The sequence below is a fragment of the Anthonomus grandis genome, chromosome 13 (genome assembly GCF_022605725.1).
Source record: "Anthonomus grandis grandis chromosome 13, icAntGran1.3, whole genome shotgun sequence".
In the NCBI taxonomy this organism is placed as follows: Eukaryota; Metazoa; Arthropoda; class Insecta; order Coleoptera; family Curculionidae; genus Anthonomus; species Anthonomus grandis.
Window position 1 is genome coordinate 12,885,626 of NC_065558.1, and position 144,179 is coordinate 13,029,804.

At 30.4% G+C, this 144,179-nt stretch overlaps 2 protein-coding genes across 2 annotated transcripts in view; both read left to right on the top strand.

Annotated features, from left to right (window-relative positions):
* Positions 1-400, top strand: part of LOC126743908 (uncharacterized) — a 14,515-nt gene extending 14,115 nt beyond the window's left edge. Inside the window, exon 2 of the mRNA XM_050451180.1 lies at positions 1-400. This exon is cut by the window's left edge and continues 13 nt beyond it. Within this exon, the coding sequence (XP_050307137.1) occupies positions 1-240 (240 nt within the window). The 3' untranslated portion in view covers positions 241-400.
* Positions 401-18,382: 17,982 nt separating this feature from the next.
* Positions 18,383-112,263, top strand: LOC126743754 (insulin-like growth factor-binding protein complex acid labile subunit). Its single transcript, XM_050450971.1, has 5 exons — positions 18,383-18,463; positions 18,983-19,254; positions 56,548-56,916; positions 91,772-92,317; positions 111,431-112,263. The coding sequence occupies exons 1-5, from the start codon at positions 18,457-18,459 to the stop codon at positions 112,034-112,036; spliced, it is 1,800 nt and encodes a 599-aa protein (XP_050306928.1). The 5' UTR covers positions 18,383-18,456; the 3' UTR covers positions 112,037-112,263.
* Positions 112,264-144,179: the final 31,916 nt, after the last annotated feature.

The following is a 144,179-nucleotide window of genomic DNA, read 5'->3' on the forward strand; positions in this document are numbered from 1 at the left end:
AACGACGTCCTGCAAATCAGAGAAGTTATTGTCCTGCCGGAAATCAGTTCGGATGTCCAGGAGGTCCAGTGGTATGCGGTCACGCAGGCCCGTCGTATAACCTCCGTGAGAGTGTTAAATTTCGGCAGGGAAAGGGCTTATGCTCTTCGCATCGATGTGGCTGGAAATGAGGTCCAGGCAATTTTGAGGATTCCACCCAACTATGATCCCAGGGTTATCATCGAGGTATATGGAGTTTGAGAGGATTTTACCATGCTTTTGTTTATGTAGGTTAAAGGTTAAGGAACTTAATTGATCAGAGCACATATGTATGTATTTTTTAATTTTTTATGCTATGTAAGCAGTCTTTATGTTATTTTAGAGTTATATAAGGAAATAAATTTATTCGAAAAAAGTAAAATTTTTTTTTTTAATCACAATTTTATTTTTTTTTAATATTATGGATGTTACTATTAAAAAAGTTAAGATTAAAAAAAGGAAATAATTTGCTTGTGTTTATGAGCATGCACTTTAATATATTTTTTTCTGTTAATTTAAAAAAAAAATTATGGCTAAATTTCAAGAGCAGTTTGTTTGCTTGCAACATTGTTGATGCAATAATGCCAAATACTTATGTAGAAATGGCAAAAAAACAATTTATAATATTACTAAAATTTGTCACTGGTTGACAGGCACAAAACAACACTACTGTTCCTCTTTAATAAAATATGATAAAATAATCCATAAAGATGATAATATTCAAAGTTAAATGAATGCAGATAACGTATATTAGAGAAAAAGGCAACAGCATCGCAACGTCGCCTGATCGCATTGTTTATTCCACCGACACCGAGAATCTTTACCAGTGCCGTCGTCAAAAAATATTTACATGATAAATATTTATCAATAAAAGATTATGCTATAAATTATAAGCAATATTGCCGTGTATAAACTCTTTATACGTCTTTTTAACGTACTTCATTAAAATAAGGGTAAAAATAATCTAAGAAGAAGCATTTCTATGAATATTAAATATTTTATTATTATTATAGATTTCTTAATAAATTTTCATAAATAAAAAAATCAGAAAAATTATTCCTACACTACTGCGTTAAAGCATATGCTCGAAATACATATTAGTACCCTACTAATTTTACTTACAGAAGCCGCAGAAAAAAACGAATTTTCTACTTACGCGAAACAAGGTAATTTCATCCCTTGACAATTTAACCATCAAGAGCACACATATCCGAAAATGAACTAACAAAGGTAGAAATCAAACGGAACGATCCAATAGGGATTCAGTTCAGCTTTCTACTCACGGCAACCGTAGAACAACAATATAATGAACAACTCCTCGGGGGTGGTGGAGAGCAACCCCCAAGGAACCGAGGGCCAAATTGGAATTCGGCCCTCTATTGACTTTACATTTATCGAATGCAACCGGTATTATTTTAAATGCCTAAACGTGGCTCCGTTTTTAACAGCCAAAAACGTCAAGTCGCGAAGACGAACGTTTAGATTAAGCGGCTTCAACAGTGTAATTAAGATGTTTTAACAAATTACCCAATTTAGCACTCGACGGATTAAATTTAGCTGAAAAATGCCCTTTTATATTAAACGGTTTTTTTATTTAGGATCTATGAGTAGATATAAACCGAGTTTACGCCCTCGTAATATTCCTTTATAGAACCCATCGTAAAAAGTTTCCGGCTAACCGTTATTACACAATCGTAAATTAAATTCGGCGATTTAATGTGTGTTACACATCCAAAGTGGCATTCGAGGGCCGTGTAGCCCTCAGGCATAGTTTCGGTTCCGTGGAATGAATACTTAAATTATTGCGACCTCATTTACCATAGTCGTCCGGTGTAATTGTGTTTCGACCCAGAACGTTCTTAATGGCAGTTTTTTTGCTTCTGTTCATCTAATATTTATTAGAGTTAGTAAGAAGAATTCATAAATTTAAAATTTTAATTTTCTTTTAGACCTCAACTTACGGATAACGAAGGACTTACTAAGTCTAAGTTTAAGTCCCAGATCTGTGCGATGAAATCTGTCAACCGTTCTATCAGACTAAGGTTGTAGGAGGGTTGTGTGGGTCTTATTGATTCCCAGCAACTGGCATGCTTGTTAGAATACTTGTGACTCAAAGTTCCTTCCTTGGTTTGAATGTCTCTATCTGGAGGCACCAAATCGGCACAACACTACAGTTTCAGTCTGCCAGTTCTGGAATAGTAACTTCAGCTACTGTGGTTGCTTCGTGGTTTGGAATGAGATAAACCTCGGACCACTTACTAAAGTAATTCATCCAGCAACAAGAGCATATCGATTTCCCGAACTGCTATTAGGAAAAGGTCTTGCTAAGTCTATGTTAATTCGTTGAAAGAGTACACGAACAATATACTGTATCATTTTCCCTCTGGGGGCTCTTGCTTAAAGAACATTGGTCACACTGATTCAACATCTTCATGACCCTTGAGCCAGTAAAACCTTTCTCTCACTTTTACCAAGGTCTTAACAACTCCAAAATGCGCTATGACTCTCAGACAGCACATTTTAATGAGTCTCTTCTTTTCTATCTATGCTCTTCCAGACTCGTTTTCATAATCCATATTGTATAACCAAAGAATTTCAATGACCCCTTTAAGCTTTTAGTTCTGGGGATTTTTTAGAATGATCTTTTCATTCTGGCTTTGAAATTTCCCGAGGCTTCAGTTGATAAATAAGCCAAATACTGGATCATTACACTAATCCTGGCGATACTAGCTGCATTCCATTTTCAGGACTCTTAATTTCAATATAGTTACAAGCAAATATCTCTGGCTGCTGTTTTAATTTATTTTTAAGATACTGTGGACATGTTTCAATACTTGGTCGTCTAGAGAAAACATCTGTACTTTAATGATGTTCGCTTTTCCTATGTTCCATTGTAAAGTGATACTCTTGTAGTCAGAGAAGCTACCATGCTATTTGTTTATTAGTGTTTTTGAACTAAGACAGCAATTTCAGAGAAGCATGATCAGTTCTAAGAATGAGTCTTTGACCATATTATGGAAACGATTATTAGCCTTTACTGCTGTGACCAGAAAAGAGTTATACAATAGTTTTTTTTTTACTTTTAGAGCGTTTTACTAAAATAAACTATCACTTGCTCGCCATCTTCATATTTTTATAAAAGGACGGCTCAAATTCCAACATTGCCTGCATACAGGGTGGGCTATTTTAATATATGTACCCAAATTGCTTCATAGATAAAGAAAAGTGAAATAAAGAAAAATGTTTGAGACCAAAGCTGTTTAGGACAGAGCAGATCATGTATTTGTAAGGGTCATTTTTCATGGTCAATTTAAAGCCAGAGAAATTTTTTTAAATATAAACCCCTATTTGTTGTAACGGATTCGAAAACCATCTTGAGGTCAATTATCAAAATCCTTTTTAGGTTTGAGTGATTTCGTTCATTCGGAAACAACAACGTGGACGAGTCCCCTTGCCTCTCACAAATTTAACTACAAACCAAATGTTCGAAGTTGCCTCCATTTGTCTGAAGACATAACGTTAAAAGCCTTTGAAATTCACGTACGTGTTTAACAAAATGTTTTTTTTTTGTATCTTAGTGCATGCTTCACGAATCCGATCTTGCATGTTGTCTCTTGTTGCAGGTCTATGTTGTAAAACAACAGTCTGCAAATAATCCTGCAAATAAAAATCTGGAAAGGTCATATCGGGTGCGTTTGCGGTTGACAGGACCACCTCGTCCAATCCACCTAGTGTAATTTTTGTACAAACATGTTCGAACAGCTACTGCAATATGTGGCGCTGGACTATCTTGCTGGAGTAGCATTCTTCGCCTCGTTTCTAAGGCGACGTCTGCTAATAGTTATGACAGCCTACCTTTTAGCAAATCTGTTAAATATATAAAAAAATAAAAATTGTTTAATAATAATTTATCTTATTTACTTGGATTAAACGAAATTTTATGGGAAGTGAGGGTTAGAAAATGGGTACAAGGGAACCAATGGAGGGAGAGAGAGAGGAGGACGACTTACTATAGAGGTGACGACTCAGGGGATCTTCTCAAAGGGAAGCCGACTAGCACTAACCACTTTGGTAGAGTGGCGTGGATTCCACAAGAGTTCAATAAAATATAAGCGCCACCTGTTTTATCCCAGATGGATAAGAAAATATCGATGACCAAGAAAACAGGAAATTACTAAAAGCCTTATACCTATAAACCTGAAAGAAAATCTCACAAGGAAGAACAGACAGGAAGATTTATAAATACAATTAATTATATTGACCCTTTATATTATGTACAAGTGTTATGATGTAATTAATAGTGTACTTAAAAGAGATAAATTAACAATAAAATAAATATTAACCCTTTACTTTGGCTATTATACACTTAGTTATTTTAAAACTATTCAAAACAACAGTAAAGTAGTGTAAATCTAATAATTAGAGTGATAACAATCTAATTTTGAGGTTAGTATTTAGTATAATATACTACAGTAAAGCTAATAAATGTTGATAGAACTTTGGTTTACTGGTTAGGTGGTTTACTGACTGCATGGTTCACTATATATTAGAAACATTGATCAAACCTGGCTCCAAGAGGGCTGCATGATTGAGATGGAAGACCTGGGTGCATCGGTTTAACAGCGAATGTCAATGTAGATGTTGTGGACGTTGGGAGATGAAGTAGATGAGTGGGGATTTCTACTTCTTATAATAGTGGATGAAAACCAGGAGAAAAAAAAAGCCAATGGAATGACTTTCTCGGGAACACAAAACTGGGCACTTAAACAAAGAACCTTGAAAAAGTTGGTATTTAACTACACCACTTATAATCCTGCAACATTGTAGTATGGCATTTAGTATCCACAAACTAAAATACCCAAAAGATGAGTTTTCAACTTTTCATTGGAGTAAAGCCGGCAAAAATACCAAGAACTCAACCTTCTTCAAAGGCTTGTTCTTCAAGACTCCTAGAGGTCAAAGATTTTCGCGCCAGAAATGGTTTTAGTAGGGATATAAGAGAATCAGCTGGGATCCTATTGGCTAGGATATGACTTTTGACCTTAGTAAAATCAAAACAATTAAAAAAATTAATATTATGATTAATAATTTGAGTTTCATCATAAGGCTGGAAATTATTGATATCAAAAATAGAATTAACACTGAAATGATAACTGTTTATTGTATTTACTTTAGCACCAGAATAACTCAGAAATTGCCTCCTAAAGTTCTATAATCCTTTATGTATCTGAGGAAAATAAATTCTAGCAACTCCAAGTAGCTGTGTTGATCAACATTAGCGTCAAACAAGTAAAAGCTAATCAAATAACCATTTACAATTCCACACCACACCATAAGCAGAGATTACCTAAACTGTTTAGGTAATCTGTGCCATAAGGCTCCAGCAATGTCGATGATCTACTCTGTTATAGTGAGGATTTTTATTTGACCAATAATGGATATTGTGTCAAAGTTAAAAAAGTCTGAATTATCTGCAATCACTTGTAAGGCCCATTGGCAGAATTCAACGCGTTTAATTCACCTGTAATGCTTGAACCAAAGTTATATGGTATAAATGATAAAGACATTTAGAATTTTTGAAAACGTTTTTTTGTTAGACTTGGCGACTATTAATATGAGGACCGAGATGAATAAATTACAAGTACATCTACGGCACGATGATCGTTTTCGTTGTACTCATAACGCTTCGCGGTGTATTGAAGTGTGTGGTGTATCCAAGATGGAAGCCAATCTGAACAAAGGCTTCAATAAATAAAATCACTACAACCTAGACATAAATATTTATAACTAAACATTTTTTCTTAATCCACGAGACACAGTATTTTTAAAATGTTTAATTCAAAGAGAAACATTAATAAACAGCTAGAAAGTAGTTCGTTCTAATTTGATCTTGATTTGACGTCTTCAAGGTTACGAAAACAAAGTTTTAAATGTCATTTTAAAAGTAAAATTTTTGCTTTTTTCGCATAAGCTACAAAAAAAAAGTCTCCTATTTAAAAAAAAAATACTCTGACTTTGAATTGATCTTGATAAATAACCTCAAGGTTGAAATGACCTCTACGTGTTTCCCTCTGTCCTAAACAACTTTTGTCTCAAATGTTTCTTTGTATGTTGCTTACTATTGGAGCAACTTGGGTCCATATATTAAAACGGGTTACCCGATATGTATCAAAAATAAGTTTGTTCAAGAAATCGAATAAGATGTACATAGTTACTCTTTTTGACTGTCAAGACGCTTCACAGTCTGTTGACCAACTTAATACCATTTTGTCCTCCGTGAGCTTATGTAGAGGTTAGCAAAAGTTCTTACAAGTCTTTTGTAATATGTATAAAAGGCCAGAAAGCTTTTTATTTAAATTGCTAATACATTGTCTAGATCAACCTTGACACTATTTTTTGATATTACATGGCCGAGGCATCAAACCGATTCTTTCTGAAATAAACAAAATTTTTTAGGACTCTAGTTTAAGGTTGGCCTCTCGAAGCTCAATATTTGTCTCGTGGATATTTTTTAAATGATCTTCAAATTTTTTTTCCAGTATAATTAAGTCATCATATAGTTGAATCTCATTAATAATATCTTAAGATTTCTGGAGTATAGCTACATTACTTGTTTGAAAAGAAACTGATTTATTGTTTGTAATTATATGGAATTTACAAAAATCTTTCTAATTCAACAAAATAAAAAATAAATCAACTTTCAAAATCTAATTCTTTAATTCATGTTTAAATTTTCCATTATTTTTAAGTATATTTTTTACAGAGTTGATTTTTGAAAAATTGAGTTCAACAATGTCATAATCAGTTGTAAAGAAAATAGTTGTAACTTAGATTAAAACATCTTAAAATGCGCATTTCTAAATCTGTTTTCTACATTTCCTAAATTGTTTATTTTTTCCTTATTTTTTTTTAAGTGTAATTTTAAAGTTCTGTTATTATTTATTTTATAAAAATTTTGAATAGAAATTAATAAAAAAAAAAACATCAAATTTCAAACTTTAAATTATTTATAAAAATAATAATTAGATTTACAGAACTTAAATTATGTAATATTCTTTTAATTTATCCTTTTTAGTTAATTAGTATATTTCATGTTATATATAATATTTTTTTACATATAAAATTAGTCATAATTAAAAAACAAAACATAGAAATTTATTAATAATTGAAAATGACTTTTTGATTTAAGAGACCTTCTAGTAATTTATTTCTTAATAGTGTTTCTAAATTAAACTAAAAAAGAAATAAACAAGACCAAAAGGTTATTTTTTCTTTATTAAATTAGATATTTTACAGTAAATGGAAAATGGTTAAACTTTTACACAAAAATATTAATTTAAGATTACTCAGTGGCTTATCAAAAGTGAGCTAATCAACTAAATATCTTTTATTGTGATTTTTTAAGGCGTTATATTAAGTTATATTTATTCTTAAGTATTTATATAAACTAAGCATGATTCCCAAGTCATTCCACGTAACAAAATTTCCATAAACTAGCCGTAGTATAACTGTAAACTGCCGAAGTCCTGTTCCAGTAGAGAATGCAGTTTTTTAATGAGTCCAGCACTGAAAATCAACGGAACGTAATAGGATATCGTCAATTCTTGGTAGGGGGTAACTGTCTTTCTTAATATCATTTAACCCCTGATAGTCCATACAAAATCTGGTAAATCCGTTATTTTTCTCTACTAGTGCAACTGGAGATGCCCAAGGACTTTGAGACAATGGTTCTATCACTTCTTGTGTCCCTTATTCTTTAAGGAAACTTCAACTTGCTTAGCTGTCAGAATCTTTCAAGATTCCTATTTTATTGGATAATTGTCTCCTGTATTGAATCGATGCTGCACCAAATCCGTACTTCCCAGGTCATTATCGTGGACGAGAAACACATCTTGATTTTCTTTAATAAGACGTCGCAATTTAATAATCTGGGCCATAATCAAATTGGTAAAAAAATCTTTAAAAGAATCTTATAAACATATAGGCATGGCTCTTTATAGATTCATTATAAACTGCTTTCAAGTATACGTCAATCTTAACTTCTTGTTTTAAGTGTTGGATCATATCCTTTCGAGTGTATCATTCGAACTAAAATAGTATATTCCTTTTGGGTGGATAACGTCTTTGCTGGAAGAATTTCTTGACCATATACTTTAAAGTTTGCCATGGGTTCGATCAAAACAGTCTCTCCATCTTTTCCTCCAGTTGCGGCATTACCCACCACCTCTGAATTAGATGGTATGCTAGTATCTTGAAATAATATAATGACTGGGGCATTTCTATTAAAATATTCATGTAGATAGTGCTTAACGAGCTCCTCAGTTTTCATCATCAATATGCGGTTATATATTACCATTTTATACGGTAATCATAATAATCGTTATCCATAATTTGTGCTAAGAATACTGAATTGTTTACCTTACTTTAATCTTAATTATGGCAAAATAATAAATAAAATAAATAAATATAAAAGAAAAAATATGCAAACCACTACTTTTAGAACATCCAAATCTCATGTACCAGCACAGCAACTCTAGTTCATAAACGTATAATATTTTCGGCGACAGTGCAACCGGCCATAAAACTAAAAAAAAACTGCTACATTTATAAATTCAGCTTATGCAACCTTTGGTCACATGACAAGTGTTCGCCATTCCGTTGTATTGCAGATAAACCAATTTTAACTTTTTCACTTTTATCATGTCTGTTATAAATTCAATGTCTGTTATTAAAACATTATATTAACAATGTCTGGTATAAAAACATTAAGATGCGGCTTTGGCGTATCAAAATTTTTTATTTTAATTTAAAATTTTGCATTTTAATTAAATTTAAAAAATATATCACAACATAATCCTTTCATTTATCCTTCCCGTTGAACTTATACTAATGGAATTTATGTGTAAATCTATCCCCTTGAAATTAAAATTATATGAGTTATGTTATTAAATGTGTTTTTAGTTTTTTTATTAGATTTAGCTGGAGTTGGGGTGAAATAAGACCCTAAGATTTTTAAACATCTTCTGTATGCGAACGTTTCTACAAGATTTCTAAATATTTGAAATACCTATGAACAGATTATTACTCAACAATTAAAAACTAATAGTTAAAAAATTTTAAATTCGTTATTTAAAATAGTAATTATACAGTTTAAAATAATAAAAAGAGAACAATTTTTAACAAAAAATAATATACTAGGTGACGCACTGAAAACTTCTTACTCCGAATTTCTTCCAGATTTCGTACAAAATCAAAAAACGCTCCCACCCGTAGATTTTTGATTTTAGCGAAACAACATATTCTCGTATTAATAAACCTTTAAACTCAATCCTTGCGCGGGGGCGACAACTACTCTTAAAATTTTAAAAAGGAACTGGAATCAAGTGATGCCACATTTTAGAGGTCTTTTCATGTGTTTTAATATTAGCGAAGTTTTAACTTGCTGTATTCAGATGCTGTGATATGATAGCTTGCCAAAATTTTTAAAAAAGGATTTTGTATTTATTAATTTGATATGGACATTTTTAGTCTACTGCAAAAAGGATAGAAAACAGACCTTTTTTTAAATTATTAAATGCTAAAAATTTTAAATATTTTTTTATCCCTGATTTTATTTTATGAGTTTAAAAATAGTAATTTCGTATTACCAGTTTCATTACTAAGTAGTAACATACAGAATAGGAAGAAAAATTGTGTATTTTATTTTCCTTCAGTAAATGACTAAATAAAAAGAGTGTCGGATAATTAAACAAAAATAAAATACCAATAAAAATGTTCTAATATTTATATTTAATTTATTTCTAATCAATGAAATGCTGGAAATACCTTCCATACAAAAGTACAGACATTATTCGAAATACATTATGTAATATTTTAGATGTAATTTGTTATCACTCGTGCACTATTCGTTATCGCAAATCTGTTAGAGAATTGGGCCGTATAGTATAAATTTGGATTTTAAATGCGCCCACAAAAAAAAGTCATGAGGTGACAAATCAGGAGATCTCGCAGGCCATTCAGTTGGACCTTTCCGTCCAATCCATCTTCTATAAAAATTTTCTTTCAAAAATTGCTTTACAGGAAACACATAATGCGGAGGGTCACCATCTTGCTAAAAAATTAAATTTTCTGGCCAGTGGCGCTCATCTTCCTCAAAGGCAGTAACTAAAGCTGGCTTAATAGCAGTTTCCAATAACTCAAGGTACATTTTCCCTATTAAATTGATAGGTAAAAAATATGGCTCAATAATGCGGTGGCCAAAAATGCCAGGCCATACGGGACCTTGGGTATTTAATTTCCTAAGTAATATAGGGTTAAAATCCGACCAATATCTGCAATTGTCTGTTCGCAATAGTATTAAGGAAAAAGCTGAATTAATCAGAACAACAAACATTTAAAATAAATTCTGGGTTGCCAATGATTCGTTTAATCATACTTTCGCAAAACTGTAAACATCGGTCATTATCATTCTCGTTAACTTTTTGCACTAGTTTAATTTTGTAGGGATCAAACCTATGTTTTTTTAAACACCTGATATTTCACTCACCTTCCTTGAACTAAGAGTGAGATCAATTGACATATGACTCAAAACTGCAACTTCTACAGCTTCATATAGGACTGGATTTATCACATTTTTTAGGTTTGTTTGCAACTGATGAAATTTTTGCATTAAGTTTATGATATATGTATGTATGGCATAAGTGTGCATCTGGATATAATTCATTGTAGGACAATGCAGTTGCCCTAGCACAATTGTTATTTCTAAAGAGAATTTAAATAATTTTAACTCTCTCTTGAAGCGTATAAGTATTTATAAATTAAATATTTTGCAAAACGAAAATATGGCAAGACTTAGAATTCTCATACAGTCAATTCAATCAATACCAATAGACTAATAAGTAGCAATATTTTGTACAGCATGGTAATATTCGAATATTATAAAGTACTATTGTAATATTTGGTGTTATTTTGGGTATTACGACTACTAAGAATAAATGTATAAGTATCTTACTTCACTGAGTAATATCAGTATAGATAGCAGAATTAAATATTAAGCATTTTAATTGGAAAAATGTGTTCTTTAGTTTAAAGTAGCCTTTTAAAGATTTTGACATGTTGCCATATTAAAGAGGATAATAGTAGCATCTTCAAACTTGAGTATTATAATCAGGATATCGGATCACTCGACCTTTATTCACAATTTAAAATTTTAAGGGTAGCTGTCAACCCTGTGTAGGGGTTAATGGTAGAAATTTATAAATGGGAGATTATTTTGTCCTCCTAAAACCAAAAATCCACGGGTGACAGCGTTTTTTTTTGTTTTTTACGTGATCTCGGAGAAATTTTTGGTGGAAAGTTTTTGGTCCGTCGCCCTGTATACGTATAAACTTTAAAATCAACTTTAGGAAGGAAAAGTATTTGTTAAAAATTCTTTTACCCTAGCCGCGTTATGAGCAGGACAGCCATCTTGCTGAAAATAAACCGATTCCAGGTCTACATCAGGTAGGATTTGAATAGCAGGAAGAACTTGGTTTTGCAGCAACTCAAGATACTTTTGGGCGTTTAAAGTGCCATCAATAAAAAATGGCCCCATAACATTGTCACCCAAAATACCTGTCCAAACATTCAATTTCTGAGGATACTGGGTACGAAACTGAAAACTTCTGTGCTCGCTTTCCTGAGACCAATAACGAACAATGGAAGGATTGTGTTTGCCATGTAATGGAAAAGAAGATTTATCAGAAAACTAAATATTTTTTAAAAAATATTGGTTTTCATTTGCCTTTTACATAATGGTTTCACAAAATTCCATTCTTCGCCACTGGTCTTCAGGAAATATTTCCTGAGTTTTTGAATACTTGAAACATTTGTACGCATAGTTTTTCCAGATCACAGCAACAGTTTTATTGCTCATTCCCAGTTCCTCTCCAACACTTCTAGTGGACCGTGTCGAATCAAGTTCTAGGGTACTGCAAACCATTTCTTCCCGCCGTTCTATATCCTGGAGCACTTTAACAGGTGGTTCTTGACTTTTGTGTGGCATTTTTTACAATGTTGAAGACAAAAGGATGTCTTAAAATTTGTAACCACATTTAAAACCGTTTTTGCACAAGGAATCGGTCTATTCTCAAATGCCACTGAAAACAAATCTCTACATTGTACTGCCGAATTGCCTCCATAAAACCATTTAATTAGTTGAACTTTTTCGGAAGGGGTATAAACAGCCATAGTGAAAAAACACGAAAATAACGCTCAAAAATTATTAATGCAATGTGCAATAACACAGCAAAGTGAGGTCTGCTGACTCCCGGTTCAAAAAATAAAAACGAAAAATTCCGCCGCCTGCAAGCCGCTACCAAGAGGTATTGCCATTATTTTGGGTAATACGTAGCTCACCATAACACGATCTGTATATATAAAAATTGTAAAACCCGATGATGATTCTCATCGAAATGAATCACCCTTGAAATAAGATTGCCTTTTGTTTTGTGGACAAAAGACTTCGTTGTAAGAAAGTACCTTCATAATTTACAGAAATAGATAAAGATTTAATTTACAAATATTATATATACATCTTATCAAATCTAAAGAACATGTTTATTATCTTCATGGTAATTTATTAATATTTTTAATTAAACCTTCATAATCTTAATACAATAGTGTCAAAAAAGAAAACCTAATTATGTTTACCGTCAACATCAAGTAATATTTCAAGTAGGGAACGAGCCGAAACAAGCAACAGACAACATTGAAAGTTTCGCCCTGATGGCACAGAAGGGCTTCCATTACAATGGAAATATTTAATGAAACTGGGATGGATTTTGAAGATTTCCTGATGCTCAACGAAACGACTCCATTACGCGAATCTAAATAATGTCGTGTTTTTTTGTACGAACTTTCCTCGTCTTAAGAGAATTTTCTATAAGAAGCAAATTAAAATTCCGCTGCGAGGGGTTCGCTTTCTTGTTTATTAAAACATTTAGAACTGGGCTGGTAATAATAGGAGGAAATTAGCAAATCGGTTGATTGCCCGTATTAATTATTCAAAATGCCGCCTCGGCAATAGGAGCAATTTAGAAAATGAAATAGATAGATAATCCGTTATAGTTGTTCGATTTATCGGAGCCATCCATGATAATTAAATCTTTAATAAGCTAATTACGGAATTTGTTGTAAGCGGCCTTTAAGCAGACAAAGGGATTCACTATTAATAAGAAATTAATGTCGCTATTGAATCACTATATTATGGGGTAATTGACATGATTGTTTGCCGGGAAATTGAAATATGATCCTTAATTGTATGATTCATAATAGTCTATTGTTTCTCAAATTATCGATATTATCCCTACATGATATATTATCCTGATTTACCACGGTTTATAATTTCATATCATTACTATTAATTTTTAAAAATAAATGCATGGATAATTTCTTTTAAGGGAGGATATTTAGGAGCTATATACAAATCAAATAACTTAACATTTCTGATTTTAATAGGTGCTGATACCACTATGCCACTGTACAAGTTGTGCTTCTATTTTTATTAAAATACAAGCTAAAGAAAGTTTATCCCAATATACTAACCTTAAGATAAGGACATTCATCAGAAATATATGCGTATATTTCTGATGAATGTCGCGCGTCATACTTGGCATTTTGCTTTCTTTGGAAGAAAATCCATGCACTCCTCTGTCGCAGATTGGGGCAAATTTACACATGGCGAAATCTATAGTTCACCGAATAGTTAAAAAGCACAAATATCACCTCTACAATGTTATTCCTGTGCAAGAGTTATTTGATGACGATTTCGATAGGTGAAATGAGTTTTGTAAACGTTTACAAAACATGTGCAATCTAAATAATAATTTACTATCAAATATTATTTTTTCCAATGAAGCCACGTTCTGTTTGAATGGTTGTGTAAACAGACAAAATTGTCGATATTGGGCAACAGAAAATCCGCATTGGATGATGGAGATAAACACCCAGTACCCTCAAAAACTAAATGTGTGGTGTGGAATAGTGTGCGGAAGAGTAATAGGTCCCTTTTTCTTTGAAGAGACTTTAACGGGACAAGTGTATCTCGATTTTGTCCAATTTGAACTAGTTCCGGCACTACTAGCTTTATTTCTAAATCCATTTGGCCCAGACTATCCTGACGAAAAACTAATTTTCCAGCAAGATGGCGCTCCTCCGCACTATGCCTGACCTAACACCAATGGACTTTTTTTGTGGGGATACCTCAAGTCGAAGGTATTTAAGTAAAAAAAAAAATTTTTATTTATTTTCTTCTTCTTTTCAATAATTGTTGAGCGTGTGAGATAAAAAATTTCTAAATTGATTTTTGCTATAAGTGACGTAATACCCAATATAATAAGTAACTCATTTCGAAGGTATTTGTTAATAGGCCAAATAATCTAGACGACTTGAAAGAGAGAATTCGCAAAGAAGTGCGCGACATAACTCTGGAAATGATTGAAAATGTGCAACGAGACTTTATTAATCGCCTGGGATATTGTCAAGCCGTGAATGGCAACCATTTTGAACATTTAACTTAATTTTTGTTTTTTCTTTATTTGTTACATAAATCGTCTTTTTTTCGATAACTGTTGACTTTAGGTATAGGACGTGATGCATGAAACATACGTAGAATTCCACGCGAAATTCAAAGATGAAATAAAAAAAGATGCTTTCATTTGAAAAAATGAAGTTGATGGTCGTAATTTATGTTTGAGCAACCCTGTATATACAAACTTCACGTACAAAAATGCGCAACTTGAAATAAAAATCGACGGGTCCGGGCGTTTTTTTTTCGAATACACCCCTGAATTTTAAATGATTTTAGACATAACTTTTGGGATGCACTGTATATATTTTTCAACATTTAAATCAAAATGAAATTTATAGTAATAAATCAAGTGAAAAAAACAATGCGAAGAAGTTTAATAAGTCAAGATACATCACAATTTAATAGAAAAGCGTGTATCAAAATCTAAAATAATATATGTATGACGACACTTTTATTCATTTTAAGCTATTTGTTTTTTTTACATCGGAATTTAAAATTTCATTCTAATAAGAATGTGGAATTTTTAATTTCAGTATGGTAAGACAAAAATAATACATAATTAAAAAGATGAAGTAGTCCTCGTAAAATAACGGTATGATGGTTTCACATTTATTAAGCTCTGTAGAGGCAGAAATAATAGCATGTAAACATCAGTAAGGCAAGAACATAATAATATAAAAATTAGATCTAAAAATGTTTGACAAAATGAGAAATCTAATAAAATGTAAAATTGTTTACTTCCGATTCTATTAAAAAATAGAAGTCTATGGTCACTTTTACCAAATAAATATTTGTTTGTGATTTAAAGAAATAGCAGGAATCGGAAGGTTGTACATAAGGGACAAACAGTACATAAGAAGTACGTACATTAAATTTATTTGCAAAAATATAATCCAATTGCAATAAAAATCGATATTTAGCAGATTTATTACTATAATCAATAGTAAAGGCATTTAAAATCTCTATTGTTAAATACCGCTGTGGAATCTTTATACCTAGTAAATAGCTTCAAGTGTTAACCAGTTATGCTCAAATTCCTTGTACATCGAAAAACTTCAGGGATTTCTTCCGCTTGAGAAAAAAGCAAGAGGAAAATATCAAACTTGCCTTTGTTGAAGTTGGCTCTTTCTTTCTAAAGGAAGAAATATAAAAAAACTAATTAACCAAAAAACGCAAATATATTTGTCTCAATTGATTATACAAAAGACCAAAAACTTGTAAGGAAACACTAACAAATAGCAAGAAATCAAAATAGGACAGCGATAATAAAAAAAGTATTACCTTTTTGTGGATGGTAGAATAATTAGGTATTTTAGAAGACCTAAAACTAGTAGAAACTATACAAGCGCAGCTAAACAGACAAGAAGATAATAATACCAGACAAAAGCGAAAACTGGAGAAGTATCAAGAGTTCAGTAAGGAAAGTACTGCTCTTCCTCTTTTTGATACTTATTAGTTATTAAGTGTAGGTATTAGCAATTTTACTCTAATAATCAATTTTAATAGGGTTAGAATATTTTGAACTTTTGAATATTTCTGTTTATTTCTTGTATTTATTTAGCAGCCTTACAGCCAACCTTGCTTGCTGATATAACACTTTTGAGTATTCCTGGATATAGTCATATCTATAATTAAGGTGAAGTTTCAGGTCATGATGGCACTATTATATATTAATAGAAAAAAATTTGCAATTAGAATATATTTTATAGACTATAGACTAAGTAAATGTCATAAACCTATATATTGAATTTCAAATGAGAATGTATATATCTTAAGCGAGTACAGATCGCCGTCAGTAGACGTGCAAAAATTTGTTTGTATTAATATCCACTTGCTTGAACTGAAGAATACAAAAACTTGCTATACGAAAGTGGGTTTGTGTCCCACGTTTCATAAATCAAAAAATCCAATAGATACTGCACAATCATTTATATTTGAAAATAGAATAACGGATCATCACCCTATTGCTCTGTATTTTCCTTTAAAATAACTTCTATTAGTTTAATAAAGCAATCCAAAATTAAAAACAAAAATAAAGTTTACACAAATAAAAACCAATTAAAAAAACTATTATCTGGGGAAACGTGAAATGAGGTTTATTTGAAACAGAACCGAAACGGAAAAAAGACTTAATAGATTTCAGAGCGTTTAGTTCTTTATTTTTTATAAAATTTCTTTCAATATTTGAGTGTATAACTGATATTCGATATATTTTTTTGGATTGCGTTTGTATACAACTTATAAAAAATTAAGCGAAAGAGTCTGCTATTATTTGAGATTCGGACAGAAGGACGCCAGTTTGATCATACTTATTACATGGCATTAAATAATTTTTTTATGAAATTTGATTTAACCTCCAAAACTCTCTTGGTGCAGAGAGATTGTGATTAATAATTAGCAGTAAGTTTTATATGGATCAATATTTGCCTTTATTTGAGTTTGTAGGCTACTAAATTTATTTAAGTCCTATTGTTTTGCAAAATATTTATACTTTCTCTATAATGTGCATGGAATGCATGATTTTTCTTTAATTAGTTTTATTTTCGGAGGAGTGAACCATAGCGGATATGTGCGCTTTCTCCTAGAAGTTATAGGAGCATATTTATCCAGATAAAAATAAAATAAATTTCATGTAAATAATTTTTACTTATGTTAAATGGTTATTTGTCTGAAATGTTATATTTAATTTTTAATTTTGGTTTATTATTTTTTTCCGTGTTTTTATTTATTTGTATAAGCTTTCTATCTAATATACAGTGCACTTACGATAAAAAAAAATTCGATTGAAATGTAGATATATTTTTCTTGGTTTTAGATACATATATTAGCTATTATACTTTTGACAAAAATTTCTATACAGGGTGGCCCAAGTAGAAATTAGGACGCTAACATTAACTTTTTATGTGATTTCTTAGAAAGTACGTAGATCTTATTTATTTTGAACAATTTCCTATTTTCGAACCTTTTTGATAACGGTTTATCCTGCATTTTTCATAATAATATATAATTGTTATATTAGTTGTGATTAGACGCATTATTTTTTAATAAAATGCATTTACCTAAGAAAGAACAAATTGAAAAACGCATGATAATTGGCTTAGGAGACTGGGTGCGTACCCAATAAGAGCGCTACTTGGACTTTATAGTTTGAACTTATCTCTGCTTTAGTTATTTTATTCCCTAATCCACAAGAAGTTTACATACCTAATAATGAGATATGGTTTTAACAAGATGGGCACCTCCTCACTTTGCCATCGCCGTTCGACAATTTCTTGATGCAACTTTTCCTGACGTATGGATTAGACGAAGAGGACTGATTGAGTGGCCACCAAGATCACTGGATATAACCCCATTAGATTTTTTCTTATGAAGCTATTTGAAGTCCAAAGTTTATGTGAATAGACCACATAATGTTGATGATTTAAAGTCGAGAATTCGACAATAAATTAGACTTATCGATCTGCAAGTGATTGAAAATGTGCAATTAGAAGTTATATACCGATTTTACAAATGTAATGAAGTAAATGCATAACAAGTTGAACATCAGTTGCAATAAAAATTGTATAAATTTTAATTTTTTAATGTCGCATGTTTCATTAGTCTATTACGTAAAATTTGACAAACTGCTGAATTTAGGCATATGGTATACTATACAAAAATTATTCAAAATATAACGTAGAATTGTTAAATGTCATGACATACAGGTATTCCACTCAAAAAAGTTAATGTTAACGTCAAAGTTTCTACTTGCGGTATTCTGTATAAAAAATGTATGTTGCAATTAACAATGCTAATCGACGTGTCCGAAAAAAAAATAAAAGAAGAAGAAAACACCCGAATTTTAAATCAATTTGTTCTTTTCATCGTGAATGCACTGTAAGTAGGATTTTTGATAAAGTGTTTAGAAACAATGCATACACAAGCTTAAAAATGACTGCCAAGCAAACAACTTAAATTATTAAACCTTTTTTAGACTAATTCGACCTTGCAATAATATGGTATATTATTTCTCATTGCTTTATACTAAAGACTGTTTTAGCCCTACTAAAAAGCACTAAAAATTCCTTTTCTTAGAATAATTTTAGGTAAAATCTCGATTTCATAAAACGATTTCCCATTACATGACTCTCCTAAATAAATTACGACCTTAAGATCCCGGCCCGAAAAATGATTTGCATGCAAATAGCTAAACGAGAGACTTAACGCCGTTTCTCGCCCTTTAAATATTCAGCTTTTTAACTTCCACTCCGATGGAGCTCCACAAAGTTTTACTCGCCTCTCGTTTATTAATATTAATGAAACCGACCAACTGATTTACAGACTTAATACGCTACATTATTATAATTTTATTATGTAATAAATAAACGTTCTCTAATTAAGCGTGTTCTTTTCCAGCGATAATGATCATCTCTTGCCGCTGCCTTCACTTCCCGAGCCTTATGGTTATTTATTTGCTATGTAGCGGGGCTGGGGGAGGTACTAGCCCCCTATGTCCGGCTTCTTGTACTTGTAAGTTATCGGATAGGGGCAAGAAGAGGATCAGTTGTTTGGCTGGCGGGATGACAGATCCGATTCCTACAGGACAAATGGATCCGCATACGGATATTTTGGAGATATCCGCACCGGAGAGTAAGAGGAATTGGTTGACTGTTACGACGATTTTTCAAGTAAGTGTAAGATGTAAAATTCAACTTATGAGTGCATTTAAGAAGAATGTTTCTCTGGAAAATAATTTTTTTTGGTGTTAAGCTAAGAGCTTGCTAAATTCGTTGGATAGGTCAATTTTCCAAAAATTGAGCGATTTAAAAAAAACTTAAAATTTAAAAAGCTTATAGTACCAATATTTACAATAAAATAACTCAAATAGGGTAACCTAAACCTACGACCCAAATGTGCCCATCAAACGAGATGAACAAAATCCTGTAGAGTGAAAACTCATCAGTCATAATAATTAACGTACATATTATTTACATTTTTGTTAAAATACAAGGTGTTTCACAAACCATGGATCGGGGCCATATCTCAGGAACTGTCAATCTGAATTTTTTTGACGTTGTCAAAAAGCCTAAGAGAAAATGCTGGAAATTAGGTGTGAAATTTGACCAGTAGGGGATGTATTTAAAAGGTTAATATTTAAATTTTAATAACTTTTAAAAGACTTATCTGAATTTGTTCAATTTGAGCTTGTTTAAAAATGAACTATAAGTACTCTTAAATATTTGATCCAGCCTATATCTTTTTTTGAGTTATCACCGAAATAAGAATTTTTGACGTTTAATACGGGGATGTCACTTGAAAAAACCCAATGAATACTTATATTCATTGGGTTTTTTAAAATTTATTTTATCTAGATATTTGACTAACCAAATTATATAAATATAACAGAATTTCTAAAAATTCTGAAGTTACTCTAATAAAAAGGTAATTTATTTTAAACAAAATAATCTAAAAACAATTTATGTGAAGTAAATCTAGATAGATATGAAAAATCATTAGCAGGTTTTCATGGAGACAAGCAAATTAAATTGCAAGTAATTTAAATTTAAAAGTTGACATATAATTTTTTTAATTAGTTGTACTTTGTTTTAATTTGAATTCACTTTTGTTGTATTTTTGGGGTGTCTTTATATTGTTAGAATAGGAAATATTAAAGATTAAACTAGTGTTACCTACATTATAGATATAATTGAATTTAACAACATTTTTGCATGTTTCGTGTAGAGTTTTTATCAAGATTTCCTTTAAAAAATTGCAGTTTCTTTTAGCGGCTTTTCTAATACTCGATGTTATTCATATGCGTTCTTTGTTATAATGCCTTTAATTTCTCTACCAATTGGGTTTTTGACGTCTGCTCTTTGAAGGAACTTTTCAGTGATAAAAAAAAAAAAAGTCGCAAGGGGCTAGATCTGGTGAATATGGTGATGTTTAAGCATGAATAGTTCTGTTATTATAGATTTGCTAAATACCATTTTTGACATTTTAACAACAAATTATGTTTATTACCTTTTCAATAATTATTACGTATTTTTAATATAAGTCTGCCTTATAAGAATTATACTTATAATAAAATAAACCATTAACAAAATAAAAATAAAAATGGATCTCCCCTTCACACTAAATTTATCAACTACTTCAAATTACTTGAAACACTTTATTAGGTTTTAGTAGCAACTAAGGGTACTTACGTTGTAATTTGGAGCGACTTTTGCATATTTTTCATTTTTTGTAAAAACCGTTAGTGCCTTTCTATATTACTGTTTATAGACAATTGAGATATTATTGTTTATAGACAATAAGACACAGATGAGCTGTTTAAATTAAGTATTGGTCCGGTTAAACTGGCAAGTTATTATCTTCCTTAAACCAGCTTAGGAAGATTTGCATTGATTAATTAACGAACTGGCATTTTATCATAATAAATGACGTTTGTTATTCTATAACTTCTATTTTACTATAACCTTGTCATAACAAATATCATAATTTATTAAAGTACTAAAATGTATAAGGGATATTTTATAGATTAATACAAATAATATATAGTTATTGCTAAATGTCTAGGGCATCTTTTGTTTCAAGCATTTTAGGTAACCTTATGATATTGTACTGACTAATTGCTATTAAATAATATAAAATCCAAGTAAAATGGTATGTAGGTTAGTTCTATAGATGTATAGAACTATATTGCCTTCTACTGTAATCGGTCATTACATGAAAAGTCTGGCCTTTTCATGAAACGCTGCCAAACACTGAAACAAATAACTGTTACGCCGGAAGACTATAAATTTTAGACGTTACGTGTAACGTCAGCGTGCTTCGGTCGCTTGATGAAAACGAGCAAAATTACGTCAGGTGTCCGACTATATTGGACGTTTCAGGTACCGCTTCGAATCTACTTTGCACTTGCTGAATCAACAATAACGAAATAATACACATACTAACCTCAAAATGACGACGGCCGAGAGTGTTATTGTGACACAACAAACGCCATGAGCTTAGAAACGACAATTCGATTATTTTTTATTAAAAAGAGCAGGCTCCTACTTAAATTTAGCAATTTATCTCAGTTCTCTAGCATTTATAGTTGCTTCACAATTAATTTTCAAAGTTCGAATAAATAGGCCATGTTTAATTTTTTCCTTGTACCAGCGCGGCCGGGATGCATTTTAACATTCCGTTATAGGATTTGACACCCAGGTGAATTTAATTGGTCGATTTGAGTTCATTTCGCCAATAAATGCGAAGTGCCAAAATTAGGGTCAGAATGTTGGATGGTGCTAAAACACAAGTCGGATTGTTGCAATGTGGTTGGCGCGGTTTTTCTATTAAATAGGCTGACCACGTGTCAGCAATCCGTTAATGCGTTCTCTGTTCGTGCAGTATTACAGTGCAATATTACTTCGTTACAATTCGTGCAATATTGGAGTGTAATAATTAATTAATTGCTGTTAGTAGACGAAAAGTAGGAACTACTAGAGATTGTAAAAGGCTTCCAGTAGGTAGGCCACCAAAAGGAGAACATGTAAGGTCTAAAAAACGAAAACGTAATTTGGCAACTAACGTGGCGAAAATCAGGCAAATGCCAAGTCCCATGGATCAGGACACTAACACAGTTTTTTTTTAAGTAAGTTATTTAAAACATCTGTGTCTCAAAAAAAACTGGAGATTTAAAAATAAAAAAATATAAAAAGAAATTTAAAGTGTGTTTTTTTTACGATAAAAAAACTAAAATATCTATATCTTATATGAAATCAAAATGTTCTAAATGGCTTAGACTATCACCTCTTTTCTAAATAATTATTTGTTTTTAATAAGAACAGCTACGGTAGTTTAGATAAGCTGTTTATTTTAACATTTGTATATGCAAAAAGTAATGTGCGACAAACATTCTGACCTGCATTTAAGCACCGTTTAACATTCTGCCATCGTTTTCAGCACTACTTTGTGATTAGTTGATTATTGGAAATGGACCAATCAAATTCAAATCAAGGTGTAGAAATACGACAAAAACTACTCCAAATAAAATATTAATTAGTGTACCCAGAGGAGAGAAAATACGGAAACAGTGGTATAATGCAATGAAGAGAGACAATAAAATAAACAATGTTCTTTCGAGTACTTGTAATCGGTTTTGCTGTGAGGATCATTTTGAGGTAAGTTAATTTAAAATTATTTAAAATAGCTATGACAGCAGTCTTTTTACTACTACATACTAGTAAACTTACAACTTACAGGGTCTGCTAAAACTAAATTAAAATGTCTTGTCATAATAGGTATAGGATCGATAAAAATTCATTTGAATAGTTAGTTTTTATGGATATTTTAGTATAATAAGAAAATAGAGACGTTTATTAAAATTTAAAGTTTCGCTAAGCGTAATAGCAGGTTACGAAAAAACATGTTTTTTAGAATGATTCTACATAAGAATACTATGCATAACAATTTTTTTTTTCGGAAATGCTCCGTTTTTTAGGTTTTTTTAGAAGTGGGATGAAATAAATACTAATATGAGGGTTGGTCACTGGTTGCGTTCAGTTTTTCGATTCAATAGCATTACCCAATAGGAAATTACCCAATTTTTGATATTTTTACATTACTTTCACGGCTACTACAGTAAATTAAAAAAGTAAAACAACAGAAGTTAAGTTTTGTGTCTTCTTAATATACAGGGTGAATCAAATTCTTGTAGCAGCAACTTAATAAGTTCTATGTATATATGTTCTATGTCGAAAAACGCCTAAGACAAGGAAAATGGTTGGACCGGTATTAGCCTATATTTACAGATTTGCAAAAAAGTTAGTGCTAATGCCAGGGAATCACTAATCGGTAAGTTGTCCGACTGACCACGAACAAATCCCTACTCCATTGTAATTAGTCAACAAGCAAAATACGTCAATAATAAAAGTTAAAAGTCAAAATGTCAACAAACAAAACCACTCTGTCAAAATAACGCCTGGGCACTAGGCTGTAGCTGGCTGGCTAGCGAGCGCTTTATAATACACCGTCGCTTCGCGTCGGCGTCTATGACGTAGCATGTAATTGGGACGGAATCTCGGGAGGTATAGAAAACCCTAGACTAGCAGCCTTATAACTTTGCAAATACTTACCCTAACAACTTGAAATAAACGTCATTGTTCTTATAAACTTATGTTGTATTTATTTTTAGGAAAATATATATATATATATATATATATATATATATATATATATATATATATATATTTTAAAATTTTCCAAGCCCATTCTACAAGAAATTAGAAGAGTTTTATTCCCAGAAGCCTCTACGAAAGCCTAAGACAAAGCACAAAATTGAAACAGTTATACAGGAAATTGTAGCAGCTAAGCAGAAACCATAAACAACCATCGTGATTTGTACAGTGTACACTGTGAATTAATTCATGCTATTACAAAAACATATCCCCACTGTTAATAGGTACTACCTGCTAACCTATCATTTTGAAATTTTATACACTTGTGGAGTTTGGATAGCAATATTTAGATATACAGGGTATCCTAATATTCCGTAGACATCGAACTAATGCGTATTTTTGAAATTAAAATGAGTCGATTGGAGACAATTCACCTCTATACAAAAGTGCTTCATTTGTCTGTTAGAGCTTAGTTTTCGAGATACAGGGTGTTAAAATTTTTATAAAAAAATCGTTTTGTGTTGATTAGTCAAAAATAATTTCTCCGATTTTGATGAAACTTGGTACAGTTGATAGCAGTAATAAGGGGCTACTTTCTATGCAATTAGATTTTGTTTTATATAATAAAAATATCAAACTGTGTTTTTATTGTTAAACTTTGATGCCTTCTAACGGACAAACGAAGCACTTTTGTATAGAGGTAAATTGTGTCCAACCGACTTATTTTAATTCCAAAAATATGTGACAGTTGTATGTCCACGGATTATTGGGGCAACCTGTATAATGTTAGGTTACAGGATGACCCAATAGTGTGGCAAAGTTAGCTTTTTAGAAAAAATGTTTTCTAGAAATGTTTTATGGGAAGCATTGTACCTTCGCAGGAAATTATTCTTAGCTACACAGGGGGTTCTATAATCGCGAGGCACAAGAAAATTTTATTTATTTGAAATTTGTTTCTTTATTGTTTCTAAAATAGGTTTCTGTTTTGGAGGAAGAAAAGAAAGGCGCGAATACTTTTTGCTACAGACATATGATGTTATGCCGTTTTTGACCAATCACATTTAATAAAGAAACATAAAAGCGAGGATGAAATCGAGTTTGTAGTGGCGTACGAAGATTTATTTGAGAAATTATTTGATTATCATTTCAACAAAACAGGGCTCGGTGGTCGCATTAAAATGAAAGTAGCTCTCAATAATAAATTGAGTATCCTACGTCCGGCTATAGAATGTTTTGTTCAATGCTGCAAAAGCTGCAATGAAAAGAAACATGGCAGACAAAAAAATGTAGTACGTCCCATTGTAAGCAAAGATTTAAATGAAATAGGGCAGGTGGATCTGATAGATTTCCAATCGTTTCCCGACAAACAATTCAAATGGATAATAAATTATCAAGATCATGCCAAAAAATTCGTATTCTTACGACCAATGGAAACCAAACGTGCCGAAGAAGTTGCTTCCAACTAATTAAGTATTTTTCTGTTAATAAGAGCCCCGAAAATTCTCCAGAGCGACAACGGTCGCGAGTTTGTAAATAAGGTTATACTTGAAGGAGTTATGTCCTGAATGCATTATAGTACACGGTCGGCCTAGACACCCCAAGAGTCAAGGCAGCATTGAACGCTCAAACCAAGACGTTTAGAAACATGATTCGAGCTTGGATGTCTGACACGAAGAGCAAAAGATGGTCGGTAGGGCTTCAGTTTGTGCAATGGCAAAAGAATATCTCATTTCACAGAACAATAGGACGGTCTCCGTACAAAGCACTTTTAGGCTGTGAACCTAAAGTTGATCTATCTCCTAATAGCATCCCATCAGCGCTTGCAAAAACATTAAGTTCCGAAGAAGAGCTTATGAAAATTAAAAATAACGAAGAAGATTCAGTTGTCGAAATATCGGATGCACATGAAAGTCTCGCTGATGAAGATACCGACATTACCAATATTGTGTCTTGCCCGGAGGAAAGAAGATCTGAAGAAGCAATTTGCGAAAATTGTTTACGTGTTGTTAATATTATTGAAGTTTGTCAACAAGGGTCTTCAGTACTGTGTAATTTATGTTCCACTAGCAAAAAAATTTCTGAGGAACGCGACGAAGTTAGAAATAAAACTGAAGAAGCATCCAAAATAATGTTGAGCAATTCGGAAAAAAAAATTGCCGACTTTCAATGTAGGTGATTGTGTGTTGTTAAATATTCCTAAAGTCGACAGAGGTCCAGGAGATTCCAGGAATATGATTTGTTTAATAATAGATCAGAAAAATGGTGTAAATCAGGTTGCAGGTAAACACGGTATTATTAAGGGATGGTTTGGTGCTGAAAGTCTCACTGTTGCGGGTTCAGCATTTCTTAATAAAGAGGAAATCTCCTTGGAAAAATCACTGAGCTTAAGAGAGGCTGCGTCATTAGGATCAGGTGGTCAAGGCTTTCTCAAATGTTCGTGTAAACCCAGCAAGCAACAGTGTACTAAAAATAAGTGTATCTGTAAAGAAAATAGCGTACTTTGTAACAGTCGGTGCCATAATAGCTTGCCGTGTTTTAATAAGTAACTTATCATTTGTTTACTTTGATTAATATATGCGTGTTTTACTTTCTTTTATATTTTTGCTCTCGAACTGTAGCTAGCTTGTATTGATTTATTTTTGTAATAAAATTTATTTTGAGGTTAGTATGTGTGTTATTTCGTTGATGTTGATTCAGCAAGTGTAAAGTAGATTCAAAGTGTTACATGAAACGTCCAATACAGTCGGACACCTAACGTTATTTTGCTCGTTTTCATCAAGCGGCCGAAGCACGCTGACGTTACACGTAACGTCTAAAATTTATAGTCTTTCGGCGTAACAGTTATCTGTTTCAGTGTTCGGCAGCGTTTCATGAAAATGAAAGCCAGACTTTTCATGTAATAACCGATTACATTAGAAGGCTGCGAGTTATACATTGTAGGATTAGGTAATTAGGGAAGAGAGTGTAGTAGTAAGTCGACGATGGTTGTATAGAGACTTAAATATACCAACTAACAGATACTTCACGTTTAAAATTTCTCTTCTTCAATGCATAGAACTGGTACTTAAGATATATATTATATCCGGAGAGAAAGGATTTATCGCCTATAATTTCAATATCGAAAATTGAATATCCTTTTCTTATACTGTTTAGGATATTCGAGAAATATGCTCCATTGCAGATACCTACATTTTGGACGCCAAAGTTTCATCCAGTTTTGACAAATTGAAATTTTTAGAAAAGGAATATACTTATCCAATATTCATTTTTCCAGGATTTGACCTGAAAAGTGCAAATTTTTTTTTAAATCTAAAGTAGGCTTAACTATTTGAAAAATAACTTTTAAATGAGATAATAAGAAATGAAGATGTTATGTAAAGGTGGGAAGAGGGGGTTTATCGCCTATAGTTTCAATACTAAAAATCGAATATTATATTCTTATAATGTTTGGGATTATTTTCATACATGTTAGGTGCCAAAGTTCCACCCACTCTTCTCCAATTGGATTTTTTGCCAGGAAAGGAATAAATTTATTATTACGAAAAAAAATTTTATCCTCCAAGGCATTCCAGAAGTATAGAGTTCACATAAGATTTTTGTTAAACAAAGTAGTTTTTGGGCAGTTACAGCCAATAGTGGGTGAGCATTCTTCAATGCTCAAATATTACATGGTTACCAGTATATTATATTGTTAAAATGACACAGTGCTAAGGTTTATGACATGCTCGCCGTATATAGTTCTATGGCGGTACGTGAATATGCTGCAAAATATCCTGAACGAAGGCAATAAATATAGCAGAAAAGTATTTTGACGACTCGCAATACGTTTAAGTTCAACAGGGAGTGTACATTCCCTTTAAATTCCAATTAGAGAGCATCCGGTAATAAACAAAGAAGACAATATTAAAAACGTTTTTGAATACACTAAAGCCGTAGAAATTTTGCTTTATCTAGGAATCCTTAGTCATCCGTTTGTATTTTTGAAAGAATTTAAACTTTATCCATATCATGTTTGTTCCCATGTTTACCTATATCTTCCGTTATGCCTACTGTTACTTATGGGAACAAATTAAAGATACTGTACAAAACATGGCCCGCAATAAGAAAACATTTATTAAAGCGTATTCAAAATGCCCTGAATCCCTTTAGTGGAAATTGAAATTGTGGAAAGTGGAATTGAAGATTGACAACTGTTACCGTTTATGGGGAAAAAATTAAGAACTATGATTGGCAAAATGGTGGACACTTTAAACATTTGTAAAGTTTTTGCTTTAGTTTTTTGGTTATCACGTTGGCCTTATAAACAGGCTTAAATTTTTTTAGAATTATGAGGTTTAAATTAATTTTTTTATAATTATAATTTTAGAATACTTAAAGATTTTTAATTCAAATTGTCAATAGTATTATATTAGCTTGGAAAGAAAATTAAAATTTTGCTTTTATTTTCTTACAATTACTTTTATAGATGAAAACTGTGTATATTACCATGAAACTTTTTTATAAATCCTCAAATACCTTATCTATCCAGCCAAACAACGGAAAGTACCTAAACCAAATTGGTGGCAAAAAACCGACAGTTTCTAAAGAGAAAATTGAATACCTGTTTCCGCTAACAAGTTGGAAAGCTTTTCGTTTTACCGCAAGACTCCAGATGGGAAATTGCAAATCGCGACTTACGGTTTTTCTGATTTTTCCGACGTTAAATTTTAAATCCCTATTAATTAGTTTTAAAGTACGCAGAAAAGAAGATCGATGACTTGCAAAGGAAAGTGGTTTATTAACATTACAACTACAGTTCCGTATAGCCTTCATTATTAATCAGATGCAACTGGTCTCCCCACATGTAACACGGAAACGTCATTGGAAACATTACCGATCAATCACTGTTCATAAAAATGTAATTTCCCTAAAGTTGCTCGTAAATAATATCATCATCATATACGTTCGGCTAATGGCCGTTTCGATACACATTAGGATCTCGTTGGACTATTTCGATTAAAATTTGTATCCGGTAAAATTGTGCTCGATACCCCTTTTTAGCTCATTTTAAATAGCAGTTTTAAAATGTGTTATTATATGGTAGTAAATTGGTTTTATTATTTTTTTAATGGTTTATTTTGATGCAAGGAAGACAATCTTTAATCTATTTTACAGGGAGTTGATAAATATCAGGTCAATAATAAAAAAGGTAATTCTTTCTGTTACTTTATAAATGAATTATCCCAAAACCATGTACTTAATTTTATGATATAGAGTGTACAAGAATAACATCGATATATAAGAATGAGCCAAACAAACAAACGCCGTTTATGTTTTTTACTATATCGAGGTATATGAGTTATTGGCCATAATAAATTTAAAACTTAAACTAAATAAATACTTATATTGGCCAAGGTGAAAAAAATAATAAAGTGAAGCCAAAAGAGGCAAAAATCAGGTAAGTCAGTATTTACCAGAAGACATCGCCATAGTTACCTTCCTGCTATTCATTAGTGTATTAAAAACATTTTAAATAGTCAGTTTCTTTTTGTTTACTTTTGTTTATTGGTCGTATCTTAGTTTGGTATCTGCGTTTTATTTTGTATTTGTCATTGTATAGGAATATTATGCTCGGACCAAGGTAGTAGGCTTCAACGAAGAAAAAGACAAATTGTTTGTTTGAAGTAAATTAAAAAATAAACCTCTGGATTAACTTATTAACTTTTAAAGTTAATGCAAGGGTAAATTTAAATTTTATATCAAGTATAGCTTTTTCTTTTAGGAACACTACCATTAGGTGATTATCTTTAATTTTATACCTGTTAAAAGACTATATTTTTTGCACGATTATCGAATTACTTTTATTTTAATTTATATAATTTATACATATTATTTATTTTAATGATTTACGTTTCGTTATCGTTATTTTAGAGACCTTAGTTCATGTTTCAAAGACTGATTTAGGAGGACGCCACGGGTACTCGTTCCAAAATTACTACAATACTTAATATTCAACTGATTATGAAATGAAGCTATTTCTTCTCTATCAACAACTGTATGTGAATACATATATTTCCTAGTACTTGTATAAAATTTGGTATATTCTAAATTTAGTGTAAAATAAACTAATCTACATGAGCAGAGAGGCTCTACAGACGTAGAATCTTATACATGTTTTAAAATAAACTTTTTCTACCACTAATAGGAAAAAATATATATAAAAAATTATATGGTACTTAATAAAAAGCGCTGGTAAAAGCTTTTTGTTTTTTTAGGTACTCATTTAGAAACAAGTGAAGGAATGAGAATTCTCACACTGCACTGGTTACGAAATGAAGCTGATTAATTCCTAATTCAATCTAAGTAAAAATGACCTTAAATAGAATGTATTTGTAAGTTACAAATATATAAATTGTTATATTAACAAAAATTAATCCTCATCTAAACAAATTTTTTACACACTATACACTAACAAATAATTAAATAAAATAAAAAAAGGTTAAAATTATATTAAGGTAAGTTTTTATATATCGTACTTTTATATAATTTTTTATTGGTTATCCAGTGTTTTCAACTTTGGAGAATAGTTTTTTGTTATATTTAAATTTATACGAGGTAAAAGAGCTAAAATTTCGAGATTAGAAATAACTGCATTTTAAAAATTGTCGTTGTTTGTAAGGCTTAGTGAAGATTTCTCTCCTACCATCTACATCTTACTTAATTTTTTATTACACTTCTTCTGATTCAATTTAAAACTTTAATATAAAGTAAACCGTGAAAATCATACATCACCATGTTTTATTTATTTCTTAAATAAATTATTTAAAAACAATATTTTTTAACCTAAACTTGTTTAAAAATATATTCATTTTTAGTTTTCCCTGGTAAGCATACTAACATATAATTTCATTTAGAATATCGTTGAAGTCTAAAAGTTTTAAATCTTTAATTAAAAATTAATTTAGGCACCATACCTTCAAAAATATAGAATAAGATACGTTAAGCCAAGGAACTCTATACAGAATTGACATTATATTTATTTAACCTGTGTAGTAATCCGTATTTACATATTTGGAAATCTATAATATTTAGATCTATATTTAGGAAGTTTTACGGCATCATAATTAAAAACTATATATATCTTTGATATAAAAAAAATTGTGATGCTTTCTAATTAACTGTATATATACACATCAAAATGGTCTAAGGAACACTTAGAAAAATAGTTTTTTTCGCCTTATAACTTTTTATATATTTATATTTTCATACGGAATAGATACTACCTTTAATATTAAGATACCAACGAAGTAAAGTAAATATTTGGGTACAAAAAATCATGCCAGAACAGCGTTTTTTGCTACTTGCACATTTTGTCGAAATAACGCAGATTATAATTTTTAAATTCTAACGCAATATCGCATTTTCTGTGGTTCCAACCGAACAATTGTGATTTAGTTTTTATTTAATAAAAATGGAAAGACGACATTTAACTCGATAGGAAATGCTAAGAGCAGTCAGAATGCTTGAGGCAGGAACAAGTCAAAGAGACGTTGCAAGAGCTTTGGATACATCTCCCAGTGTAATTAACCGTTTGTCGACAAGATATAGAGAGACAAATGATGTTAGAGAACGGCATTAAGGCCCGTCGCGAGTTACCACACCTGCCCAAGACCGTTTTATAACTTTGCAAGCTCAAAGAAATCCCACGGTAACAGCCTCTGTTTTGGTTCAGCAGCTCTCACGAGTGCATAACGTCGAGGTTTCAGGTCAAACTATTAGAAACCGTTTGCATGGGAGACAACTTCATGCCAGAAGACCCCTAAGGGTTCCTCGGTTAACTTTAGAAAATCGAGGTGCAAGTTTAACGTGGTGCCAAGAACATGTTAATTGGAATCAAGAAAGATGGGCCACAGTTCTTGTTACGGATGAGTCTCGATTTTCATTTTATCCTGATTCTGGTAGAATTCGTGTCTGGAGAGAAGAAGGAAATGAAAGTCGTTTGCGTCATGCCCGGGAAGAAGTAAGGCAACGTGGTGGATCACTAATGTTTTGGGGTGGCATTAGACTTGACGGAAAAACGAACCTCATTTTTGTGGAAAATACAATAACTGGAATAAGTTATAGGGATAATATACTAATGCCTGTAATTGTTCCATATTTACGCGAAATGGGCTCAAATTCGTTGTTGCAACAAGATAATGCCCCACCACATCGAGCACGGCTTGAACGAATCGCTATTGAGGAAAATCAAATCAATCTTCTACCCTGCCCCTCTACCTCACCGGACCTTAATCCAATTGAGCATGTTTGGGATTGGTTAAAAAGGCAACTTCTTCAACGATTTGACTTTTTTCAAAGCGCTCTGGAGATTCGTCTTGCTGTGACACATGTTTGAGAGGAGTTGCCCCAAGAATTAATTAACAATTTAATTTTAAGTATGCCTAGGCGATGCCAAAGTGTTATTAATAATAGAGGTGGATCATCTGGCTACTAGTTTAATTTATATTTGGTAAATTTTAATTTTTATAATTTTTTTTAATAAACGGTAATAAATAGGATTTTGTTCTTTATTTTTATCTTTTAATCTCCAAAAAAAGTTAATAATTATATTGTTATTTTATTCGAATAATGTAAAAAATTGCAATAATTAACTTTTTTCCAATCTTTTCAAAAATATTAACATATTTGTATGTGTTCCCTAGACCATTTTGATGTGTATATATTTGTTTAATTAACCTGTATATACTTTAACCTTACTGTTTTACCCACATACATTATTTATAAAAATATATCGTTAGAAATAATATTTTTAATTTTTTACTACATTGGGGTACACCATATATCTACAAAAAAATTTTTAAACAAATTTGTAAGATTCTTTTACCCTCGAATACATTTATATTAAAAATAAACCCAAAATAAAAAAAATAATTTAAAGGTGTTTTCTATATCTTTTCAATTTAGATATACATACTTACCATAAGGTCTGTTTTTTTTTCAAATATTTTTTTTCCTCAGAGATTTCTTGTTTTGTATAAGGGCATAAAAGTTCATGCATTTACTTTAAAGATATATATAGAGAATATTTACGTATTATTCAACAATAAACTTAAAATGCTTGTATTAATGGCATAATAATAAACCTAAATCAACATAAATAATTACATGTTATAATTTATCAATACTTCAACATGTAATTTAAATAAATATAATTTTATCACATCTATGGAAGCTCTAGTACATTTAAAATATTTCTTTTTTACGACTTTTTATATATTTTACTTCATAATATCATTTATGTGTTAAAAGAATTTTAAGTGCGCTATTTAACTGTATTTTTTTGATTTAGTACTGGTTATGGGTTTTTGGTAATAATATATTCAATTTATTTAAAAATAATAAAGTTTATTGAAATCTTTTTTATGATTAATAAAATGGTAATTTTGTTTTGTTTTTATAGGTTTGTAGGTTTTATATTTCCTATATGTATATTTTAAAATAGTCATAAAAAATATAAATGATTTTAAACCTTATTTAAGCATTAATTATTTTGAATATTTCTTTAAATGTTATTCCAAGTTTCATTATTATAAATCGCATAAAATAAAAAACACAAATAAGTATCTTGAAAATAAATGTAATCTTTAATTATTTTTTACCAAAATTCAAGAATTAATAAGACAATATAAAAACTTTGAACAATAAAAGAAAAATATGTGAATATAGTTTTTCTAAGTTTATTAATAATTTTTTATTATTGGTTTACATAAACTTTATACAATATTTAATTTTCGATACATTAGAGCTCTATCAACATTCTAAATTAAAGAATACTCTTTTTTTAGCAAGAAAAAATTCTAAGAAGACAAATAATACCCAATCTGATATTATAGATTTGTGTAAATTCTTGAGCAGTAAAATATAAATATCTCAAAATTGTGTATTTTTTAAAGCTTTTACTGAATGGCTAAATTTTTTGTTAAATATTTAATAATAACAAATTAAAACAGAGTTAAAAAATTCGTCAATTTTGCTCAAAGAGTCCTTGCTAAAATTTACGACAGAATGAAAAGACGCAAAATCTCGGTCTTAAAAACTATATAATAAAATAAATTATAGGTTACATGTTTTGCTTAAAGAGCTAAGCATCATTAAAGCAAAATAGGTAACTAATGATTTATTTCATTATATAGCTTCTGAGACCAAGACTGCGTTTTTCCGTTTTGCTGTAATGTAATAAAAAAATAATCAAAAAATAAAACCTAACATTTGCCAAAAAAATAAAAAAAGCCTAAACCATAACACAAACCTGAAATTTTACAAATCCTTTGTTTCTTTAATAGTTTTATTTTACAGCATTTTTTATAATTATTGTATAAAATGTTAGAAAGTTTTTCTTTTAAATTAACATAATAATTTTATTTCATTAGTGTAAGGATTTATATGACAAGAATAAAATATTGGAAAAATTAAACTTTCTTTATACAGTATCGTCGAATTCGAATATTTGCATTTAAATACGAAATTCACAGAAACTTTTATATTCCCTGATTTTAACCAATCAATTGCTAGTATCTTGCTGATTTTTATTAGTTAGAACGTGACTTTTATCAGAAACTTTATTATTCATATTTCACTGATGAATAAGTAAAAAGCTTAATTAGAAAATAAATACTTAGTTTAACAGCTATAATAAAACCAATGGTGTAGTTAAATTACTTTAATGATTTTCTCCTATTTGACTAAAAGGCAACTAAAAATAACCATAAGTAACCAAAATGCAGGTATATATTATGGTACTAAACTACCTAATCACAACACTTTTGTAAGAAATTTTTGAACATTTTTAAGAGGATTTTCTTCAGTAGTAATTAAATAAATTTATGTAATTATTTACTTATTTATTTTTATTTCTCATTATTTTGTTAAGCCAAATAATAATTTATTATGATTAATTCATCTCTTAGTATCTCGGTTGTTTTATCTAAATGATAAACTATGCAATCAATTTTGTGAAAACTATTGATAAGTTCCTAAAAGAAACAATTTTGATGTTTTTAGTTTTTAAAAACTTACTTTATATAAAACAATTGTTAATAATTAATTATTAAGGTGGTTTATAAAAAGAGGGATTAGATGTGAAAAAACCATTTTCCGCAAAAACACACCGTTGTCTCCTAAAAAAATATATTTTACGCAAAAAAATCATATATACATATTGCAATAATAGGCACTATTTTAATTTAACACTGAACTCCTCAGCAACAGTCATTGTTAATTATTTTATAATTGCAAAAGACTAACAGAAACCACTAAATTAACGTAATAACGAAAAAGATGAACGTCGCGATAACAATGATAACATTTGAAAACTTACTTCTTCAGTATTTCTCGTTTTCGAATCTCGTAATCCGAGACTAACAACGTACGCAATTAACTACGATAACATTACGAGTACAAACAACACGTGACGTTCTTAATTATAGTTAGACATCAGTCAACATGGAAAAAAGGAAATAAATAGCGAGAAATTAATTAAAAGTAGTGTTTAATTTCTTGAACTCTTTTCGCAAAAAAATTGTTTTTTCACATTAAATCCTTTATGTTAATGAACTTAACAAAAATTTTTGACATTCAGTTTCTAAAAAAATACATAAAGATGTTGATATTAGGGAATAGATCAAACAATTCACCTTACTGTTATGTTTTAGATCGAGCTTCGTGCGTTAAAATAAATGATACACTTAGCCGATGTAAGAAGGTAAATACGGGCTAATGGGCTCATTCTCTTCCTCAATTATTTAAGGAAATTGGAAAAACTTTCCAGAAATGCCACATTAAGTCGTATGCTGATGATACTGCTATTTTATTTTCTGACTATTCCTGGAATATATGACTGTAGCAAGCAAAAGAAGGTCTTAGTGCACTGCATTGTTGTCTTAAAATTAAAAAAAAAGTGTTTGCTCTTTATTATTAATTCAAAAAGCTTCATTGAAAGTCTATTGTACGCCTTGTTAATGCTGCTTGCCTACCTGCCATTCATTTTAATCTCTTCACTTATCTATTTAGCTTAGAATTTTAAAAATTATTGTTTGGCATTTATGTACATAGATATATATACTTAGAAATAAATATTATTTTTAACTAGCTATAATTAAAAAATATTTCTATGTAAGAAGTTTGGAAATAATGTTTTTTCAACTCCTTGTGATAATTTGAAAAAAGAGCACTGAATTCGAAAACAACTTTTTCAGAACTCATTATCCACATCGATTAGTAAAATATTTATAAATACCCAAATTTTTAAATTTCAACCCAAATTTCCCAAGTTTGTAACTGAACTTGACCACATTATTTGTAGAATATTATGTTATTCTTTTGTTAAATTAAAAACAAAATTTCAAAATTTATTAAGATTTTATAATTAACAAGTAGTTATATATCAGTCTACATTTTTGAAATTCTATTGCCTTTATTTTAAATTTAGCACGACATTTCGGTTTTGCAAGTATCTCCATCAGTTCCCAGCTTTAAATTAATAAAAACAAATTCTACAGCCTTATATACTAAAGGTATATAATGTCCGGTCATGTATGAAGTGTATTTAAACTTGCAGTGTCCTTATTGTAGATATCTCCAGATGTTGGGAATATCAACACTGGGCTGATTACAGATTCCTTGGTTTTGCGTTATATAAGTTGCTTCTAGGACCCCTCTTTTCTACCAATGTTGCTTCTTGCACAAAATCTTTGCTTCTGTCCAATGTATGTTGTGGCTGTTGGCCCAAGTATGTTCTGTTATTCCTGATCTGAAAGCCTCTTTTGTTCTAGTACACTTTCCATATTCTTTTGTTCTATGTTCGAGAGGCCGCTTTGTTTTGCCTATACAGGGTTATTTTCAACCTATGCGCATAAACTTGGAAAATGATAGCTTATGAGTAATAATGAGTAATAATGAAAAAAAAATTTAGTAAAATATTTTTAGTTTTGGAGATATCCATATTTTTTAAAATAAAAAACGTGTATTTTTTAACGTGTTTAATTAAAACTAATTTAAAGCAACTGTTCGAAGTTGTTTCCATTATTTTCGAAGCAGACTTGAGCTCATCGAATCCATGAAGACGTACTTGCACAGGCCAAACCAGGCTGTAGGCGAATTGCGTCACTAGCAGCGTTTATGCAATGTCGTAGCTCTTGCTCAGTATCAACTTCGTTTACATATACCATTGTTTTTATATGACCCCACAAATAAAAGTCTAAGGTCAGGCGAGCGAGGGAGCCACCCAACTAGACCGTGACGACCTATCCGTCGTCCGGGAAAAACACAATCTAAATGTTGTCGCACTGGTCGTGAAAAATGGTGAAGCACCATCATAAAGAAACCACATATTCTGCCTAACATTGAGATTCACATTTTCAAGGAGCACTGGTAAATTGTTGCGCAAAAATTCTAAATACCAAGCACCAGTCAAACGATTTTCCAGAATAAAAGATCCCATGAGCATCCCTTTCAGAATTCCAGCCCATACATTTACAGAAAACCGTTGTTGAAAGTATGTTCTCCATGTAATTTGCGGATTTTCCAAAGCCCAGTAATGAGTGTTAAGAAAGTTGAAAATTCCATTGCGCGTAAAATTTGCCTCATCCGTAACTAAAATATTTATGGTAAAGTTTGGGATTAACTGCTGGTGATAACCACTCATAAAAGTGTACTTGAAGCGGCAAATCTTTTGGAAGTAGGGCTTGTACCCTCTGCACATGAAACGGGTACAGCAACTCGTGCCTTAAAATTTGCCAACTTGTAGATTGCGATATTCCTAATCGCGCTGCAATTGTCCTAGTGCTAATTCCAGGTTGTTCTTCGATAACTTTTAAAATATCCTTCTCCAGATTTATAATGTGCCTAGGTCTAATAGCTCCTCCATCTTGTCCAGGCCGCGGTCGCCAAATTGCCAGTTTCTCTACCCCGCTGAATAACACGTAAGAAAGACCCACGTCTCGGATGATATCTTCGGGGAAATTTTTGGGCATACAGATCAGCTTCTGCCACTGCATTCTGATGCGTTTCTTCGTAAGCCAAAACCATTTCGACAAGTTCTTCGTTTGTAAAAATGTGCGCCATTACATTTAATTTTGTTCGTGTGAAAATAACGATCGAAAACGATCACAGCCATCAACAAACTAAGTACTGCTAAAGATTCCAAACACCAAATTTCAAACATTATGACTTGTTTACTATCAGTTAGTTATTAATAAACAAAATAAGTTCATCCAATACACGTTCTGTTGACATTTGTTTAACTTTATTTCGGAAACCAAAAATATTTTACTACATTTTTTCTCATTATTACTCATTATTGATCTTCATCTACCATTTTCCGAGTTTATGCGCATAGGTTGAAAATCACCCTGTATATGATCCTCACTATATTTACAGGGTATTAGTATACGCAGTTTTTGGTGCTCAGTAGGCAGTGGTCTGCGATGCTAAACCTATGGTTGTCTTCGATGTGAAGGAAGTGTTGATTTTGAATTTTTTGGAAATTCTTTTCTTAAAAGGTTCCTTGATGTACCGGATCATTCAAAATCTTGTAGTATCCTTCAGTTCCTGTGGTTTTTTTCTTAATATTTATTCTTATAATTTGCTTGGAAACACGTTCTACTGAAGTCTTTGGTGCTGTTTTCTATTTTCCTGATATCTATATAAATATTTGTTAATAGACCCTCAGTATTTACATTAATACCGTTTAAAAACATCAAATAAGGACAAAAATATAGAACCTCTATTATGATTGAATTTAATTACACTATTTCCTAATGCCTGAAGGATATTTAATTGAGAATTTTACCAGAAAATGTAAAAAAAAGTTTTTAATTGATTTTAAAATATATATGTCTGATTATAAAAAACATTATCAGCCTTAATCCTGTACTTCTAAGTTTATTATATTCGTCCTAATTTAATACATCTAAAAAATCTAATTAGACATACATAAGAACGTTCAAAGCAATTAATTAAAGTTTCAGTTCGGTAACTCTTTGGATTTATCTTTTAATTCCGATTTATTTTACTGCCATAAAAGAGACGTAATTTGAAAATAATCTCGCTTAAATTATAGCACCAGAGGCTCTTTTTTAACTCCTAAGCAGTTTAATAATTAAATTAAAACAAAAATTGATCCTCTGAACGACTCGGAAACTTTTAATAATAATTATCGTATTTTTTCTTTTAGCAAATTGAGAGACATAAAAAATTAATCACAATAAAGTAAGCCTATATTTTATCAAAAACATATTTTGCAACCTTATTGTAAGTAATCTGTGTTAGTAATTTAAGTGTCAGTGCAAGCACGTATCCAATTTTCTACCAGGGTCATAAAATAGAGATGTCTTAGGTACGTCCCCTAAATATTCTCTGCTATACTCGTTATTTTGAATCTAATTTTTTCTGGGAGATCTGTTAGACTCGCATACAAATAAAAATATTATGCAAAATATGTAATAAAAAAATGTTAAAGTTGTCAAAATAAGTATAGTATGTTAATTTAAAACAAAGCGATTACCGAAGCCTATTAGGTTATGCAATAGGTTTTACAGTCTAGTTTTAATATTAGAGACGAGTTTTATTTTATTAATGTCATAATATATTGCAATAAAGTAATACAAAATTAATAAAATTTTAACAAAATTTTAACATTTAGTCTTTGAGACATAAAATATAAATCTTTGTGAGTTAAATAAACAAATTAAAATTAAGCTTTTTTAAGTTTTTAAAATAGTACTAAATTATTAATTTATTAAATTTTAATATTCTTTTATAGGCAGCTGGTATTATATTGTGCTCTATTTAAAAAAAATCTCGAAATAATATACTACGTCTGGGTTTTGGAGAGTACAAAATGATCAAAAGAGTAGTGTTTGTTTTATCAAATTACCGACATTTTTATTTTGTTAGTATAAGGGTAATTAAAACTCTATTATAGGAGTTTACTTAAATACTTTGAATAGTTTTGGAAAGTAATCATTACCTTTATTTAAAACATGTATTATTGAATTATGCAATGACCTGTTTTAATTCAATAAGATAAAATTATTTTTATATTAACTAATAATTTTTAAAGATTTTATTGATAAGGCTTATAAAAATTGTTATTCGGATAAATGCATTTCTACCTTTAATAATTCATAATAAGAGACATTAAAAATAACATTTTGTGGGTCAAATTAAAATTGAGATCTTCAAAGTTTTTTAAAATGCTACTAAATTACCTACTTACTTACAAATAAAAAAAATTTAAGGTTAATGTACTTCTGCCCTTTATCTATTTATTTAAATTTTCTATCAAAAAATTGTGTTTCATAATTATATTCACCTTACTTTTTCTAATGTATTTAGAGAACTTTCTAAATAAATGGCAAACACATATTTCAGCAAATAATTATTATACAACCTCGTCCGTTTACCTAATCCAATTTTCTTCAAGGGTAATAAAACAAAAGTGCATTCTTAAATACGACTCCTAAATAATAGAGCTTGCTCTACTTCGTTCTAATCTATTCTCCTCGGGGAGAGTCCTTAATATAGGTGCAAGCAAGATAATTTTTTTATATTTCTTATAGAGCGAACATAAAAGAAAGCCTTGCAATAAAACTTTTGCAAATATAAAATAGTTATAGTTTCTATTAATTTTATTTATGGTAAAATCAGCACTAAAACCAAATAAGGTATTCATTGATTTTTGGTCAGTCTAAATAGAGTAGTGTTCGTTTTCATATGATACATATCTGATATTTTATTATTTTAAGGGTTAGTAAAAATGGCTTCCAAGGGTTTATTAATAAAGCACACAATTGCTTAAAAATTGTGTTGTTCTAGAGACTAGTAATACTATTACCTCTGTTTAAAACAAAACGATTATCAAAGCCAATTAAGTTATGCATGGACCTTTTCACATAAAATTTTCTTTACCATATTTTTAAATCCGCTTCCTTCAATAGTAATAAGATGACTAGTCAAAGAGTTATATAAACACATGGCATTATAGGTAAATGACATTTTAAACAAAGCTATTTTATGGTGAGGGCTTGTAAACTTGTTTCAAAATCATGTATTATTTGAACGGGTTTGGTTTCGAGGCACCAAACGTTGTTTGACTAAAGTAGGAGATTTCTCATTAACTAAAATATTAATACAGCAAACTACCTCAAAGGTTTCATATTCAACCAGTTACGTCTCCACACTTTTTCGGAAACGCGATCGTATTTTCTGAGGCCATTTATGAAATGTAGATAAGTTTTGAACCTTTCAATATAAAATTTCAATCATTTTTCTGATCAGTAAAAAAACTATATAGGATGATAAAATTAATCAAGTTAGAAAGAACAAGAGACTTATATAAACTCTTTCTTAATTTTTATGAAATTTAGAGAGAAAAATACGATCTCACGAAATCTTAAATCATTCTCAATCATAACTCCTAAATTCTTAGCACTCTGAATAAAATTAGGCTTTATGCCATCTAAAATAGTTTCAATATTGTTCTTGGTTTTAATGGTTTTGTTTTTATTCTTAAAAATATTAGACAAGACTAAGAGGGATTTATTTCTAAAGTATGTATACAGTGTGGTGACTTTAACTGGAATAAATTCCGTTAAAACTAATCAAAATTTATCTCGCAAAATTCCTGAGACCCGTCGATTTTTGTTTATATTTTTTCACATTTCAAGATAGTTTTTGTATTTTCTGACCTACAGGGGGGGTCCAAATTAACCCCAACTTTTGTTTTTCAAATGGAAAGCCACTTTTTTGAACTCTTATTGAAAAGAGCCCTTTTTCTTAATTAAATTGCCCTATTTACTTTTGTGATTATCTAAAGGAGAAGTACGAAAAAAAAAATTCTGTCCTTCATTTTCATTATAAAATGGCTGTCCTTCATTTTCTTTTTATTAAAAAAGAAATCAACAATTTTTGGCACAAAAATTATACTAAAAACTATCGATATTTTATTTACATTGTAACAAAATATAAGAACTCTAACCTAACTCGCGTATAAAATATAAATAAAATAGTGCAAAAACTCGGAGAATAATTTACGTATTTAAATTTTCATAATATTATATAATGAAATCTTATACATTTTCTAAAGAAGATCATTAAAAATAATTTTTGAGTATGTAAGAAATAATTAAGGCGAATAATTTTTTTCTAAAATTAACTAAATAAAGCTCATACTATTGTGGCAATTGGGTAATTTTTAGATACATCCAAAAGCTTTTTGTAAATCGATATAATATATAAAAAATAATACTATTATTTTACAAATAATCCCTACATTTAACAGGCCTCAAATTGCTATCCTTAAAATAAAAGATTTCATTTCAATTTAACGTTCATACAAATTAAATTATGATCATTTGAAAAATCTTCGAATTCCTTAAGAACTGCCTACATTCAAGAAAGACCAGTCATATAAAACGGATGTTTTGATTTTTGAAAGGTATTTCATTTACTGCATCGGTAAGTTCGGAAACAATTTCTTTACTGTAATGTTTATTCCGAGAAAAGCGTTTCTACAAATGTACGTTAAACGTAAATTTAAACCAAAGAAAAAGTAGGCTTGAAATTAGAGAATAGAGCTTGCCTGCCTATTATCAGGTCTTATTAAAGAAAAATGAGAATCCTATTTTTGAGAAATAAAATAATGTACTAAAAAGATATACAAATTGAGTCTGGATAGCAGAAAGTTTGGCCTTAAATTTTTTTTTACATAAATTAGGTTCCAAAATAATTGACAAATTTTTGCAAAATAAAACTAAACTATCTCAGAAATTGTTTTAAAATATTATGCGCCTATGAGAGATGATAGTAGAAAGTACTAAATTATAGTTTTCTCAGCTGGGAAAGCTCCAGGTAATAATCTATTTTATACTGATATCCCAAATCAAATGTTAATTCTTTTCTCTTTCACTCCAGTCCCTTCCTACAAATACCATAAACATCATATACATTTTTTTATAGAGCAGTATGAGGTACATTTTACAAGAACCAGCGTTTTAACATTAAAATATTAAGAAGGTGAACATTAAATACGCTAATTACTATCAATTAAATCAACCTTGACTAGGCCATACGAGACCTGAAAAATGTGTCACATCAATATCTAAATATCCTAAAATTACTTTTTCGAGTTACAAAACCCTACATCTTTCTAACTTTTATAATGAAATGCCACAATAGACTGTCCTAAGCTGTAGTCTCTTTTTTAGCTTTGAAGACCAAATTATAGAAATTTTCATAGCTCAATGGGATATTGCTGGAGAAACAAAATTAATATATCTCCTTATCCCAAAGTTATTATGGAAACTAACATACTGGGATAATGTTGATTTCTATATGTATACCTTTCTTACTTTAAACTGTCTTTTTTTCCTTTACACGTCTAAGCTGCTAAGCTGCTTGAGATTTTAAGGGAAAAGTTTTAAAATACAATTTCTTTCTATCATTTATGAGAGATAAACACTTGTTGACCCTCGCTCTAAATATTCAAATTTTATTCCAACAACTATTCTATTATACCACAATAACCATAACGAATTTTGGTTTCACAATGATCATACTGATAAAGCAGCTTTTAAATAATTTTAATTTAAAACCAAAATTTTCCCTTATAATATGAATATACTAATAAATCAAGCAATGAAAGCCCATGGGGAAAAACAAATAATTCCCACATTTATATATTGCTAATTACTCGATTATGCCGCGTCCAACCGCAGTTTTATCCAAATAAATACGAACAATTTCCAATAATTCAGTTTTAAATTTAAAAGATAAAACACATTCGATCAGATATCATTATTAACTAGAACGTACGTATTATATCAAGTTAAATAGTGCCGGTAAACTGTGTTCACTTTCAACCCAGGTAGCCACCATGATCACTTTACTATGTAAATTTTGTTAAATTTACTACTCGATATCTCTGGTTATATACATGAAGTGACCCCTATCCAACGTCAAGTTCGATTTAATTGTGTTTGAAATTTGCATATGCATATGCAATGCAGCTTGAACAGGGATCAAATTTGTAATGAACAGACCATATCAAAAGGGTCATAATTATAAGGGGATTATTGTCATCATTATATGAATGTAAAATCATAGTTAAATTAAGAAATAACACGAGATCAAGATAGTTCTATGGTGATGTGAGAAAAAAAGGCTGCGAGTATGATTTTTTGGATAGAAAAAGTCTTCATATCATCTTAGTATTTTATTTTTAAATAAAGCTTTAATACACTGTATTTCTCACCTTCGGGCTTAAACAAAGCTACCATATTTAATTAACTTAAGTTTCATTAATGGTAGTCTCAAGTGATAAAGTGATTAATTATTTCAAAGATATAGGTCGAAAAAAAAAGAGTTAAAGCAATGAATAAACGAAGAAAAATTCTAAAGAAGAAACTGTTAAAGGAACGGGAAAAATAAGAAACGAAAACAGTTAATAGAAAAAATACAGGCACGGTTTACATATGCAAATGCTGAGACAGAAATACACACATTAATAAGATGGTGTTAACAAAAACTAAATAAGAATAAATTATTACATCAGACCTGGAATTTCTTTCATCCTTGAAAAGAAGGAATATATGAAGTAGCATAAGACGTTGCAAAGTAACTTTACTGAAACTATTTCAAGACTTACAATATTAAAGTGAATGAGAAGGTATACCAGCAAAAGCTTAAATAGCAGTAATTAATACATTAGAATTAAAAATCTTGTGTAAATAATCAAAATATACATGAAGTAGGTCCACAGCTATCATAACTGACCTAGTAATAAGGGATAAAAAGGTAGAATATTTCTCTATTATTAGGTAAATTGATCTAACAATACTATCTTACTACACCCTAACAAAAAAGAAGTACAAAAATAAACAAAATACAAGAATTTCAAAATAGAAAATAATATACATTGTAAAACTAGTGAGAGATAGTCAATGTTAAAAAATAACGCCATAAATATTTGGAGAAATTTATTTAATTAAAAAAACAGATTTTACAAATGAAAGGTTACACTAAAACTGTATCCTAACAAAGTAAAAGATAATATAATCTATTTGTTCAAACAAGACAAGCTGCTGTGACATTTCGAGTTACAAGGATTGCCAATAGCTTTACATTTACATTTATTGATCATGCATTTAGTTTTACAGTTGCATCGTTTATAACCTGGACCTCCTAAAAGTGACTATTCCTTTGCAAGTTTCTTACATTTTTCTTTTCCGGTGATACACTTTTCATCTCATTAAGCTTCTCACTGCACACAGAAAATTGGTTCCTGGAAAACATTTCTTCGATAGTTCCTCTCTTGTTCGCTAGCTTATACAAATCGTCGTCAGTTTTCTCGACAACTGTCATGAGAATGTTTCTAAAATCACCCCTTCCTCGATCAACGTTTGGAATTTTTACTCTTTAGAAGATATTAACAAAAAGGATGATTGTAAATAAAAAATCACAACAATACTGAGAGAATAATAAATTATCTTGTCTTATCTGTTACAATAATTGCGAAAATATCATAATGTAATCATATCATCAACTGTATCATAATGTTAAAAGAAAAAAAACATGTTTATAAACTAATCGCTTAAAACTAAAAATTAAATTTTCGTTCTGAACGTGTTAAATATCATAAATTTGGTCTAAGAATCTCAGTAAAAAACTTACATCACTTTAACTAACGTAAGTAATAAATGACAAAACTTATCAGAAGCAAGACAATACTAAATTGATCAATACTGATGTAAATTCCGCCTGAAAAATAACAGCCGATACCGGCATTTAAACAAATTACTATTTAATCAACAGGCATAATTAGGAGGATGTATCGAAGCTTGTTATGCAAACGGAATTATTAATTATTATAAAATGATTGGGAGTTATTCAATTATTCACTGGCGAGTGAATTGCGCTATTTAATAGTTCATTTGGGAATGAAATAAAAAATATGCCTGTTCAACTGTTGCTTCAACTAGCTTTATCAATATTAAAATAAATAAATATTTATTTCACATTTGAATTGTTTATTAAATTTGTTCAATAATAAATCTCTTTTAAAGGTCAGTTAAATATTTATACATTTTAAACAGTTATAAAGAGTCGCTTATGGAAAATGTATTACTTTTTTTAAACACATTTAACACACAAAAAATAAAATAAATGATTTGAATAGAGAGAAAATGTTAGTTACAAGAAATATAATTGTTTAAATAAATTATGTTTGATTTTTTTTTGATATTTTCCCTAGGGTAGTTACAGAATTAACTTTTGTTTTTTTTATTTTATACATCAATAAAAAAATATGCTTTTAATTAAAAGATATTTCAAAAAAATTAATAAAAAAATAAATAAAAAGCTTAAACTTTAAAAACATAATAAGCGAATTATATAAAGGGACGTTTATGAAAAAAAATTATTTCTAGGAATTAATCATTAATAGCATTTTAACAATATTTTCTATTAAATCTTCAAGAAAGGCTTCATTTAAAGATCTTTAAAGCATAAAATTGTGTGTAAATCTCTGATCCTGACCCATTGAAACTATTATGATTCTATTATAATACACAATAAAAAGATAAAAAAGAATTAATAAAATACCATAAACCATAAAAAATATTATAAACCAGGGAAATCAAGTTCAAAAAACCTCAAAAATGGCTTGTTAAACACGTAGTTTAAAAAAAGCCACCATCATCATGTTTTAAAGCTGTCGAAGGCTTATTATCTGTCTTCTTTAGCTAATTCATTTATTATATTAATTTTTATTCTAATAATATATTATTTTTTTTGTTATTTTATTTAAAGCATTTGTTATTTTTCTAATATATTTTAAATATTTAAATTATGTTTTTGTTATTTAGTTATTTAATGTCACTATGTTTCAGAGATTTTAATTATTTTTTGATGATTTTCAAACCTTTAAAATAAATTTGGCGTCTTTCAAATAACTTACCTTATTTCTTAAATATACTAAAGTGTGTTATCCAACCTTTGGAGTTATTGTTCCAGTGTTTTAGCCACTTGATATAATGTTTTAAATCTTCGAGGATTTAAAAATAATTTTTCATATTTTCCTGTCTTTTGAAATATTTTAACTTTAATTAAAACTTTTTCTCTTTCCTATATTTTAAAGTATTTGATAAAATATTAAACGGTTTTTAAACATCGTATGATCCAAATATTTAACAGTCATTTTCAATATCTTTTATGTTTTGAAAATAATTTTCATTTTAATATAGTGGTGTGACGTAATTTTTTAAATCATTTCCATATTCTCACTGATTTTAGAGCTTATATATTTACATTTATCCTTTTAAATAGTTTATATTATTTTTTTATGAGTAGTACTTAATTAAATAAAAATAAACTTTTGTGCTCAAGGGAGTAATCCAATTTGCTTTTGTCATTTTTATTTTAGAAAAATGTGTAGGTATTTTTATTTTAGATATATCTACGTTGTAACTTATAGATTAGTTGCACGATTTTGATTTTGAGACATGTACTTTTTATCTCCCTAAAAATTAAGCCCTCATTACAAAATTGCCAAAAACGCATAGATTTTAACTTAGTTAAACATAAATCCACTTGCAATACCAAAATTACTTTATACTGGTGCATCTAAAAATCAATTTTCTATTATATGAGTTTTCTATGTAACTTTATATTAATTTTATATAAAATTTTGTCAAGAAATATGTCAGTATATACTGTCAATACCGAAACTGTCATATTTCATTTTAATTATTTAATTGTTGACTCTATATCAAATTGCGCTTTTTAATATTAAAAATAGACTATTTTTATATAATAATATAAAATAGCTACAATTTTTTCTACAAAGCACTAAAACAATATTTTTTTTATTTATGCAAGTGACATATACTTTTACCGTATTTTATTTATATTCGAGATAATTTTTAAAAGTTTATTGTAAATGGTTCGTCATAACTTATATTTTTTTTTATTTATCCTGTTTATATTACAAAAATTATGATGGTTAAACAATTTTTATGCTCTCAAATGTTGTTTACTACAAGACTATTTTTAAATTCTAAAAACAGCTACTTCAACTTTAAAAATAAAAAGTTTCTCACCTGCATTAAGATATGAACTTTTATGTTATTGTATCAAGCTAAAGTTTTAAAAGGTTTTATACATTTTTTTAGAAAACTTTGCTGCGCTTTTCAACTTTTGCTTATCATTTTTATAAAAAATAAATGTATTTTCATAGTTTCCGATGAATTGCGGAAATCGATATCTCAAAAAGTGTGCTTAAAAAATGCTTAAGAATTTAGTATTATAATTTCATCACTCTGTGTATCAAAAAATAGACACAATTTTGGTTTTTTCACGTTTTTTATGTACCCTTATTTTATTCTTTTATCACTGCCTGAATTTTCTGAATATTGTATTTTTCTGTCACAGTTGATTTTATTACATTAAAAAAAAATCAGCTTAGTTAAAATGTTTGTGATAACTCTTATTGTCATAAGTCAAACAAAATTTTAGAATCCCAATTTTTTTTCTTTCTTCATACATCCTAATTTCATCTCTCGATTATCTCAATTTTTTAAAAATTTTGTTTTTCTAACTGACTTAATTTTATTACATATGAAAACTATAATTTTAGTAAAATAATTTTAAAAACTCTGACTAAGATTCAGATATAAGCCAAGAGATGGGTAAAATACTGATTATTTCAAAATATCTAAATCTTTTGGAAATTGTGTTTTTCTTAAAAATATTTTATGTAAAATGCCCCAAGCTTAATAATGTTTTTATTATTTAACTCTAAAATTTTAAGTCTAGCTTGTCTATGTTTATTTATTAACTTTTTTTTTACTTTAAATGTATTTAAGGGTAGTATAATTTATTCCCAATATAAGCAGAAACATACGATCACTTAAACCACAATAAAGACTAGTAAGATGCTAATTATCCTAAATAAATATACCAACGTTAAATACTTAGAAATGTTAAAAATAATGCATAACTTAAATGGAAACGACGCTCATTTTCCTAAATAAATATTATATTCACGTAATATTAACCGCACTCCATATAATGTTACTTCTCTACGTGAGTATTTTGACAAATAATATTCCTCACAAAGTACTTAACGAAAGAATAGTGTAACATAAACCATTTTGCTACCCTATTCGGCAAAATTACAACTGTTTTATGGCCACAAGAAAATTACTTATTTTATTAGTGTTTAGAAGATATGTACATAAATTTTGTAATGAGGTCTTTATTTTTATAGGTATATAAAGTGCATGCCTCTAAATAAAAAGTGTGCAATTTATCTTAAAATTACAAAATAGATAAAGTTAAGATAAAAATACGTAGGCTCTGACATTCTTCTATAATAAAAATCTTTTGGCGTAATTTTTAAACATGGATTAGCGACATCATGAAAAAAATATTTGTTTTTCGTTTCGGTTAAGATAATGTTACAATATACAAAAATTTATTGATGAAAAGGTACCTAAAACGAAAGAAGTAATAATGCGTGCCAGCTACTCTAATGGTCTGCTCAATTTCCAGGTGAAAATTACCAACACCTGTTATAACTGGGACCGAAAATGGGTTTAGCACAAATGCACGCAAAGATTAAGTAAACTAATTTGTGAGGCGTTGTAAGAGAGGAAACAAAGTTGTTTATGGGAAGTTAGCACGGTTAAACGAAGCTAGTTTCCCTCAAACTATAGAGTTACTAATGGACAGATTCTATTACATACATTTTCTATGTTGCTTAGTAAAGTTTTTGACAGGTTGGAAAGTTGTGCAGAAAGCAAATATTTTTAAGAATATACGTTTTTTATCTAAAAATCCCCACTAAGCAGACTGCCATTATTTTACAATTTTAAACTAATGAGAATCTTGCGGCAAAACGAACAGCTTTCAGACTTGTTACCAGGAACAGGTATTTTATTTTCTCTTTAGGAACTGTCGATTTTTTGTTGCCGCTCTAGTCTACTCACTGTCTTTTGTTTAGGTGGATGAAACGAGTTTTGTAATGAGAAAGTAATTTGATACAGAGAAGATTATTCTTTTAGGCGATGAAAATAAAAAGTACCTTGTTTCCAATGTTTATTTTAGACAGTATAAAGTACACCGAAAATGGAATTTTTTATGAGAATACTTTCAAGAGAATATAGTTTAATTAAAAAGATAATTTTAGTTGGTAAACAATTTAGCAAAAAAGTGATTAATATTTTATATTCATTTGTACATTTATGAAGCGCTTAGGATATTGCAGAATAGTGTCTCACATTTTGTCTGAACATTTTGTAATTATTGAATATTTAACGATTTTTCTACGAGAGGTACATCGAAGAAAGTTTTCACATTCTTATTAATTTAGTTATAAATTTTGGATTTTTAGGACTCCTCCATAATGTATATAAAAGTAACAATTTAAAATAAATTTATATTTGTTATTCGTCAGTTATCATTTCATAGTAGAGGTATATTATTTATCTACGAATACTTCCGCAATCCAATTTAATTTAATTATGTGAAAACATTTATTTCTGAAATGTTACGTTTCATTCTTCTTTTAGCAAAAGAATTTTTTTAAATGAATATCCATCAAATTGAATATATACGTAAACGGAATATATTGCTGTTCATCATTTTTAATGCTTTTAAAAGCAAAATAACTGAAACAAGCTAGAGAAAAACTAAATCAAATAAAAGGTTGAGGAGTTGTGAGGTTACATCTTTACTCCATATGAAACTAAATAAACTAATGATAAAAAGTCAAAATTGGTCTAGTTAGTCAGAGGTTGCGAAATCGATGCTACAAAATGTCTACTTTTTTATTTTCTAAATTTGATTTTAAATATATAAGTTATTTATTTAAGGTAAATGTAATATAATAAATTTAATGCTTAAGAAAGTTTAAAGTTAAAAGTGCTATCTGAATATTATTAAAATATTTCGGAATATATTTTCTGTTCAGATAGAAAAATAATATAAAATCTTCAAAATATATTATTATTAAAAGTAACCTAAAATCAGCGTCCTATATTGGCATTACTCTTAAATAGACCACAATTAATATGCGTTTAAGGTTTTATAGAACTTCTATCAAATACCAGAAGAGTATTAATAAGATAATTGAAAAGAAGTTGGCGATCAGTTTATATGCTATTGTATTTTACTAAAACTATATTCTTGAATATTTTCACATTAGTTCATAGCTCAGTATAATATTACTGATACATCTTGGAATTAAACGTTTCATTAAAAAATTTCAAGTTTATGATTTTTGTGTATATATTATAAAATTATAATTAGGAAAATTTTATTTTAAAACAAAAAATGTTGGATCTTTAATTGCTTCAATCACTCTATTTATTATATAAAGGCAAGTTAAAAATATTAATATCCCAAGAAGTTTTTTTGTAAAAAAACACATAATTCGAGACAGAAGCTTTTTTAGAATTTAAAATATTTGTGTTTTAAAGGCATAAGTTAATTAAATATATTACTTATGTCCTATAGATAAAATTTATTAATTAATGTTTCATTAGAAAAAGGTGCAAACTTATTTCACTTTTTTTTGCAGTGCCAAAATAAAAATAAAATTTAAAATAAATTTTAAATTTACTATTAATATTTATTAAATTTCAACTTTTAATATTATTTCAGTATAGATAGAGTGATCAATTTTAAATGACAATCTTTGTCTCTAGCTCAAACTAAAAAAAGCTTAGTAGATTTTATTTTTCTTATTTCTTTGGATTCCTTCCAAAATAAAGTATTGTAATTAAAAAAAATCAGGTCAATATTTTTCTGTAGCTTTAAAAATTATTCATAATTAATTGGTAATCATTCTATTTGAATAAAAACCGATTACCCCTGAGCAAATATTCTTTGATGCCTGTGTAAAATCAAGTATAATATATTATATTTAAAAAGAATACTAGATGCATGCATATTATCATAACATAGAAACATGTAACAGTAAAATGCATTTAACTTTAGTTCTATTGCAGATAAAGTTTTATATTTTCACGTAATATTAAGGGTTTTCAGAAGGAACAAAACGGCATTCTTACAAAATTGTATGTATTTCAGACCTAAAAAATTCAATAATTATTATGCAGTAAAAATTAACATTATAATAATAAACTAAATTTGGTTTTTTATATTGTGTTTTAGATGCATAATTTAAGTGAATACTTCTAACTAAGTAGTTAGAAGCCAGACAAGTGATTTTTGAAAAATACACAAGTAGGTATTTTTAAAAAATCACAAATTATTCAAATTTAATGTTCTGTTATTTTATTTTAGATTTCTGCGTTTTTTTATTGTAAAAAAAATCAGTTAAGTAGTTAATAAATACTAAAAATTTTACGACAATATAAGGCTATTTTAACATTTAAAAGAAATGTATTTTAGGTACAACACCTAATATTATAGGATGCCCGTTTTCAAATTCATCAGATATTTTTTAAAATAAAGTATTCAAAAATGACATATGTGTGGCGCTGTCTTCTTTAAGACGTTTGACATAAGATGTCAAATTTATTTGACCACAAAACTTGATAAATCCCAAAGAAGTTGCCTTCGAAAAAGTAGTAAAGGTAGCAAAACTTTTTTAATCCTATGTAAATAATGTTTCAAAAGTGTTTTAATTCATTGGTCTGCAACGTTTTGAAATCTCTTTTCTTCCATTAACACTTATACCACAGTAATAATACGCGGAATCAAAACTGTTTTCTTCCGCGAGATCTTACAGGCATGTGTTCCACAAATAATATTTTTATGGTTTAGTTTTGTTTTGACTGCGGTATAAATAGGTACGTTGATTTTGTTTGTGCAGTACTTGAAAGTTAATTTGTGCTGTTTTTGTTAAAAATTTGTTAATATAAAGAGTCATATACACATTGTGATATGGAAGACTCATTTTGTCTTGCTACACCTGGTAAAGGCCGAAAGAAATTGCGAAATCCATCAAACTGGAAGAAAGCAAAAGATAAAGTTCAAAGGTAATATTTTAAATAAATTTTTAATAGTTAGGTAGGTAGGTACTTAAAATATTTTTTTTATTGCAGGTATAAGCCTAAAACTCTACTTAGATACTCCAAATGTCATCATAAAAAAAGTACTTTTGCCTGTGAAAACTTGTCTATGCAAGATATTCGAAGATTTCATAAAAAATTCTATGAAAATACTTTATAGTTTTTCGTAGTGAAAATTGCACAAGATAACTTTATTCTTAAACATACAGAACCAAATGTTCCAAAAAGGCGCCGTCCTATAAAAGGAACTCGAAATAATTCCGTTTCGTTAAAATATTTTATTAAAACTAAAGATGGTACTTTCGAGATTTGCAGTAAAGCCTTTTTATCTATCTTGGACATTTCAAGATTTCGGGTGCAAAATATAGCTAAAAATTATTTGATTGACACTATACCACCCAAAGGAAATAGAGGAGGGGATAGGATAAGTACAAAATATGCCGAAAGAATAGAAAATGTAAAACCATTTATTTTAAAGTTAAAATGTGTTCAGTCTCACTATACTAGGAATAAATCTCAACGACAGTATATGCCAAGTGATCTATCCATAAGGCAGTTGTGGAAAATATACTGTGATGAAAACAGCAGATTGGCTGTAAAATATGACTATTTCCGGGAATGAGCTTACTATTCCAGGCAGCTCTATCTATACAATTTCACAGTATGTGAAGGAAATTCCATTGACAAACAGACTAAGGAAAGTATCACTTCATACACTTGGACCGAGAATGTGTGCGCTAAGGGCTCAAATGAAATATCTTCACTAGTTAATCATAAACTTTCTCTGGTAGACTTGACTGATGTTACCTCAATTAAACTTTTTTGCGATGGGTGTCTTGGCCAGAACAAGAACGTAAGAATGATGGGTATGCTAATGTATTGGCTGTATTACTCTAACTCTACAGTGAATGAAATTATTGTGACATTTCCTGTGGTTGGTCACTCTTTTTTTACCGGCGGATTGTGTTTTCGAACGAATTGAAAAAAGAGTTAAAAAAAGGAAGTTATAGTTCATCCTGATGAATATAGGAAATTTTTTTCCGAGTTTTCAACTGTGCTTAATATCGAAAAAGATTGTCAAATTTTTAACTGGAAAAAAGCTATAAAATCGGTTATAAAGTCACCTGGGCAGTGGCATTTTAAGTTTGCTCCATGTAAAAGAATTTTAATTTTAAAGAAATGGAAATCAAAAGGAACTCAAGCAGTGTTCGTAAAGGGGGAAGTAAATTACAAAAGCGATTTCGGGATATACAAGTCCGTTCTGAAAAAAGGAAAAACCTTGGCTACCTTAAATTTAGAGCCTTTTCCTAAGAAATGTGCAGTAAAACCAGCCAAGCTTAAGGATGTGGATGCTTTATTAAAAAAAAACATTTTAGTTTAGAGTGGAGAAACATTGAAGAGGTCGATTTAACATTTTATAAAAAAGTAAATGACAACGCCATTGAATCACTTCATGATATAGAAGTTGAAGAAGAAGAAGAAGGAATGGAACCCATGGAAGAAGACGATGGACTAAGAATTTAATTTAAAGTTTCATTAAAAAAAAAATATTTTTTTTTTAAATTATAAACTTTTACTTATTTAAAACTCCTTAAATCCTACAGATACTAAAACAAAACTTTTTAGTTCCATGGTGCGGTAGCAAAACTTGTTATATCCCGATTATTTTTGTCCATAACTACTTCTTTTAAACAAAAATTTACTACTTAGTAACAAATATTTAAATAAACAGTTGTCATAAATGTGTATTTTTATTTTAAACCACAAAAATTTGTTCTTACAAAAAATCCGAAGTTTTTCTCTTCTCCTGTAAAATTGGTTAGCACGGATCTAAAGAGTTTTGGAATTGGGCGCCTCATTTGATTTAAAAAAAAAAATTAGGTTTTATTTTATTTCCCTAATTATTATGTAAAAATAATTAAATAATTCTTCACAGCTTTTTATGAAATTTAATACGAGCTCCTGTTTTGCTTTTTAGAAGTTATTAAACATAATACTTAAATGCATTATACAAAGTCATAATTACAATTTTTAATAGTAGTGTGACTTATATATTTGCTTTTAATTATACAATGCTATTTTAAACTAACTCTTAGAACAAATCCAAATTAAAAAATAGTGAATAAGAAAAAAGCAACTAAGATTTTTATAAATAAATAAAAATATTAAAAAAAAAATTGTTTTTAGCCCTTGTGCGATATTCCACCAACATATATAATATATAAGAATAACCAGGATGTGAAATATTTCTCTTGACCTTAGTTTATAGGTATTGAAAAAATTTTAAGAGAATTTGCTGAGAATAATATTAATATTTCTTTGAAGAGTAAAAACACTACCAACCGGTTTTTTTCAAAATTAAATTGTAAATAAAATTTGTAAACATAGGAAAAGTTCAAAACCTCATGTACTTATTAACAGTAATTCAAAAACCGCAATTCCGAAAAAAAAACGAAATTCTATCTGGATAGCAAAATTATAAAAAAGACTCTTAAGTGAAATGATTAAATTTGAAAAACACCTTAGTAGCATTAATAAAAAACAGGGCCTTAATAATCTAAGTAATGCTTATATCAACCTAATTAGCAATAAAAAAATATAAGGGGAAAAAAATTATGAGCACCTTGTACATATACTAAAATTTAACATATATTGCTAGTAACATATTTTAAACTTTAAAGGTCTTGTTATATTTCATGCTTAAAGATCAAAAAAATAGCAAGCAAGATTTTTTTATTATTTCATAATTTTTTTCACTGGCTTAAAATCAAAGGAAAAGGAATGAGCAGAATAAAAAAAAATCAGTAAAACAAATCAAAAAATTAGGCTTAGAAAAATATATTCAAGAGGTACATTTTACTTAAACGCGCCTAGATTTTGGCAGGATATTTGTTGACCTTTAATTTTATTATTATTTATTGATTGTACTTGAGTAGGCATATAGCTAAAGTATTTTTTAAATTATTCCAGGAATTTCAAATGTAAGAGAAAAAATATGAAAAACTATGCCTTCCTTCATATTTTTTTATATATTCAAAAAACTACTTGGTACAAAAATAATTTTGTTACTGTAATTTTTGGTACTATCGTTGGAAACTTTTCTGTGATACTTAAATCACAAAACTGAGTTTTCTTAGCATCTTTTTAGTTAAATAAATGCTAGAATAAACCAAATAGCTTTGGTAAATAATAAAATAATTTGGTAAACTGATTTGTAATTTAAAACATAAGTGAATTCAAGGTCCATTTTTCTACTTTTTTTCATAAATAATTAATAATTGTTTTTCTTCAGTTGAATTTCTTAATTTTTATTCCAGGCAGTTGTGAAAAAAATTAAAAGTATATTTTTTTTTAAATTTACTTTTCTTAAATTACAAATACTTTTTAAGCGGTTTTTATTATTTGTTTATAATACCTAGAGGAAAAAAAAATCTATTTTGTTTAAACTTTAGGAAATTAATATAGAATATAACTAAAACCACTTATAGGCATAACTTAAATGACTAGGATTCCCACTTTTTTACTTTTTTTTTTAATAAACCTTAATATAACTTTTAATCGGCATTAAAAGCATTATCATTATAACACTTAGTAGTACAGTTTTATACAAGTATGAAATTTCAACTTTTTTGTTAGTTGGCAACAAATATTAATCAGTTAAGGGATAATAACTAAATTTAATTTAGAAAACATAAAATTTATTTTAATCTATAAAAATAACCATTATCTTTTCATGTAGCACTTCAATCAACTAGAAGAGCTTCACCTGACTCAATCGAACATCAACCAAATAACGATGCACGCCTTTTGGGGCCTTCCCACTTTAAAGGTCCTCAATTTAAGCTCCAATAACATCAGCGCCATCCTGGACCATAATTTCCGCGGCTTAGTGAATCTAGTGGAACTAAATTTGGACGATAATCGGATAGTGGCTTTACCGAGTGCGGTGTTCAAACACCTGACCGAGTTAAAAGTGTTAAGTTTGCAAAAGAATAAGTTAAAAGTGCTTCAACCGAGAACGTTTTTAAAGTTAGTGAAGTTGCACGTGTTACGGATCGGGGATAATCAGTTTGAGGAGTTAGATCCGGAGGCATTTAAGGATATTCCAGTAAGTAACTTTATTAATTAAATATTCTTGTAGGTTTTAATTTATTAATATTGCCTAATAAATATCGTAATATCTCTTGCATTGTGTAATTCTATTATCTCGGGGCGCAGCCTCACGTAAAATTAATTCAAATATTCAGTTTCAACCTAATTTATTTCCGGATGGGGAGTAGAGCGTATTGGAACGCGTTGATTATCGACCCTCCATAGAACCCGATGATTTAGGGCAGATCCAGTTGCCAAAACGCTGAACGTTACTGTGTTTCTGGATCAAAATATCTACGGCCTTTTGGATCGAGTTACTTGAGTTCACGATAATATTTTTAAAAGTTTTTTGGAAGTTAATAGAGCATTTATGAATCGACTTTTCAATTGGGATATTGCTAAATATCCAAATTAACAATCCATTAATTTTGGTTTAAATCTTATTAGGACTGAATGAAGAATTTGCATTTTAATAGCAGAAAATAAATTATTAATATATTGGGGTTATATTTATTTTATTTTGGATTCAAAGGTAGTAGCAGTTAATTTTACAGTTTAACTCTTAAGTAATTTTAGAAATAAAAATGCCTTAAATCTTAACTTTTATGCTACAGGATTTCAAAAATTAGCATAAACTCTATACGTATTTCTTTGAGATTGAAAGTTATGGAAATCGTAAAGATAAAGCCAACATTCATAAAATATTGGTTAAGTTGCGTTTTTCGATATTTGGTAAAATTCCATTAAGAAAACTTTAGTATTTCCGCAAAAAAACTGAAAAAAGTAAAAATAAAAAAAAAAATAATTTTACATAAAATTACTTGTTTAAAACCATTAAGTAAAATAATTAAATTTTTTTATTGGTAAACTGATTTGTGATTTGAGACATAAATGAATACGATGCCCATTTTTCCACTTTTTAACATTGAAAAACAAATAATTGTTTCAGGCAGTTATAAATTTCTTAATTTTTATTCCAGGCAATTGTAAAAAAAAGTAAAGAATATGTTTGTTTTTTAATTTTACTTACCTCAAATTACAAATAATTGAAAAATATAAAAATATATCCATTTTACCTTCTTTTAAGCGGTTTTCATTATTTGTTTGTAATACTTAGAGCAAAAATATTCCTGTAGTAAATGAACAAAAAATAATTCTACTTTATTTAAACTTTAGGAAATTAATAGAAAATATATATAAAACCATTTATAGGCATAACTTAAATGACTAGGATTCCCACTTTTTTACTTGTTTTTTAATAAGCCTGCAAAATTTTTTTTTTTAACTTATTTGTTAGTTGGCAACATTATCAGAATATATTAATCAGTAATAATATTAATCAGATAAGTAAAAAGAAACTTAAAAAATATTAAAATAATTAAATCTAATTTAAAAAATCTAAAATTTATTTTAATCTATAAAAATAATTATATCTTTTCATGTAGCAGAACAAGCAAAAATTAGCATAAGCTCTATACGTATTTCTTTGAGATTGAAAGTCTTGAAAATCGTAAAGATAAAGACAATATTCAGAAAATATTGGTTAAGTTGCGTTTTTCGATATTTGGTAAAATTTCATTAAGAAAACTTTAGTATTGCCGGAAAAAACTGAAAAAAACTGAAAAAAAGTGAAAATAAAAAAAAAAATTATGTAACTTTCGTTGTTTAAAACCAATAAGTAAAACAATTAAATTTTTTTATTGCTACATTTGTTGCACCTCAAATTATACGACTGCAAGTTGCAATAAAAGTATTCAATTAATTGAAGGAATTCTGTCAAAGGCGTAACGAAATATTAAAAACTAGTGTCATAATTTTATCTATTTTATTTAAATGTAAAAGGTGCACTTTACACACCTATCATCTTCTGTCATGTGGTCTTTCATAATATCATTTAAGTAGTTCCTTGTGTTTATTACCTGGACTTAAATCACTATAGCAAATCCTTCTCTTTCAGGAACTAGCTTTTCTCTACTCAATCACGCGTTCGATGCAATTTTATCGGCAAAAAGTTAGTCGAGGTAATAAGAATGTCTCCCATGCAGTGACTGTCCTTGACATTCCCGATCTTTCTCTTCCTTGCTGCATATGTTTTCATTTCTTTGTCTCACTGCTACATTGTCACTTGCTAAGCTGAGTAGCGTGAATCTCTTATCTGCCAGGCATACACTTCGATGAAGTGGTGATACCTCTATCTGGTAGAAGTAAATTCTAAACACCTTACTATACCTATCGTCTGCCTCCTTCATTGTGCTTGACCTAGGGTAGTGTCTGCGATTTTATCTCAGTTCTAGACTTTCTCATGATGTTGTAGAGATCCGTGTCGGTCTACGATATTACTTCAAAAAAGTATGCAAGACTTTTGACTCTTATGAGAAACTTTTTTGTGAGGTTTTCCTTTATTTTATTTTGTCCATTTCCCTTGTCTTATTTTGATAATAGATTACATGATACTGGCATATGTCTTTTACCGTTTTCTCTATATGCCTTCCATCATTCACTCATTGTACGTCTCCAAGTAAACAATTTCCTTTTTTATCTTGCTTATCTAGAACAAACATCATCTAATGTCATTGTAAAATACTTTTAATGAGGTCAGCTTAGGCTGTATTTTGTATACTTAAAGAACTTAAGTCAACCTATCATACGCCTTCTGGTAGTCTTAGTAACATCAAGCCAGTCGCATGTCTCCTTTGCTTCTTCTTGATCTCTTTAAGTAAAGTGAACTCAATGATTGACAAGTTACTTCTTACTCACTTTGCTTCCTTTTTCACCTCCTCGTTGCTCTTCACTTATTATATATCCTTAATGTAGTTGTTTACCAGCTTTGCAAAGCACGATGCAATCTTGTTAATAGCCTGTAGGCAAGTGATAGGCCTGTACCTTAAGGGTGTTTTCCTTTTGGTAAAAAATAGATGTTACCCTTTGTAATAAAGGACTCATTCTCAGGTTTTTTAAGAAAATTCTCTGGAAACATTGCCATAGTTTATTTTGAGAGCTAGTAGTTTCTAAGAAGTTATGCACACGGACACTACCAGGACTTTTCCAGCTATGAGTGTTTCTGATAATCTCATAAGCTACTTTCTTAGTTAGTTCTGGTTGCTCTGTTTCCCTAACATCTGTATTCTCATCTTCTTTTTTTTCAACCACTTTGCATTATGATTGTATTTTCCGCTCTGGCTCCATAGCAATGACCAGTAAGTTGTAATGCTTTGTTCATTTGGTATTTCGTTGGGTTTTCCAGTGTTCTTTCTTTAGTTTTCAGTAACCTGTTAAACTTAAAACCTGTAAAACTAAACCTATAAACTTGACAAAAGTGAGAATTTTAATTTTTTTAACTAAAATGGATTTCTGGAAATTTTCGGAATATTTTTCAATTGTTAAGCAGCATTTTAAAAAGCAATAATTAAGTTAATTTGCCTCCTGTACTTGGTACTTTACCTAGATATTTTTCAAAGGAATGCCTCCACTGCTTGTTCAATTTTAAATATTTTTTTAAATTTAATTTTCTAATTTTTTGTTTTATCTTATACACGTCTTCGGGTACATTCTACTTGCCAGATTATGAATAAATATAGAAAATAAATAAAATATAAATTGGATAATTTAATTAAATTGATAAGTAACCTTAAGGCATAGCAATGACATCCAAGAACATCTAATATTACATATTATATTAGAATTAATTATTAAAGAATTATTTTATGCAATATTTTAACTATCCTCTAAATTTTTATTCTTAAGGTTTTGAAATTACCTTTTTATCCTTCTCTTTATTTTGATCTACTTATCCTGTTTTTTTCTTGGCCTTTTTTTGTTTTATCTTTTTTTGCTTTATTGTTTGGTTTCAATCATTTTATTTTGCGAAATTTTACCAAAGAAAATATATACACCATTTTTTTATTCAGTTACTGTTATGTACCAAAACTGTTTTACTCGTTATCATTGGGTAGATATTGAGAATTTACCCCTATAAATTTAATTAAAATATTACGTATAAAATTACGTAAAAATATTAGGAATTCTACTGTATATTTAAATATTATAGTTATGATGGCCAGGTAGCATGCATCTTAACTGGTTTCACTATCGCTCCCATCTCATAATTCTGTAAAAGCTTCTCAAATTTGAATATGAGTATCCTGTTGAGTCTCATATTAGTCACGTTGCCGTTTACCTAAATATGAAATATCTGCCTTCATAATATTTTTACTAAATTACAACCATGATCTATTTGTGTGTAAATAAATCCACTAGTCCTGTAAAGTTATGTCGCTGAAGAAAGTAATTTGTAAATTTTTTCTCCAAATTTGCTCTATATCTCATCTGTTAAAGCTTTTTAGCTCCTTATTCATATTATAGTGATACTGTTATTAACCTCTATATAAATTTGTATTAAGTTACTTATTTCAACAGTTTTTGCAACTTTTGTTTTTAAATAAGGCTACTAAGCTTGGGACGTTGCACTGTTTAATAGACCAAACATAATTTTTTCCTGACTTTTTAATAGAACTCAAGCACTAGTCCAAAATTTTCCAATTGTATTATGCCACTGGTTTATGAAAATTAGAAAGTCAATAATATTCCCAGTCTTATTAAACTTGATAATATACTCTTTTACTCAAAAAAACAACACTTTTTAGATACTAATATACAGGCGTTAATTTTTTAACCTAAGTAAACTTATATAATTTAATTAATCTCCAGAAAACTGCAAAAAGTCCAATATAGTTTTCAACGAAATTTTTATTTTTAGTGAAGTTCTTCAACTTTTTAATGAGGGCCATTTTCATTAGGATCCTTATATTTTCATACAGATTGCACAATTTATATTTTTTATATATAATTTATTCATTTAAATTTTCTGTGAGACTTTAATATATCATAATTTGTGTAGGTTTATTTATGAGATATGCCCTTAAGCGAACAACCGCATAATAAATAATGATAATTTATCAATATTAGGTGATGCAAACAATCCTCCTATTAAATAAACGTATTTTGATTTCATTGAAATATATAAATCTCTATTCCAGTTTATGTAAATTTAATTAGGTCTTTCAGAAGACTATTCAAATTATATAAAAAGCTAGTATACTATATTAAAAAAACAAATATTACTACTTGGTAGCTCATTAAAATGCTACTGGAAAAAATTAAATAATAAACAAGTTTCAGTATAATAAAAATGCCTCTCTTAAATTACCATTAGAAAATTATTTAACTGCGAAGACTTTAACATACTGCAACAAAACAAAAAATATATGTGGGAAGCTTTAATAAATTACGTTTAAATATATTTTATAAACAATCGTAATTAACAGCATTTAATTCTATTATTAAAAGATAACAAGATGATTATAAATAAATAAATTGATTAATTACATAATAACCCTTTGAAATTAAATAAATAATGTGTATTCTAATTTAAACAATTAAATGAATAAAACATAAAAAATATTATATAATTAATATATTAATTAGAGTGATATACCATAAACAGAACAGTCTTCTTTATTATAAAGAAATGGAAATAGTGCTCATTTAGGTTATGCTTTGAAAGTAAAAGAAAGCATAGCTAACACAAAAGGTATAAGATAAAGCTAAATTAAAATTTAACTTTTATAGTAAAAAGATTATGAAAAAACATACATTAAATATTTTGTGATATTCTTTATACACTATATGACTTGGATTACTACTACTATTTTTATATTTAAATGTGTATATTAAAATATATGTGAAAATTTTCAAGTAGTTTAGTAATATAATATGGCTTGTTCTAGTAAGAAAAAAACAACTTTTTCTTTTGTTTCTCTTTTGTAAAGTTGTTACTTATCTTTTTAGTTAAGCACAAGGTGGATTTAGACAATTGAGTGAGAGATTTAAAGTGGACTGTATTTGTGTGATTAAAAGTAAATGTGGAAAGGTCGAAAAACCAGCCTTTAGAGATCCTTACCTTAATGTGTCTATCCAGCTTCAGCAGACCTGCTCTGGACTTATTCGGTCTTCTAATTCGGGTTGAATCACTAAGAGTGGTTGCGGTGTTGATAAGTAAAGCACGATCTGTGACGCGGTAAGGTTAAGATAACAGTTGCGGAAATAAACGTATAGATTACGACACTGGAATCAATGCGCGATAAAAAAGTGCTAACAAGTAAGTCGTCTTCTTTCTGGTCTCCGTTCAGCAGAAACTAAAGGAATTTAGAAATTTAAAGGCTATGGTACACGCGCAGATTTGTTGTTGTTAAGACTTAATATAAAAATATTAATTAAATTGGTTATAATAAAAGGACAAAATTAAATTAAATGAAATGGTAGTTTTAATTTGGAGAGAAAAACAAAGAAATATTATAAAAAGAAAAAATTTACACTATTTGGACGTTCACAAACTAAATGTGGACGGACCATAATAAGAGTTATTAATAAGTGTCATTTAATAAAAATAAAGTATTTAATGATTTCTGATATTTCAAAGACACTATTAAATGAAAAAGAAATAAATTAGTATCTTATCCATTAAAGTTACGCACCAAAAATGAAAAAATTAACAAGTTTTAAAATAAAATAAAGAATAAATAATGTATGTTAAAGGCGAACATTTATTAAAATATTTAAAATTTTGATTTTAATTATCCGTATTATAAATCTTGAATCCTTAGACCTAAGTGTCTTTAGACATTATGTCTTTGATAAACTTTGTGTTGAAGAAATTATTTTTTTTTGTAAAAATACTATTTTTTTATATTATTTAGAAAATAGTTTTAGGAACTATTTTTTAAATAATATAAGTTTAGAATTACTTCAGAAGTTACAGCCTAAATAAGTCATTTTTCTCTGAAAGTTAATATTATGTCAGTAAGTTTCTTCAAAACCTTTATACTCTTATACTCCAATAAAAGTTCAAAACGAGCAATTTTCTGTTTAAAAGTTGGTGGGACTAGATCGCATCAACTTTTTAAAAAGTTTTATGGATATTTTAAATACCTTTTATATAAAAGGAAAAAACATATACTAACCAACAACATGAAAATAACGTTTGAAATGTACAATAAATAAGGTTAACACGGTTTATATTAGACTATAAAAATAGTGTCTGAGATACCAAAAGTTTAACTACATATAATGAATTTATAATGAGACTGGATCCATTTAAGTTATGCATCAAAAATATGGAGAAACATCAATACGAATTTTAGACATTGGCAAACATGGTACTTTAGCAAACAGAACCAATTTTGAAATCAATTTAGATACAACAAAAGTAAAAATGAAACTTGGAGCAAAATATAAACAAAGTAGATATCTCATCCCAATCAGATGAGTTCTTATTTTTCATCGCTTGAATAACACTTATAAGTTTTTCTGAAGTAATGGGTTGAAAGTAAAAGCTCCCAGCAATGACCTTACCATTAAGTTAATGAAGTGGATTCAATGAAACTTATGTAAGATTGCTTGTAAGTTTATTGCCAATTGAACAGTAATGGGCATTTATTTCAAAATCATTGGCTTTTAAATTTGATTGCAATGATTGGGAAGTTTTAGACCCTCTAAAATTTTTAACATATTTCTACATGTCATTTTGACAATTAGATGTCAAATTTATGCGAATATTTGGCAATTTTAATAGTACTTTGATAAATGCAGCCATATTTATAAAAGTAGAATAAAAAAAATAATTCTGAATAAAAAAAAGGTTTCATAGAGGCACCATATATTTCTGTCAACCAAGGCTTGTTTTTTTCTAGGCCTAATACTCGTATCTATAATTAGTAAAGTACTTTCAAATCATTGTTGTAACTCAGAATAAAAGGATCTCAGATCAATTATCAAAGCTGTTCCAATTATACCTGCTCAATAACTGCCTAAACATAGAGAGATTACTTCTTGCGAGTAAACGACCCTTAAAGTGTTTTGCTTTTTTCATACACAGATTTAGGATAGTGCTGGATCTCCAACAAAAAACGAAGATCATTTTATGAATTTTAATTAGTGTAGAGGGAGTCCAGAAGGGTGCTTAAGTGGCTATTTATTCTAATAGACTGGTCAATATGCACCCAAATACTAAAAGACTGGAACAAGTGTAACAAGAAAACTAAAATCACACAACACCTTGTTCTTAAGTACTTTAAATCTTATTTTTACTTTTTTTTATATTCTAAATGGCTTGTATATAAATCTAATAAAATAAGATGCTTTTGGGTTGTCTGAACCTCAACAAAAATGAATTTTGTTTGTGAGATCATAAATAAAGAATTTTGTTCTCTTTGGCAGATGCGCTATTGCAAAAGGTGGAAATGTTCAATTTCTGTACCTGTATCTCCATTTTAGTCAGAAGTCATATAAAAAATGGCAGTTATATGTTGTTTTTCAATGTATTTATGTAAAATAAGAAAAAAAAATCTTTTAGGCAATATTATAAAAAAGAGAGGTGAAATATAACGGTGGATCTTTTTTAAAATTGAAAAAACCAAGGTAAAATATACTAAAAACACATTTTTATTAAATATTCAAATACGTTTAACTTTTATTGAAAAATAGGCAAATAAAAATATTTTTTAATAAACGACACAACGGCCTAATATTTTTATAGCCAATTATTCTCTTTACCCTTTCACATTTTAACGGAATAATTTAGAGCTCCTCCAAAGCCGAAGCAAATAAACTAATGTGTCATTAAAATACCCTGACCTTAATCTATGTTTTATTAGAGAACTTGCAATGATTTAGAGGCGGTTAGGGACTCTCGCGCTCCGAAGTTTCAGCCAGACAAGAAATTCGCCACTTCAAATTTACGAAAATAACAAATGGGTATGGTTAAACTTTAATTATTATGTTAAAAACTAATGGACGCGTCATGATAGAAACCCTAATGGAACTCTAAAAATAGCTATTTAAACGTGATAAAACTTCTATAAATTTTAATGAGATAAAACGTGTTACACGAGGGGTAAAAAAAGAGACATTTGACCGATTTACGTGCCGTTTCGTTCGTTTTTAATGTCTATTTGATGAAGTTATTTAATGTGTAAAAACATGCTTAAAAACCATAAATGCTACAAATAGAGATTATTAAATTATTTAATTAAACTTTTTCCAACTGTTGCTCCTAGCAAATTCGCAAGTTTAAATACAATGCTGAAATTTTAATGGTAGCTAAGAGTAATTTTCCACGCTAAAATCTGTTTTTGTTTCGAAAACTCCTTAATTAGTAAATTTCGTGCTTGCAAGTTGTTTATTTATGTGTCTAATATCTTTCGCGTCTTTTTAATTTATATTTGAGAACGTCAGCCGTAAGGTTTCAACATCATCTTTTGGATATTACGGACTTAAGCTTAATTTTCGTCGAGCTCCTCTCACTTTATTGTTAGTTCATTTATATTAGAAATGTATAGAAAAATTAATTAGTTTAGAGTATAGATATGTCAAATGCGTTTTTATACGTAAAAAATTAAAAGTGTACAAAATTAATCATATTAAATACAAAATTGGTTAATATATAAAATAATACACACTTATACATTAATGTACCTGCTAATATAAACCTTAAATACATCACTTAAAATAAAAAAATTAAACTAAAAATAAAGTAAATCACTAATGTCAATGTGAAGATACTCTTAAATGGAGTAATAACATAAATTTAATAAGCATGGAATAACAGCTATTACTCACGAGGATAAAGTTTAAAGAAAGACTGTAGAATAGCTTATTACATGCGAGTATATTACTCTATACCTTTTTCCATGACCTTTATACAGTATGTCCAAAAAAATCTCATACTTTAAAGAATCAGTTTTTTAAATAAAATACTACTTAAATAAAATACTAATACGAAAAAAGATGAAATAATTTCTTAATATTTACATTTAAACTTTTTTGTAATAACAATTTGCTTTATTCAAGACATTTTTTGAACAACAAATAATTTAATTATCATATCATAATACATTTTCAATTTGCTGTGTATTCTGAACTATTTATAGTAATATTAGATAACTGGAAAAGTTTTAATTTGGGGTAGTATAATTGCATAAATTAATGTTCTTCTTGGTCGCCTCGTGTACAATAGCTGATGATTTGTGATGGTACATTTTCCTTTTTGATAAAAAATGGATTTTTGTGCACTTCTATTTTTTTGAATTGTTACTTTGCTTGGCAGATTATCGTTATCTGATGCCTCATTGACAAATTTGTTAATTTCCTTTGAAAAAACTTAAATCAATTTCTTACCAGACTTCAGAATACACACATCTTTCTAAATTTTATTAGTTAAATTATTTATATTATTAGTATAATTGTCAGTTGTCAAATAAGGCGTCAACATCTTACTAATGATTCAATATTCATGGGATAAGTATGGAGGCGTACACAGTCATAATAATAGATACAGATGTGACCTTATTTTAGCGTGCTGAAGGCTAAAGAGGTGTCATTTTAGACCAGGATATTAGGCAATTAGATTTTAAAACAAATTGTTAGATAACTTAAAAGATCTTCTCACAACTCAATTTAAAGGTTAAATTAAGGAAATTTTAATGAGAAATGTATTTTATAGTAGTAAAAAATTATAGAGTGAAATTTTAATTTTTATCAAAGCTTTTGCTTAAAAAATACTGTTTCAGTATAGCAATATCGATGCTCGAAATAAGCCAAGACCCGTATACATCTAAAGTGGAGAGTAAAGAACTAGTTTGCATAAGAAAAATCCCCCATTGGAACACATAGGCGATGATTCAAGAATAACATTTATGATGCTCTTAATAAGCCTTATAATTTTAAAAACCTAATTAAATTTCAGATAGCTTTCGACTAAGTATTGATACATGGTTGTCACATGTGAATCTCAGATCCAATGTTTAACCAAAAAATACATTGAGATCGTAGTTCATAGTTATATATATTAATTTAAGCAAATCTTTTGACATACATTTTTTTCAGATGTATTTTTTCTTGTCTATACTATGAAATGCGCATTTTTATTAATATAAAAGTTAAGTCTTACAACAAAATAATCACGTGTAATGTTCCACTGTTTATATTATTTACGAAAAACGATCCTTCTGTACTTAAGTCCTATTTTACCTTTTGATAATTATAATTTTTATCTTTTCAAATTTCGTCGCTTGTAGAACTTTTATTTTTTACATCTATCGTTAAAGCTATATAATATTATATACTAGTCCAGTAAAAGAAAGCCTAGTTATGTCATTCATATAGAAATAATAGATAATTCAAAAGCGTAAGAATATTTTTATATTCTTCATCTTTATCATTGAATCACGAAAAATTTATTTAAATTGTAATTTTAATGACTGTTAAATATTTAAAAAGAAAACAGGAAGAGGTATGTAATGACTACAAATTTAATAAAATAATCTGTATGTTGATTTTCATTTATTTACCGCTAAAAGCACATTTTATTTCATGTAAGTTCACTCTATAAAAGTCGTTTTTTTTATTTTAAAAGAGCTTCACCTTCCAATTATTTTCCAATATCTACCTCTCTTGGCTTGAAACATATATAGTTTAGAGCTCTTATAGTTTGGAAAACTGATCTGATCTTTAATAGATTTATTAGGAGAACATCTATCTCTCATAAATGAATTTCCCAATTTTATCCATATTGTTTTTATTTATAGAAATTGCAATAACGCCAAGGAAAAAATTCTTCAAATTCCAAGGGTAAAATCTCATCATTTTATCCTTTTTTGAAAAGGGTAATTAGGGTATTTAGGGCATATTATATTTTCTATCCATTCTATCAAAGAAAAAAACTATCAGAATATTGAATTTTCTAGAAAAAATTATGAATTTATTAATTATTAGAAGATATTGGATAACACCACACTTTTTGAAAGTTTGTAGTGCGTCTAAACCAATATTGACAGCAGAAATATCTTTAAAATTCTATGTATGAATGTCGTAATCTAAAATTACAAAAAATACTGTCTTGGCCATTTTTAAGGATATATATATACATGACAATTTTTTTCCTCGCTACCGTAAAGTACAAAATCTAATAACATCATATTTGCTCAAATACGTTTTTCTCGCTGATATAATTCTTTTAATTAACATATATGCTTTTTACGTCCGCGTATATTAATTTATTTTTATACATGCATCTAAATTTGACAAGTTCAAGATTAAATGGAATTATATAGTGAAAATGTACGGGCTTTAAGTGCATAAACTTATGAGTTTTAGGCTGGAAGCTTAGAATTTTAAAATATTAGTTTGGTAAGTAGTAGTGAGTATATCCACTGTCGATAGGTTTTTTCATTCATCCTATGCTGGGTTGAATAATGTGAGTTATTGATTTTTTAAGTGTTTCCCACATTACGTTACCATTGTTTGGATGTACCACAGATGCGATCATAGTCTCCGAAGCTGCTTCATATTCTGTTATTTTCCTTTGAAAGCATCTGATTTTAGAATCTGTTTAGGCCAGAATATTTGCTTGCAGATTCTGTCTCTAAAATTGGCTCTATCCAGAAAGTGGTCACTGTATGCTTAGGAATCATACGTCGGTAATACTACTGCTACGTCACACATTAATTAAAACGTGATCAATCTGATTTCTCGTTAGTCCGTTATTTGAAACCCAGGTCGACTTGTGAATATTTTTATGGTCAAACATCGTTGATTTATTGACAATATTAGTAGTTGATGTCCACCAGTTTTATCCCATTGTTCATTGCATTTAACGATGTTATGCTTGAAGACTCCTTCATTCCTATTCTAGCATTTAAATCGTCCACAAAAAGTATTGCATCTTCTCTAAACAAAGCTATAAGAACCGTCTTCAACTGGTTATAAAAGGCATCTTTAGTTAAGCTATCCTTTTTTAAAATTGACGCATGAAGAGATATTATTGAGATGTTGTAAAATTTTTCTCAAGTTAAGTTTTATGTAGCAGATTCTTTTACTTACTGGTTTAAACTAATGATGAAATCTAGCATCGCATTTCTTATAACAAAACCTGTTTCAAATTCGTATTGGTTTTTGGGACTACCACTGCAAAACACTACTAATTTGCAAATTTTTTTATTTCTTAATTATATTTAGATATTTGATTGTTTTTGTTGCTGTAGTAGGCTTGTACCTTAAAAGCACATTCAAAATTTAAATGTTCAAGTTCTGTTTTCTTTGCCGACCTTCAGCATCTATATCTAAGGAAAATAAAGCTAAAAAAATAGCATTGATACTTCAAAGCTGTATTACAATATATAAAATTTATAACATAATTTTTCCCCTAGAAAATAAAAAGGTACAACAAAAACAGTAAAATAAGAGTTTTTTGCAATTAGTCTTCAAGCTTTCGTGATATTAACAAAATCCATTCTGAAATTGCTCCTTTGTGGTCCTTAAAATATCTTAAAAGGTACTTTAACCAGCCAAGCAAGACTTTACGCATTGTAGTAATTTAAAAGACTGCTTTGCTCAACTTAAAAGATAAATGGGTCTGGCAAACTTTAAAAACTGATTTAAATGTCACCATTCGCCTTTTGGAAACTTTTCATAAGCCCGGAATATGTGAGTCATAAATTTGGATGCACTTAAATCCCGGTTTGTTTTTGAAGTTGCAAGGCGAACGTTGATTTATCGGCTAAGAATTTTCGAAAATAAGAGGCGTTTGAAAGTTTGCAATGAAGATTAACCAGTTAAGGATTTGTTTGAAACTGGGACACGAGCTAGCTGTAATTCGGTAGCTAGGCAAAGATTATCCTAAAAATTTAATGATTTTTGAAGGAAAATTGAAAATTAATCACGTTTGTTAGAAAGAGCTTATCTCGACATTTAAAGTTGTATTATTAGAACTCAAAACATACACAAATGTGTAAATCTATAAACTTAAACTGAAAATCCTATTCCAGAAAGCAGCTTTGGCTAATGAATGGAAATAGCGTAGAAAATTAGGGTTAAGCCCTTAATAAACAAAAGTTGACTGTATACCCCTTTCAGTTTCAGCTCGTTTCCTCTAATTGAAAGGTTTCTTAAGGTACAAGTATACTTAAAGAAATAAACAAAAAAACATTGCAATTTGAAACACGTAAATGAACATATTATTATTTTGGGGCACGTATGGGATTTAGATATTTACGAGCTTCAGTGGATTTATATAACACAGAATTACTCGGGGATGCCGCAAGCCTCATTGTAAATTTATGTTGTTCGAAGAACTAAGTTGAACTTCCGGGCAGGTGTGCTATATATATTATAACCTCATATAAATATATAATATTTATTGTATGAAATAAATATGATAGAATGCCCCTCAATCAATTAAGGGAAAGTTTATTGTTCCTGGCAAATACGAAACTTCCTTTCAGACTCTTGCTTAAGTTACCTTTGTATGTTATATCAATAATATTAATAAATAAATACATATTATCTATTTTCTCCAAGAAAATAAACAAAAATCAAAACAAAGATAAAAACACAAAGTAGCGTCTCATTAAATATATACAGCGTGTCAATTTGAATATTTTCAATGTAAATACCTCCAAAAATAAAAAAGATAAAAAAGTGCAATTTGGTACAAATGTTAAACAGAAGGAACTCCAACCACCGTATTTTGGTTATAGGGTGAGTCACATCTTGGGGCCGATGCAGAACGCCAAAAATTGAAACATTAAATTAAATTAAATTTTACATTAAATCCAAGGCCTTTTGGAGTAGTATTCACCTGCACAAGATTTTTTTCTAAATTGTATACAGGGTTAAAGAAAGGTATATGCTTAACAAAACAACTAACATAAACTCTGTTTTTATGAAGGTCATCGAGTAAAGCTGGTTGCATTTTAAGCACGACAGTTTTTTAGTGACTTCAGAAAAAAGTCGAGGGGTGTTAGATCTGGTGATCTCGCCGGCCATTCTATTAGACTTTTTCTCCCAATCCACTGTACAGGGTGTCCCATTTTGGGTACTTTTGCGGGATATATCTGTTATTTTTAAAGTTTTTGTGAAAGTAAAAACTTACTCTTATAGATTTTTTTCTGTAGAATCTAGTGGTATAGATATTTTTTTTTATTAATAGTTTCTGAGTTATAACCCAAACTTATGTTTTTTTAAATGGAACACACTATATATTTATAGTTCATAATATTGGCCTTTTTTACCTTTTTAAAAACATATAACAGTATGGACTTATTTTCAAAAATACTCAAATAAATAACAGTTTTCTTAATTTCAATGATCATATTAACAATTTAATAGGAAACCATGGCTATTTATAACAAGAAACAAAAAAATGAGTATAAAAAATTAATAGCATCTTTTGTATTATTTTATTTTTGTAAAATTGGTGGATACCGTTAATAAATAAATAAATAAATATATTAATGTTAACTATCTTCGGGTTTGATTGACATTTCTCTGTTTTTGAATGAATAACGAAAATTTTGATTTTCGTTATTTGTAAATTTTGACAAAAAAATGGCAGCATTTGAAAATTATGAAAAATATGATATGCTTGTATATTTTATACAAAGCAATGAAAATGCTGAAGAAGCTTCAGAACTATATTTCCATAGGTAAGTTAGAAGCCGTTATATGACTACCTACCAATTTCTAATGTTGTAGTTTTATGCTTGTTAGATATCCAGAGAGAAGGCAACCGTTTTTTGGTATATTTGCTCGTTTAAAGGACAAATTACTTGAGCACGGATCTTTTGTTCAGCCGCGTTCTAAAGCATACAATAAAGAAAATAGGGAAGAAAGGCAAAACAAGGACGCTTTGGAGTGTCTTGTTTTATGTTGGGAAAACAAATAGTATACCGAATTTTTGAAGGTACCAAGATATACTTGAGGAAGTTATTCCAGAACTTCTGGAAAATATCCCTCTAGCCCAATATAACACTGTCTACCTACAACAAGATGGTGCCCTAAGTCATAACTCTGGGCTAGTAAGGGCATTTCTTAAAATCACTTTGCTTAAAGATGGATAGGTACCAACGGACCTATTAGATGGCCTCCACCGTACCCCGATCTCCCGATTTTAGATTTTTTTTTATCGGGGTATATACAAGATCAAGTGTATAAAAGACAATGCAATAATCTAATGAAATTTCAAGACGCAATTCATTTAGCATTTTAAAATCTGAGAAGCAGACAAATTATTATTTTGAATGCTATTTAAAGGGTTACAAAGATTTGCCAATTTTGTATCAGAGAAGATGGTCATTTTGAACATCTCTTATAAAATTGATATTTTGTTATTTGGTTATTTTCTTATAGTGTTTATTAAATTTATATATTTGTTTTTTGTGTTCTTTTATTACAAAAAAAATAGGAATGATGCAATTCCCCATTCGTGGTTATTAATTTGTAATTTTTATTTGTCTATTATTGTTATTCATGGTCTACTATTAAATTATAAACTTAATTTAGAAAATTGTTAATTATTTGCGTATTTTTGAAAATAAGTCCACACTGTTATATATTTTTAAAAAGGTAAAAAAGGCCATTTTTATGAATTATATATATAGAGGGTGTTCCATTTAAAAAAACATAAGTTTGGGCTATAACTCAAAAACTATTAATTAAAAAAAAATATATCTATAGCACTAGATTCTACGGTAAGAAATCTATAAAAATGAGTTTTTTTTAATAAAAACTTTAAAAATAACGGAGATACGATGGGGGTCACAGAATGCAAAAATTTCAAAAATGTCCTGTAGCTTAAAAAATAAAAGAGCTATGAAAATTTTGTTAATAGCATCTTTATAATTTATAGTTAAAAAAAGTAGCACAGTATCACGAAAACCGCAACTCTCTATCTCTAAAAATAAAGGAGATATTCCGCAAAAGTTCCCAAAATGGGACACCCTGTACATTTTTGGTATTGTGTAGCAGAAAACCAAGTATTTCTGAAAAGAATTTAAGACAATAATTATTACATGCACAGGGGCTAAGATAGATAGAAATTAACCTTTGAGATAATGTATTTTTCTTAATAAAAAAGTGTTTTTTTGTTAAATGCTTAAGCTGTTTTAAAAGTATCTTCTGTAATGTCTACATAGCAGCTATAGTATTTTTTATGTACTCCTTTTAAAACAAGAACATGGTTTTAAGACCAGGGAACATTATTAAGAGATTCGGTCACTAAAAGTTACATAAAAGTTGTAACATATAACATAACATATATGTACAGTTGTAACATACCTTAGTATTTTGGTCTAGTATTTTGGTCTAATATTACATTGATGTCTCATAACCACATATATTCAATATTCAATATAACTTTCTAAAGCGCAGTTAAATGCTAAATGCTAGCACAGATTTAACGAGACAAAGTTTTGTTGACACAAAGTTTTTTTTGAAAGAAAGTTTGTCTTGTTAAATCTGTGATGCTAGTAATCAAGATCTAAAAACTATAAGTGATTTTTCCAGAATACATAGATTGCTTTTAAACTCATCCAAGACTAGTCTTATTATTTTTGAAAACGCAAATATGACCAATAACATTAAAAATAATACTAATAATCATTTAGATAATACCAAAGTTAAAAAAAAGAAATGTTGACTAATTACTTTTGCAATAGACCAAAATGATATTGATCTACTTGGGCAATTTAAAATTTTTGTTTTCACTCTCTACTTATATTTTTCTTTGCAACGATCGATCGTCTGCTTGCACGCATTTCTCAGAGTAACAAAATTGACATGATTTGCTTGGATCTTAACGCCATTTGCAATAAACAGCATTTTTGTTGTTTATTGCCTTGGTGCCACTTTTATCGAATCTCGGTTTACTGTCTGAAGAGCTTTTCAAGGTGTTTATAATATAACTGCTGAAGTCATTTCTGAAATGTATAACCGGCATCACTCTAAGGAAAAAAAAGGAAAAACGGTTCCTTTGTCTCCAGTTGGCTATAGATCAGCCAAACTCCACACGGCATAGGTGGAGTCTTAATTAACATTTCTAGTTTACATTTTACAGTTACCAATTTATGATCTGATGTTTCCAGTGGTTTATGTACAGTAATATTGTACCAGTCGGGATGTGTCACAAGAAACAGATCTAGGAAGCTAACAAAGTTTCCCTGTCTATCAAGGATTCTGATTGGCTTCTATAAGCTGTGCTAGATCGTGACTAAACGCAAAGTCCTCTCCAGCGCCTTTCATCATCAGTCCTATTTATAATGCGTTTGCTTGCAACTCATCGGTATCAGTAAGGTCGGTAAGAAGCCGTCTGTCTGAAGCAGAAATACTTTGTGGACTTTTCTGTTATTATTTTGAATCAGATAAAACCTCGAGCCCTGGTGGTTTAGAGGTTCTTCCCGTTGGCAATATATGTTGCTTCTAAAGGTTTCTAAAGGTTTCTAAGTTAATACCAGAACACTACTATTTTAAGTTTACAATAAATATTGGCCAGTTGAAGATTAGTTTGAACTAATATATGAGCTAGGCTAAGGTTATCCTTATAATTTAATTGCACAGAAGTCACAATTATTCGCATATTTTACAAAAACCTAATTTTAAAATTAAAAATTTTATAAGTGTAACTCGAAACATACACAAATGCGTAAATCTAGAAACTGAAACTAAAAATCCTATTGCAGAAAATAGAGTTCCTAATAAATAAAAGTTGGAGGTAAAACCTATTTGGCTTACGCTTACCTTGATGCCGCCCCTAATTAAAATGTTCAAGGTGCTCCTTTTATTTTTGAGATACTAAAGAGGTAAATGAACGATATTATTATTTTGGGGCACGTATGGGATGATATATCGTTATAAGTTTTAGTGAATTTATATAACAGAGAACTACTCGAGGATGCCGCAAGCCCCATTATAAATTAATGTTGTACCAGAAAGTAACCTAAACTTTGTGTTTATTTGGGCAATATGCTATATATATCATAACTTATTTAGTGTATGACGTAAATTGTCATTTTCGAAATATTAGAATGCTCACCAATCATCAAGTTATATTGTGGCCAGCAGAACAGAAGAACCTCATTAGCTGGTGTAACAACTTATGTGTTAATGGCTAGATTTATTGCGAGATATTATAAGAAATTAGGATGAATAGTCACATTATTTATTAATATCAGTGTATTTCCTTAATTTAAATACCTAAATCTTTTTTAATTTAATTTTATTTAATTGACCAGATTTGGCTCCTCTAGATTTTTTCCGAAAAGTGTATAAAGGGTAAGGTTAATATTAATAGCAGAGTACCATATTTATTAAATTTTACGATAAATATTGACCAATTATAGACTTGTTTAAGACTGATATTATATACCTCAGTTCAATTACGTAACAAGTCCAAAAAATGCAAATTTTAGTAATTAAATCTATGATTATAAGAATAATATAATTTATTAATTTCTATAGTAAAACAAATCAGGTTTTCTATTATGTATTTCAAAAATGGTGCCATGGTAGTATGCAACAACTCTAAATTTATATTTTTCTTATTTTTATAATGTAATACCTATAGATAATTAAACTGAAGAAAATTAATAATGTAAATGAAAATCTTGAGAAACTTTGAAACCAGTAACTAAAAAAGGTACAATTAAAGTCGGCATTTAAAAAAATACCTTCAATTTACTTAAAAAATAAAAGAAAACTATCGGATTTTTCATAGTTATATCCGGCCTGTCTATTGGTCATTTTATGAAAATTTTTGAGAAAAAACAGATGAAGTAAAAGATAGGTCTTCTCAATTAGATTCAGAGTAATTTAAAAAATGTTTTAAAAATGAGATGGTTAAGGTACATAATGTATAAAGTTCTTACAAAAAAAGTAGTTAAATAATGTAACAACACAACAAGAGTTAAAATTTCTTTAACTATAAATAAAAAAATATCAAAACTTCTTAAATACTTGAACACCTTAAACATCGTTTATACCTAAAATTTTATTTAAATTTATAAAAGAATACGGTAGAGAGAAATAGTTTAGTTTATAATGCATGAATTGCAATATTATTTATTTTCTCAAATATTGTAATTTTTATTTGTTTACATTATTGAATTAAGGTATCAATAAAATTGTCCTAATAATTTAACAGATTTTCACACAAAAGTTAATATAAATGGCAGTTTTTCACAATAAGCTAATCTTAAAATTAAAAGTTGTAATATTACCACTCAAAACATACAAAAATGTGTAAATCTATAAAGCTAAATAATAAACGAAAAATCCTGTTCCCGGAAGCAGCTTTTCCTTATGAATGAAAAGGACTTAGGAAATTAGGTTTAAGCCCTTAATAACCAAAAGTCAGCGGTAAAACATTTTCGGCTTACCATTCGCTCCCCGTAATTGAAAAGCTCCTTAAGGTACAAATATACTTAATCAAGTTAACAATTAAAAATTGTGATTTTAAACATTTGAATGAACATATTATTATTTTGGGGGCATATGTGAGATAGTTATAAGCTTTAGGTGATTTAAATAGCACCGAATTAATCGCGTTCTTTTACGTATTTTTCAAAAATTTTGGGAAAATTTGTAATCACACTAATTAAACGAGAATTTGTAGTTTGATTGATCACCAGCTTTATAAATGGGCGTAAAAACATTCAGGGACAGTGCTCGATGTAAATATAAGATCGACAATATGTATTAATAAATTATTGATATACGGGCAAATTTTTTTTATGGTTTCAGTTTGTTTTCCATTATAACCAAGCGAGCAGTTGTTTATGAATCAATTTATAAGTTCAATAATTTCATTTATACAAACAGATGTTAAAAACATTGAATTCAGTGATCTATACTTTAGTTTGAAAATATTGCTTGGTGATTTTTTTACTGGCCATAGTTTTTCCTACATTAACAAATTTGTTGCAGAATTCAGCCATTGGTTTTTTGTCAGTAAAGGGCAGATTATTATCATCCTGAATATTTATGTTTCTAGATTGTTCCTTGGTTTCATTAACTACATTTGAAATGATCCGGTATATCTTTTTGGAATCATGTGGATGAGAATTTATTTAGTTCTTGTAATAGTCAAAATTTTGTTTATTATTTATTTTATTTAGATTGTTTCTATAATTTATATAAACACTCTTATTTTTCAAAATATTTTTCTTAAAAAGTATTTTTTTATTTTATCAGTTTTTTGGTTAGTCGCTTTTTTCACAACTAATTCTATTTTATTCGTAAAATTTGGTGTTGCTGCCTCAGTATACAGAGCAAAATTATTGCTAATAGTATATTTTATAGTTGAATTTCTATAGACCAGATTTTACGTTTACGGTAAATATTGGCCTGTTTAAAAGTGATATACAAGCTAGGTCAACATTTTCCTAATAATTTATCGATTTTTCACACAAAATTCAAAATTATTCATATTTTTTATCAAAAGCTAATCTTGAAGTTAAAGGTTGTACTAACACTTAAAATATACCAAAAGTAATAATAACCAAATAAAGTAACTAATAACCAAAAGTTGACGGTAAAACCTTTTTGGCTTACCACACGCTGCCCCTAATTGAAAAGTTCCTAAAGGTACATATATATACTTTTATTTTCGAGAATGAACAATATTAATATTTTGGAGCACGTATGGGATTTACGTATTTACGAGTTTCAGTGGATTTATATAACACAGAATTACTCCGGGATGCCGCAAGCCTTATTGTAAATTTATAATGTTCGAGGAAGTAACTTAAACTTTGTGTTTATACGGGCAGATATGTTATATATATTAAACCTCATATAAATAAATAACATTTAATGTATTAAATAAATTGTCATTTTCATAATGCTAGATTGCTTACAAATCACTTTAGGAAAAGTAAATTGTTGCCATCCAAGAAGAAACTCTCCTTCAGGTTCTTGCATAAGCGAGCTTTTTAGATTATATTAACATTTTGTGATAAATATACACCAAATACTTCTAAATTCGTGATTTGTCCTTTCGTTGGCGTGACGTCAAAAGTCAGTTCGAGACATTCGGCTTCAGGCATAATGCAAACAAACATTGTGTTAATGGCTTTGAAGTTGATACATGTTTCTAATTTTAACTTTATTATCTTGTTTTTTAGTTCATGTGATAAGGTTTGAATTTTTTATATACTCACTATATAATATATTATATTCTATAAATTTGTTATATATATTGCCACGTTTTTATTTAACTTTTTTCTTATTAATTTTTTAAATTGTTCACAAAGGTACCTTCTGATTTCCATCAAAATAACCTAAATTTAACTTATCACATAAAAAAATATTTATCAATTTCAAAATATGGATGACTTATTTTGTCAATAATTTTTGCTCACTCTTTATTTAGACCTACGCATGTTACATAATAAAATTAAATATAAATATAAACTGTACAAAGCATATTAAAATACGTTAAGTTTATCAATATAAATTTTACTTAAAATACGTAGTCGTTCGTTAAGAAAAGTTAGTGATAAAAATCCTTAAAAATATCCAGGCTTGCCAACTAAATATCTAGCCAAGCATCTTTTTCTAACACATTTTTAATCACTTACATATATCAAAATGATCCTCGTACATAAAACATTACTTATCGCCTTCGGTTTTCGCTGAGTTATTTTAAACTATAACTTTTTTCTTCCTGGATCCTTAAGAACAAAAGTTTTGGCAAGCATCCTTATAGACGTACTGGTATACAGGGGCGCTATGTATTAATATGGCTTAAGTGCATCTACTTTTTATTAAATATCCGTCGCAAGGCTGAAATAATAAACCATTAACGTTTTTGTTTAATTAATGATATTTGAATTATAAAAATACTACTCTTATTAAACGTTCACGCCTTATTTACACAAAAAGATAAAATTTCGCTTAACTAACAAGTGACCTCACTTTTCATAACATTCAATGGGCGGCGTCTCGGTACAAATTTCATAATTAAATATTTCATAATTTAATTTAATTGACTGCGACTACCAGATTTAGCTTTTGCTGATTTTTTATAATGGTATCTAAAAAGTAATATTAATGTTAATAGAAGGAGACCAAATTTTAATTTTAAGATAAATATTGGCCAGTTAAGTATTAGTTTAACCCTTAACCACTAACATGCAATTTTTGTAACGATGCCATTAACGTAACGTCCCTCAGACGTTGCTCATTGTAAATCAGTATTTTGGTTCAAAACTTTTTTTTAAATAAATTGCTTACATGGTTGTTAAGAACTGTCTTTACTTATACTAATATAAGCAAAGCTAATAATAATATTTTTTTACACAAATTTAAAAAAAAAAATTTTGATTGTTCATTCTAGGTTAAAGCGAACAAATTTTATTTTTACATTCTTCAAAACCCTGAAAGTAATTTTTTTTTCAAATAAACAAAACAAGTAGATAAAGAAATAAAAAAAGTAATAAGGATAAATTAAAAACAAAACGATTCAAAATAAGATTTTTTGGAGCCATTCACTACACAATTTTTTACTGCATTCTAGGCATATAGGTTTTGGACAGCTGTAATAAACATAGGCAGTTTTTATTTTAACTAAACGATCGATGCTATTTTCTGAAAAAATTTCGGGTTCACTCAAACCTAAGATATCGCAGAGAATCTTTGATGTGCCGCGAATAGTCCGTGTGCCAACGCTGCTTGTATAGTCATATGGTATGCATATTTAAATCGCAAACTTTTATGTGGAAAGAGTCATAAAGTAATATTCTAAGCAATATTTAATAATTTCATTATATAAATAAATGTTTTAATTTTTTTTAATTTATACGTTTGATTCGTAAAATTGGACTACACACGCCCACGTACTATTTTGTAAACGTCTGACCTCAGTTCCAGCCACTCAAGCGTGAAAAGTTGCACAGGTCCGGCATTAAAATCTATTTGTATTTAAAATTTCATTATTCGAGATTTCTGGGTTTAGTTTTATAAAGTTAGAAATTTAGGATAGTTGATAGCAAGATAATATTTAATTTAAAGGTAAGATTTAAGTACGTAAAATCAGTTTAACCAAAAATTTTAATTTAATAAGTTTAGTTTTTAGCGCCGTCAGTGGATTAAGGCATTAAAGATTTACTTTTTGGCACACAAGGGTAAAATGTTTTGGTTTGTCTTAAAATTTTATATATTTCCTTTTTTAGAGTATTAAGATTTATTTTTATTTGGTGGTTATTACTAACGGGTTTACTATTGCTTTTTTTAAAATTTATACATATTATGATATAGTATTATAATAACTTACTCGTGAAAACCCCATATCTATATTTAGTACGAACATCTTTTCACGAAAAGTATTTATGTAGTCAGAAAAGTGGAAGTATATTTTTTAAAATAAACTTTTACATTAAAAACCATCTATCTGTCTATGGTTTAAGTAACTTTTAAAGGCGATAGACCCATCCTTAGAAAGACCTCTTTAAAAACACGACAAAAGTATTACAAAAACAGCCCAAAAATTTATCTGGGTACGGCCCCGTAATCCTCAAAATTAGTGGGATAGAAAAAGATACACAATCACTTGCACAGCCTAAAGTGGGAATCGCCAGAACGCAGATGTTTTATCTTTGTTTAATAGACTGACTAAAAAGAGGTGAGAAGTCTGTGAGTGTTTAAAATGTTTTGTAAGATGCTTGGATTTTAGTCCGCGTTCAATTTTTTGATATTATTTTCTTGTGATATCATTTTCCTTCTAAAAATTGACATTTTCGAGAGAAAAATAGAAAATAGTGTAAAACATGGGGTTTTACGTATATTTAAAAGATTTCATAGATAAATTATATAAAACTTGTATATGTATATTATGCGATAATAAATACGATATAGGCGCACGGATTAAAGCAATAGCTAAAGCAAATGCAAGTTTTTTGAAAAAATCTGCTGTTCCTATTTTGATATATTCCTTATATAATTGATGCATATTATATAAGCGTTAACCGTGATAATGTTAAAAATCCTAAAAAATATGACTGCATGAGAATTTTGAACATTTTTCGTCTAACGCATCTACCCCACCTTTAGTACAATTATAATATGATATGATTTCTTGTTTTCCATTTATTGAATCTTGACATTTTAAGTAGTGCATGGAAGAGAGAAGGATAGTTGCTTTGTTTTTTCGGAACATTTTATACTAATGTCATTTCCTTAACAAATGTATAAAGCGCAGATCCTACTTTTTACGCTTTCTGTTAGCTTGAAATTGGACAGGTATTTCACGTTTATTTCTCCTCAATGTTTCACATCACTTATGTGACACATTAAAACATTATTTCTCCGCAATTGTGCTAATTTAACAGAGGTGAACCAATTATCAAAAGGTATTTCCATTGGTATTGAATAGCGGCTGAGCAGGAAAATAATTATTACGTGCGTCGGTAAGACACATGATTTTGAAATAGAAATGTCCATTTTTCTCTAAGAGACCAAACGAAAACAAAACAGGTAGGTACAGGTAAAGGTAAAGGTAAGAACACAAAGTCACTTTACACTGTTGTAATGTGATCTGTGTAGGTCTAGGCCTAATGATGCTCCGATAGGAGCGAAACACGTGTAGCTTTTAAAAAAATATATGGATTTGATAAGACCGTGACTTTGTATTCTTACCTTTGTTTTGAGATAATTTTGATATCATATTTTGTTGGTTTCAAACGAAATGACGAGCATCTCGTTGATGCATCCTGATGATCCAATAGAATAACAAGCTTGACAATTCTGAACCAATAATTGAAATACTTCAGAAATTGGAGCAGTAGGATCTGTCTGCTTTATTACTAACCTGTCATCAAACCTTTACCAAAATTCGAATCTTCCTTTGGTCAATATACATCGAACTATTTCCCTTCCTGTACCATTAGTTTTAAAACGGGGTTTCTTTATTCTCGTTGTTTAATTTGAATATGGCTGTAAAAGGAAGAAGTCCCAAAAATGCGTTCAGTTCGATTTCGTCGATATTTTTGACTGTCGGCGAGTTTTGATTTTTATATTTTGATCGAAGTTTATTTATTTTATGTATTGTTCATTGAATTATTATCTCACGGATGTTATCGGTAAACAGCAACTTCCAAACTGAAAGAGGATCTGCAGTCGGACCTGTTCTCAACTCCAGAATTATATATTCTTCTGCGTACTGCTTCTTGATATCAAAGGTTCCGTAGTCCATTTGTATCTATTTTTCCATAAAGGTTTTTGCTAGCCTTCTAACCTAATCTTCTCCTTCTACTACTTGATTAGTACTAGATCCTATGTCCCCCTCCTCCATTCTGTTTTCTTCTGTGTCGATAGATCTAAATATATAACATATTTATCGTTTTCTATCAGTCCTACCTTCTTCAGATTTCGTATCATAATCACTCTGTATAACAAAATCTTCATCACATTGTTCTTCAAAGTCGCTTAAATCAGTATCAATTTCGTCATACCATTTTTGTAACTGCTCATCATAATTATGATCAACCAGGCACTGATTTGGAACTACTTGGTTTAGGATCCATTAGATTTAAATAGTCTCACAAATATTAACGTGACGTCCGCCAGACGGATTGCAATCTTTTGCAGCCACTAAAAAACAAATACAACGCTCTCCGACTAATTCCCTTTGTGGATTAATCAAGCAATAAAAATATTCCTTTATGTCGCTATAGCAAGTTTTACTTTCAAAAATTCATTATTTAGTCCACCCATTTTATTCCCTACTTAAATCTGACAAACATATTAATTTAAACGCTTGACTATACTATTTGTCTTTTGACAGATAAATATTTGTTCATAAATAAAACTGTCGAAATAGGACTTTTCAAGAAAATATTTAATAAACAATCGAAAAAAACGCTTATGTATTTTTAAAAATCCCGCCATTCGTGTGACCTCCTAAATAGTTTAGACACAGGTCGCAGGGAGGCGCCACCAGCTTTTAAAGTTTGGCTAGTTCTTCGGAAGTTGCCAATCTATTTATATATTAGTATATTATTCATGGATCAAGCAACGATGTACTTAAAAGTAAGTGTATGGTTCACCTTAAAACACAAGGTGGGGAATAGTTATGACCAGGCAAAGAATTGCGCAGGTCTTCCAGACGCAGATGTCACGTTGGCACTTAAGGGTTAAAACTGGTATACGCGCTAGGCCAAGATTATCTTAATAATTAAACGGGGTTTCACATAAAAGTCAAAGTCGCATTTTTTGCAAAAAACTAATATTATAATTAAGAGTTATATTATGACAACTAAAAACCTGCACACATTTGTAAATCTATAAACCTAAATTGATAAACTGAAAATCTTGTTACCGGAAGCAGCTTTTCCTAATAAATGGAAAGGATTTAGGAAATTAGGCTTAGGCAATTAATAACCAAAAGTTGATGATAAAACCTTTTCGGCTTACCGCTCGCTCCCCCTAATTGAAAAGTTCCTTAAGGGACAAATATAATTTAAAAAATAACAATAAAAAATTGGGATTTTAAATAGGTGAATGAACATATTATTATTTTGGGCGCATATGTGATTTAGTTGTCACTTTTGAATAATTTATATAACACCGATTTAATCGGGAATAACGCAAGCCTAATATTAGTTTGTGTTATATGAGAAAGCAACTTAAACTTTGTCTCTATTCGGGCACATGTGAGATATATATTATAACCCCCATATAAATAAAAAACAATTACTGAATTAAGTGAATTGTCACTTTCGACATGTTAAAATGCTCACCGATCAGCTAAGGGAGAACAGTTGAAGTTAAACCTCAATTTGCTATTTCCCTAAATTTCAAGTGGCAAGTTTCTTGTTATGGCAACTTCGGAGGAGATACGGCCTGTAAATCACTGCAAGTTTCCTAATAAAACATAGATTGTGGCTGGGACGTTTAACAGACAAATTAAATTTGTTGCCGGTCATGAAGAACCTCTAAATTGTTCAACGTAATTAGGTAATTGGTTAAAAATATAAAGAATTTTAATTTATTATTATAAAATACAATTAGAAAGATATTTATTTAGATCATAACCAGTAGCGAGTAACTGTATGCTAGCCTAATCAATTATTGATAGTGTATAACTCAAAACTTAGCAAAGACTGGAAGTTAAAGGTTATTCTTTAATTGATTGCAGATATTTAGTTTTGGCAGTTAAATTAAAATACCAACTCACATATGAAATAATGATTTTTTTTAAATTATATTGTACTATAACTTTCCTTTGATCTTATGAATAAACTTCCGATTTTTTGTAATACGCATTTACCTGTCAAAAAAAAATACTCGATTCTGTAAACTAAAATCAGCTGCAAATAAAACTGTCTAACTGAAAGCAAATCAAAGTAGTTAACATATATTTAATCGATGTATGTATTTATTGCAACACGATTCTCATTAATGTTGTTTTTATAGTTTGTTTATAACATTTATGTTACACGAAATCAAAATCTAATAGCTTAAATAAAAAAGGTATTGATATGGATCTATTAAAGCACCTAAATAGGTTACCTGTACATACCCAATAATTTCGTTGGAACTTTAAATCAAATTGAATGTGAAAAGGCTAAAAGGCAAGAAAAAACTGGCAGAAATGTATAACGGAACGTCCAATCGATCCCATATTTTGTGGAGTGTGTGCTTGCCTAGTCAAAAATAAATTTCTCCTCTCAGCGGCCAGTACGAGTGGGAATTTGAAGAACCGCTGAAACATAGTTGTTTAAGCTATTGTTATATTTCAACATCCAATAAATATTTTGAAAAGTTATATTTAGTTGTTTGAACATAAATGTTATCTTATTTACAGTTCACTATACCTTTTGCTTTTTTGGCAAAGCTTTGAGCAAAGTTCTTTATTTTACAAAGCAAGCAAGAATTCTTAATTTATTACCATAAAGATGAATGACTGTTTTAAGCTGGATTAAAAAGTAATTATAAGATCATCATTAATTATAATCGCCAATTTTATGATTAATTGTTTTGTGGCATATATAGCACCCTTGAGTCGATTTAAATTTTTTCTCAGAGTTTTTAACTTTTTCTCTGTACTTTTTGTGAAATGACCTAGGTTAGGTTGATAACACACTGGTGGACACCTGCCCGTGTTAACAAAATATCATCTGAACGTCTCTCAATAAATATTATCTTATTATCTTATTAGAATCTATATTACAAAAGCATCTTTTAGGGCCACAAATACACCAATTACTCGTATAACTTACCTGTATTCCTGTCATTTCTCCATGTTGCAATACAGAACATTATTTAAGCACATACTCTTGCTTCTAAAATGTTAATAAATACTGTTTTCTTAAATACTTTAAACGCTGACTTTAATAGTCGCGGATATACGAGCTGTTCTCAAGCATTCGGGAATCATCTTGTCCGTCGCTTAGACCCGAAGGTGCGACAAAAATGAAGCGAGCGGCGACTACACCTCGTGACATCTTGGGACACATGTAAAAAATTTGCGAATACTCCGAAACAATGGTCTACTTAATATACAGGGTGGCCATTTGAAAACGATACAGAGCCTATTTTGGTTCCCTCAGAACATTTGCGAAAAAATCCTCGGACCCGTCAATTTTTGATTCAAGGAGGAACCATTTTTTTGCTAGTTTCGCCCCCCTGAGTGCAAAGCCCTTCCGGGGGTGACAAGGGCCCCCAAAATTTTAAATGAAACGGGGGGTCGAGTGATACCTTATTTTGAAGGTATTTTTATGTGGATTATAACCCTAAAGTTTTAAATCGTTACTATTTGCCTAGTCGATATAGGGGCTAATAAAAGTTACAAAAACATGTCAACATTTTTTATGAAAAAAAATGCTTGTAAATTTAGCAGTTTAATAAATACAAAAAATTTTGTTCTCCTACATTGTGAACCGTACTTTCTGTTGTTTTTTTTTAATACCCGTAGGTATCTATGCCAATTTTGCAAGGGAACTCTTGGTTATAGTTGAGACTGTTATTATAGCAACATTTTGAAGTTTAATAGTGGTTGTTAATTACTGCTATCAGATCATAGTGTGTCAAATGCCAATGCCGCCAATGATCGACACTTTCTATTTAATGTATGTTTTTCTGACGAATGCTCCTTTTTCCTAAACGGTACTGTGAATCGTCACAACTGTCACTATTGGGCTGATTCAAATTCCAGAATATTTCGCGAGGTGCATACACAACATCTTGAAAAATTAAATGTTTGGGCTGGCATTTTTGGTAAACATATCGTAGGCCCCCTTTTTTTACCTAGCAATTTAACAGGAGAGATGCACCTGGAGTTATTAGAAAATACAATTCATGCAGCATTAGTGAAAATACTAGAAAATAAGAACGAGTACTTGGAAAATCGTCTAGTATTTCAGCAAGATGGAGCGCCACCCCACTATGCTGCAAGGGTTCGTCAATATTTGGACCAAACGTTTCCAGGACAATGGATTAGAAGAAGAGGAGCTATTGAATGGCCTCCTCGTTCCCCGGACTTAAGCCCGTTAGATTTTTTTTTTATGGGGCCATTTAAAAACTAAAATTTATGCTAGTCAGCCAACATCGCTAGACCATTTGCGACAAAGAATAATTGATGAATGTCGTCAAATCACCCCAGAAATTTTGCAAAATGTATGGGAAAGGTTTGAATAAAACCTGTATTATAGTATGGAAATCGAAGGCCAACATTTTGAACATTTACTTGATTGATTTTATCTTTAAGCCCTTTATTTAAAATTATACTTTTTAACATTTTTTTGTAACTTTTATTAGCCCCTGTATCGACTAGGCAAATAGTAACTATTTAAAACTTTAGGGTTATAATCCACATAAAAATATCTTCAAAATAAGGTATCACTCGACCCCCCGTTCCATTTAAAATTTTGGGGGCCCTTGTCACCCCCGCTTGGGCTTTGCCCTCAGGGGGGGAAACTAGCAAAAAAATGTTTCCCTCTTGAATCAAAAATTGACGGGTCCGAGAATTTTTTCGCAAATGTTCTGAGGGACCAAAAATAGGCTCTGTTTCGTTTTTAAATAGCCACCCTGTATAAAGAGCTTTAGTTGCTAGAATAGATGAGTCTTAATATTGGGGCGACTTTTAAATTGAAATAAATACTATGAAATAAATACAGTGTAAATAAGTGCTTCTAGTAGTATTAAGGCATTAAATTTAGTGTGTAGGTGTAGATGGGAAAGCACCTTTTTTTGCAATAAATTATTCTCACTTAATTCGGATACTATCTAAACGGTATTTTTTTCCAAAAAAAAATATTTATTGACACCTCAGTACTCACAATTTAATGAGAATTTAGAATTTAAAAGTTTGCGAGTAAATCTCTAGCATTAAACTTATTAGACATATTTTGAACCAAAAATGTTAGGGTTTGTCTAAAACAAGCCGCCTTAACTGTTTTTTTACGATTATAATTTTGGAGAATTTATCAACAAATCAATAAACATTAAAGTGTTTTGAAAATAATCTGTAATGTCTCAAATTTGTTTCTTTCTTGGTTGAATTTTAATAACCTCTCTAAGAGAGTTTTCATAATAATAATTTATCATTTATTATATTAAGAAAAAGTCTGAAAGTTGTAATATCCCCATTAGTTATTCATTATGATTGATTAACTAATAAATGATTCCTTACTGGGAATTACTTACTTTAACTACTTGTATGATAACTAATAATAACCACACTATCACCATAACCACACTTGCTAAAGAGAGCCATTATATGCAGTGAACTATTTTTTAATTAAATTATATTAGAACGTTATAAATATTCATTTATCTAAACTTTTGACTTTTTTTTAAATTTTTTGTACTAAAACTATGTATTATACGTATATAGTTTGAACACGTTCAATTTTTCTTTTATTTGCAAAAATTAATAGTATGTATTTATGTATTTATATATTTTCTATATTGTGATCTTTTGTTGTTTTTTTTGTATGTTTTTTATTATATTATTACTTTGTTTCGTTTTATTATGTAAACAACTCTCTATTCAGCCAAGGATTTAAAAGAAATAAATTAAATCGTAAAATAAAAACAATATAAGAAATTAGATTAACGTTAATGATAAAATATACGATCCTAAAAGACAAGCACATGTCAATTAATGAATTGTTTGACTATGTATGTTTTGAGTGAAAAATATCAATAATGTTATCCGCAGTGATAATATTTAGACCGATCCACATCTTAGAGCTGATATGCGGAAAAACCCAAATAAAAATTTTCCAAAAAGACGAATTTATCGATTGTATATACTTTAAATGAATTAAATATTTACATTTTTATTTTGGTACTTTTTAATTTTTTTTAAATTTTTGCATGGTTGCAATAAATTAAGATTTTTGGTTATAAAAAGCTTCTCGCTTTGGCTATTTCACTTATCGTGGTCACTGCACTGTCATTTTTATTTATTATATTTATTTAAATCAGACACTTTTCACAGGCGTTTTTTTCATGTCATATACAGGGTCCGGCAAAATGATCTCCCACATTTTGATTTTTAATAAAAACGCCAATGTAAATGCTATTAATTTTTTATTTTTATTAACTAAAAATATATGGTATGCCATTTTGTTTTTATTAAGTTTTGAAAATTACAGAGTCCAAGTGGCGACCATTTCTTTCGACACACAATCGAAGCTGATTTCTGAAAGTTTCCATTACTCCAGCAGTAATTTGAGGCGATATTCCTGTAATTTCTTGGCGTAATGCTGCTTTCAATTCGTCAATGGTTCGGGGATGATGTTGAAAAACCTTCTCTTTCAGGTAGCCCCAAAGGAAAAAGTCGCATGGGGCAAGATCGGGTGAACGCGCGGGCCACCCAACGTCTCCACGTAACGAGATTACGCGTCCTGGAAACATTTCCCTTAACAGGTCCGTTGTCCTTCTTGCCGTATGAGCTGTAGCCCCATCCTATTAAAACCACACATCCGGATGTTCAAGTTCCCTAAGTTTTGGTTCCAAAAAATTACGTAGTATGTCGACATATCGATCAGCAGTTACGGTAACTGTTACGCCTTTTTCTTTAAAAAAATAGGGACTCCAAACACTAAAAGAACCAACAGCACACCAAACGGTAACACGTTGGCTGTGAACTGGCCTTCCATGGAGCTGCCGCGGATTTTCTGGTGCCCAGTAACGAAAATTCTGCTTGTTTACACAGCCAAACAAATGGAAATGAGCCTCGTCACTCGTTATTAAAAGCGCATTTTGTGGGACGTTTTGAAGAATATCATTGGAACATTCTCGGCGATTTTCCCAGTCCCGTTCTTGCTCTTGCACGATCATCATTTTGTATGGGTAGAACTTCAGATCGGTGTGCAAAATTCTTCTCACAGATCGATCTGACAAACGCAAAGCAGAAGCATGTTTAACAGCTGAACGTCTAGGAGATCGTTCAACTGCTTCTCTTACAGCTGCAATGTTTTCAGGTGTCCGAAAATTTCTGGGCCTACCAGTTGATTTTTTTTTAAGGCTGTAGCTCTAAAATTTGAAACCCACAACAGTATTGTTTTGCGATCTGGATCATGTCTACCAAGCGCGAAGTGAGTACAAAAATTTCTTTGTGTCGTAATCACAGATTCGTTACTTTTGAAAAATATTTCGATAACTAAGGCACGATGCTCGCCCGTCCAGTTCGGGCGCAAAATGCGGGAGATTTTTGCCGGACCCTGTACAATAACTTAATATTTATTCTGGCCCCGCTTGATTGTTTGTTTTATAAAATTGGCATATTTATGACCTCAAAACATATATCCAGCAAGTAATAGAATATTAATCCATATGGATCGTACAGAATAAAACTGACACTTTTTAATAGGAATTAATCCAATTAGTGCAGGAACTATGTTAAAGTCAGATGTTTTTCTCACTACTGTTGTATACTAGCAAAGAAGCTATAGAGAAAATATGGCAAAATGGATCCTACACTTAAAAACAGCAATAAAACATTATAATTGTATTCCTCTTTCGCGCAAAGCTCATGACACGTGGTCCTGCAAACATAGAAATTGATACAAGCTTCTCTGGAATCAAGACCTATTCCTCTTAATCCATAGTTATTTAAATTTTTCTTAAAGAATGTCATTTAAAATGGTGTCAAAGGCTTTAGCTGAACCAACAAATATTACAAAGGGTCTTTTATTTCTATTATTAGAACTATAAATATGAATGATAAAATATTCGACTCTTGCATTGGACTTATAACAGTCTCTACTCAAAAATATAAACACAAATGTGTTATTATGATATAGTTACATGTTTCAAACAGAAAGATCTTCTTTCTCAGTTTCTGATTGATTTCTGTTACGTTTTATTACGTTACGTACTAAAACATTTGCTTTGTCAGATATTTATTCAAAAAGGCTTGTGCAGAACATGTCAGATATTCAAAAGCACTTTTTACATTACTTTAATCTAAGGTTTTTATATTTCTTGCTTTTAATAATCATTAAGTTCTAGCTGCACAAGGTTTTGCATCGAGTCCAATACAAAATCCGTTTGGGGAATAAAGAACTTTAGCTCTTCATACACTAATAATATAAATACCTTTGCGACTTATTTCTAATCCTTAGTTTTATTGTTTTCATGAGAAATTTGGGATTATTTAAAGAACCAGATATCTGCTTATATTAATCAAACTCAATTGTGCCTAAATATTCATTGAGACGCTTTATTACATTCATTAGATATTTAGCCAATAATGAAGAATATCATCCACATTAAATAGGATTAAAAAAAGTAAAGGAATTAAATTAAAGAGAACATGTAAAGAGGATAGATTGGCAGATATCCGATTAGATGCAGCACATAAATTCTTTAAAGTTCTTAGTTTAGTTGCAAAGTTTAAACTGATTTAAATGACTGGATTTTCGTAAAGCAAAAAACACGTGAGTTCTTTATGAACACTTTTAATTAATCCAAAGGTGGCTACATTACCTCTAATAATATACTACTGATACTCTAAAAGAAATTCTTTTTTTCAGGAACTTCGCACATTAGAATGTCGGCACTGCGGCCTCCAACGTATCAACACCCAAATCTACCATCTGTTGCCTTACTTGACCCATCTGGATCTCGGCTACAACACGATCCAGTTCCTTTACTACGACGAATTCCAAGATTTAAAACGTCTCCACACCCTAAAACTGGACGGAAACCAATTTCCAGTTATCTTGGAAAACACGTTCGTGAACCAGCAACAGTTAAAATACCTTTGCCTCGCCCGAAATCGAATAGCGAAAATACCGGACACCGCCTTGAAAAATCTCACGAATTTACTGGAGTTGGATTTAAGTTTTAATAAACTGTACAAGGCGGAAAGCGTGGCGTTTTCGCACGTGGCGAACAGCTTGCAACGGTTGGACCTGAGCGGAAACAATTTTAAATTAAACGTGGTGAAGGAGATCGTGGACGAGTTACATAAAGTGTGGGACTTGGGGGTGGCGAGGTTGAAGATTGCGGAGGTGCCTGTTGGTTTATTTCCGGATCGGATAAGGAGGTTGAATTTGTCTGGGAATAGATTGGAGGAGGTAAGGTGGAGTTAATATTGGGTGATTTTTTTTGAAGTTTTAATATACTTATCTTCAATCTATTGTTATAAAAAAACCCTTGGAGGTACTTTTGTATGTCGTTTTCTATCACCATCTTAAAAAATTGAAATTCTTAAAATAATATATTACTTAGTAATGCCCAAACTGTAACTTTATTGAGAACGCAATAGCTTCATTTAAATTTTCGACGAACGTTCAACATAATTTTTTTAAAGTTTTCGTTAGAATAACTTAAATATTATAAAACTATTACCGATAGTATTTCCATAATATAAGTCTAGATATAGACAAATATTTTCCAATATTTTTTTTAATACCTAATAAAACCAAAATTAGATCCAGCGGGTCTGCAAGATCAAGAATAGAAAGATAACCAAGATAAGAAAACCGGATTTTTAATTTTTTAGCATGTTAACGAAACTCACTTAAATTTTTAAATGATTTGAAATTCAAATAAAATGCAATAAAATTTTTGATTTCTAGGATTCATCAATTTTCGAAAATTCGAAATTTCAAAAATTCCTATAAAATTTCAATAATGCTAGGAGAAATTGAATTTAATAACAGTTTAAAAAAAAATTGCATTAGAAATCTTAGATATTTCAAAATAATTATTGAAATTTAACTGATTTTCTTTAAAATATTTAAAATGTGAAAAAATCAGTTTGCATGGTTGTGGATACATTTATTAAAAGTTTCTCATTTTTTATATTTAATAAAAGCTAAAATTCTACAAACTTTACTGGTAGATATTAATAAAACCACTGTGTCGATTTAATTTTAATGAAAACAATTTTAAATGTTAAAAATTTAATGAACTTAATTAAACTCCTCAAAATCATGTTTGTCCTTAATTGCATTTTATTTAAATTAATTTTAAAATATTTACAACTCTTAAAATATGTAAAAATCTTGTTTATCTGGGATAATTGTGATGAAAATTCTTTTTTTTTTTTAATCCTCAAATATTAATTAATATAATTGAAAAAATCGATTTTAATTAAATTAAAAAAAAATAAATCACTAAATTGAATTAGTTTTAATAAAAATAAAATTAAATGGTAACAAACTAATGAATTTCGTTGAAATCCCAACGATAAAAAATTTCATTACATTGTATGTGGTTTATTGTTTTTTAATAAAATTGATTATAAAAATTTAAAATTATTTAAAAATTAAAGTGATTTTAATTATACTACAAAAAAAATCCAGTTTGCTTGGAATAATTTTAATGAAAATATTTACTATTTTATTATTTTAAAGAAAAAAATCCATTAATATTGGCATTTTAATGAAATTTTAAAAAAATTATATTTAAAATATTTACACCTTTGATTTTTTACAATTTTAAATTTATCGTAAATTGCAGGTATTTGTAAAGGTTAATTCTAACACGATATATATACCATAAAATATTCTATTTTAAATGATTTTGTCTGCAATTTTTCTGAGCAAATATGGATACAGTTTAAAACTAAAGGTGTTCTAAGCACCATAGGTGTTTTTTATAGGCCCCCGGGTCTTACTAATATGAATGATTTTATGACTGTGTTTGAAACTAACATTTGTAGATATCTTTTGTCGTGTGACAATCTCCTCTGTCTTGGAGATTTTAATATAAAGGTAAATAACTTGGAATCTATCGATACGCAAAGGTTTCTTTCTCTACTTCAGGTATACAGCTTAAGTCAAATTATCAATGAGTTCACTCGGCCTGGCTTAGCTGGAAACGGCTCCCTCTTAGATTTGATTATATGCTCAAACATAAATTTGGTACAGAATAGTAGTGTTGATTCAAATTTTCAGGTATCAGATCATTTTGTCGTTTTATGTAAAGTACGTCTTATGATTTTCAAACCTCCACCCTTCCTATTAACTTACAGGGATTTTAAACATTTTATACATGATAATTTTTACCAAGATTTATTAAATTCTCGATTAGATGACATATTTTATATGGAAGATATTAATGCTAAAGTTGATAGGTTTAATGATTGTATACTTAATCTTTTTAATATACATGCGCCATTTAAAACGGCCAGAATTACTAAAGGAAGAAGTCCTTGGATCACAGATAATATCAAACATCTTATTTATCTTAGAAATGGGGCCTTGTCCAAGTACAAAAGACAAAAAACTGAATTAAATTGGGAACACTATCGCCAACTTCGGAACCAAGTGACAGCGGCTGTTGAAAAAAGAGAAGAAGTGCTATCTCAATAACACCTTACAAAAGGGTGACTCCAAAAATAACTGGAAGGTACTACGTCAGCTAAACAGATATTGCAAGCCTCAAAACACCATTCCTGACCACTTGGGTGACCCTGAAATCATAAATACCTTTTTTATAAATGCTGCATCTTCCAACGCGTCTAATCCAGAAATGTTGTCTTATTATCTACTAAATGCTAAGGAAGGGGTAGGAAACTTCGAGTTTCAGCTAGCAACGCTTGAAGAAGTTAAATCTACTTTATTCTCAATGAAATCTGAGGCCATTGGGACAGATGGTATAGGCTTGTCGATGCTGCTTCACTGCTGTCCATATATTCTTCCATTTCTAGTGCATCTTGTTAATTGTTGTATTGAATCTTCAACTTTTCCCGATTCTCGGAAGTCCTCATACCTTATCCCTATTCGAAAAGTCTCTTTTCCAACTGAATTATCCGACCTTAGGCCTATTAGCATTCTCCCTGTCATCTCAAAAGTTTTAGAGAGGGTATTGGAAAGCCAAATCAGAACATACGTAAACAGATTTGATATCTTGCCGGTTATTCAGTCCGGGTTTCGAAAAGACTTCAGCTGCTCTACTGCTCTTCTAAAAGTAACTGACGATATTATACAGTCAGCTGATTGTAATGAGTTAACAATCTTGACTCTACCTGATTACGCCAAGGCCTTTGATAGGTTAAATCACCTACTATTACTGGCTATACTAAAATTCTTAGGTTTTGGGGAGAGTGCTCGCTCTCTAGTTCGGCAATATTTGACCGGTCGAACTCAGATAGTGAAGCTCAATGGGAAGCAATCCTCGGCTATGGATCTTTCTTGCGGAGTACCACAAGGGTCTATTCTTGGTCCTCTATTCTTTACCCTGTATACGTCTCAATTGTGTAAAAGTCTCAAATATTCAAAAGTCCATCTATATGCCGACGATACACAGGTTTATTTCTCTTTTCCTCCTAAAAAAATCTTAGAAGCTAATGATAAGGTATCTTACGACCTTAACATGCTAGCAAAGGCATCGGAAAATCATTGTTTGAGTTTAACCCCAAGTAAATGGAAGGTTTTTCTTTTTGGTAGGTTGCATTCCAGAGACACTTATGAGAAATTTGTTCAGATTAAATTGAATGGTCAACTAATAAATTGTAGTAATGTGGCTAGAAATCTTGGACTTTTATTAGATGTTAAGTTGAGGTTCACTGAGCACATTGATCAATGTATTAAAAAAGCTTTTATTAACCTTAAGCTACTGTATAGTCAGAGGCAGCTCCTTAATAAAAAACTAAAAAAAGTTTTATATGACAGTCTTGTATTGTTTCATTTCACTCACTGTGATGTTTTGTATGACCCCTGCCTTTTGATTAGTGATATAAAAAGAATACAGTACATTCAAAATTGTTGTGTAAGGCTAATTAATGGAATGAGAAAATTTGATAAAGGTGTGAGTGTTACGCTTGATGAGATGGCTAAATATGAGTGAACGGAGGTTACTACATAGTCTTGTTCTCTGTAATAAAATTGTCTTTAAAAAATGTCCTAATTACCTTTATCAGAAATTAAGTTTAGATATGACGCTCATGTTTTGGACTTAAGCATTTTATTACACCTCCATTTCATAAAACTGTTTTATTTGAGAGGAGCTTCAGTCACTGTATTCATCTGCAATATATAAAAATTCCTCCTAAGTTAAAGTATATTTCACCTTCTATATTTAAGCGAAAAATAAGCACTTATATTACTGATCTCTGTTAGCCTAGAGTGTTGTTAAATATCTATTCTTTAACTTATTGTAAATTTCATAAGTTGTGCATATAGGCAGTTAGAACTTAATATTTTGTAACTATGCAATTATTTAAAATACATTTTGAAATTTTTTGTAATATCTAACCTCAAGCTGATTTGTATGGTTAAGCTAGGAAGTAAGCTTCAACTTCACCATTTAGAATTTACCAATTGTAAATTTTAATAAAGACATTATTATTATTATTATTATTATTATTATTATTATTATTATTATTATTATTATTATTATTATTATTATTATTATTATTATTATTATTATTAATTTGGAGAAATTAACCTAATCACTGGAACTAGTATATTCTAAAAGCTTTTATATTAGAGGTGGGTGTAGAGTATAACATCTGATCATGTATGAAGCGCATTAGATTATGCAGTAATCTCACAATAGGGCTCATAACATGGGGGTGGCTAACAATAAAAATAATATTATCCTTTTATTGTCAACCAAATCATATGCAATGATGATAAAACAACATCACAGAGAGAAAAAATTTTAATTAAAATAAAATACATATAGTATAGAAATATCTAATTTTTACCAAATTTGCTAAAGAAGTATATTACTGCAAACTTTTCTGCAATTACACAAATAAATCAAATAAAATTTATCATATACTTCTTTGACATTACCAATTTATAGCATACTGTATAATATTTTTATTATGCCCTAAATGTTTCATCTTTTTTTAATATAATTTTGTAATTCAAAATAAATTATCATTAAATACTCATTTAGTATAATGACTCACTTCAATGTGTTTGTTATCAATTGTAATCATTTGCTTAGGCAAGTTCAATTTTCAGTTATTTAGGGTTACTATAGAGGCACTAACCTATTTATTATCACTTTTTGATTGTCAGTAGATCAGTCGAATGTTATAATCATTGGAAAACAAAATTAAATTAAAATAATCAATTTTTTTATTTATGTTTATTATAATAGGGAAGCAGCGTACAGGATCGTTATTTTGGTTTTATCCATAGTTTAAAAAATGTCCACCCTCAAAAAATTCCTATCCTAAAGAATCAATCTTGTGTATAGTAGTAATTTTATTTTTTCTAATAGTGTCTTTTTATTCGATGAAAATAACAGTCATCTTAAATTAATATTTATTTAATATTTTAAAGTCAATAAGGTCATAATAATTTCTTATCGATATTTTATCAATTAATAAAAAAATCTCTTTTAAGTCTTACAAATAATTTTTACTATAATATCAATAATCTATATTAGATTTTGAGAATGACCTTATATTGCCAATAGTTTTGGCGTAAGATAGAGGAATGAAGAATATCATAAATAATACGTCATTCAAATTCCTTCCGTTTAAGAGTTCTAACCTTCTTAATTTAATAATATTTAGGTTACTAAAAATTGGTATTAGAAAGATTTATCCTGCGTACTATATATCTAAGGAATCTATGGTAAGCTCGATTGATATTCGATACTCGATTATAAGTGAGGACGCACAAGAAAACGAACGGAGTCTAACTCTGAAAATCTCTAAAGCATCTTTTAAAAAAGCCTAACATCAAAAGTATTTTAAAAGTGACTTCAGATATGTGAGGTATAAGACTTAATTTTCTATTAAGTATGATACCTATATTATATCCTTATTTATAAAACAAATTTAAGGATATTGAGAATATTGTTATTGGAATAGTTAGAATAATCAATATACCGACCTATATACCGATTTCTACTGAAGCATGTTGAGTGATTTTTTAAAATATTTAAATCCATAGAATATAATACAATTATAATTGTATCAAGTAGCTAACCTGTTTGAGTCATCTTGTCACAATAATAAGGCGATATCACTGTAGGGTACATCTTTCAGTCATCAGTAAAAAACAGTGGTGAAAACATTGAGAGACATCGTTGATATAAATATTAAATAACAAAAGTCCTTATTGTAATGCTTGTGGTATATCAGATAACACATGAATCTCTCTAGATTAATAACCTGAGTTCTATCTATTAAATACGATTCAATTTAGCAAGAACTGATTAACCCATTATTTTTATTTAATTTAGTAACATATTTGTTGATTAATCCTGTCGAAGGCTTTAGAGCAGTCTGTGTACAAGGCATGGAATTGAAATTTGGCCAGAAAGTTAGTAAAAATTAGGAAGTTTAATTCAGTAGAATGGCCAGCAATAAAGCGAAGTTTGTGCGTCAATAAGTTGTGACTAAGGGGGGATAGTCATAACATTGCAGATAAAACTTTCTTAGAAATCTTAAGAATGGTATGTACTTATTATGCTGATAGATCTATAATTAGTCACTTGGAAATTGTCATTAGTTTTACGAAATCCAGCGGTGATGATAACAGTGATAACTTAGTCTAGATATCAGAAACTAAAATAGATATTTCTGCTAAATGTATACGTTAATTACTGGTTCATTGGGAACTGGACAAACTCTCGCTATGTATTTCAGAAAAGTAATACTATATTAAAACTATAAGCTTCTGAAAAAAACATATTTATAATAATATTGTTAATAATTTATTTCTAAATATACAAATACATATAATTTTTTAAGTGAAAAAAATTATGTGCAGTGTAAAATTATATTTTAACATAAAATATTAATATAATGAAAGTAATAGTTTATAATTGAAAGTTAGTATGGGCTTTATTATATAGTTTTTAAATTATTTTCCATATTATGAGCTAAACATTAATTATAAAAAATAAAAAAAATATCGAGAAAGAAATACATCTAAACAATGTATTCGAAAAATAATTAACTCACGTGTTGAAAAATTTGTGAAATTTTTTAGAATATTTTGTGTTTCTATTATCGTATGCTGCAGATTAAACTAATAGTACTTGCCTATTAATTATTTTAATGGTTTACAATTCGTTAAGCGCTTATTTATAAAGTTTTGTGCCTTTTTACTGAATTAACAATCCATTTTATAACAGGCTTTTTGAACAAATTATAAAAGAAAATTAATCTTTTTTTCTTTTTCCAAAAAATCCTTAGAAAAACTTCCTTACCCTAGACACTTCTTTATCATTTAAGTTCGCTCTAAACTTTTAAAAAAACTTTTAAAAACTTATTAACAGTATTATATTTAACCAAAAAAAGCTTTTAAAAGCTCCCGTCTCCCTAAATTAGTGTCGCCGCAAGCCTCGCCAACAATTAACTAATATAAACTATTATAAGACTTTCTTCCGCGATTACCCTGAAGCCAAGCCGTTAGTTTCCTTCTGTAAATCAATTTTCCTTAAAGCCAAGACGTTAACATCGATCAAACTATTCATATTTTAGCTCGAGTAAATCGTTTCATGTTTAAGACGAATTTTCCTAATTAAATAATAACTTCTTAAATTACCCATTTAGGCCCTTGAAAGATGATGAGATGATATTCGAGTTTCAGTATTACCCGGCGTGTAAAATGATTTTGCTTTTATAAATAGGAATTTTAGATAAATATTAATAAAAAAAATTACATTACACAAGAATAACACACAATTTTTTTTAATTTAGTATGTAGGTATGTTAAGTAAAGAAAATAAACAAAAAATATAAAAATGTAATGAGAAATGTTAAAAATTGAAGGTATCACGTTGAAGGACACTAACATCATCTGTCGATAGTTCATCGAAAAGCTGAAGAAGCCGTTGCTGATCTCTTTGTTTTTTGTGTCTGCCATCTAAAATATATAAAAACTAATTAATGAAAAGATCCATTTCCCCATTTACCCACTTATTTTTAACACATTATAAATAATTCCTTATTATAAATAATTCAACCAGAGTGTGTAAAATGGCTTTCGGCTCGTTATATCAAATTGGCAGAAAAAAAATTGACTATTTACAGAAGCGTTTACCTGGAAACGCTGCACCTTCACCAGACAAGAGAGGACATCATTCAAATAAACCACACACCGCTGACTTTAATTGAATTTGATGCTGCAATAAGGGAAAAAGATCAGTTAATAATCTGGTCAGATTCATGTGCAGGCCAGAATAAAAATTTTATGATGATTTGCCTATATCATCTGCTTATTGTTAAAGGATCCTTCAAAATAATTGAACATAAGTTTCCCGAAGTTGGACACTCGTTTTTGGATTCAGATCGCGACTTTGGTCGAATCGAAAAAGTTCTTAGAACACACAGCATAATTTATCTTCCGGGCCAGTGCAGAGAAATTATCAGTAAAGCCAGTAAGAATAACCACGTTGTTTATATGGAGTCACATTTTCGCCTTTTTTCTGATTTAGCCAACCAGCTAAAAGTGGTAAACAGAAAAATAAACACACTTAATGAAAAAGTTCAATTTAGAGATGCAGTAAAATGGATCAAAGTTGAAGGATTTGGTTATTATCTATACAAAGATTCATATAAAGAAGAAGCCCCATTTAAAGAAGTGTGTATAATGAAGCGCCAATTTGAAGCAGACCCCACACAACGACTTCCCCGAGCAGGAAAACTTGGTCAGCTGTCTAAGGAAAAAATTGAAAATATGAAGGAGCAATTGGCATTTGGTAAAGAAGAGTACAGATATTTCTACGAAAATGTCATTGAGAAGGAAGAACTTAAGCTACAAGAAAAAAAAGAAAGAAAAAATAAAACAGTTTTTACAGCAGAATAACATTTTTTTTGTTTGTAGTTTTGTGCTTTTATTTTTTGTGTTGGCAACAAAGAACAATAAAATATTTACTTTTTTTATATTGATAGTTTTTTTAACATAAACTTCAACGCATTTTTAAAATAAACTGGTATATTACTGTTTTCGGTATACATTTCTTGTACTTAGTACCATTATCCATATTCAGTGAGTAAGTAAATTAACAAGTGTCAGCTGAATGAAGGTGACAAGTACAACAAATTTTAGTTAATGTCTGGTTTGACAAAATTACTGTCCTTTTATTAGTTGATTGTTTAAAAGCATTTCTAAACCTTGCAAATATATTTAAAGTATTGTTTCTTACCTATCTTGACTATAGGGGATTGGGCCTTTATCCCTGTTAAGAATATTTTTTTGATTTTTGAATATTGCTAAACTTTCGTATGCATCTAATTTTGTATTGTTATTAACTGGTTTAAGTAATTTTAAGTTATCTATCCTTACAAAGTGACCTATACACTTGACTTTTCAACTCTTCCATATTTCACATGAGCCACATGTTCCTTAAATCTGACATTAATTGATCTTCTGCTTTGTCCTATGTACTTTTTATCACAATTCTTGCAATTAATCTCATAGATCCCAGACTTTTTATTGGTCTTTATTTTATCTTTTGGGTTCCAATGATGTACTCGGACTTAAATATTAATACTTTGATCGATGTTTACGTCTTGACTTTAAGGAAACTTGATTTACAGAAGGAAACTAACAGCTTAGCTTTAATCACTAGGTAATCACTGAAGAAAGTCTTATAAAAGTTTATATTACTTATCTTTTGACGAGGTTTGCAGTGACACTAACTTAGAGAGATGGGAGTTTTAAAAAAATTCTTAATAACTTTTTACAGTTAAAAACCAAACATTTTGAAAAACCAGGGCCACGTCCGTTATATATTTTTTAAATTTAAAATTGACTAAGAAATGCTTTCTTTAAAATATGACACACTATTACGTTACACTCTAAGAAACTGCGTAGTTTAATGATGTTTGATGTAACTGCTATAGTCCATTTCTTAATTCGTAGGAGCACACGAAAGGGTCGATATAAAACGGTCGTAAACCATTGGCGTCCCACTTTTCAAGTACATTAAGACCTGAATGTTTTCATTTGTTGGGTTTATTTAATAGTGCAAGAAATAGGCCAATTTTAGCCATAAATTCTTTGAATTACTTAAGTACCTAATGAACAAGTTCTTTTTAACCCTTATAAGTAGATATTGTCTAGCTAGGTAAATATGGAGGTATAAGTATTATAGGTACCTAAATTGTGCAATCTTAAATGCAAACAGGTTATATTTTATGGTATGTAATGTAGATATATCCTAAAAACTTAATTTATTTTTCAGTATTGTTGCGCATTTGTTGTAAGAATGTCAAAGTTAAGCCCCGTAGTGTGTAAAGGTGTTTTAGTTTTAGATTTTAAAGCAAGGACTATAGTACTAAACGTACATGATGCACTTATGCATCAAATGCCTCTAAGTACTGTTAGAAATCTAGTTTCTACATGTGCCAATATGACAGGCATAAGTAAAGCAACAATTTACAGACTTCTTATTAACAGAAGAAGTGAAAATCGTAAGAACTTGCCTAAGAAGAGTGTAAAGAAAACTGCCGGTAGGAAGCCGATAGCAGTTGATGAGACAGTAAAGCATATCATCAGGAGGACAGTACATTCATTTTATTTTAAGAATGAAATCCCAACTATCGACAAAATTTTGACACTTATAAAAGAAGACGAAAATGTATCAGAAATGGGAAGAAAAAAATTATGGAAAATTTTACACGAATTACATTTTTCTTGACAAAAGCAAAATAGAAAATCTATTTTAATAGATAAAGAAGAAATAGTCTGTTGGAGAAGAAAGTATTTAAGGCAAATTAAGGAGTATCGAAAGGAAGGAAGAAACATTTATTATTCGGATGAAACCTGGCTTAACGAAGGACACACCGTGAGCAAGTGCTGGATAAAAATGTTGGAAGCTCCCGTCAGGCTTTTTTAGAAGGTTTATCGACTGGCTTGAAGTCTCCTTCTGGTAAGGGCCACATATTAATAATTACACATATTGGGAGCTATAAAGAATTTTTAAATGGCGGTCTGTTTGAATTCGAATCGAAGTCAACTAAGGATTACCACGAAGAAATGAACGCTGATGTTTTTGAAGATTATTTTTCCGAAATGATCAAGTCAATTCCCGAAAATTCAATTATTGTTATGGACAATGCCAGCTACCATTCAAGATTAATAGAAAAATTACCATCATCCTGCTGGCGAAAAGGGGAAATAAAAAACTGGCTTACCGAAAAAGAAATACCTTTTGGAGATGACACGGTAAAAGCAGAGCTTCTGACAATAGTTACAGAAAATAAATCAAAATATAAAAGACACGTTGTTGACGAAATGGCAACACAACACAATATAACTGTACTTCGTTTGCCTTCTTACCATAGTGAATTAAATCCTATAGAGTTAATTTGGTCTTAAGTAAAAGGATTTGTTGCTAGAAATAATAAAACCTTTAAATTGAAAGATGTGGATAACGTTACCCAAGAAAACTAGAGCAATGCTGTGAATCATGCTATAAAAGAAGAAGAAAAGATGTGGACCCTCGATAATCTTCTAGAAGAAACTGTCGAACCCTTAGTTATAACAGTGAGAATGTCTGATTCGGATGAAAGCGATGAGAGTAATGAAATGTGTGATTTATAAATTGATTTTTTTTTATATATTTAGTAAATATTTTTATTGTAAGATATGTAAATATGGTTAATAAATTAAAAGATCCTTATATTTATGTACCTTTCTTATAAATGATAAGATATGTTTGGAAAGTTGCATTTTTTATTGGTTGGTATCAAAAAATGAAATTTTACAACAATTTTTTAAACATTTAAAAAACAATCAAATTGCGGTATTAATCAAATTTTTATATTTCATTTTATTTGCCATAGTTTTATAATAAGGCTCGCTTTTAAGAAATATTTCTTGTTATAATTATAATTTAATAAATATAGGTTATACCTACCAACCATACTTTTTCTAAAAATCTATATCTAATAGATAATAGATAAAATCCAACATTATTTATAATTTTTTCATAACAGATAATTATTTAACTTAAAAATTAAAATCAATATCCATAGTCGGGACGACACTGGCAACCCGTTTGTCATAAAAATGAACTAGAAAACAATTTTTCCGAATTTTACGACCTATTGTATTTGAGACCAATCAGGACTTAAAATTGGTAAAAACAGCCTGGTTTATCATTTTCTTACATGTAGAAAAATGGAAGACTCACCCTATATTTATGCATAAATAATGAGGCACTGTGCCCTCACCAAAAAGGAAATAGAGTATAGCGTGTGTAATTTTTGCGAGAAATTATAAATTAAATGTCAAATAAAGCAGATTTAGTTTTTCCTTCCTATTGCGCAAAATAACTTTTCTACATTACAAAGCTAAATCCAACAATAATTTTTAACTATTGAAACTAAATCTAACACACAAAAGACCGTATTGAACCAGCTCGATATTTTTCTGGAACAAGCGGTTTTTTCCACTTTTTTAGAGGCCCCAATAAGTCTTGCCAAAGAAAATCTCCGGTCCCGTTAGTTTTTATTTTCTACGAAAACTTTTTCCGCTATAAATTCTCATTCTTCTTGGAGCGGCGGCGGGTGCATCGGCAGTTCCATACTTTGAATTGATTTTTCTTCGTCCAGGAACGGAACGAGTTTTATTACTATCTATAAACGGAAATGAACCGAAGGTTCGTTCGTGTACTCTATTATACCGGTTTATATAATGGCCCTGTTTATTGCTTTATGTTCGGCTTTTTATATTGGGTAATACTGCATGGTATTATTCGGATTTTTATTTTAAGAAAGCAATGGGTTTTAAATCAAGATCTGTTCTATTATGTAAAATATGAAATCACAAAACAGTTTTACCACTTATAGTAGCGGAATTTTGAATGCTAAATTTGCAGTTACTGAAGCGTCATGAGGACCTATTGGATTTAGAAGATTAGTAAGTATGTACAAATACATGAGGTATATTATATAGGGTGTCCGAAAGTCATAGAACATAGAATAACAGTAGATTCCTTATGTCAAAATAATATGATTGAGGTCAACTTGCCTTATCTTAACTTTAATAGTAACTGAAATACAGGGTGTCAAAGTATTATTTGATTTATCGTTTTTTTCTCATAAGTTCTGAACCAAATGACTATACTGACATGAAACTTAGAACATTCGAAACGAGTCTTTTAAAAAGAAAAGGAAAATTTCGTATAAAGTTTTGGTGTTTTCGGTAGATGGCTTTAACTTGTTTTCAGCCCCATATATCTGTTTAAAAAGTATCAAAATAAATTTCTTTTTTCATTTTACACAAAAAATTTATGCTTTGTTAAAGTCGCTAGGAGCAACTATTTTAAATATTTAAAAAAATATAAAAAAGTGTAATCGTTTTAAGTAACGCCTAGGCATAATTTGTTTACCAATTTGGAGATCGAAATATTTCCAGATAGACAACAACCAAACCATAAATTATTCCAAAGAATTTATAGTCGACTAGGAGAAACTGGATCATTTCGATTAAGCTTTTATTTATTATTAATAAGTAATTAATTTTTCTTTTATCGAAAAAAATGGAAAATTTTACAAATGCGAAATTGTCAGATATGCATATCATATATGGCCGAAGTAATGGAAATGGTCGGTAAGCTCGAAGTACTCCATCACACAATATTTGCTCGTCTTCACCAACGTTTGCGTGAAAATGGTACGTTTAAGAAACAAACGGCTGACTGCGGGCGCCTTCGACAAGTACGAACGGTGTAACTAGAAGAAACAGTTCTAGAGTTAATTGCGGAGTCATCTGAAACAAGTACTCGAAAAATTACCAACATATTAAATGTAAGCAACTTCACTGTATTTGAAATCCTTAAAGAAACTCATTTGTATCAATTTCATATTCAACGTGTGCAAGCTCTCCTACTTAGAGATTTTTTTCAGCGTCTATTTTTTTGCCAATGGATTCTTCATCAAATCGCTCAAATTTCTAATTTTTTAAATGATACTTTGTTTACTGACGAGGCTACTTTTGGAAGACATTGCATACAAAATTTCCATAATAATCACTTATGGGCTGAGGAGAATCCACATAGAATCTTTGAGCCTCATTTTCAGCATCAGTTTTCAGTAAATGTATGGCTTGGATTAATTGACGATCATTTAATCGGCCCATATTACCTCCCACAACGTCTAACAGGAGAATCTTACCTTTATTTCCTATAGGAAGAGTTAACTATTATTTTTGAAGAAATTCCTCTACAGCTGAGGCAACATTTATGGTGCACCAGCCCATTTTAGTATCAATGTACGTAATCACTTAGATACAGTATTTCCAAATCGTTGGATAGGTAGGGAAGGTACAAAATATTGGCCTGCTTGATTGCCAGATTTAAATCCTCTAGATTTTTGCATTTCGGGTTTTCTTAAGTCATTAGTTTATTTCACTCTCGTCGAAAATGTTGATGACCCGAGGAATCGAATTATAGCCGGCTGTAAGAAAATAAGAAATACATTAGGAATATTTGCGCGAATACGAGAATCAATGAGGCGAAGACTTGACTCTTTTGAAAGTCTGAGGAAGGTCATTTTAAACACTTGTTGTAGCTTTACGCCTATTTAAAATTTTAGTATTGTTATTTTTCTGGTTTAATGTTGTTGTATTAGATAGTTCTTGATAATGTATTAAAGAAATGAAAAATACGCTTCAAGACGTTTTTTTTGCATAAAACCGGCGCCACATACAGAAAAAAGGTGAGAGAGGTTTTTTGTCACAAATTAAAGGAGGAATTTAAAAATTATTTTTAATTTAAAATATCTCAGTGGCGTACACTTTTTTTTTAAATGAGATGATAAAATTGATACTAAAACAGCCTGTTCTGGGCCGCCAAAAAAATATTTCCCAAGAACAGGAAGAAGAAATTTTAGTCCCTGTTTCACGGTGCTCTTTCAACAAATCAACCAAGCTGTTGTCTAAGACTCTTTCGATGTCTGCATCTTCTAGTCCACCAGGAATGCGCTTCAAAACTTGAAAAATTTACAGGATGCAAACCAGTTGTCCTGATGTGATATTCTCTGCTACATTTTGACTTACCCCTTTCCACAAGCTGTCCAGTAGGTTCGGAAATTGTTCTTTCGGGATACAGCCTTGGAACCGCGACTCCTTTCTCCACTGATCGAGAATTCTCTTCATTTTCTTTTCATAGGCGCAAATACGGCCACATCAAGGGGCTGCATTAAATGCGTGGCATTGGCTGGGAAGGGAGTTATGTAGATGTTATTTGTACCACATGCCTCTATCACCTGTGGTGAAAAGTGGCTTGCCAGGTTGTCACCAACGAGAATCATCTGGTCGTTATTTTCTCTGGTGGATTCGACGTGAGGCAGGAAAAGCAGGAAAACCACTTTTCGAATAAGTTCATGTTCAAGATTCAAAGCTTTATATACAACCATTGGTGGTAAAAGTCCCCATTGGCATTTCCACAAACCATTAAACTGATCGTAGCCCGGGAATGCTCCTGAACTCATTCCACTCTCTTCGTGTGCCTTGGCACTACCACCTTCCTGGACCCACGATCATCTGTAACGTTGGTTTCATCATACTTATACAAATTTGAGCTTTTCACTTCTCTAATTGCTAAGTCAATATTATTAAAGAAATTTAAAACTTCATTACGATCCTCTGATGCTCTGGATCTCGTTATGTTTGAAGTCATTCTAACGCTTAAATAGTTCCTTTTTATAAATAATTGTAAAAAATCAGGTCCAGGGAAGTTATTTTTGAATATTCGAACATTTTTTCCTTGTTTGTCCAAGAATTTTTTTATTACGTCACGAATATCAACTTTTGTGAGAGGAAATCCCCAATTTGCTACAACACCCAATGTCTTTGAAATAATAGCCTCTTCTTGATCACTTAAAACCTTTGGACGACCAACTGATTTCGAGTGTGCACCAAGAAGTCTTCAACCTAACGTGGTCCTTTCTACTTTGAAAATGTCGGCTGCTAATTTCCTCGACATACCCGCATTTACTGCATCTACCGCAAGGCGTTCTCTGAGTAATTCCGGTAGTTTCTTGCTCCCGGAGTTTTTTTGTACGTACGAACCATTTTTATACTTTATTTACCTGTAACAACAGAAAGCCGGCGATAAAACACAAAATAACATAACCTAAGAAAAAAAGGAAACAAAAATACACGTGGTGTGCAAGTTACTCCGGGGTGGGCAAGTAGCCTCACATTACGGTAAACATTTCTTATGTAATATTAAAAAAGGAAATTATTTTGTTACTTTTTAAACCAATATATGGAGCTGCAAAAAAGTTAGGGGATTTAAAAAAGGAAAAACTAACGCAACGAGCGCCCTCTACCGAAAAAACGAAAACTTTATACGAAATTTTATTTTTCTTTTTAAAAGACTCGTATGTTCTAAATTTCATGTCAGTATGTCATTTGGTTCAGGACCTATGAGAAAAAAACGATAAATCAAATAATACTTTGACACCCAGTATTTCAGTTACTATTAAGGTTAGAATAAGGCAAGTTGACCTCAATCACATTATTTTGATGTAAGGAAGCTACTGTTGTTCTATGTCCCATTACTTTCGGGACACTCTATATTCATCTGACAAGTGGTGAGCGGAACGTTATCGTAAAAAGAGGTAGGAAAAAGAAAAGAAAAAAAAGTTATACGAGCGTGTCAGATATTCAGAGGGGACGTTAAGTGAACTCAAAAAAGTGTCATATTCAAATGTCTGACGATTTGGGCGGGACTAGAAGTCATGACCTATTTTTGAAGGTGTAAAAAAATGCGACCTTGAAATACTCGAACGCGTCAGATTTTTATACAGATGGTTCAACTTGATGTTTTGGTCATCCTAAACGATAATCATTGTTAATTACTTAACTAGAATTTTTTTTTATTACTGGATGTAATTAAACAATATACAGTTATTTATATAATTTTATCATTTACTGACAAAAGCTAGAACTTGATTTTTATCCTCACTGGATTTCTCTACGAAATTGGTTTAAACTTGGTAAATCTCTTCGTCATCTCGTGTTTCTCTAGATTTTTGGGAAAATTTTATATTTTCTCACATGGGACTTACTTGTAGCTAGCCTCCTTGCTAGAACCAATCTGCACATATTTTGCCTTAACATTTGTTATCCCTACTGTAGTCTGAGTATGTGACATTGGTGGTGTTGCTTTTGATGCGTCAAAGCCTAATGAGCTTGCGTTACAGAATTTACTTTTTGGCCGTCTATCACAGTATTTTGCGGCCACATCGTAACGTATCTTTTAACAATTTTAAGTAGTTTTTATATTTCACCCTTACTTTAAAATCTTAGTTTGAGCTGTCCCCATTGTTTAGTATTGGAAAACATCGAATAAATTTAGTAGTTAAAAGTTTTTCTTTTCGTAGTTTGCAAGCCTCTTGGGTATCAGGTGATCGAATCTTGTATGCTAGCACCTGATGCCACTCTTCTTTTATGATGGGTTTGCCGAGTGACGGAGTATTTTTTTGGGAGAGTGTTTTTTGATATGTCTTTTTTATCTGAAGGTTGGTTTGATTTTAGATACACTTTTTAAGTGAAGGGCTAATACTAATTTGGGGCTTATCTGAAGCAACTATTATCCCAATTAACAATTTTTCGATGCGACAACGTTGCAAATTACATCGCAACGTTGCATTGTTACGTTGTCTTAAGCGTAGAGACAACCCCGTTTTACACCAATTTGAAAGAGATTTTTTTGGTTGTCTCAGCGTTACGCAGTGACAACCCGTTAACTTTTTAACCGTTTTTACAACGTTTTTAGAGTTACTGATTTTTGGACGGAAGGACGTCGTAATGACTGAAAAATTAATTACTTTTTTAACAATAAACTAATAGATAACGCCAGTAGGGAGCTACTCCAAAAATACAACATTTTTAATCCATCTTTTGAACAGTCATTAATATTTGTTTTTTATGTAGTTTAATATAGTGAATTATACGGGTAAAATACCCATTTTGAAAGATTGACAAGCACTTAATTTATAAACGGAACATAGTTTACTGTAAAAAAATGTTATTTTAGCCCTAAATAACACGCGCGCCATGAATTTATAGCGGATTTCGAAAAAAAAAGTAATTTCTTTTATTGGTTACATAAGAAACCCGCTGTCATGTCGTTGTCCCTGGTTAGCCTAAAGCAAGAGGAAGAACAGATGGTCCTAACCTAAAATTTTAAAACTTCAATTATTGTTTGCAGTTTGTTGCACGTATGCAGCACGTTCTTTATAAACTTTAATAAACAAAAACTTTAAATTTTATAAAAAAAACCATAAGCTCTTCAAAAAATATAAACTCAGAATGCAATGTTAACATTACATTCTGAGTTCTCATTGCTGTTGCTGCTATATAAATCCTAAAAAATTTGTAAAATTTACCATTGTTTTCAAACTGATTGTTTAAAGAAAAGCTATAAACTAGGATATAGGAACCATGAAGGAATGATAGGAAACCATTTACATAAAGTAAACCCAGTATTTTAAACATTAAATATGTAAAATTTAATACAACCTTTTCACTGCTATCTTCCGCCACTTCCATTGATTCTACATAATCCAAATCAACTTTAGGTAAGCTAGTTGTAGGCATTTTGCTTCCATTGCAAGTTTTTTTTTGCGTCTGTAGTAAGTTGCAGAATATTTAAAGTATTTATATCTCTTAATTTTTTAAAGCAAAACGAAAATAATAAATCTCAATTATTCCAAGCAAAAAATTAATTATAAAACTAAAAATATAGATTAAGTAGGTTATGTTGAATTGAATACTTTTTCTTTCTCTTATTTCCTCTAGCTTTGTTTTTCATCTTCTTCCTAAAACTCTTAACATGTCAAAAAGCTCCCTCTACAGCGAACACACAGAAAATGCTCAACACAGACGATCAACTAACGATGAGGAAACGTTATTCTTACTGGGTTTTTGATTCGAAAAATTGTACACGTCTGCACGTCGTTGTTTTAAGTGTAAATTACTACTGCTACCATCTATAGTACAAAAATATGTTGTGAAAATAAGAGTAATATCAACTTAGGTGACTGCAAATTGTTACTTGAGTACGGTCTGTACCATTTAGTTTACAGTTTTAAACAGATCACTCAATTTCTGTAATACGTCTATCTTTGGACCTTAATAGAGAACCAATACTCATTAAATTTAAATAAAAAATTTAAAAAAAAACATACCTTTGAGGTTCTTTTAATTTAAAGCTATGGAAAAAATAGACAAGTATTTCAATTAAAAAGCCTTACTTCCAAGTAAATCTAACTCTATTACTATAAAATGTTCTTTCTCTTTTAGATAAATCCAGAAATATTTCCAAAACAACTGGAATTCCTGGATCTCAGCCGCAACGAAATCCAGGGCCTGAACGAAACCACTATCGCGTACCTGGAGGGATTAAAAAGGGTTAACCTACAGGAAAACCCTTGGAGGTGCCAACTGTGCCACATAACAGACTTATTTTTCCGTGTGAATAAATCGGACTTATTTAAAAATGCAACTTGTGCCTTGCCCCGTGTTCTAACCGGTAAAAAAGTAGCGAATTTAATATTAGATGAGATCCCCCCGTGCGACTACGACGGTGACACTAACGATAAAGAATTAAGTTATCGAGGCCTAATCATAGGACTGATCTCTATAGTGTCATTGGGGGTGTTTTCGATTATTTTCGTGGTGTTTTCTTGCGTGCAACGACATCGAAGAACGGCCGAATTAAGCGCGAAACGGACCGAAGCCGAATCGAATCACGTTACGGTCGACCAAACGACCAGTTTATTCAATAAAGAGCAAATAAGTTTTCAATTTTCGTTGGATTTAATGGAAAGAAAACTGTCCGTGTCCACCATCGATGAAATTAAAAAAGATGAAAGGATTGCGAATGGGTCGGTCGTTACCGGTCTTTGAGTCCTTACATGTTGTTGGTTTTTTTCTTTTATACATTTAGTTCCTATATTTGTTTTTTTAGTTTCGAGCCAGTACTTGAAATATGTGATTTAAGTTTAGTTGATACAGAGTATTCCGAAACCTCAAAGAATAAAGTTTTTTAACTAGAATAATAAAAAAAATTAGCTCTACAGGGTGTCCAATATGTTAACAATATCATATAATCTTAGGACATTGAATACACTAGAATAAACATTGGCTGTTTTGGATTGAGCGCAACATCTTTACAGGTGGCACTTGAATCAACGTTGTTGATGAGACGGCACAATGTCATAATTGAAAAAAAGTTTGTTTCTGTTTCTTAACGTCGTATTTTACGTCGATCTTAACCTTCAGTTCAACGTTAAATGGATGTATTATTGATTTTAAATGATCGACATATACATAATGTTTCAATTTTGACCTATCACCATTTTGTTCTTGGTAAATATAGTTTTAGTAAGGTTTTTAAATTGAAGCAAAGTTACGCCTGCGCTACAGTAAGTCTCAGTTTGAGTATAGAAAATTGTGCAACTAATTAAGTTACTTCACTCTAATCAAACGGTTTTTTAATTACTATATTATTGTTATCTAAGAATAGATAATTGTTTCTTTTAAGAATTCAAGTCTGCATGCAACATTTTTCTCCCAGAAATTGCGTTTATTATCATGTTTTTTTTATAGTGTGTATTCACCATTTATTTTTGGTGCAGAAACGTCTACTTTGCCAGTCGACTTTTCGTTAACGTTGATTCAGTCCCTTGCTGCTTGGGATGTTGCCAGTATGTACTCAATTTTAACACAAGAAAATAAAGTGATAATTAGCTGAAACTGAATTGCATTCACTAACCACTAAAAATAATAAATATTTTTAATTTGGATTCTGTAAATCGCCAAATTTACACACAGTGTTCCACACGTTGTTTACGTTTGGCTGGTGTACCTTTCATATAGTATTAGTAGTATTAAAAGGATATTTTGAGTGATTTCACTGCGTCCTTTTAATTAATAATAGAACTAAAAACTTCCTTTTTTGCTAAAAAATTCTGTGGTTCACATATATTGGAAAAAAATCGTTCACAGGCAAGTTAAGTGTCATCTTTATAGGTTATATTACGAGTATAAAAGATCACATATTTGTCAAGTATTTATTGAGTATTGGATAACAAAATTAAACTTTTTCTCCTAATTTTTTAGGAAAATATTAATACAAATGTATATTTATTTAACTGAATTTACATTTTAATTCTTCAAACCAGTAAGCGCCACAAAAATAATGTGTGTGAAGCATAGATAAGGGATAACTATGCTGTGAAGCAGTGAAGTTAATATCCAATCGATATCGATATCCAGCAGCTAAATCTAGAACGCAGCATATGTCCCTTGTCAGGCACCTCTTTATAGTCCGCGCCTGCTGTTATTTAATCGATATAATGCCCGTAGATGTTATAAAATATAAACAACTATAACTACTAAAGGCTATGGAAAAAACTTTTCCTTTGGGAGCTATAGCCGTTTATATTTTTTCAAATCTAATAATTTAATAATTTTTTACCAAAAACTTTCATTTGTAGAGGTTTGCAACCATCTCAATTGGTTTGTATATTTATTATATAGTGTTGTTTTTTTTTGTGACTGAAAAATCTTTTATGCTTCTTGCTAATTGAGTTGGATCTGGTGTCAAATAAAACTCAGGTTTTTGGTTTTAATACTGCCGACGTTTCAGTCTATAGATCATCCTCATGTTAATACCAGCAGTATCACTCGACAACCAGATTTAAAGACAGCAGAATTTGATTGTAGTTGGGTCATTAGTTGGTTTTACTTCTTTTGGACTAAGGCAAAAAGACCATTGCATGTTGTAAGCATCTTTGAGATGTAAGCATCTTTGAGAAAAGATGTTACTTTTTATCGCCCCGAAGATGGCCTAATATAGATTGTATATAAAGTGATTAGGACTTCAAATCCTTTAGGACTTTATAGGAATAAGAGCCCTTTTCGTTTCTTTAACATTTGACTTTTGAATAAATTTTTACAGAGAAACCTTTGGAGAGGTTTGTAACCACCACAAATCAATTTAGTTATTAATTGTTATTATCTGGACAAAAATTAATAATTTTTTTTTGGGAATTATAAGAGATACGGGCATTATACCAACAGCGGGTGTGGACTATCAGTCGCATCTGCCTGTCAAGTAGATCTTGCGTGCATAGATGGAATGACATGGGCCAGTTTGGAAGAGTATTTATTGTAATGATATCAATAAAATAGAATTAAGTCCGCCATTTTCCTTCAATGCGCCAAACTGTCCAAGCTTCTAGTTAAGTCTGAATCTCCTATAGGTTGTATCTTTCTTTTCTGGCAGAGGTAGCCTTCTTTATAAATACAGCAACCTGAGTCTAACCTAACTGAGCTACGTTAAACTCCAATTACACTCACCCCACTCTAAAATGATATTAAGTTCGGCAATAATAGTTGTTTATCTGGCTTCTATGACTGTGGGTGACGGCTGAAGTCCTCTACTAGAAGGAAGACGCTAATGTACTATCACCAGAAAAGCTGTAAGGGACGAGCAGTTTTGTCGAGAAGGTCGTTGATATATAACAGGAAGAGGGAGTAACCCTAAGATTACAGTTTAAATTGGAAGTTTTGATTCGAGACGTTATCGAATGACTTTGCAATATCCAGAGCTATTGCACGGGATTCACGATATTTCTCAATAGTCTTATTCCAAATATGCGTGACATAAGCGAGTAGACCTGTTTTTGAAAATCATACTTACGGCCACTGATGATGTTGGTGGAGTCTAAGTACTTCAAAATTGGCTAGTTGATACGTTTCTACATAACCTAAGCGATTGCCAGGAGTAAATCAATCGGACGGCACCGTTTTTTTAAATCATTTTTTGCGTATCGGTTGAATTCGAGCAAGTTTCCAGTCATCAGGGAAGAGACCACTTGCGTATGAGAGAGAAAACAGTTTGCACAACGATAATATCAGCACCACCGCATATTTTTTTAATACTATTGGCAGTATTCCATCAGGGCCTTGTTAGTATTAAAGCCTTTCAGAAGTTTTTCAATATCTCTATAACAGAAGACTGTCTCTGGCATCGAAGAAACCTTGTTGGCAAAGTGGGTGATATTTTGCATTGTAAGTCTACAGTAGAGTTTGATGCGAACATCTGCAAGTCTGCCTTTTTCATTGCAGTTATTGCAATAGAATCATCTTCCCTACTCAATCGTAAAATTTCTGACCTGCAGAAACCTTCACCAACTGCTTTTGCTACAGACCAGAGAACTCTTATTATATTTTTCTTTGCAGGTGTCGATAATCTGTTTATACGTATTATTAAAGGTAATAAAGTTGACACGATTTGCAGTGCTTCAGTCTAGGCGCCATTTGTGAAAAGCACCATTTTTATTGTTGACTACCTAGGAGCAACTTTTATCGAACTTCCGTTTGCTATCTGAAGAGCATTTCAAAAGTCTTAAATCACGTTGATCACATCGTTAATCCTAAAAAAGACATAATTCCAAAGAAACCAAGAAAGGAACTGTTTCAATCGTCTCCACTTGGCTGATCTGTAAAGCCAAACTCTAAGCGGCATGGGTGGATCCTGAGTTTTAATTTCTGGTTCACATGTTGCGGTTATTAATTTGTGATCAAATGTTCCTAGTGGTGCATGTACTATAATTAAGTACGAGTCAAGATCCGTCACGAAAAATCACGTGCAATTATACTATCGGGGATATTAGTTAGCTCCCGTTTAAGCTGAGTAAGGCCATGACTAACCGCAAAGTCCCCTGCTTACTGTTCCTCATTATGAGTCCAGTAGAATACAATTTCGCACTTAAAGGATTTGCTTGCAGATCATCGATTTTACCAGCAACGTCAGTAAAAAGCCTTCAATCGCTCGGTGGTCTGTGAAGAAAGCAGAATTACACTCATCGGCAAAAGTGTTGCATCTCCACTATTTTATAAAATTAAAATTAATTAGCAATATTGCAACTAGGCATTTGGAATTGTTAAGGAATTTCTATAAAAAGAGTTACCAATTCCAATTATAACTATACAATTACGTTTTAAGAGTGCCACTATTAAATCACCAACAAAGACAAGGGCATCTTCAATGCGCTAGAGAACATCAAGCCCAGTTGTTGCCACAGTAGAGATACGTCATTTTTACCGACGAAACAAGAATTGATTTAATTATCGACGATTACCGTTAGAGAGTTTGGATGGAGATAGGAAGACAGCATCATCTTAATACTGCTCTTGAAGTAACTAGTAGCTCCATATCAAGGCGGTAGTGAAATTTTGCAATAAAAAAACACAACTCATTTACGTTTCACAAACAACGAACGCACATTTTTACTTTGAAAATGTTATTTATCCATTAAGGCAAGAGATTGGCATCAATTCTGTCTCTATGGACGATAACGCCCGCCAAATAGCACTAAATGAAGCTAAAATTACCATATTAGATTGGCCTTAATGTCTATGTCATAATAAAAAATAATACGGGGTGTAAGACTTTTGCCGGTGAGTGTCCTTTGTGGACCTTTCGGTACTATTTCGAACCACATAACATCGAACCCTGGGTGTTACATAGCTTCTTCCCGTTGGCAAGATATGTCGCTTCTAATGAAGACGGTGAGTTCGATCGAAGATATAGCATATGAACTTTGGTTGTTTCCGATTTCACATTTGTTTTTGCTACAGCTATAACGTGAAGTCTAATTGTTTGCAGATGTTGGTGCACGGCATTTATCTTCGTGTTTATACCTTTTATATTATATAGATCCTCTTAAATGTTTCACGCCTAATGGACCTTCCAGATCAGTCTCCACCTAGAGATCCAACCGCGAGGCTATTTTAACTCCGAAATATTTTGATCCAGAAGGCGACATCATGCAATTTTTTTTCTTGGACTCTCACTGGACGATGCACGTAGCTCACATCTATCATACATGACTTAACATCGAATATCCTATCTATATCTTACATCAAAACCTTATAAACATTTTTTTTTCTAAAAGAATACTTAAATTTGTGGCAAAATGTTAGATTTTTTCTAAGTAATTTAAAAAAAACATATTTTAAATTTATACCACTATCTCAGTGAATATTAACTTTTACATAAAGGTAGGTTTGGTGAAGTTATAATATTTTTACAAAAAGATGTTTCCAAGTATCTTTTAATTAGCGGACACCCTGTATACATATACTTAAAAAAAATATATATTTTTCGTGGGATAATTGCTCTATAAATCTCCCGGTAGAGATTCTGAATTCTCTGTATAATAAATTCATAACGTAATGCATTTTACAGAAGTATGATTTTTTCTTGCTTGAAGAAGCAGCTGAAACTCACATATGAAAAGCTCACTTTCTTAGGAGTTTTTTTTTCCCACAACGACCCCATACGTACCTGATGTTATTCACTGTTTTTCTTTCTGTTATATTTTTTTTTCGTTTCTTGAAAAAAAAAGGCTTTTTTATTTTATTTACTTCCTGCATTATGGATAACATTAGAACTTTGCTCCATGTCGAATCGCACAGTCTATATTGTCCCTCTAAAATTTTAATTGAATGAAAAAAGATAGCACTGTTAAATAATAGCATTCTTTATTGCGCAGAATCCTAACTACGTTTTTAAAGATTTGTTGCCATCTATTTTCTAAATGACCAGAGAAGATACTTTGTGAATTTTCAGTGGTGGTTGTAAGAGAATTTGTAATGAAAACTTATTCGGTTTTGTACGTAAAATTGTTTCTTTTAAAAACAATATTAAAATTACATTTATGCAAAATCTGAACCTCTAATCTAATGAAAAAATGTAAAGTTTTTCTTAATTTGGTCAGCAGTTTATATGGCTCACATTTATTACAAATATTCTTTAGGAAAATTACGTTACCTTAAACCTTACATACAACTTCCTTTCTCCAAAATAAAGAATAGTACTTATGAGCAGCGCATAAACGAATTAATACTTCTTTAAAATTCTTATACTAGGCTAGAGTATTTTAAAGAAAAAATATTTTTTATTAAACTCTAAAGGGGTTATTAATTTTCCACAGGATAATATTCGTAAGATACTCATTTGCTAAGAATATTAAATATTTTAATGAATGTTATCCTAACTATGATTCTAAATACCTTATTTAATTAAAATCTATTAACTTTTCTTGCATAACCTAATTGGATATGATCTCAACTTTTTTATTGTGTACGGGACAATTTTGTTTTTGATGTATTGAAGATCATTTTGAACATATCTTAGATAAGACGTGATTAACCTTAATTATTGTAAATTTCTAACGTGTTGCTAACTTTATAGTCTTAATAAAAATTGTATAATTTTTTATATAACGTTGTATTATTTTACCAGTTCCGGTTTTATCGATAGATTTATTACCACAATACGGAGAGAGTTTTATTATCCCTAACAGCGGAGCTGTTTTACTTTGTACCCATTTTATATCCAGTTTTATTTGTTATGTCTGTTAGATGCAGTGGCACATATATCGATTATATGCAGGTGCAAATAATGGGAATATATGAGAATGCACGAATTGGGAACGTTTTATATTTTTATTCCTGTCACTGCTCTGTCTTATAAGGTTTTTTTTTGGTTAATCTAATATTTTGCAAATCAGGTATATAGAAAATATTTAAGGATTTAGGATTTTTTATATTTTCAAATACTGGGTTCAAGTCCATAAATTATTTTTAAAAATGTATTTGCGTTGTATGGCAGAATATTCGTAAGAAACTGCGGAACATAGTGATGCATCAATTTGTTCTAGCTGAACTAAAAAGACGTAAATATTCAGTGATTTAAAATGGGGATGGAACTAGCAAAAATATCGTTTTTCCTTTATCTGCTAGAAAGATTTATCCTCGCATTAACTTTAAAAATTCATCAAATTATAACGAATATAAATTCTGTTTTAGCCGCTTTTCAATAAAATATTTATTACGGTGGTAATGTGTTAGTCTTGACTCCCGTATTTTGCAGAGATGGTATTGATCTCAATTTTAGCAAATTATGTGAATATTCATTAAAACTAAGCATTTAAATAAGTTTTTCCATTAGTAAGTAATTTATTTATCTTACAATCACTAATGTGATTGTAAACTAGATGCAGTTTAAAAATAAATAAATAGTAATTAAAATAGAAACACTATCTATCTCTTTAAAAATTCCGTATCTGCCACAATGCCTGTAGCAACGCAACAATCGAAAATGCATGAACGTGGTTCATAATGAATCAAGGCACGTTGAACAAACCTTTACTTCTTCAAATTAGCTTGTAAACTTTCAACTAACGATACGAAGTTACTTTTATGTCCTCCAATACATGGCTGAAATAGCCAATTGAAATTTAAATTTTAAATAGATACTCACAGCGGCTTGTAATCGATTTGACAGGCCAAGTTTTAATTAAAATCCTTTAGACGTTTCTAATTGAATTAAATAAATTAGTCGGTAAAATAATGATAAAAGTTGTAATGTAGGCTATTTTTTTTCATGTAGGCTAACAATTTAAATAATAGTCAGAAAGATCAACCTTTAACTACTGACATGGAGTCTAGCAGACTCCGCGACATAGATTTCTTACTGTTACTCCCACCACAAATTTTTCTAGCGTCTGCCGCGCCAAGTACCTTCCGCATTTTTAGTTGCCTGCAGCGTGTTAAAGTGGCTGTATCTTGGAATTTTTTTTGCTCAAGTTATACGCACCTGGGAGTCTGGTAGACTCCGTGTCAGTGTTTACGTTAGTAATATTTTTATTATTATTCTATTATCATAGCTAGTTCAAAGCCTGGCACATCCAAACAAGTCAGTGTTCTTGACTCAAACTTTGAAGAAATCGCTAGAAAGTGGTATGAAAATCTATACAGTGATAATAGTGACATTGAACCCGAAGAAAATTAGTACATTGAGAGCGAGCATGAATCAGCAAGCGAACAAGAGCTTAGTGATGATGACTCTAATTATGAACACCATAATGAAACTCAAAAGATGGATGTTTCTAACAGTGATAGTGATAGTAAAAATAGTAGTGATAAAAAACTAGACAGTGACCATTTATGTAACAGAAATGGAGAAAAAAGAAAAAATACTTCTATGGAAAAAATAGATTCAAATGGAGTACAAATGAACCCACAAGAAATGTACGTACTTTAGCGCATAATATTGTACGTTTAACAGCGGTACGTGTTGTTGTAGGTGATAACACTAATCCAAAGGCATTTTTCAGTCAATTGTTTTCTGCCCAGATGTTTGAACTGATTTTAAAGTTGACAAACAAAAAATTAGCTTCCATGCGAACAAAATATAAACGGCAAAATAAACCAGAGCTTGTAGACATTGGCATAAGGGAATTAGAGGCGCTTTTGGGTTTATTGTTATACACTGCGATTTTCAAATCCAACGATGAAGACGTTAGAAGAATTTTTGGGACTGATGGTATAGACAGGGATGTCTTTCGAGCAGTAATGTCTAAAGAGCGTTTTCTCATACTATTAACAGCTTTACGATTCGACGATTCAGATGACAGAGAAGAACGACAGAAGGAAAATCCAGTAGCTGTCATAAGTGAATTATTTGACTTATTCATTGAAAATGCCAGAAACTCCTATACGATAGATGCGAATGCTTGCATAGATGAAATGTTGGTGGGATTTCGAGGCATATGTAGATTCAAGATGTACATTTTCTCTAAACCAGAAAAGTATGGCATAAAAATAATGGCACTAACAGATGCAAGAACCCAATATTTATACAACGCCTATATTTATGCAGGCAAAGATAGTGACGGTCGTGGATTGACGAATGAAGAGAAAAAACTTTGTAAACCAACTCAGTTAGTCATAAGGCTCGCTTGAAATGTTTGTACAATTCCAATAGGAATATAACTGCTGACAACTGGTTTTCGTCTGTAGAACTTCCGAACACCTATTTGCAAATAATTTGACATTTGTGGAGACCCTTAGAAAAAATAAAAAGGAGATTTCTTCTGAACTTCTTCCTAGAAAAGATCGCAAGCAAGGTGATACGCTTTACGGATTTACAAAAAATATGACTATCGTTTCACGTACTCCTAAAAAAGATAAAGCAGTTATAATTTTATCAACTATGCACCATTGTGAAGCAACTGATGAAGCAACAGGAAAGACTGAAATAAATGCCTTTTATAACTGTACGAAAGGAGGAGTTGATGCCATGGATGAGAAATGTGCTAAATATACGAGTAGTCGCTGAACTCGACGATGGCCATTGGCAATTTTTTATAAAATTGTCGATATTTGCAGTGTAAACTCTTTTATAATGTATGCTTCCTTTCCTAATAATGATATGTCCCGTTTCACTTTCATTAAAACCTTAGCATCTCCGTTGATTCAGAATCATACGAGAGATCGATTAGAAAATTCGGATGTTAATTATTGACGTTACAGTTAGATGTTAATGTTATGTTAACAGAGATATAAAAGGTCTAATTCGTCGAATTTTGAGTATGCTGGAGCCTCCAGTTCAGGAAGAACGCCTACAAACCAGGAAATACTGCTATATTTGTCCTTCCTGATTAAGAAGAAAGACTGTATACACCTGTATAACATGCAAAAAGCCCATATGCCTTCAGTGTTCACGTAAATGTTGCATAAATTGTTGTCACGGTCTAAAACATTAGCGTTACTGTTTCATTTGCAGATTTTTTTGTCCTTCAACTTTTTCCAGATTTTTTTAAAATTATTTTTAGCTTTATTTTAGTTTCATGTTATCAATGTTTTAGATACAGTTAGGTTTAATCAATATATTCTATGAATAAGGACCCTTAAGTTGTATTATGTTTTGGAAATTGAAAATTTTATATCTTGTTTGAAAATTATATATCTTTTAATCTTATATCTCTTTTATATTTTAGATCTTTAGTACAGTAACTGGAGATAATTGATGGCTGAAGATATCTGTAAATATTTTTTTTTATAATATCTGATATCCTAAAGAAACCATTGTTTTGAAATGAGTATGAGATATTTTAAATCAAAAGGAATAAAAATTAATAACTTTTAGGCTACGTAAGGCTAACAACAATATCTTTGGATAACTAAAGATACTTCGGTCATCCTTCACTAAATTTATTAAAAAATGTTAATCCGACATGTTTCGGATATATAACATCATCAGCGATACTATAAAAAACAATATTAATACAATAATATGATGAAAAGCCTAATTAATTGAAAAATAATTGGACGTTGAAGACATTAAATTTACATTAAGATACATGAGAATGGGACCAAACATGGACAAAACTCACTAAATCCGCGTTTGGTCCCATTCTCATGTATCAAAGTCCAATTATTTGTTAATTAATTAAGCTTTTTATCAATATTGTAGATACTATTTTTATTGTTTTTTAGTCGTTTTAACCTTTTAACCTTGTCTAAGGCACTAGATCTGTAAGATGTATTGACAGAACCGCTTAATTTGTGCAAGTAATTTTAATACCTTTTATAATTTAACAATTTGAATCTATATCTTTATTTAGCTACTTATAAGTTTTCTTATAAGTAGCTAAGTAAAGGCGGCTCGATATTGAGTTCAGCCAATCGGTCAATATTATTTCGGTTTTGTAGATAAAGTTAAAACATTTTACAAGGGCTGTTATTTGTTCACTGCTTAACCACTTTTAATGAAGTATTGCTAACAGTGTTTATTATACAAAAACATTTATAATATATATTTTCTTTGTATAATATATACAGTGCTTTAATTTTAAACGAACCATCTTAATACATTACAAATTTATTTTTGCGTTTAACAGATTTCTGTCAATTATTTCTTCACTCTGTCGTTTTGGTTCTATTTCATTAATAAATGCCAATTTTTTTAAATTTCATATAATACACATAAGATAATAATAAGCAATCAAATATCAAGATTAGCCTGTTCTATATGCAGGTAAGTAAATGCCAGTTGTAAACGCTACTCCACCTGTAAGCTACTTTCTCATTAAAATCAATATTATAAAAAGAACTTTTTAATGAACGGATTTGAAAAATCGGCAATAAAATACGCCGTCAAACTAGCCATTAGGGCTCTCGTAAACGATCATTCCACTCAATTTAAATCCGTTTTTCCTACATTCAGCTTTATGGAATTGCGCTCTAACTTTAAATTGAACTTATAAAAGTTTTTATGAAATTTTTATTACCGGTTCGAACTACCTTCGATGTGTGTTTATTTGCGAATTTCTAAAATTATATTTTACCCTTTTTATATAGTTCATAAATATGGTGGAGCGGCGTAAAATCTAATTTAATTTTTAATGATTTTTTAAGAAAAATAGCTATGTACCTTTTAAGTAATTGGCACTTTGCAAGAAAAAAATCGCATTTAAACCAACATATATTTAACTAGATGTAACTAGATTTAAAAATCAAATCGGTATTTTTACTTTATTAGGTAATATTGCTGCTGCTTTAAATGAAAATTTAATTGTTTTTTTCTTGTTGCTCTCTGTGTCGTTTTCATTATTAGATTCTAAATTGAATCTGTTTTGTAATGGAATTTGTTTTTATACCTGTTGAACTATATAGGTGAATAAATAAATGATATTCAGCGATATACAAGCTATAACTAGGAAAATTTATTGCTGAGTCTAAATTTGTGATTGATATAGAAATTTTTAAATACAAACTGATCGTTAACAATAATTTTTTTGTAACAGTAACTGCGCTTTTCCCAAACCAGTCCGTAGGTTCTGCAACTATCAGTTTCTTCTTTTTCCGGGCTCTATTTTACCCAATATCTTTTCTTATATTATGGTTTGCATTAGGGAGTATCGATCTTTCTTTCCCGTAACATGCATCAGGTATTCCTTTTTTTTAATGGTGTACACATGACTTCTAGATCCTTTTTATTCTTTTTAGCACTTCTATGTTTTTAATGTGAGTTTTTCATGGTATTCTGAGGTATTGACAGATAGGTGTTCTCCTTTTATATTTTTTTGCTGATGATCATTTGTTTCGTTTTTTTTTTAGTTAATATTTAGACATCCATTACCAACAGGAAGTCCATTAACCTTTGCAGTTCTTCCATGCTAACCGGCGAATCGAATATTAATCAGTCTGACTTGGCTCAAAAGGATACCTTCTTCTACATCTTTTGGGGTTTTGTTGAGTTTTTTTTGAAATATAAGTTAAATATCCAAGAGGATACATCCCTGTCTGACCCACGTCATATTTTCACTTGTTCCGTTCGATCTTCACCAAATCTTAGGCATGATATATGATTCCAGTAGATTTGAAATTAATCTGATATCTTTATCGTTTAAGCCGAGCTGCTCTAGGATATTGATCATTTTATGATGTTGAACGCGATCAAATGCTTTTTCATAATCGAGTAGACATTTGTATGCATTACATATGACGTCTGCATCTCTGGATTAGGACTGGATTAGGAAAAATTGACTGTAAATTTTTTTTTTCTCCTTCATATATGTGATTTTCGAATTTGTAGTAAATTCTTCTTTAGATGATGTTAAGAAACAATTTTAGCATATTATAGCTATAAATTCTAATTGCAGCCATTTTTCACGAATATTTCAATATAGTTATATATTTTGTTGAAAATGTCGCCATCCAGGCAATTTGTTTATTATCGAACAGCTTTAAAAATGTAGCTTCTAGGTTGTCTAGTCCCGCTGCTTTTTTATTTTTCATTTGTTTAATTGCTATTTCTACCTCGTAAATTAGTATGGAGACGTCTGTAGCTTCCTCTGACAGTGAATAAGTAACTTATTGTATTTGATTCGCAAAAAGCTTTTTCAAGTATGATTTTTACTTCTTTTTTAGATCATGTTTGGCAATTATTGTAATGAATAGACGAAAATGTCGCTTTGGAGAAAAAATTGAGTAGTATTATGATAACATGGACTATCAATTGAAAAGGTATATAGAGGAACCTTTAGTTCCCTCGGTTGAGAATAATCAAGCTGTTCGTTAAAGTGTGGCTGAAAATTCACAAAGGTCATGAGCAGAACTTAAACGTGGCGAATTGGATCCTAGAGAGGAAAACAAAGGACAATAATTGTTGCAATATAGTCATTTTTAGTGAAAAGGCATCCACTTGAACGGGTACGTAAATAAATAAAATTATTGCAACTGGGCAATAAAAATATTAAGCAAATCCACAAAAACCCAATGCATACTCAACGAGCCACACAGTATGGTGCGGTTTTTTAACTGAAGGTATCATTAAATTATATTTTTTTAAATGAAGACTAACAAGCTCTTACAATAAACGGAAAGCGATACCAAACGATAATTGTTGGTGTTTTATGGAATAAGCTAATAGACATTAATTTATAAAATATGTGATTCACACAAGATGGTGCGACATGTCATACAGCACAACACACATTGAACTTATTGCGTACACAATTCAAGGAAGGATTATCTCAAGGAATGAGGACGTAATTTGGTCATCAAGGTCATGATACTTGACACCACTGGAATAATTTGGTATATAAAGCAAAGCTTACGGAAACAATCTCCAAACCATTCAACTATAGAAGAAATTCAAAGAAAAAATTAGAAGTGTAACTTCAGAAACATGTTTACAAGTAACGGAAAATTCCAACAAAAGAATTGCGTATTGCCGGAGAAGTCGTGGTGGCCATTTGGCAGATTTTGTACATTACCCTAAATAACTTGCAGTTATAAAAAATTTGTTTTATTCGTTATCAACCTCCGAAATCTCTGATTGGAACACCCATTATATAAAAAAATATTGTTACTTTGAATTGAGACTCGGGTTAGTCTGGCATACATAGTGGGTCTAATGGGCTTCCAAACGGGGTACATTTCATTTCATCGGATGACTCTTTTTCCGATAAAGTATTGTCTCTGATTTCATTTATTTTGAAATTTCATTAGTGTTCCAAGAATCTGTTATCTTAAACTCGCTTATCCTCGCCTACATGACATTTACCTCTGTTAATTTACCCTTGCGTTGACATATTCGCTTGCCTTTTGTTTTATTAGAAGTTGTACTAAAGCCTTTAAGTCTTATTGAGAAATCATTTTTTTCTTGACTTTCTTTAGTTTTACTTTTATTACTCCTACTAGAGGTATATGGTCTGACTTAATGCTTGCTCCAGGATAAGTTTTAACTAAACTAAAGCTGGTTCTAAACCTTTTGTTAACTTGTTTACACTCAATTTGACTATGGACAATGTTACTAGGTGGATCGGCTAATGACTTCTATGTTTATAGTCATCTCTGTGTATTTTATATATTATGCAATTTGTATAATGTGTTTAGTACTAATAGTTTATTGTTTTCTGCAAATGCCTTAAGTCTCCTCTATTATTTCTTGAATTATTCAATGAAAGCTGTTTTCAATCCCTCTCATCATTACGACATTAGTTTTGTGATTTGGTAGTTGTTGTATTAAGTCTTCTATTTGCAGCATGAGCCTTTACTTGGAGTAACATTGCTCTGCCGGACATTGATATAAAATTAGACACACCTCGGCTAACATGGCTTGCAACTATTATTCTAACTCTATATTCTAGCTTTCTATCTGATGCCCCCGAATAAAATACTGTGCTTTTTCTTTGTCTATACTTCCTGCTCCTGAGCTCTCTCATCTCGCTTTTTTCGATAGTGTCGATATTCATTTACTTTATTTCTTAGATTTGGTTTTCTGCTTTTGTCATGGTTTTAACGATCTAAGTGCATATTTAAGTACATTTTCGTAGTACTGTTTCTTTTCTACTTCTCACTACTTCTGTCAGTCATATTTGTCTCCCCCAGAGATCCAATAGTTACTTATGAAAGGAGAATTATGACCTTTAGTTCTGAGCATAGCCATCAATGATTTCTACTAGAACCATCTCGTAGGATCCTTAAAGTATTTGTGATCCTTTACCATCGACATCGTTATACAATTGACCAATGTTGTGGTTCATACGTTTTGAGGTAAATTTCTCATCTCCAGGGCAGAAGAGTGGTCATCCTTCCCTTGTTCTTTCTTTAAAAATAAAATTCAAAGGTTCTCCTGCTCTTCTTTTCGACTCTTTCAGGTAGTTAAAAGTTAATTTTCCTACTGACTACTTAGATATTTTAAACGCTTGGAAACAGAGAAAGATAACTTTAAAAGTTTGAAAAAAATACTATTTGGAAGTAACTTTCTTTGTCTCCCAGGTTTTTGGAAAAAAAATGTATCTGTTTTTTTCCAAGTAGTTCAAGATACTTTCTTTAAGCAACTAAAATAATTTAAAATCCTTTCAAATAGCTAAAAATTAATGTTAAAAACTGACTACGTTACGACTACCTAAAAAATTAAAAATAACTTTAAAAGCTTACATTTGGTCTATAATATAAACAAACTTAAAAGCTTATTAACCTAGAAAAGTATTTTCTTTCCAGACTACGTCACTTCGTGACGTTTTTTGGATATGGTTCATTAGAAATATTAGTTTATCCAATGGATCCGAAATTGATTCCAACTTAGCCACTTATCCAGATAGCACATTTTAAGCCATTGGATATTCTCTTCTGGACAAATCAGCTATTGTATAGACATCCGAATATTATTCAAGTGACATCCAATGAATGTTGAATGGAAAGTCAAACGATACAGCTTTGAAGGTCCATTTGAAATCCATTATTTGTTCTATAATATAGACTTAGTTATCTGAATTTTGGACACTGATAATTTCTTGATTAATTTTTAGTTTCTGTTTATACATCGCAGCCATTTACATATGGCTGTCTCTATCGGCTTTTTATCAGCTCTAAATTGTAGTTTAAAAGTAACTAACAAAAGATGCAGATGAGATGAGACTTATATAAAAAATCAAGATATTGATATTTTTCTCACTAGGGTACCTGGAAAATGAAAAAAATTGTCTTGCAGGGGCAATGTATCAAGCATACATTTTAAACATATATTTTCTTTAAGAACAATCAAAAGTGGAGATTATTAATAACCGCAACATTGAAAAATCAGTTAATATCACTTCACTTCAAACTCGCGGCACCCATAGAGATGTTAACATTTTTAATCATTTGCTGTTTTCGTACCCTTTCAGACCAACATTGCCAACAAAAATTGAACTGCATGCCTTTTCTTGTAATACCAGGATGAACTTCTAATTTTATTTTCCATACCATCGTAAGAAAAACAAAGGATCCAATATTAATCCTGAATAAGGCAAAGGCAACTCTGTCTCATCAGTAAACTACTTTTACTAATATAACCTCCTACCTGCTTACGATAACTAAGAAGCTGCACATCTGCCTTATTAATATCATAAGCCTTCAGTTTCTCAAACAGGATCTGGTGAGACACATAGTCAAAAGCCTTTGACAAATCAGACCATGTGGCGCGTTGGAATTTGGTAGACATTCCTATTATTGATCAAATATGGTATATTTTTTATTTAAATAAATTTAAAGAATATTTCTCCTAATCTGACAAGATGATAAAAATCTAACTAAACTTTCTCCTAAAATCAAAATGATTGTTGTTATTCTTATCAAGCTTCTTTTATTTCCTATAATTACTAACCAAAATCCTTAAAATTTATATTTTATAATAAAATGTCCCATTTTCAACGATTTAGTGTCAACACTTTAAAATTGTGTCGTTATTCTGTCGAAAGAAGAAATGATAATAAACCGAAAGCAACATACCATTGCCATATTGTTTACCTAGAAAGGAGGGTAGCTGTCGGCTCGGTATTTTATTCAGTAAAGAAAAAAAGCGTAGCCGTTTTATTATGTCCTCGAGATAATCCGAGAATAAGGACGTCTTAAACGATAACAAACCATTAACGATAAATCACGCCCTTAAGAAAAATACGGGACAAGGAAAAATGTCTTTTGTCGGAACACTCGCTCGCGGAAAAAGAATGTGCAACTAAGTGGAGTAACTAAAACGTGTTCTACATTTTTTGGCACTGAAAAACCACACTTAAATTCTACTTACAGAAAAAATTGTGTGGCCCTTAAGTTACGTCCAATTATTTCCTTTGTTCGGCTTGTCAAAACGAAAAACTGATGAACGATTCCCTCGTGTATGGCATATATTTATTTTTCTTGAGTGACAACTCAATTTTCGTTCTCAATACGAACACTTACATTTGCATCATAATGTTAGACGAGCAGTTTTATTAATGATATTTCAGGAATGACCTAGTTAATCAATAACTGTCCTGGAAAATATAGAAAATTAAAAAATATAAATATAGATGAGATGTTTACCAACAACTAACCCTTTACTTGTTGGTCAACATGGAGTAACATCGGCGGAGCTCATTTTAGATCATAAACTTGTTTATTGCGAAATAAATATTAATAAGCCCACTACAACCCCTGAAATAATTAAATATCGGTGCTTTAGAAATTTCAACTTCGCTAATTTTAGTAATGATTTGGTTCAAAGGCCATGGGATAATAATATATACTATACGAAAATAATATTGATAATAAAATTGAAATTTTTAATAGTATTTTAGTTGATTTGTTTAATGCCAATAGTGAATCAAAAATAACTAAAACTAAAGCACCATGGTTAAATGAAAATGTCAGGCTGCTCATGCTGCTAAGAGGTAAGTCACTTTAAAGGTTTAAAAGATTTTGATTGGAGGAGGATTGGACAAATTTTAAAAGACTTAGAAATACAACTTTATCAGCGGTAAGAAAAGCAAAAGAAGACCATCTTAACATGTTGTGCCAGGAGTACAATTCGTAAATTTAATATATTTCAATTCCTAAGCATCTCTCTGATCCTGATAGGATCCACAATTTCTTTACTTCATTTCTTCGGAATGTATCAGACTGCAGTGAACAGACTGAATTCTATTAAAAAAAAATTGATAAAAATATTTTCTATGAGACTGGCTTACATATCTTAAGTTGAGAAAATTTTAAATATTATACAAACAAATGCAAGTGGCGTTGATGAAGTTTGTCCTCTGATGCTTAAGTATTGTAGTCCCTTTATCGATAAGTATATTATCTATCTATATACATATATAATTCTCATAAAATTAATTGTTGTCTGGAAAGTAATTATTTTCTTAATCAATGGAAAACATCCATTGGCAAAGCCATTCCTAAGGTCACTATTTTAACGGACTTCGTCTGAGATTTATTTAAGATCAGTTGTATATCTATTGTATTTCTAGTAATAATATACCAAACAGTCAGTGTGAATTTAAAAAAAAAATTAGCACCACAGTTGCTCTTGTCAAAGTTACTGATGATATTCTCCGTGCATTTGACAGACGGATGCACACCCTGTTGGTACTTCTAGATTTCTCTAAGGCATTTGATACAATCAATCATCAGCTTCTTTTAGCTATCTTAAAGTTTTATGGTTTTAATTTAAATTCATGTGCTCTTATTGAATCTTGTCTAATTAACAGGTGTCAATCACCAGAATGACAAGAGCATTTGATGAAGTTAATCCTGACTATTCGTGGATAACTTTATTCATACATTTAAACTAAAGCTAAACCTGAAAGAGTTAAATTGTTTATCAGGTTACACTTTACCTTTGTTGTATTTTTTTACCTTTTTAATATTTCTTCTATAATTTTGTTCATTTCCATATTATTGATTATTTGTAATATTTTTTGCCACTTATTATTATTGCTGATAGATTTTGGTAGATTTTACTTTGTTTTAAAAGAAAAACACAAAAATTAGTTTTAACACACTTAATTAAATGAAATTTTATGTAAAATATTACAGGCGTATTAATGGCGAATATCAAAGAACGACTGTATGTAACTGACTGAACCACATTAAGACCCGAAAAATCAACAAACATATCCCGGCGTCTGGCGGCCTATTCAGAATTTTGGAACCGCTAACGTGACTGGCCTCGATAGATTTGCCATAACTGCAGTTATCGTTTTTGATACTATCTTTTGCATCTAACACGGCCTTCCTGCCAATGGTTCGTCATCGAACCCACCTGAAAGAAATTTGAAAAGCTACCCTTTTAAGAAAAACAAAAAAATTAGCTCTTTAATTTAAATAGTCTGACCGCAATCAATTTACTTTTAAGATTTTAAGTAGACCGCAGCCCATTTTATTCCTTATTGGAATCATCGATTTTTATTTATGGACACCAGCCATAAAATTAAAAAATTTACTTCTATATGGACCTCAGCCTCCTTTATTCATGACCACAGCCATTAAATTTAAATTTTTAGATTTAGATAGACCGCAGCCCTTATCTATGATGACCTCAGTCTACACAAGTTTAGTTTTATATGAACCTCAGCCCTTTTTACCTATGACCGCAGCTATTATAATTTGCAAATTTAATTTTTACATGGACCGCAACCCTTTTTGTTTATGACCGCAGCCATAAAATTTACACAGTTAGTTTTTATGTGAACCGCAGCCCTTTTTATTTAAAATTTAGTCTGTTACAGCATCTGTTTGGGCTTTATCACAAGGCCACAGCCTTAACTGCTCTTGTCCAGCCACTGTGATCCTTTGCTGTCCAATAATCTTTTTCAGTGCATATCTGTCATCTGGCAAACACTTTAGTATTTCAAATGGTCCCTTGTACCTTGCCTTCAATTTACCACCCCCATGTTGACTTTCTTCAATAAGTACATGATCTGCTTTTTGAAATGGCTTGGCAATTGTTCTAGTTTGGTTCATTCTATTTATAATTTCCTTTCTCATTTTTTTTTAGTTTTTAATTTACTATTTCATTTTGTTTTATAGTAACATTATTTCGTTTTGGTATTTTTCTCAGCATATCTTGAACTGCTCTTAACCTGGATTTTTTTCCAAACATTAATTCATATGGTCTCATTCCTGTTGTCTTGTTTACAAGGGCATTATAATCCTTTTCTATCTTAGGCAGCTCATTTACCCATTGTTTTTCATTTCTTTGGTTAAGTGTGGCTCTGATCATATTGAATAGAGTCCTCACCACTCGTTCAACCTGTCCGTTGCCTCTCGGAATGCCTGTCGCCACTAGGTGCAGTTCTATTTTATTTTCTTGTAAAAATTGTTTAAATGTGGCAGCTTGAAATGCAAGTCCTCTATCAGCTATTATTCTTTTAGGCTTGCCCAAGTTCTCAAACAATTCCTTTAATACTTTTATGGAATCTTCACTTGTTTTCTTTCGTAATGGACAGAATTTCACATATTTGGAGAAAGCATCTATTGCAACTAGAATTTGTGTCTTCCCTTGAGATGCAACAAGTGGTCCTGCGTGATCAATATGCCACGTGTGCATTTTCTCATTAGGTTTCTCCTGAGCCTGGCATAACCCATTGCTTTTCCCTGTGTGCGATTTTCCTTGCAGGCAGTTCCTGCAGTTTAGTACGTATTTCTTTACGCATCGCGACATACCTTTCCAGTCTATATCTTCCTTCATAGCTGACAGCATTTTCTCATATCCAGGATGCGATGAATTATCATGATATTTTCTTAGCACCATTAGTCTTGCTGCTTGTGGTACGTAATATTTAGCATTATAAAATACAAGGCCAACTTTACAGCTGTAACCCTCTGGAGATTCCTTGGAAGTTTTTATATTCTGACAAAAAGAGTCTTCTTTTTGCCATTCGGAAATGGTCTTGTCTGTTATATCTCTATTGCCTTTGATAAATAAAATGTTGTCAGGAAGATTTCGACTGAGATGGTCCACGTGAGCCATCTTCTCACCAGAGCGAAATTCTATATTAAAATCGAAATCCTGAAGTTTTATCCACCAGCGTGCTACTCGTGAGTTAAGTTCTTTTTTAAGTGCACTAGCTCTAACGGAATTGCAATCTGTGTATATCGTAAATTCTCTACCATACAGATATACTAAGTGTTCTACTGCTGCCACTATCGCTAATGTTTCCAAGTCATACGGATGATATCTTGACTTCGACTGTAATATGCAACTGGTCAGGTACAGTTTTCGTCATTTGTCTGTAGCAGAATTGCTCCAAGACCCAGCGCACTAGCGTCAGTATGCAACTGAGTTTTAAATTCTGGATTAAAGATCTGCAGGATTGGAGCTGCGTGATCAAATTCTGTCTCACGGCTTCAAATTCTGCTGTCCAAAGGAAATTTGTATTTTTCTTTAGCAGTACTGCAATGGGTGCTGTTTTGCTCGAAAATCCTTTAAAAAAGTTTTCGAAAGTACCCAGCGACGGACCCCTTTAACATTCTTTGGTGGCATGGTGTTTTGTAGTACCATTACTTTTCTTGGACTGGGCTTTACTGTACCATTTTCTATTACAACTTCCAAATATTCAGTACAAGTTTAAAAAATTTAAATTTTTCAAGATTAAGTCGAAATCCAGCATGTGAAAGTGCTTCTAGGACTAGCTCAAATTTCTTTAATCCTTCTGCTACCATTTTACTTGGGACCACCACATCATCCAAGTATACATATGCAATATTGTCCTTTAGCTTTCCAAGTGCCTCTTGTACTCATAATGGCCATCTGGAGTTATCAATGCAAGAAGGTGCCTTGTTTTTTTTTCAACCAGAACTTGGTGGAATCCTGACTTCATGTCCAACGTGGTATATTATTTAGCGGTACACAGAGCATCGACTTGATTCTGTCTCCGTGGCAGGGGGTAAGGATTTTTTACTATCCCTTTATTAAGTTCTCTATAATCGATGCAGAGCCGAAGATCGCCGTTTTTCTTTTTTACTAAGACAATTGGGCTCGCACATTCAGATGTACTTTCCTGGATAATGTCTTCACTCAAAAGCTCTTCAATAATCTTCTTCAGTTGTACTCTTTAAGCATAGGCCAAAGGTCGAGGTCGGTAAGCAACAGGAGTCTCATCTTGTAGGGCGATTTTCAGATATCGTGTTACTACTGCTGGTGGAGATTCTTCCATGGCACTTTTCAATATCTCTTCTATTTTTAATTTCACTGCCTCGTGCATTCCTGACATTGGTTGTTGGTTATTATCACTTTGTTGTAAATATAGTACTGCTGCAACAGCATTATGTTGTAAGTCCAGTCCACTACTTGTCTTAATTAGCTAAAGGTCTGCTGATAACGTCCCATCCAATAATGGCATCCAAGTCAGGTATCGTGTTGTCAGCAACTATTAGAAAATCCACCTCCAGTGTCACATGCGGTAAAATAACAATAACCACGCAAAAACCTTTAACTTGCGTAAGTCTATTATCCAGTCCTTTTAACGTCCTTTCAGTATAAACTATGGTAACGCCTAACTCTTTCGTAATATGTTCATGTAAAAACGAGAATTCAGCTCCGGTATCCAATAGGTAAGTAAACTGTTTATTATTTTCACTAATTGCTGTTGCTATAGGTATTTTTTCCAAACATCGCCGCCCTTTGACAAGCAATACCTTTCCAGTATTTTTCCTCTCGGGTTCAGACAATTTCTTGTTGGGAAATCCAACTTTGAAATAGCACTTCTCCTCAGTGTGCCCCGTCTTTTTGCAATGAGTGCATATAAAAGAGGTCACATCCCTATTTTTGGGTGTAGTTAAGAACATATTTGCTGTACGTGCATTTTTACATTCAAACGATTTATGCCCTGGTTTTTTACAAATATAGCCCGTTCATATACCTGTATATGGCCTTAGAATATGGCTCATACCTGTATCTTCGATGGACTCGCGCAGCTTGTAAGCTCTTATTAAGTTGGCTTTTTAAAGCTTGGTGATCTATGACTTGTCTTTGTTGTTCATTATCTCTTTCACTCATAAGCACAATCAACGCACTTTCATTTGGTGGTTTAATTAATCGCAGTGCAGTCTTGGCTTCTGAGTCATCTAAACATCCTTCAAATATACTAAGTATAACTATCCACAGATATTCAACTCATGCATATTCTGGATTTGACGTAACTTCGCATAACAAAAAGCAGAAAGCGTATTAAATTCACTACTTCTTATACTGGTAATGAGATGATGTCTAGAATAAGGCGTACCCACTACTGGAAACGAATTACTTAAATCTTTAACTAAGTTAGCCCATGTTCGCTCTTTCGGTTTCCACTAACTAAAATAATGCGCAGCTCGTTTCTGTAGCGCATCACCCACCTTCAAAATCATATCCTCATCATCTAACGCACACCTACTTTTATTTTTACTAGCAATTTCCAACCATTCTTTCATAGTATATGGAGCGTCATCAGGATTAAAACGACACAATTTAAAATCAATATAAGGTTTACTTGCAGTTGCTGCAGTCGTCACTCCCTGACTCACATTATTTATACTTGTTTGCTGCTCCAACAACTTTGCTTTGGTTGTCGAACATAATCTGACCTTTTCTGTTCACTACCTTTACCTTTTTTATAAAGATTATCCTTCATTTTTGTTAGAATAGTTTTTGGCATTTTATCGGCATTAGTTGCTTGCACCTGTTCAACATTATCACTAACATTTCTTTTTAAATCCGACAAAAGCACATCACTATCGATATCAAGTGATATCGCATCACTTTCACTGCCACTCATGGTTTTTCACGTCGTGCGTCGGATTACTCGAAACCCGAAGTCGCAACCGCCGAAAAATAATTGTTCAATTGCCGACAGAAAATTATTTTATTTTCCGGAAGAGGCAAAAAAAATGTTCCCACTTCTGATGATATATTTTGGTAGATTTTACTTTGTTTTAAAAGAAAAACACAAAAATTAGTTTTAACACACTTTACTTAAATCAAATTTTATGTAAAATATTACAGGCGTATTAAAGGCGAATATCAAAGAATGACTGTATGTAACTGACTGAACCACATCAAGACCCGAAAAATCAACAAACATATCCCGGCGTCTGGCGGCCTATTCAGCATTTTGGAACCGCTAACGTGACTGGCCTCGATAGATTTGCCATCACTGCAGTTATCGTCTTTGATACTATCTTTTGCATCTAACATTGCTATTATTATTATTATGTACATGTCTGTAGTCTATTTCTTAAACTGTCACTGCCGTTGAAATAAATAAATATTGTATAATAAAAATGACACATAAAAATAAAAATCTTATATTCTTCTAACAAGGCCATCACTCTAACCATTTTCTTTCATAACTATCCCGACTGGGATATGCCATATAAACTCGTATTGAATAAACAAAACCTGGAAAAAGTTTGTGTGCATGAAACCGTATTAAAGTTAAAATTCTGGAGATACTCGAACGTCACAATGCCGACGGAAACTTTTATGGATTTTAAAGTTAGTGTGTTTGTAAAATTATTTAAAAACTTTTTGTTTGTTCATGCTTTAATATCACGGTAAACAAAAGAATTATTAACTCTGGCAAAATTACTTGCCTCATCGAAAATTCAGAACATGTTAGTGTAAAATATATCTCCTTTACGTTACCGAAAGTGATTTATGTCTGCATAGGCACAAGCCTAACGAAATATTCGCTAAAGCTTCAAGTAAAGACGAGCCAGTTTATTTAAGATTCCAGAGGTTGCGGATGTCTGCTGGAAATTCATTTTGTTCTAATTGTTTTACGGCATGCAGAAAGCCGTTTCAATACACCATGCTAAAATTGAAAAATCACCCATTTTAAATCAATAACAGACAAGTTTGACCCCCGTTGATGGCAATAGAGCGTATAAAAAATTGGAAATTTATTACAGGCCTTTTATAGCGATTATCCGTGTGTTGATCCTTGGAATAACGGTGCCGTTTTTAAGATGAATGAGATGTAAACATACATTTGCCCTGCCAACAGGCCATTAGCAATAAATCACGTTAAAACAGGAAAAGCGAAACGGCGCAGCGGCTGGATCCCGCTTTTTTACAAGGGATCAGTTTAAGGAAATACTTGAATAACCTCGTTTATTTTTTTTTCGGGTTTAATAGTCTATAATGCCGTTTTAAGGGTCATATCAAAATGCAAGTAATGGTCCTTTTAAGATTAGTTAAAAAAAAAAACAACTTATCAAGTTATTTTTTGCTTGGCTTGAAAAAGCCATTTAGTCTCGGAAATTCACTGGGGCAATTTCATTTATTTCACATTAAGTTATTTTATGAGTTTGTCTCTTCTTTTCTTATACGAAACGGGAAAGCTAAGCCGCATGGTATCTAAGTTTATCCTTTAAGGAGTTTATTGGCTATATATCTTACATACTTCAGTAAATTCTAGCGAGTCATAACGGTATAGCATAATATGCAATAAAACTATTTAAGGTTAACGAATAATTGGTAATAAAAGACACACAAGAACCTATATAAATATTTTCAAGAAACATATAATACGAAATAAGACATTCGCAAATTAAAAATTGATCTTAGTTACGTATGCCTATCTATTCGTTCTCATATTATAATTATTATTTTGAATTATAAGAATAAGAAGATAAATTATTATCTTCGCTATGTATTTAATAAGAAATATAAAGCAACATATGAAACCACATTGCAAGGACATCATGTCAATGTCATGACAAATAATGATATACAATATGCACTTAAATAAATAATAAAATAGTGTATTAACCAACTTCTTACAAGAAAATACTATAGTAGGCGTATTAAATTATAGTATGATTAGGACAAAGCATATTTGAGACCATAAATTAATGAATCTAGAATGTCAACCTTTTAACAGTGTTAACATTAACAACATTTCTACTAAATAAGTTTTTTTAAATTATATGTTTTCTAGACTAAAACTCTTTAGAACATTGATAATCACTCTAAAACAAATCTTAAACCCAACACTACATACCTTGTTACCTTGCATATACGTATATACTTAGGTCAGAAGAAGTTGGATCTAAAAACTAAATAAAACCAGTAAAAATACCTACTTTAAAAAATTAAAAATAGTATTAGATTTTAACACTAGCCGTCCCAAAATAATAATATTTTTTTAGATCCCAGAACCAGGTCAAAATTGACTTTTTTTTTGTAAAATTTTTATTTGAAAAAATATGGGAATCTAAATAAATAATAAAAAATAATAAGAGATGTTTCTATATTTTGCTTTGCGTTTATTACAAAACTAACAACTAAAACTTTTTATTCTAAATACATATACCCACAAAACTTATGAAAAAGAATAACAAACTAAATATTTACTTTTATTTGTCTAAAAAATCACATTAGTCCTTATTCTCCTCATCCTCGTCTTTTAAACAATAGTAGCATATTGTTTAAATTTAGAAATTTTAATTTCTGAGTGTGTGGGACAAACAAATTTTTAACATATTTTGTGGAATATTTATCATTTCCCCGGTATTGAAAACATTACTTCTTTTTGCGCCCGCCGAGGATTGGACTGCTTCTTTTTTACTGGAACTCCCGTAGTTTCAATAGCTTGACATGTAGCTGCAGAAAACCCATAACTTTTCCAGTCTGGGTTTTTTGTAATCCAGATGACAAAGCTATTATATGAAGCGACATCAAACCAATTAAAAAATAAACGTAGAGGCCATCTTCTTATGCCTTGTGCATCTTTTGGAAGAGTGCTCACGTACAATTTTATCCAAGCAATCGACGCCACTTTTTGTCTTATTATAGGAGGTTATTATATCAGGTTTAAATTTCAAATCCTCATCCACAATGTCATGCTGGAGATGCATTGAAGATAGCAGTACCACAAATTTGGGTTTCGTAACGTAGGACACTAAAGTAAGATTTCGTGTGAAAAGAAACTGTGAAAAATACGTTGGTTTTTCGCGAATATCCAGTAAGCACTTTGACAGGTCTTTGGGAGTTTTGCATTTCGTCTACTACGATACCAGTGGCTTGCTAAAGTTTTAAGAACTTGAGGTCCTTATTTTTTCTAAATACACCTCAAAATTGCAGAATCACAAAGGGCCCATACTTTTATACCATATTTGCCCAGTTTTTTTTTTTGGTGTGTAAACTTTGAATGAGCAACGACCCCGGAAAGTTACCAATTGCTCATCAATAGTTCCAAAAGCTAAAGGATTGTAAGATTTCCTGCAATTCTCAGCAAAGATTTCAGTGATCTCACGAATCGGAGCAAGTTTATCCTTCTTTTTTCTCTCAGCCCTTATAGATAGATCATCGAAACGAAGGTAACGTAAAATGTCAGTGAACCTATTTCTGGACATAGTAGCCTGATAAATAGGCCTGATGAATACATTGTTTGTAGTAGACCATAAACTTAGTACACTTTCTCTTGATTCTTGAAATATATCAGTACGAATAAGGATTCCAAGGAAAGCGAGAAATTCTGTAGTGTCTACCTCAATCCATGATTCCATTTTGACTTCATGACTTTCATTATAGGTGTTTACAAAGCTTTTTTGTTTGTGTATTTTATAATAATATCTAATAAATCATTAGAAAAGAACAGCTTAAAACAGTTAATGGAATAGAATTTATATCTTTGCTTTTATCTGTGAGGCCTTTATTTTCTTGCAAGATATTGCATGTTCTGGATTTTAGTATTTTATGTGCAACAGTATACCAAGTGCGATTATCAACATCGTACGACTCTTTATTGCTCACTGTTTTGTTTTCTAATGGATCAGGTAAATGTATTTATTCTTCTTCTAACTCTTGAAATGAAAGATTGCCGTCATGTATCTCAAGCTCTTTATTCGAGGTGTCCTCATCATCTGACAAATCACTAAATGCCTGTTCCAAAGGTATTTCGGTTTCGCACTCGTCATCTGAAGAATGCATCAATATTTCGTAGAGTTCCTTGTTGGATAAACCCTTATTTTTAGACCACATGGCACTTTACTATTTATTATTGAAAAATAAAATAACCTTCTCACAGTAACGTTCGTCAGTAAATTGAACGACAAAGCAATAAATTGGAAATATACGCAACTTATCTTGTTTAGATTTGTAAAAAAGGGAGTTTTAGCATATACCTATTTATCCCAAAACCTGGTCGTCGGTGACCCATCCATTATTTTTTGAAGAAAAACTTATTGTTTTCTTAAATTTTTACCAAATAAAGCATTATTATGATAAAATTTGCGAATTCATGGACGCTCACTGAAAAAAAAATCAGGGAAGCAAAAGATATTTCAGGATTTTTAAGTTTCGGGTAATCGAAGACCCATATTCGGTATGGCGAGGGTAAGTTATATGCGTGGCCGTATGTAAAATAATTATTACTTGTGGTACCTGTAGTCCACTTCACTCTGACAATTGGTGCTTCAGGAATGACAGTCATGTCTTCAGACAAGTGTTTAGTAGTGGTTGGACAATACAGTTAGCTAGAGCTAAGCCCTATAAAGAATGTCAGGATATCCAGTAGGTCAAATGTGTTTCATAGGGCTCAGACCATATGTGCCCTAACCAAACTCAATACTACATTTTCTATTTTGTCTCATTTTTGATTCAGGATGTTTTCTAGACTTCTGTAAATCAAATTTTTTGACTGCGATATATAAAAGTAGGAATAGAAATGACATGAACCACTACCAGAATGTACGTATACAATCAGAAATTTCCAAAATTACTAACAGCCCTTTTGCCCAAGAGCTCTCTTTACATAGTTATTATATCAGCAACATGGCCTTTCTGATAATAAATCTATCGTAACTAATTTGCCTACATATCAGCAGTACTTGCTGAATGCCTTTGATAACCATAGTTAGGGCCAACCATTTTTTAAAACTTATATCCAAACGAGTTAAAAGAACAACGTATCGAATTATTTTCTTGTTTGGCTAGTAAAAACCGATTCAGACTCGGATACTCGGTTGGACAATTTCATTTATTTTACTTTACGTTATTTTATGAGATGTCTGTTCCTTTCTTACACGAAACAGGAACGTGAAGACACGTAGCAATACATTTAAGTTTATTATTAATCCATTTAAAGTTGAAGTGTGTCATCTACTTCAGAGTAAAATAACGGTGTAACAATTTATACAATTTTTCTATCTTACTGAATGTCATAAGGCAGAGCACTCTGTAAACTGAGATGATGGATTCGTTCTTTAGAATATTAAGCATGTGCTAACTTAAGTACGGTGACAGCAATTTATATATAAGAACAATGATTGACAAACAGAACAGGCTAAAATATGATTAGGGTAGATTGAGGATAAAGTAATTTTTGAATAAAAATACATTTACTAATAACTGATTTAACTAAAAAAAGTTTTTAAAACATGTAATAAAAGTGCACATTAGGACTAAATTAAAAATCTGAGAAAATGAAACTTCTTTGCATCTTTCTAAAGAGACAAAGTTGTAAGCTACACTACAATGTTATCTTTATAAATAAATGCAGCAACGAAATTACTGTTAAAGAAACTAAATAACATGAAACCCTAAATGAATGAAATTACCTTTCAAAATTACTGAGAAAGAAAATGCTCATTTAGAGAGTAAAAGCAATGAAGAAATAAGTAGTAACCGCAAACAGGGTTCAGTCGGTATATAATAGAAAAAAACATTTTAGCTTCATTAACTTATATTGTAGTTTATATATCTCAAGCTATAATTAAAACAAATTAATAAAAAAATGTACTAGACAACATTGATCTGCTTTTAACATATAATTGTACATATTTAATGCAAATATTCTTAGGCAGTAAGGCATCAAATTTAGTTTTGTTTCTGTACATTTATTCAATTTTTTATTTAAAGAAACCTATTTAGTGAACCTAACCTATAAAATAGGAGCAAATGAAAAAATACAAAGATAATTAACATTTTCATAATTTTATAACAAAATATTGGGAAATTAATATGAAAACTTAAAACTTCATAAATAAAATTCTACAAATTTAGATTGTCTATTTGAAAATATATAATTTTAACAAAACATTTTTTGCAAAAAAAACTATTATGTGAATGTGAGTGAATTCCAATCAATAACCAGAAAAAGGACAAAAGACAAAAAATTGAGAGAAAATGTACTAAATGTATGACAAAACTGATTTTTTTGCAGAAGAAATGCCAACGTTTTAGGGGTAATTCTAATTAAAAAAATAATTTACCTTCAATAAAAATATGATGAAGCCTCTCATTACATTCATGCCAATAAACTTAAAACAAAAATACCACGACAATTATTCAAAGTACAAAAACAAATTGGGTAAGGTCAAAAAAAATGCCGATGTTTGACTGGAAAACAATAATAAAGATGCAGACATTCTCCACCAAAGAAATTCCAATCAAAAGAGGCATTTTCTAGGAGAGGCAGAGCCCTCTCCGGTTCTGTTTGACATTAAACCCACTTAGTGAAATGCTCAATCATAGTGGAACTGGTTACTTAACTGGTGGAGATGCTAAGCTGACGCATGAGTTTTCCATTGATGACCTGAAATGGAGTTGTAGACAACATCATCCTTAACTCGAAAAATTCATCCATTATCCCAAAGATGCTGGTCATACACTTTTATAAAAGGTAAAAACACGAAATCTACAGCATCACAAATACATTTAATCAAAGTACAAAGGTTACATATTTCGCTCGACTAGAGCATCATCAGACCTAAACAATAATTAAAATTATGTAACCCGAAGAAGGGAAAATTCAACAAAGGCTTACCATAACATACATAAAACACCTGACATATAAGTAAACAAAGCTTACAATAAAGTGGCACTATCTATGTACAAAGAACTCAACTAAACAATCAAATCACTTTATACATTTTAGAAACCTAACCATCATTTAAGAGTCTAGAACTATTTAAGGTTATTAAAAACTAGGTGGCCATCAAAATCAAACCTTTCATTAACACAGGACAGATCTGGGCTTTTAAAAGCTTTACTAATTTCCATTGTCTCCAACAAGTCTAGTTTTTTACTTTTGTTGCACTGGTGAAGTATTTTTATATTTTGGCTGTCAGGAAAATTATGTTTGGAGTCGAGGAGGTGATTAGCAAAAGCCGATCTGGTGACTGTGATATCGGTATTTTTAAATTTATTATATTGGGCCTTGTGTTCACTAATCCTAGTAGAAATCTTCCTACCAGACTGGCCGACGTACACTGCAGGGCACACTTTACACCTAATCTCATAAACTCCCGGAGAAGATAGCGGGGGTAGTTTATCTTAAGTTTTAATTAGATGTCTTTTTAAAGTATTATTAGTTTTAAAAGCTGGGGTTATGCCAAAGGAAGAAAAAAAACGGGATAGTTGTGACGAAATTGGTCCAAAATAAGTAAACGACCTAAAAGTTTTGATATAGTTTGTTTGTTGTCTGATAAAATTAAATGATAATTTATATTTGTTCACATACTGAAAATACATTTTATATATAGGTTTAAGAGGGAAAAAGTTACTGACTGCTAGTTGTAATAGTAAGAAATTCTTTTTTAAAAGCTTCACGAGAAAGTGGGATGCTAAAAAGTCTGTAAAATAAAGAATGGAAAGCAGCAAATCGTGAGGACGGTGATGTTGAATTATATTGTATAATATTATCTGTTGTTGCTTGTTTACGAAATATTTCAAAGGATATCTTATTTCTTTCACTCTAAAGTAATAAATCTAAGAATGGTAAGGTTGTTCTGTTCCCGTTCGATTGTGAACTCAATATTAAAGTGAAGAGAGTTGACATTATTATAAAAATTTGTATGCTCTAACTCACTTCCATTCCAAATCATACACATATCATCCACATACCGTTTATAAAAGATGATGTTATTTTTAAAATTACTGCTCATTATTTTTGTTTCTAAGTAACTAAGAAATACTTCACTAAGGAATGGCGATAAACAAGAGCCCATTGCTAGTCCCTCTTTTTGTTTGAAAAAACGGTTGTTAAATTGGAAAAAATGTTGATCTAACACAGTAGAAAGGAGCAAATTAGATTTTCCACGAAGAGTGAATCAAGTTTCCCCCTGATAAGATCTTTGACTAAGACCAGACAATCAGCGGGTGGAATGCTTGGAAATAAGTTTTTTACGTCTAGCGATATAAGCTGGGCAATATCTGGAACATGAACATTCTGAATGCTTTTGGCAAAATTCACTGAATTTGTGACAGAATATGGCGCTTTGAAGTTTGAGACATTTTTAAGAACGTTATTAAGCCAAGATGATAACTGGTAACAAGGGAAGTCAACAAAGGAAACCACAGGTCTAATTGGCATGCTAGTTTTATGGACTTTTGGCAGCCCATATAATAGAGGTGTTTTAGGGTTCATGGGATATAGTTTTTGTTTTGTAG

Bases quoted from the DNA above. Each gene is read 5' to 3' on its own strand.
- LOC126743754 (XM_050450971.1), top strand. The intron at 19,255-56,547 runs GTAAGTGTAAGA...CTTTTCATGTAG, and splicing joins CTGTTACGACGATTTTTCAA to CACTTCAATCAACTAGAAGA. The intron at 92,318-111,430 runs GTAAGGTGGAGT...TTTCTCTTTTAG, and splicing joins CTGGGAATAGATTGGAGGAG to ATAAATCCAGAAATATTTCC.